This window comes from Antechinus flavipes, chromosome 4 (genome assembly GCF_016432865.1).
Source record: "Antechinus flavipes isolate AdamAnt ecotype Samford, QLD, Australia chromosome 4, AdamAnt_v2, whole genome shotgun sequence".
In the NCBI taxonomy this organism is placed as follows: Eukaryota; Metazoa; Chordata; class Mammalia; order Dasyuromorphia; family Dasyuridae; genus Antechinus; species Antechinus flavipes.
In genome coordinates, this window is record NC_067401.1 from 40358689 (window position 1) to 40502867 (window position 144179).

At 37.4% G+C, this 144179-nt stretch overlaps 2 protein-coding genes across 3 annotated transcripts; both read right to left on the reverse strand.

Moving 5' to 3' along the window:
* Positions 1-10987: 10987 nt before the first annotated feature.
* On the reverse strand, positions 10988-22015 carry PLEKHO1 (pleckstrin homology domain containing O1). 2 transcript variants are annotated; one of them, XM_051992775.1, is made up of 6 exons: positions 21749-22015; positions 20779-20925; positions 14927-15067; positions 13959-14063; positions 13521-13622; positions 10988-11814 (listed from the first exon to the last, which is right to left on the reverse strand). In XM_051992775.1, exons 1-6 carry the CDS (start codon positions 21776-21778, stop codon positions 11113-11115), a joined length of 1227 nt encoding a protein of 408 aa, XP_051848735.1. In that variant the 5' UTR covers positions 21779-22015; the 3' UTR covers positions 10988-11112. The 2 variants fall into 2 exon arrangements, with proteins under 2 accessions (XP_051848735.1, XP_051848736.1); XM_051992776.1 differs by lacking the exon at positions 14927-15067 and having other exon boundaries at positions 21749-22012.
* A 24640-nt stretch (positions 22016-46655) lies between these two features.
* VPS45 (vacuolar protein sorting 45 homolog) lies at positions 46656-120681 on the reverse strand. Its single transcript, XM_051992777.1, has 15 exons — positions 120476-120681; positions 118029-118163; positions 117635-117695; positions 113062-113141; positions 107987-108055; positions 107737-107874; positions 107103-107213; positions 104609-104743; positions 103910-104023; positions 103371-103538; positions 89856-90014; positions 83539-83646; positions 82117-82238; positions 73470-73601; positions 46656-47244 (listed from the first exon to the last, which is right to left on the reverse strand). The coding sequence occupies exons 1-15, from the start codon at positions 120566-120568 to the stop codon at positions 47157-47159; spliced, it is 1713 nt and encodes a 570-aa protein (XP_051848737.1). The 5' UTR covers positions 120569-120681; the 3' UTR covers positions 46656-47156.
* Positions 120682-144179: the final 23498 nt, after the last annotated feature.

A 144179-nucleotide genomic window follows, 5' to 3' on the forward strand; every position in this document is an offset into this window, starting at 1 on the left:
TCATTTAAAAATATTTTCTGCCTTTTTCTCAATCTATTCCAATCAAAAGCAATCTTTTTTAAAATTGTATTGATATCTTTTGTTTTTAAATTACCAAAATTTCTGCCCTTATTTATCCCCATCCAAGTCAAGCATCCATATAACAATGAATATATATATATAATTTGCTGAGGCAATTGGGGTTAAGTGACTTGACCAAGGTCACAGAGCTAGGAAGTATTAAGTACATGAGGTCGGATTTGAACTCAGGTCCTCCTGACTTCAGGGCTGGTGTTCTATCCACTCCACCATCTAGCTGCTCCAACAATGAATATATTTTCAAAGTTAAAAAAGAAAAATATAAGAAAAAATTCAGCAAAATCCACCAACACATCAAAATGCAATGTTCCACACCTATGCATCTTTCAACTCTGCAGAGGAGTGGGGAGAGAGCATCTTTTTTATATTTCTTCTTTGCATCCATGCTTGTTCTTTGGAATTTTACAGTCTTCATTTTTGATCATTTTGTGGTGGTTCTTTGCATTTACATTTCTGTAATTGTGCACATATTATTTTCTTGGCTTTGCTTGCTTCAATGTGCATTAGTCTTTCCTTGAATCTCTGGTTTCATTATATACATCATTTCTTACTGTGCAGTAACATTTCCTTATATTCATGTACCACACTTTGCTTAAGTATTCCCCAAGTGATGAGCACCCACTTAGTAACAATGTTTCCTTTAAAATAATTTTTCATTCATAGCTCTCTTCTTTATGGGTTTCTGTATCATTGTCCTGTTTATAATTTAAAACCTTTCACAACCTGGTCCCTAGTACCTTTCTAACCTTATTAAAGATTAATTTCCTTCTTGGATTCTTTAGTCTATCCAAATTGCTTTTCTTGCTGTTCCTTGTACACAATACTCCACGTCTTTGCACTTCACTTTGCACTTTACAATGCCTTTGCACCAGCTGACCTCCATCTTTGAAATGCACTCTGACTCAAAACATTCTAAAATGGCTAATTTTCAGACTCAGCTAAAGCAGCATCTTCTAGTAGAAACATTCCCTGATACTCCTTAGCCACTAGTGTCTCCCTCCCTTTATAATTATTTTTTATCTGCTTTGAATATATTTATTTTGAAAGAATCTAAGATTTTCAAGGGTATGAAGTTCTAGAGAAATGTGACAGAATTTTGGTTTTTATATCCCTGAGCCTTGTACATAATGGATGGTCAATAAGTGAATGCTGATTGTCACTTTCCATAAGTTGGCAACTGCTTCTTCCCTAGCCCATGGTCCAGTCTGTCTGGGTCTTGGTCTGGGGTGGACACTGCTCCTCTTAGCTTCTCATTTAGCCTGCATCTGTCCCTGCTATTACCACTGCCCTAACCCTTAGAAGGAGGAGGGGAGAGGAACTAGTAGCTCATCCTATTGCTACTGCCAGATAGAGTGGCGCCCATCAGAAATTAGCCATACTAGAGTGGGAAGCCACTGGGCCCTATGTTTTATTACTGTACTCCAACTTATTGGAGAAATATATTTTAGAACATTGTGTTTTCCAGAATGGGTACTGTTATTCTCAGGGTCCATGACACAATCTCAAGCAATGTGAGATCAATCAGAGGGGGCAGGGAAGAGGAATTATATAACACCTTTTCTACATTAATATTTGAACTTCCCCTCACCCAAAAAACTAATCATACTACAGATTGAGGAACGGCCATTAGATTTGGCCATTAAGAGATCATTAGAGAGAACAGGTTTAGTCACATGCTAAGGTCAGAAGGCAAATTTCAGAGGTTTAGTGAGAGGAAGGGAAGTAGAATTACTACTTGTAGATGATGTCTTAAAAAAGTTAAGCTTCAAAGAGGGAGATTTAGGATAATAGCTAGCAGGGGCAATGTGATCAAATGATAGCTTTTTAAGGTTGGGAAGACACAAGCATGTTTGTAGGCAGCAGGGAAGAGGCCAGTAGCAGAGAATAAGGATTAGAGAGAGTGGAGATAATAGAGGGGATACTCTTCTGGAGGACATGGGAAGGGATAACATCAAAGATGCTTGTAGAAGATTTGCCTAAACAAGGAGAAGAAGGGCCTCTTACTGAGATTAAGGGGAAGATAGTGAGAGAAGAGATTTGAGTAATGTGAGAAGAGGAAGGGGAAAAGTCTTGGCAAATGCACTCTTTTTTTCAGTAAAGACGCATCTAGATCCTTAAAAAAGAGAAATAGGGAGGGGATGCTGTGCAAAGTCTGAAGAGGGAAGAGAAGTTTTGGAATAGCTGGTTGTGTTGATTGGGAAAACAAAACTTTTAGGAAGATGTGAAAGGATTGCTTTCTCGAAGTGATGGTCCAGTTAAGATTATGTAACATAAATTTGTAGTGGAATTCATATTTTTTTAAAACTTATTCTGCAGTGCAGATGTGAAAGTGGCAAGTTGTAGTAATAATTCATAGCTGGGGTTTGGGCAAGGGGGCAAGTGATTAAAATCTAGTGTGAATAGTATAGAGTTAAATTGATTCACTGAAGCATCAAGATAGGGAATAAAGAAGAGTATAGTCATTACAGGGTGGGGGGATGATCTGGGAAAAAATGAGGAGTGATATGATGAAGACAGGATTAGGAATGGTAAAGCACAAGAAGAGATGGAATCATGGGATGTTATCAGATAAATGAATTTCAGAGTTTGTGAACATGGAAGGGGAACACATAGGTGACAGCAAGATTAACATTAAAGATATGACTATCTTTGAGTGCAGCTAAGATATTGTATAGGAAAAGGTCATGGAAACTAAGTAATATTTGGGGAACTCAGGGTATTTGAGGGATATCATTATTTACATTGAAATCTCAATTTGAGGGAAAGAGATGGGGTGGGGAGGAGTCAGACACTGAACTCATTGAGGAAGGAAAAGTGTGTCCTGGGGTCATTAAATAATCATCAGGATCTAGAATGGGTGATAAATTTGAATGGCATGAATCCCAGAGGAGGAGGAGGTGTTGAGTGTTAACAGTAAAAGGAGTATCTGGATTTGGCGGTGGGAAGCAAGGAATATTTCTACTCTCTTATCATGACCAGTTAAGGGGGAAGTGTAGCTAATACTGAAAAGAGTGACCAAGGAGGCTGTGTAATTAGGGAAGAGTCTTGTCCCAGCACCAGAAAAAAAGGAGTAAGAATGAACAAAATTTAAGACAAAAGCAAGTTTGTAATTTTTGAGCAAGCATTCCAGCAGGTATAATAGAAAGGATTGGTAGATCTAGATTGGGACATTGGGAGGTGTAAGTATGACTAGGAGTGAGAGACTAGCTAACTGGGGATTGGGAAATGAGGTTTGTACTTGTGTATCATCAAAAGTGGGTGGCAGTGTGCTAATCAATGAAGAATGGATCTAATTAGAGTATCAGTAGCTAAAGAGAGGTATATTGAGGGAGGCGGATGATTATTCAAGCTCCTTCCCTAAGGTCCATCCTTATAGCAGGTGGTAATGTTGTGTCCAAAAAGGTCCATTTCACAATAGGTGGGAGTTGGCAGTTCAAAGTGGATCGGGAAAGACCTCTGGGGACCAGGAGAAATTGCAGGAACAAGGAGACCCTAGGGGAATAATCTAAGTCTAGGCTGATGAAAACCTCCCTGATAAGTCTCTGAAGAGGGACGAGGAAATGGGTGTCCTAGTTTGGGATTGAAGTGGGGCTCTTGGGGAAACCCTGCAGTGAAAACAAAGGGCAGGACTTGGATGACCTAGATACAGGGTCAAAGGAGGACTTCTGAAGAAGACTGTAGAAAAGAGGTGAATGACTATTTCATCATAAACAAAGGATATCTTGGAAGAAGACTAAGGGTAAGTGGCCTGAACTCCACTTGAAGCAGAGCTCTCAGGGAAATCTCAGAAGCTAGGCAGGTAGCTAGATTTGGTTGAGACATATATTCTATATACATATGCATGCATCTTGTCCATTAGAACATAAGCTCCTTGAGGGCAGGTACTATTTTATTTTTATCTTTCAGGTTTAGCACCGTGCCTGGTGTTAAATAAATGACTACTGATTGATTGATTCTGCTTACTTCACTTTGGGATCAATTCATTCCCATGTTTCTCCCCATATTTTTCTGAGTTCCTTATACTCTTAGTGGTGCTCTTTTGGTACTGCTCTAATTTATCCTTGTCTCTCTAAAATGAATAAGTAGCAATCTAATATGCAGCAGGCGTGGATTGAGAACTGTATCAGTGAGGTTAGTCTAGTCTGGATTGGCTTTTATTTATGTCTTCATAGTTCACACATGGTAGCTCCTTTAGGTCCACATGGAGTTAATTCTCATACCTCTGAATGCTCTCTGTCCATATCTTCTTTCTCTACCTCCTGATTAACTATTCCAGTTCTAAATGGGTGTTTAGGGATATATTCCTGCTAATCATGCAGTTCTAGATATAACAGCTACTGTTTCTATCACTGCATTTGAGATAGAGTGAGGGAGAGAATAGCAGAAAAGAAATAATTAGGGAAATGGAAGGAATTAAGAATCTAATTGTTTGGGCCTCTTGCCCAAAAGTTTATTGACCTTTATAATGAGCACTTGAGATTTCTAATATCAGGTGAATTTTAAGTCTTTTGGTCCAAAGTGTTTAGAAAGAATAAGCATACAGAGCCAAATCCTCCATACTACTTATATATTGTTTCCCCATACATACCTACAAATTTCCTTTTGCCAGAAGGCTTTTATTGGGAGCCAATTAGACCAGGAACTCCTCAAGGAAACAAAGCATATTTCTCCCAATAGACAGAACTTTGTGAAAGAAATGATTCCTCCTTTCCCACTGTATCATTCTATAGTGCTGAGACCCAAGGATGTTTTCCATGATAACATCTTCCAAAAGGAGATACCTAGTCCTTCTTTCTCTCTATTCTGTGGTCAGGAAAGTTCATTGAGCTGTCAAAAATCATCATTTGCCAGATACACTTTTCCTATGTTTTTTTTTTCCCCTATTACTCAAATGTCAAAAATTGAATTTGGGATGGCATTGGGAAGACAGAAGGAGTCTATAATTCTCATCTATTAGTAGTTTTAAATCTATTTCCCAGTTACCAAGCAAAGTATTGAATTGACCCTCACTTCCCCTTTCCCAGCTCTTCCTGACAAAGTCCAAAGTGATATTGGGGGATTATTTCTAATCTGTTTTCTCTCTCCAGGCACTGAGGGGAACCTAAGAAAAGAGAAACAAAAAGATAGGCACACATAGGAAGACAGAGATCGAGATGATACTATTGTATTTTACCTTCTCTCTACCTTATATTTCATAATCCTTATGTAGAGAATATTTATCCATTTGTGACAGGGTTCCCCATTCCTTCGACTTCAGCTCATTTCCTCTTTAGTCAGATAATAATAGCTAACATTTGTGAAACATTTACTAGGTGCCAAGTGCTTTGCTATTGTCTCATGTGATCTGTACAACAACTCCTGTAATAGATGCTATTATTATTCTCATTTTGCAGATGAGGAAACTGAGGCAAACAGGTTTAAGTAACTTGCTCAGGGTCACATCTCTGGCCACATTTGATCTTCAGATCTTCTTGACTCCAAGTCCAGCACCCCATGGTGTCACTTAGCTTCTAGATTATAGTAAATTGGGATCTGAGCCCTTCAAACTCCCAAGTCTCCCCACTCTTAAGCTCTTCTCCATTCATTGGAGTAGCAGGGGAATTGTTTGTTTGTGCTGGTCCAGTTTTGTGCCCTCTTGCTTAGCAGGGCATTCAGACTCATTTGAATACTCCCTGAGGCACTTAACTAGCTCTGTGCTTCTGATTAAGTCATTTAACGTCTGTGAGCCTCAATTTCCTCATTTATAAAATGGGGATCGTAATAACAATAACCTCATCAGGTTGTTGTGAGGATCAAATGAGATACCACATGCAAAGTATCTTTTGAATTATCAGATGCTATAATTAGTGTATCTATTATTATTATTATTATTATTATTACTACTTTATTTTAGCCCCAGGATTCGAGGCAAGAATGAGATGGGAGCTTTGGAGAGGGTTTCTGAGAAGTCCCCGACTGGTGGGAATGACTTGATGGATGACATTCCTGTTCTTTCTCCCTCTCTCTCGAAGTAGGGATAAGGAGATGCCCAGAGACCACCCTCAACATACAGAACAAGTTCCTATTGCTGTTTGTTTTCCTCTCGGGTCACTTTTGTCTGAATAAGAAGCCTTAACCTGACCCCTTAGCCTAAGTGGCTCGAGGAGGAGCTTGGAAAATGGATATGGAGAAGGCAGCCACATCTGGACAGCAGCAGACACTCTCACCCAGTTCCCACCTATGTCCTCGCGTTGGAGAAACCATCTGTCTTCCCCATCCACTCACCCAGGTCCAGTGTCTTTCATCTCCCTCCCCCCCCCCCCATCTCAAAGATCCAACCTTCAAAGCAACACTGATGATTTCCACAGGGGAGGGGGCGGCGGGTGGCTCTGGCTTCGTCTCATTTCCCGAGCACAGCAGAGCTGGGAGCTGCTCTAATTGACCTCCAGGGTCTCAGCTGCGCTAAGTTGGGTGATGGGTGGATATAGTTAGGCCTGTAATTAGTGCAGGGGAATCTAGGTCAGAGCGATTGGAGTGTTGATCAAGGGGGTGTGGGTGGGGGTAGTGGTGGGCAACAAATAGGTTCCCCAAAGGGTTGGGGGGGCAGAAAGGGAGGTAGCTGAAATAAGGAAATCCATGTAGTGAGATACACAGACACATATGGATATGAGAATCTGGTCACAGAGACACACAATTGTGAGTGTGTGTGTGTGTGTGTTCCCGCATTCATTTGGGTTTCTTTCCAACTTCTCCATATATGGTGCTGCTCTAGAGCGGGCTGGGGATTGGCTGCTGTAGTTGGGAGACCGGGAGGTAGAAAGAGAGCAAAAAAAAAAAAAAAAAAAAAAACCAGAAAAGGACCCAAGCCAAGGAAGCCAGATAGAGACGTTCCCCCATGCCAGGCAGTGCAGCTGGGGAGTCTGTGGCTCGCAGAACTAGGCAGTTTTGGAGGTTCGGAGGAGGGGACTCCCCCACGTTGGGTTTCGGGAGTGAAGAAGGGGGAAGGGAGGAGGGGATCCTGCTGTTTTCTAGTTCCTTGAACTGTGATGGTGGGAAGGGGGAGTCTCAGCTTCTGTTTGAATTGGGAGCATGGAAGAAAGCCTTGAGGGCTGGGGGAAATAATGGGGACCGAGTGGAGGAAGCGGAAAGATGCGGAGATCTCGGATGTCTTAGAGAACGTACCAACGAGACAAAACAAACTGCACATGAGTTCTACTTCATGAGACAATGGCTCTGCGACTTTTTTTTTTTTTAATAAGACAGATAGAAACACCTCCTTCCCTCACTCCCTGACCCCCAGCTTTCTGCCCACTTTAGAGGCTAGGAGAGGGGAAATAGAGGCATATGCTGACAGTGAATGGATGGGGAAGCAGAGGAGTGATCCTTTTTTCTGCCGTTTCCCCTAAATATTGGCAGCTAGTTCCTTGTCTTAGACTGCTCACTTTCCCCTCTTTGGAGAATCCCGAAAGCCTCCATTTCCCACAATATTTTTGTGCAAAGATAAGACAATCAATTTATCATTGGAAAGATAGGAGTGGAGGTAGGGAAGTGGGGTAGTGGTTACATCTTTTCTGGGAAATGGCTGATAGATTTTGATACTCAAAATTTCAGAGCTGAAAGACACATTAGAGACGACCTTCCCTCCCGCCTTTTCCTTTTTTCATCGAGAACAATATTAAGAGACTTTTCCAGATGACTAAGGATAGGACTAGGGCTATGTCTCAGATCACCACTTAGCAAGGGAGCGTATCATCTGACAGACTGTGCAGCCTAGCTCAGCTACGCGCTCCTCCCTGCTCCCATCAGACCAGCACTGCGGGCAGGCTAGGTCCCTGTGTAATCCAAGGGGTCACAAAAGACAAAGAATGGGCGGGAAAGTTTGAGAGAAAGTGATGAAATACCCTAGGGACAGCTGGCTAACTGGAGGGAAGGCTGGGCCTGGAGGCAGGATTCCCAGGGTTCAAATCCGACCTCGCATACTCACTTGTGTTAACTTGAGCGAGTCACTTAACCCCGTTTGCCTCCTTTCCTCATCTGTAAAATTAGCTGGAGAAGGAAAACACAAACCAGAGCAGTATCTTTGCCAAGAAGACCCCCAAATGGGGTCGGGAAGAGTCAGACCTGAATGAAATGATCGAACAACAATAACATCCTAGGGATGGGAACGAGGGGGTCTCAATGCAGCGTAGGGGGACAGAGGCTAGAAAAATAAAGCATTTAGTCTCCATTTAGGAAATAAAACTCCAAAAACATGTTTCTAAAGAAAGACCTGCTGTTAGCATGCCAGAAACTTTGAACTTCTTTTCTAACAATGATGACAAACTTGCTACTGATCCATCCTCACAATCATAACTGTAAAACAGTCAGCAAAGATTAAAAAGGGCAGACACTCTGGCCTTGAAATAGTGAAACAATCTAGGTTAAGCCAGGATTGAGTTTGTGAACTTGACCTCATTAGTACCAGATGGTAACCAATTGAGCTAACTGGTCTATGGATAACAGGAGTATGCATTAAAAAGATAAATTATCTAGTTTTAATATTTTCTAGGGATTTGGAGACTTGTTCTTGGGTACTGATGAATGGTTGAATAAAATAAGCATTTATTAAGGGCTTACTGTGTGCAAAGCATTAGGGATACAAATTGGAAATTAAGATAGTCCGTGCTCCTATGGAGCTTAGTTCTAATGGGGGAGATAATCGAAGGTTTTAGCTGCAAATCAGATGAAAATGTCCCTGGTCTTTAAAGTATACCTTAGAGCTCAGTTCTTCCCTTAGTCTCACTACTTCTGCTTTTTGGCATTTTTCTCTTGGACTCCCCTTTTTTAGTGTCTCCCCCATCTTTCCAATCCCCTGGGAAACAAGACTAAGTGGCATGTTTTAGGAATACATGTCATTCTGATTCTTTGTCTCTCCTCTTGTTACGTGGGAGTGACTAGGAAGAAAAAAGGGAGAAAAGGGGGAAATGCTGGTAAAATAAAATGAAAATAAAATAAGATGGAAGATTTAGAAATAGAAGAAAGTGTAGGTTGAATTCAGACTGTGGGTGGCCACAAAATTTGCTGGGTCAGGGGATTTTGAAGGTCTTATATCTTTAGCACCCCACAATTGTATTTTCTTGTTCCAATATCCCAGATGATCTCCAGCCTGGGCTGTGGGGAAACCAGCCTGGTTATTTAAGCCCCAAAGCAGCAGCATCTATTCCCCATCAAAGAAAGCACCTTCAGAAAAGGTGCTTACTGAGGGTCCTGAGAAAGAATTTCTGACTACTAAGAAGTGGAGAGATGAAAGATTTGGTGGAAGTTGAAGAGTTATCTATCTTCCTAATTGGGTTGGCAAGGTGGGTGGGGAGGTGACATCAGGAGGAGAAATGGAATAATCCTGGGAGCTAGCCTTGGATTTGTGAGGTGACAAAAGGGTTGTGTTTCTCCAAGGACTACTTTCCTTTAACCCTCTTGACTCATCTCCAGAAAAACTGGAAAGTGAGAGGGAGAATGTTGAAATAGGAATGGATCTTTCTGTTTGGGTTGTCTTGTTGGTCACGTCCCCTTAGATTTTTCCATTTCCCCATACACAAGCCTTCCTGTTTCCTAGATTGAAGGGTTGAAAGACCACCCTGGGTAATAGAATCATAAGGGTGGGTCTTTCTTTTTTCTTTTTTTTTTCCCTTCCTTCTCTGTCTCTGTCTCTCCTCCTCTCTTTTTCCCCTCCCTCTCTTCCTTCTCTCTTTTTCTCCCTCCCAGAAAGGGCCAGTTTTAAGCTCTAGCTATCTCTATTTCTCTCTTTCTTGAAATCATTGACCTGTCTTTTCTCTCCCCTCCCCCTCATCATTGTTATAAATAACAAAGGATAAACAAACAACTTGAAGTGTAAATTGTACAGGATTTCTCATAAACAAAAATGCAAGGAAGCCTCGCACCTGTTGGTGGATCAGAGGTTTGAGTTAAGTGGTGTGGGTATGTGTGTTGTGTGTGTGTTGTGTGTATACACCTTCACTTTCTGAGGCAGGGACAAGTGCTCTTGGGGGCAGGCAGGGTAGGGGGAAGGACCCAGAAAACTCTGGCTTGCTAAAAGAGGAACACGAACATGTGTTTGGTTTTCCCCCTCTCACCTACCCAGCATGCTCCCAGTTTCATTCTTAGATCAGTTCTCCCTTGGGGTCAGCTGTCCCTCATTTCCCTGCTAGAGGAGTCCCACCCTCCCAAGAAACAAAGAGAACCATCTCCTCCTAGTTATACTATAAGCATCGTGTCTTTAAACTCATTCTGAGGTGGAGGGAGAAGTAAACACCCACATAAGAAATATAAGAGAGAGAGAGAGAGAGAGAGAGAGAGAGAGAGAGAAAGAGAGAGAGAGAGAGAGAGAAGAGAGAGAGAGAGAGAGAGAGAGAGAGAGAGAGAGAGAGAGAGAGAGAGAGAGAGAGAGAGAGAGAGAGAGAGATCTCAAATAGCAAGGAAAGGCTGATGTTAGAATGATCATATCTGATTGCTGATTGGATTCTACAACTCTCTTCCTTTCTCTACACGCCTAGCCCCTTTACTGATACCAGGGGCTGGAACAGGTGGAAGTGGAACCCACCTCCTTAGAGTCTGGACTTTCTGGCTAAAATTTCATCTTTAGAGGGCACATGGGTAGGGAGAAATGATTATTCCCTCCGCCCCCATTATACTAGGATTGGAAACAAACATACGGCTTCTGTATAGGGGTAGGGAATGGCAGAGAGTCCAGCTCTGGGGAGTCACCCTCCCCATATCTCTAGTGCTAGATGAGAACCTGGCCAGATGGCCTCCAACATTTCTTTTCTCCTCATTGGGTCCAGATCGCTACAATTCAGCTGGAAACCCTTCTCCCTCCGATCTGAGCCCACTCTATGGCTCCGGAGGGAAAGGGGGAGGCCACAGGGGAGAATTAGGCACCAGCGGGAGCCATGAGTTGTTTTTTGCTTTTCTTTTTGGATTGCGGTAAATTAAAAAAACAAAACGAAACTTAACAAGCCCTCTCCCAGCGTCCGCCCGTCCATCCCCTGAAGCGCGCCTCGGAGCCGCTTCCCCGCTCCCTCACATCAGGCTCTTGCGGTACTGGCTGTGCTGAGTGGTGTGTCTGAGCTGGGAGTCTGGGCTCTGAAGGTCCATCTGCCTGTACAGGTCCCTCAGCTCCCTCACCTCCTGCAGTACTTTCTTTGCCTGGCTCCAGTTGGAGGACGCTTCCCCGAGCAGTCGCTCAGTCTCCAGCAGGAGCTGTTCTGACTCAGAGTCAGGGGGAGAGCGCGGAGGGTCCTTGGCCTTTCGTTTCCCATCCCCCAGCCCCTGCACCTCCGCCAGCAGCTCCTGCGTCTTCTCCAGTTTCCTTGCTACTAGGTCCTGGATCCGAGACAGCTGTCCGGGGGGAGGCGGGGTGGGGGTGGAGTGCTCCTCGGGCTGGAGCGGGCCGTGGGCTGGGGCAGCATCCCGCTGCGACAAGATTTCTTCCAAGGAAGCGCACCGGCCTTTCTCCGAAGGCGTCTGCTTCTTGGGGGCCTGGGGAGTGTAGGGGGCCCCCTTCTCCGGCTTCTCCCAAGGCCGGGGAAAGCTGCGGCCCCGGTCCAAGGGAGGATGGATCCGGTCTGAGTCTGCACGTCTCCTGCCTTCTGCCAGCTGGGCCATAGATTTGTCCAGGTCCACCCTGAAGCTCTCTGCACAAGAAGTGGGGTCCTCCGGGGAAGGGTCTTCCTCCTGGATCAGGTCCAAGGTCAACATTCCATCCGAGGTAGAGGTCGAGGCCTGCACCGGGAATTAAAACCATCAAGGTCATGAATAGAGATACCCAGGCAAGGGCTACTCCCCCTCAGCCCCCCACTGCTGTCTCCTTTGATTCAATTCTAGACTACAAACATATATTAGAAGCCTCCTTTGTGCTGGGGAATTAAACACAGGGAGAAGCCAATTCTGCCTTCCAGGTTCTTTTCTACTTGTATGTGATCATTGACACTTGACTATTTGAATCCATGTAAGGATTTTTCATGTGGGAGGGAAGCATCTTCAAGTACCCACTGTAGGGTTCCACACTGAGGAGATCTTCGGGATCTCTTCATCCATATCCCCAGGGAGCTGGGGTGGAATGGGAAGACAGGAGTAACTGAAGCATGAGGTGGTATAGCGGACAGAGTGTTGGGCTCAAACCTGGACTAGCTAAGTCACATACTTTCCATCTGCCTCAGTTCCCTCATTTGTAAAACGGGAATGATGATAACACCTACCTCAAAGGATATTGTGAAGATAAATGGCATCATATTTTTTAAAAATGCTTAGCACTTTACTCTGGCCAACAATATGTGCTGCAAAATGTCTATTCCTTCCTCCTAGCTACATGACTTCAACTCCCTCTACTATCCTGACCTCATATTGGGACCTTAAAAAGACCCAAAGAAGGTAGTAATACTCAGAATTATTAACCCCTTTGAAACTTGGACAATTATATAGCAGGTTAGCAAACTTATAAAAATATGTTAATTGAGACTGATTTTTATATAGTACTTTCTATATGCATTGTCTCACAAGCTTACTAGCAACTCAGTGATAAGTCACTTGATTGACTTTCTTATACATTACCTCATGCCATCTCTTGTAGGTTTTTTAAAATTCTTGCAGTATTACTTAAATTTTCATATTTTACCTCCCTCCTTGACTCAAGTGTCTTCTGTCTCTAATCTTTCTTCCACAGAAACACCATAGTGATATTCCCAAAGTACCAGACTGACCATGTCATATTCTTGCTGCATTCAAAGCCCTTCCCATTCTAGCTCCAATCTATCTCTCCACACTTTCTATTAATTATTTCCTTACATACATTCTTTAATCTAGTTAACCTGTTCTTCTGGTGCTATTTCTGGATCTAACCACCGATTCTCCTCTATATCTGAAATGCACTTCCTCTTTACCACATTCTGCCCATTAGAATCCATCCCTGGTTTCCTTTAAAACTCAGCTCAAGTATTGCCTACTACATTTAATTCCCAGCCCTGCTGCCCTGAGCTGCTAGTGCCTATCCCCACAACTGTATTTTATTTTATTTATATTTACATGTGGCCATGCGTTCTTCCCCTAATAAAATGTTTCTTGAGTTTCAGAACTTTTATTTTTGTCTTTGTATTTCCAGCCGTTAGTAGGGGAATAATAAATGCTTAATGATTGATTGATCTTTCAATTAATGTTCCTTGAGCATATGATTTATGTATTGTAGATTAAGATTTTTTTGCATGTTCTACAACATGACACTTTCTAGGCAGTTGGTATATATTAAGTATTTCTTGAATAAAAATTTTGGGAATGATTCATAAAGCATTTAAGGGAAACTAGGAAGTCTATCAGATGTAAACACAGCCTTTAGAGGCTGATGGCAAGACAGACACCCATCTACAAAGATGTAACCTGGTGCCATTTTATAAGATAAAATCTTGGTTAGTAGGGAAACTCTGGTTCTTACGTACCACAGCCATTAGGTGTCCCCGGGTTGGGGGACGTCGAGAGTGCTGGATCTTCGCTCTGTCACGGGTGGGATGGGCAAGGAAGCTGTCCTCTTCAACAGTGACCTGGCAATGAGAAGAATTGTGTTCTCTAGAGCCTCCCTCCTTCTGTCCCAACTTCCCTGAAAACATCTGTGCTAGGGAACAGTTCCCATGACCTGTCTCACAATACATCCCCTGGATTTCAGGATCTCTAGTTTTGAAAGAACCTCTAATCACATCCTAAAGTGGGAACAGACCTGGGCAAGAGATCTGGGAAGGGGGTAGGAGGAGGTAAGCATGAGTTTGAGAGAGAGAGGGAGTTGGAGGGGAGCAGGTCATTGGGGCCAGTCAGTTAATTCGGCTTTCCTCTTGGTGCTAGCTAGACCTGCCCATCTCCACACTGATCCCCACCTCACCAACCTCATCCAGGATTCGGTTCTTGGCTCGAGTGATGGCAGAACTGAGGGCGTTAATCCAAGACTCCTTCTCCTCCGGACTCACTGCCAGGAAGATCAGGTTGGGTGCCTGGTTGGGGGTGGTGGGGAAGATTTTTGTTACAACAGGGGGGATCACAGTCAATGCCCCTGCCCCTGAGGGTAATTTGGAGACCTCGTGGTGAAAACACCAAGATGTCCGATTAGTTTTGGCTCCACCTTTTCCAGGAGGGAGATTCTATTTCTGTCATTCTCTTCCCCCTCCCCACAAACCCATACCACCTCTTTAGGGATGTTGCTATGTCCCCCGCTACAAAATTGCACAACTGGGCGCCCTGTCTCGGAAGTGATCATGGATTGGAAGGGGAAACGTATTTTGTACAGGAGAGAGTCTTGGGCTCGCTGTTCTGGGCCCTAAGCTCAAATGAAGTATGGATGTGAAGGAGAGAATATTGAGAGGGACACAGGTGATTATGCAGCTGGAGAAGAGAAGGCTGGTGGTTGGGGGGCAGCGAAGGACAGGCAAAAACCAAAAAAATCAAAAACCAAAAAAAAATGGCTCTTTACATGTATGAAGGAACATTTTCCAGGAAATGGGAGTTGCTGCTGTGTGTTCACTTAGACAAAAGGAAATAGGCTACAACTTGCCTCTTAGGGACAATGTAAGCATTCACTCCCAAGAAAAGTAAAGGGGCTTTCTTCTCTGGGCAAATTTAAGAAAATAGGATGGGTATCAGTGGGCAGAGGAAAAAAGCCTGAGGGACTGGGAGAGACTGAGGGATGAATGCTTTCCAAGAAAAGGTCAAAGCTGATGTCGGGGGAGCCTGGGGACTTGAGACTTGGGAGGTAAGAGAGCTCCCTGAGACAAACAGTGAGCATGTGTGTGGGAGAGATCTTCTCAACACCGCTGTGTACAATAAGCGTCCAGGGGGCCAAGGCGGTGGGGACACATACCATATTCCCAGGCTGTTTGGAGTGTGCCAGGGTAAACTTGCTGTGATTCTTCTTGCTCCGGCTCTTGGATTTCCGAAGCTCCTCGCATTTCTCATAGTCGCTCAGGTCAAATACTTCCTGGACATTTTTCTCATCTTTTATCTAGGGGGGCGGGGGCGGGGTGAATTGGTGTGGGGGAGATAAGAATTATTTGGCCCTTTCCCCCATTCACTCATTTGGTTCAAACCAGCCCAGGGAGAGGAAAAAACCAAAAACAACAATCTGGGGTGGTCGCCTGTCAGGAGGCCTTGAGAGGTACCACTGAGAAGGGAGGAGTTGAGAGGGCTCATGTATTAACTTCTAGCTGGAGGATTTGTTCACCAACTCGATATCCCCTATTCTTCTCCATCAGGACAGAGTTTATACTTTCTTGTTCCTACTCTTCCCGTCTTCTCTCTTGTCCTTAGAGGACATGGTTTCACTGGCTACATTTATCCCCTTAGTCTGGAGAAGGCAGAGATGATCTCCCCAGTCAATGGAGGCTGCTAAATCAAACTCTTTTAACCTTTCTCTCCAGTTCATCTTTGTAAACTTTCTCTTAGGATGCTTTCAGAGCCTTTCCCCAATGTGTTCTGGAGTCAGGAGACCTAAAACTGGCTCTTGGGTTCATTTGGGTCTGATTAGGTCAGAGCTCTTAATCAATTCTATAAATAAATTAGTCCAAGATCTTAGCAGGAAGGAGGTAAGAGAAGTTAGGCTAGGGAGGATCCACTTGTAGCTTTCCCACTACAACGACACTCACTATGGGTGCTCCTCACTCTGCCCCTTCTTAGCTCCCCATCTTTACTATATCTTCTTATAAAGAGACTAATTTGCCTCTTGTATTTCAGTAACCAGATGGTCATAGCAAGAGAGGCTCATTCCCTGTGCTGCAAAGTTTGTTCTGTATAGGTAAAAGTTACAAATGCTCTTTTCAATCTCAGGATCCCCCTTTAAGGCCCTGTGTCAATTCAACCTTAATTCGTTGAGTTTATAAAATCATCTAACAATAACAATAGTTAACACGAATAGAACACTTTACATCCTACAAAGTATGTTTTTCCTTGCAAAAATACTATGAGATGGATATTGTAAGCACTATTAGTCCCATGATACAGGCAAGAAAACTGAGTTCTTTAGAGGTTAGGTGATTTGTTAAATAAAGGTCATAGGCTAGGAAATGGTAAATTCCAGGTCTTCTGGAGCCAGTCTAGTGTTCCCTGCAATGAACTTCCAATGCTACCTCTGACCGAGAGGTATTTCCAGAGACAGAGTTCTTTTAAAGAAAATACTTTACAATCTCTTTGAACATCCATCCCATTTTGAGAATCAAAGGTTCCAAACTATTTAAAAAAAATTTGGTTCCTAACTATTAAGAAATTATTTCATGTATTTAATCTTAATCTTTCCTTTTGTAATCTCCTTCTAAGAATCTACCCTTACTCCTATGGCCTTCTCTGGTCACAACAAATCAAACTTTCTTTACCTTTTCCCCCAGGTTCATTTTTTTAAACTTTCCCTTACAGTCCTCTTCTATCCTTTCCCAGAATGTCTCCCATCGTCTTCTGAAGCTGGGAGACCTAGAACTGTGGAAGTAGACGTAATCAGTTTCCCAAATGAATTAGTCCCCAATCATTTAGGGACTTTAGAGTTAGAGGTTTATATTAGGTGTATGGTTGGGGGAGAAGGTAGCATCTGGTACTGTTTCTCCACTAGTTGGGAGGCCTGGTGTGAGGGGGGCCTTTGAGGATAAGCAGGCCATACTTTCTGGAAGAGACACAAAACCAATCTCCACGTGTGACTCCAAATGCTGGCCTTGTTATGGATAAACACACAACTACATGTAGCTACATGTCTCCCAAGTCCCCCCTGGGACACAGCCCCATGCACAACAGAGTCCCCCAGTCAATGATAACCAAATTCTCACACTCACAGAATACTGAAGCACACATGTTTTAGAATTACAAGCTTGGCACTCCAGAGGAGACTTTGTCCCTTCCAAATCAGACAAATGCAGGTTTTTCTACCAGTCCAAATGCCCTTATCCCCAACTCCTCTCCAATGTCTACCTATTCTTTGGAACCAAGAACTGCTGTATCGTATTGAGCGCCTAACAAAAAGTTCATCTTTCCAGCTGCTCAGCTCCAATTTGGCTTATACTTTGTCTACTTTGTCTTTTTTCATAAAACTCTCAGACCTTTTTTCCTCTTATCTTTTTACATTTTGGGGGGTGGGGTAGGAAGGAGGAAGGGGAGGAAAGGAACCAAGGACTCTGAAGCTACATTGGTGGAGGTGTGGCCAGATCCTGGCACGGAGCTCCTAAGTCAAGAACAATTCCCAGAAATATGGGCAGGGACATAAAATGATGTGTCACTTCTCTTTCTCCTCCTTTCCCATAATTAAGAATATTAGCAGAAATCAGAAGTTATGGAGAGGAAAGCAATAGGTGTGTGTAAGGGAAAGAGCACAAGAGTGAGTGATTTGTTCTTTTTTTTTTTTTCCCTGGAAAAGAGGAGTGGATTCCTCTATAATCATAACTGAGAAGCTGGAAGAGGCCTTAGGAAAAAGGGAAAATTGAGATGGATACTAGGTAAGATAGGAGAGAAACAGATAGAAAATACAAGGGAACATTTCAAGGGGTCAGGTCAGGGAGTCTGGACCTCAGTTTCCTTCATGCATTTTATTAAGGCTTTTTATTTCATCAAAAAAAAACATGTTTTGTTTTTTCTTTAGTTTTTTTTTTTTTAAATAAACATCTCAGCCTTTGTTTTGACCCCTTTGCTCCAATTATTCCAAAATCTTTTTGAGGGCGATTTCTATTCCCACAATGTCAGCACAACTTATCTTGAGTACCCTTAGATCTTTCTTGAAAGATCTTGAACGCACCTTCGTGCTATGAAGTGGAAAACTTCAAAATGACATACATAGGTTGCTTTTAGGAAGGGAATTTGTGGGAGCTCAGCTTTTAAATCCCTAAAGAAACTCCCTCTTGGCATTAGAGGGTCCGTTCCCTCTTGGGGTTGCCTGTCTGTTCTATGGTCCCCAGGGCTGAAAGGTAATTGGAAGGAGAAGGATAAATATGGGAAATTTACTAGGAGCCGGAGGTATAGAGACAAAGACATTCTTGCATCATTTTACCATCACCATGACTAGCATTTATATAGCACTATATATGTTAACATTGTTGATCTTGCATGAAACAACTTATAAATGAGCTAAAATAAAATAGATAGTGTGTCACAAAAGTCTTGGTGTGATTTTAAATTACTGAAGTTTAACACTAAGACGAAAGTCTACTTAAAGCTATTAAAGCTTAAAACTTCATTAGGATATACACTCTTTAACTTTCCCTTTAAAAACTTAAATTTATACTTTAGAGTCCTCAAGGCTCAGTCCTGTCAATGCTCAAGCACTTTGGGGGAAAAGGCTGTTTTGGTCTGAGATGGGGACTTGATCACCCTCTATCTGAGGTTCTGGGGGAGAGATTGTGAGGGAAGTATGGGAAAATCCATACCCTTCTTTATGAGCCCCTAAAACTTAGGCTGTTTTCTGCATAGAAAATGTCTCCCAAGAAAAGGGAGACATCAATTTATTTGTTTTCCAGATCACCCAATGCATTTATCTGCCCTAATCCTTTCTACTGAAGGACCAAAGCTACACTTTGAACCTCTCCTTTTAGATCCCCTCCACCATAACTAACCAGATGCTACTGATTCATAGAACACTCAACATCTCTGCCTGAGGTCATCACATCCCTCCCTCTGCCTCCACACTCCAACTTTTCTCTCCTCTAGGCAGGGGTCAGTCACCCTGACCCTTCCCATGACTAGCCCCTTGGTAAGACACAGACAAGAAAGGGATGCCCTGTTTCCCTCTGTTCCTTTCTATTCCCTCCTCCCCCTCACCATAGTTGTGTTTCCCCTTGTGATATGACGTGTGGGAAGTCCTCCCTGACTGTTCTCTGATGTTTCCTGCCATTATGAAGTTCAGGGAAAACAGATGATACACTTTGACACTTGTTCAGGAAAACCAGAAAACTTTGAAAAAAAAAATCCTCTGGAGGAATTATATATATGTGCATATGTGAAGTTGAAGGGATATTTTCCTGTCAAACAATTTCCTAAAAACAAATCGGCTTCATTTCTTTTTCTTTCTTCCTCTTCTCTGGGTCCAGATTTTCTCCAGTATTTAAAGACCCAGAATCCCACACTAATTATTTCCTCCCCCCCGAGGCAATTGGGGTTAAGTGACCTGTCCAGGATCACACAGTTAGTAAGTGTTAAATGTCTGAGGTCATATTTGACTTCAGGGTTAATGATCTATCCAGTGATACCACTGCCCCACCATAGCGATTTGGAAAAACAGGAGTTTCCCGCTTAAAGAGGAATTTTGAGGGTAGAAGGTTTCTAGGTCTTTCTTGCTCAGCTACAATCTTGATTTCTCCTGTGCCTTTAGTCTCCAGACAAATGTGTAGGATTTATTTATCCAAGCACAATCTTCAGAATAAGAAAAGCTGTGTCTGAAAGCACGGCCTGGGAAGTTAGAATCCAAGGAGGACTTCCCCCAGTCAGTGCTGGGTAGAGAGAAAAGGGAAGAAGAGGAGGCAAAGGAAGTCACACTATCTTGACTGGAAAGTCTAGGAAGAGTCTCTCACTGTGTGACTCAGAGGTAGCAATAAAGACAAAATGACTTCTGGCCAGGGGGTCTGTTTAGATTTCTCTATAAACTCTATAAACTAAGGTCTATCTATAAACCATCTTTTTCCTGGTTTGAGATACTAGGTCTTTTTCTTCCTTCCAAGGAAACACACAGAAAGCCGGGGGTGGGGAGAGAGGGAGGAAAAGGGTAATGTCCAGGATCTATGACCAGGACCTGGCCATCCTAACTCAAGAGGAGTTGAAGTTTCTAGTTTAACTACAGAACTGGAGCTGGCTGAGGAAAAGACAAAGACTATTGGTTGCATTTTCCCCCCACTATGGTTTCCTCCTTCAGGGAGGCAAAAAAAGGAGATATGTAACACTCTCTCTGGTCCCCAATTGAGTTGGAGTTTTTTGCTTGTTTGTTTTTTCCCCCCTCTGTCCTTTTTATTTTCCTGGGAGGTAAGGGAGGGAAAAGAGCATAATAGACATAGAATAAGAACTTAATAAATGTTTGTTAAGTTGAATAGTGACAAATAGAATCCCCCAGCACTCACAAAGCTACACATTCTATCCCGGGTCACATTAGCTGACTTTCACATATCCCAGTGATCTTGGGCCTTGTGTGTGTTATTATTCTATCTCCCTTATGATTCAGTGCAGTTGAGCTGTTGATATGATCAATGTATGGCCTCGCTAGAAACAGGAAAAGGGAGGGAGCTTGGCTGGGGGGTAGAGGGTGGGGGGGTGGACTGAGCAGAATGTTTTAGCAGCAGCAGAGGAAACAATTCTGTCTGCAGATGGAGGCTGCAGACAGGGTTGGGGGTGGGGTAGGAGGGGACACTGGGGGAAGGGCTCCCCATTTTATCAGAAGGGGTTTTTATTTTGAAATCTTGGGATAAAATCATCATTGTTTTCAGAAAAATAGATGCAGGGGGAAAACCACCAACTAGCTTCAAACTCAATGTCTGTCACCCAACTCAGGGCATTTCTCAGCAAAGGGCAACCTTGTCATCGGACAAGGTGTGGTGGGGGATAGAGAGTCTGCTCCCTCAACTTGCTCTGGAAATACAAATATGGTTTATGGGGGTGGGGTGGGGGTGGGGAGGTAGAAGTGAGGGGATGTAAAAGGCTGATGGAGAGAATGAGGGAAGGTGGAGAGGAGAGCTGAGGTGACTGAAGGCAAGGGGATCCTACCTCCTTCTCAGAGATGTAGAGTTGGTCCCCCTTCAACACCACGTAGCGGTTTTTCCAGATCTCCCTAAAAATCCCTTTCCCACAGAATTTCCGCACCCAGCCGACCTTTTCAGGCAGTGCGGACTGATGGTTTCCATCCTGGGGCCCCTGCCGCAGGGGGTGGGGGGTGGGGAAGATAAGAAGCACATTAGTGAGTGATAATTTCTTCTTTCTCCCGGTTTCTCCTAGCTGCCTCCCTCCCGGTCTTCTGGATCACCCTAGGGGGCTGGAGAGACTGGGGAAAGCCAGTGAGGTTCCCGCCGGTCCTCACTCCGGGCAGTCAGTCCCCTTCCCCATCCTGACCTCCCTCAGCCTGAGATAAACAGCTGAAACGGCCCAGGAGAGGTGATGCGGAGGCTGGGAGCTCAGGCCTCGGGGAGGGAGAGGGGGGGAAAAGTGGGGACCTGTGACTCTTTCTCCCCCTGTCCCTTATCCTCTTCCTCCCGCCCCCGCCCCCATTTTCTCCTTTCCGAAGCTCCGGGTTAAGGGCATTTTATGCTATTTTCATTGTCTTTTTTCTAGCTCTCCACCGCAGAACACGATGCAAACTGCTGCTGGTTTCCCAGCACAGAGGAGGTGGGGGGTAGGAGAGAAGCCGAGGCTAGTACTACCCATCTCGACCAGTTTCCCCCCAGCAGAAAGCAGCCCAAGGTCCTTGCCCCTAAGTAGGGTGACAGGCTCAGGGACCCGCGGAAGGCAACGGCATCCCAGAGATTGAATGAAATGTAAAACCTTCAGACCGGGATGGCAAAGGAGAAGGGGGGAAGGGGAGCGGGCGCGGTGTGGGGGGGGGGAGGGAGAGAAGGGGACAAGACTCTACGCTCCCGAGGTCCCTACTTCCCCGCAAAACAGGCCGGAACCCCGGAAGGAGATGTTGGGGGGTCCTGGGAGGATTAAGTCAACTGAATTAGAGGAAGCCAGAGACACTCACCCTCTTGGTGGAATTGTTCTTCTTCATCATCCCGGGTGGGCACGGGCGGAGGGGAGGGGGTGGGGGCCGGCCCGGGGTCCCGGTGGCCGAGGCCGGTTTGATGTGGCTGGTTCCAAGGGGGAGGGTGTTGGAGATGCCCCCGGCGCCGCCTCCTCCTCCTCCTCCTCCCTCTTCTCGACTCTCCCTGTCTCCCTTCTTTGTAGCTCCGGTTACACTAAGGGCCGGCCTCCCTCGCACTCACACTCTCACACACACGCATGCCTGCCCCCCCTCGGCTCCCTCTATCCCGCCCCCCGCACGCCTCCCATCCCCATCCCAGCGCACGCACAAACACACGCCCGCTCTGGGGCTGCTCTCTCCTCGGACCCGGCTCTCTCTGGGCGAGCCAGCGGGCTCTCGGCAGCTCCATCCACAGTTGCCCGCCCGGGCCCGCTGACGTCGCGAGTTCAGAATAAAGGGCGAATCGCCGAGCCCGACCTACCGTGCAGCTCCCCCCTCCCTCCTTTGTTTCTGACACACCAGGGGTAAAGAAGGGGAGAAGCGAGATCGAGACAGGGAGCCACAGGAGAGAAGTGGAGGGAGGCTAGAGAGATGGAGAGGAGGCCCCTGGCCAGACGCGCAGCGAGAGGTGGAGCCAGGGAGGCTGCGAGCGTAGCAACACACACGGAACGGGGCTCGGGACGCGAGCCCTGCAGACACGGGGGGAGGGTCTCGGGGGCAGGGGGCGCAGCGAGCCGTCCCAGCAGCCAGACCCGCTTAAAGAGACAGGGATTTCTCAGAACTGGCACTTGGGAGCTTCTCCCCCAAGAGCAGGGCTTGTCACCTCTCCATTTTGGACTTCCCTCCAAAGGAGGGCGCGTGGCTGGGTAGGAGAGCTCTGGGAGCACGGAAGGTGGCAGAGAAAGTGATCTAAGGAGTTGAGGTGTTCTGGAAAACTTTTCTGCTTTCTCTCTTCCAGGGGAAGACTGCGGGTGACAAAGGACAGCAGAAGGGGAAGGGAGGGACTGAGCAGAGGGAGGAAGTTCTGATTGGGAAAGAACCCCCCTAGCCAGTCCAATTCCAGGAGAGCCGGTGGTTCGTAACCCAGCGTCCCAGGGTCCTCAGCTAGGGGATAAGGAGAGAAGGCTGGGGCTCCCAGATGGCTTTGGACAAGGCTGAGGGAATGGTGCCTTCACTATTTTCGGGGATGTTAGTAGGATACCAGATTAGAAATGACAGCTCTTTGAAAATTAAAATTCTCTGGAAGTGAAAAGGATAATAATAATTGTTGGGAAAGAAGGATGGTCAAGAAAGATCATAGATGTGCAGTATTTGGGCTCATGCATTGTCAGGCTCAAGATTAGAGGAAGGCCACTCTTCATTCCCATTCCCAGGACACTGGATGGACCTCCTGTGAAAGATTTGTAAGAGGACATGGGCCAGAGTCACATGGGAGAAAGACAAGGATAGTTTGAGATGTGCGGTGAGGTAGCATAAATGAGATCCTCGAGTCACCAAATTATTATTAAAATCCCAGCTGGTAGGTAGGAGACTAATTTCCCCCTCCTCCTGGAATTTACTTAGGCGTGGGGATAAAGGTTAAGGGACATCCTATTTAGAGGCAAATAATAAACGTGAGGAGTGTTTCCCAATGTTCCCCACATACCTGTAAATTTTGTGACAGATCAAGAGGAAATCTACCGCTCTACTATCCATTCACCTTTCTCCACTGCACATCCCAGCCACATTAAATAAAAATGATGGCAGTTCCTTACATTTATAAAGCAATTTATGGTACCCAATAATCATTTTTATTGTATCTTCAGAATAGCTCATAGAGTAGGTGATTTGATAGATCAACTCAAATAAGACAGATCAAGAAATAGGTTGAGAGGTAGTGATTTTTTCTAGTCTCTGAATTTGTTTTACTGTTTGAACTAGGACTAGAACCCTGCCCCTTCTCTGTCTTTGTCTTATACAGGTCTATCCATGCTCCATTCCCTTCTTTGGTTACCCACAATCTCTGTCTTCAAGTCTATGTGTCCAAACAAAGATGATGAGGAAACAGGCTTTTCTGATCATCAAGCAACAAGCAAGTATCTATTAAGCATCTGCTATATGCCAGACAATCAGGGAAGGAAAATGAGCACTTATTGAGTACCTACTATGTGTCAGCTGTTTTACAAATATTATCTCATTTGATCCTCACAATAACCCTGAGATGTGGGTGATATCATTGTCCCCATTATACAGTGGAGCAGATAGGTTAAGTGAATTGGCCATGGTCACATAGTTAATAAATATCTGAGGCCAAATTTGAATTCAGGTCTTTCTCACTTCAGGCCCAATGCTCTATTCATTTTACTACCTAGCTGCTTCAGGGTCCAAAGACAAAAATAAAATGCCCTGCCCTCAAGATGTTTATATTCTGTGGAGGAAATAATACGCACACACACAGGAAAATATTAAATAATTTGGAGAGATACTAATGCAAATTTTTTCTCTTTCTCTTTATTGTGAACTTAAACTTTAACAAACATTTAAAATATGCTAAGAATAGAAAAGAAGATTACATATGGAATAGAACCTTAGAACCTTCAAGAGTTTCTTTCCTTCTTTCCTTCCTTCCTCTCTCTTTTTAAAAATTAAATGTTATTTTCTTTTCAAGTTGAACTCTCTTCCTCTTACCTCCTTTTCTCTTTCTCTCTGATTCTTTTACAAACATGTATAGTCAAGTAAAACAACTTCCCATGTTAGCTATGTCAAAGAAAAAAAGGGCTCTTTGAATCTATCATCTTTTTATCAGGAGGGAAGTAGTGTGTTCTATTATAAGTCTTCTGGAATCGTAGTTGGATGTTTTGTGTTAAGTTAAAGTCCCTAAGTCTTTCAAAATTGCTTTTCTTTCAATATTGTTGTCATTGCATAAATTGTTCTTCTAGTTCTGCTCACTGCACTCCACACTTCACTCGTGCAAACCTTCCCAGATTTTCTTATAGTATTAAATTTTTACTTATTTTTTGTATTTTTAATCAAGTTTTTATGAAACCATTCATCCTCTTCATCATTTCTTTTTTTTTTCCCACAAGGAAATTGATAAGTGACTTGCCTAGGGTCACACAGTAGTAAGCTTTAACTGTCTGAAGCCAGATTTTTTTTTCCTTTTTTAATTGTTTTTTTTTTTTTTTCTAGTTAGCCATGTATATTAACTTTTTAAATAGGCATTGCTCTATGAGTCACATTGGGAGAGAAAAATCAGAACAAAAGGGAAAAACACGGGAGAGAAAAACAAAAAAACAAAAAAGAAGTGAATATAGCCTGTGTTGATTTACGTTCAATCTTCATAGTTCTTTTTCTGGATGCAGATGGTGTTTTCTATCCAAACTTTATTGGGATTGCCTTGGATCACTGAACAACTATGTCTTTCATAGTTGATCATCAAATAAACTTGCTGTTACTGTGTACAATATGTTTCTGGTTCTGTTTGTTTCACTCACCATCAGTTCATGTAACTCTTTCCAGGTCTCTCTAAAATCACTTTGTTCATCATTTCTTTATAGAACATTAATATTCTATTATCTTCATATATCACAACTTGTTCAGCCATTCCCCAATTTATGAGTATCTATTCATTTTCCAATTCTTTGCTACCCCAAAAAGAGCTGTGAAACCAAATTTGAACTCAGATTCTCCTGTCTTCAGGGCTGCTACTTTATTCACTATTCTACCAGCTGCCCACTTCTTCATTGTTTCATACAGCACAATAATATTCCAGCACATTCATATATCTTAACTTGTTCAGCCAATCCCCAATTAATGGGCATTCCCTCAAAAAAAGGAATTTCTATTCTGTACTATTGCATATTAAATTCAACATGATAGTAACAGCACTGCTTGTTTGTGTTCCTGTATGAAATTCACATCTTTTTTGTGAATTTTTAATGTTTTGTTGATGCTCTTTTCTTTCTTCTTCTTCTTCTTCTTTTTTTTTTTTTTGTATCACTTGTTACTGCCTATCAACTCCTCACCAATTCTTCTGGTGCTCTCCTTTTAAATAAACAAATGTAGTCAAGTTAAACAAGTTGATATATTGGACATTTCTTAAAATATGTTTCATTTACACCTCTAGCTTATCACCTGTCTGCCAAGATGTGGGAAGCATGCATGTTTCATCACTAGTCTTCTTAAATCATAATTGATTATCAAATTTATTAGAATTCCTAAGTTTTTCAAAGTCTTTTTCTTTTACACTATTGTGTTCAGGGTAGAAACGGTATTTCTGGATCTGGTCACTTCACCTTGCATCAGTTTATACAAATCTTCCCAGGTTTCAAGAAATCCATGATGTTTCTCATTTCTTCCAGACTTATACTATTCCATTCCATTCATATATCATAATTTGTTCAGCCATTCTGTAGTTGATGGATATTCACTTTGTTGACAGTCCTTTGCTATAACAAAATGTCACTGGAAGTATCTTTATATCATAAAATTTATTAGTTTTGGGAGGAAAGAAAAGAGACAAAAAGCAAAGAGTAATTGGCATAAAGAGAGGTAGAGGTCTACTAAGGCAGAAAATTGTATATATTGTCAGAGATGATTATTATATTAGTGGGTTTTGCTTAATTGTTTTTCTTTGTTATTGTGAGTTTAACGGGATAAGAAAAAAATTATTAAATCACAGAAACAAATTTGAAAAAAAAAGTTTCGAAAAGAGAGAGAAAACAATGGCATGTGTTATTTCTTGAGGGTTTTGCTAGCAATAAAGTATAGTCAAGCCAAGTCAACAAGCATTTATTTGGGGCCTATTGTATATAAGCAAAGATATACAAAAAAAGGTTTAAAAAAAAATGGTCCCTGACTTCAAGGAACTCACAATCTAATGATGAGGGAAGGAGATAATATGCAAATGGCTATGTACAAACAAGACATATACAATACAAACTGGAGATGGAAAGCACTAACATTAGAGAGAAACCTGGAAAGGCTTCTTGAAGAAGGTGAGATGTTAGTCAAAACTTGAAGGAATCCAGGGAAGGAAGGGGGTGAAATGAGGAGAAAGAGAATTCTAAAGCATGAGGGAATTGAATCAAAAAAATGGAGTATCATCTGAAGTGTAAGTAAAGAGGCCAGATTCACTAGCACAGAGTACATAGAGAGGAGTAAAGTAGAAGCCTGTAAAGGTAAGAAGAGAGGAAGTTATGGAGGGCTTTAAAAGTCAAACAGAGGATTTTATATTTTATACCAGAGGCACTAGGGAACCACTGGAGTTTAATTGAATAGGGGAGTGACATTGCTAAACCTACATTTAGGAAGAACACTTTGACAGCTGGTGGGGGAGGGAATGGGGTTGGGAAAGATGAGGAAGGGAGATCAATAGGAAGGCTATTGTAATAGACCAGATGTGAAAGGATGAGAGCCTATACCAGGGCAGTGGGGTGCCAAAGGAGAGAAGGGGACAAATTTGCCATGTTGAAAAAGTAGACTCAACAGGACTCAGAAACAGTTTGTATATGCAGGGCAAGGAAGAATAAAGTGTCAAGAATGGTACCTAGTAAAATGTTCAGGTGACTGGAAGGATACTGATACCCTGGACAGTCAGAGAAATTAGAAAGAAAGGAGGGTTTAGAGTAATAACAATTTCCTTCTCTGGTTTAAAATTTCTTACCAACCAACTTGCCTGTGGCAATTCACAAATGCTTGTTCCCACCTTCTTCATGAGTTCAGTTTTGGACATGTGGAGTTTAAGATATCTATGGAATGCCTAGTTCAAGATATCCACTAGGCAGTTGGAGGTGTGAAAATGGATTACAGAAGACACGATAAAACTGCACAAATAAATCTGACAATCATCAGCACTGAGATGATAATTGAATCCATGGGATCTGGCAAGATTACTACGTGAAACAGTATAGAGGAAGAAGAGATGAAAGTTTAGGGTTGATCCAGAGCTCTAGTCCAAAGGGTTTCTGCTGAAAATAAGCATTTTTCTATCACATTTTTCTCTGTCCTGTTTTTTCAACATCATGCATTCATTCACTTGGTAAATGGCTACTATGTTCAAGGCACTGTATTCCCCAGACATTGCTTTGGTTAAGAGAAGATGGAGTTCTATGAAACATAAAATAGAGGGTAGCTAAAAAAATCCTAAAGTAGTGTTCAGATGCCAAAACAGATACATGTGGGCTGCAGAGTCTTCCCTGCCTGCTTGCTCTTTCCTATGTTACATAAATCTTGGGCTTTCCTTTTCGATGATGACTCTTATCCTATCTCCTCTGTTTATTAACTTCAACTCCCCTCATGGCAACCACTCTTCCTCATTCCATTTCTCCCTTTTTTTGTCACCTCACCCCTCTTTTCTCAATCTATTCCATTATTCTGTTCCTTTTTTCTTTAGACTTGCTCCTATTCTCCTACCAGGAAAACCCAGGTGGAATTTGATTTTGGAGATCATTTCTAGGGGCCAAGTCTTAAATGAGCAGTTTGTTAACAGGATTTCTGGATTCTATTATACATTTCCATGGCCCCTTTCTGTTTCTAGATGCAAGGTTATTATAATAATAAACAATAGGTGTTTAAATTTCTACAGTGTCCTACCATTTACAAGGTGTTTTCATATATATTGGTCCTATTTAATCCTTAAAACAATCCAATGAGGTTAGTAAGAAGTTATTATTTTTATCTCACAGAAAAGAAAAATAAGGTTTAGAATAGTTAAATGGCTTTTTCATAGTGATACTGCTAATAAATGTGGAAGCTAGAACTGGAACTTGGGCTTTCTGAATATACAAGCACACTAATATTCCTTCCTAACCCCTCAAAAAAAAAAATGCTACCATTTACTTAAGAAACAAGGAAGTGAACACTTCCCTGCTGGGAAAAAGAGAGACAAAGATTATTAGTCTGGGGTAGCCATGAAAAACAGGAGTTCTGAATCATTTTGTCAGCCTCACCATCATGGGTCAAAAGACATGAAACCTCATGAGACTCTCACACACACTTCCTCATATAGGAATTTACTAATTCTTCATATATTTTGGTGAAAAGGGAAGGAAGGTGGGAACAAACATTTGTGAATTGCTATAGGCAAGAAATTTTAAACTGGAGAAGAGAATTGTTATTATTACTCAAAAGCAATACTCCTGATTTATGTGGAGTACACAAGATTGCCTAGATAATATATAAATGGAATAGGATAGCAGAGGGTGGGCACTTAATGAAAAATGATGCTTTTTAGAAGAAAATAGATGAAATGTACAGGAAGGGAACTAGAACTGGTAATTCTCATACAAAAAATGCCTGTGCCCTTGTCTTTTAATTAGGAAATGCTAATTTTCATAATAACTCTGAGTCTCTTGAGAATTGGCCCTAGATTTGTATTTCTTTGAGCTCTTAAATCCTAACAGTGTCACATATACAAGTGTTCAATGATGATGATGTGAACACTTAGAGCTTACTAGAAAGAAGAGTAGTTAGAATTTCCCTTCTGCCATTTACTTCTTGAGATGTTGATTTAATTGGAGGAAATTTATTCCTCAAAGCTTCAATATCATAAGTGAATAGAGGAGAAAATGCTTGTTAAAAAATTTTATTATTTATCTATTTTAATATTCTTTTCTTTTTAAATTTTTAGTTTCTCTCCCTTCCACACTCTCTGAGAAGCAAGTAATAATATATCAATTATACATATGAAATCATGCAAAATCTATTTCTATGTTAGCTATACCTTCTTCAAAAAAAAAGCAGGAAAAATAAAGTGAGAAAACGATATTTCAATTTGCACTCAAAATTCATCACTTCTCTCTGGAGGTAGATAACATTTTTTCCATCATGAGTCCCTTGGAATTGTTGTGGATCATTGTATTGATTAGAATAGCCAAGTCTTTCACAATTGATCATTATTACAACATTGTAGTTATTGTGCACAATGATCTCCCAGTTATTTTCATTTCAATTTGCATAGTTCATATAGGTCTTGGCATGTTTTTCTGAAACCACTTCCCCTTTTCATTTTTTATAACACAAACATCACAACTTGTTCAGTCATTCCCCAATTGATGAGCACCACCTTGATTTTCAATTCTTTGTCACAACAAAAAGAGGTGCTACAATTATTTTTGTATGTTATGAGTCCTTTTCTTTTTTCTTTAAACTCTCTGGAATATAGACATATAATGTGTGTGTGTGTGTGTGTTTGTGCAGTGCTATTGCTGGTCAAAGTATATATGCAGTTTTATAGCCCTTTGGGCATAGTTCCAAATTATTCTCCAGAATGGCTGGACTAGTGTACCACTCCACCAACAATTCATTGGTGTACCTATTTCCCCTCATCACCTCCTGCATTGTCTAGATAGATGTGAGGTGATACCATAGAGTTGTTTCAGTTTGTCTTTTTTTAATCAATAGTGATTTAAGGTATTTTTTCATATGACTATAGATGGTTTTGATTTCTTCTTTGAAAAAATTCATGTTTATATTCTTTGACCATTTCTTAATTGGAGAAAGTTTTATTTGGTATAAATTTTAGGGTAGATTTAGTGTAAAATTGAAAAAAAATAGGCCTTTATCAGAAAATTTTGCTGTAAAAGTTTTTGATATTACTTCATTGTCTATAATATCTTTGAGCACAATGTAGTTTCCCTAATTATCTCTTCTAATTAGGTCTATTTTTGCTTTTTCTTTGTCTAAGATAATGATTGCTACTCCTGTCTTTTTTTTTACTTCAGCTGAATCATATTAGATTCTGCTTCAGCCCTTTAACTCTGTGTGTCTCTTGTAAACAAGTTTCTAATTCATTCTGCTGTCCATTTCCATTTTTACAAGCAAGCTCATTCCATTTACTTTCACAGTTATGATAACTGTTATGATCCATATGATTTTCTTTTGTTTCTTCTTTTTCTCTCTCTTTTTATTGTCCTTCCTCAAGTTTATTTTGCTTTTAACCACTGCCTCCCTTAATCTTCCCTCCCTTTTATCATCTTCCCCTTTCTATTTCCCTATTGAGTAAGCTAGATTTCTATACCCAACTGAGTGTATGTATGTGTATAGTGTGTGTATTTGCGTGTGTGTTTCATGTGTGTGTGTGCATATATATATATATATATTTTCCCCTGAAGGATTACACTCAGTTTTTCAGAGTGATTGATTCTTGATTGTAATACAATTTCTTTACCTTCTGAAATATCATATTCCTAGACCTCTGATTCTTTAATGTAGAAGCTGCTAAATCTTGTGTGATCCTGACTATAGTTCCATGATATTTGAATTGTTTCTTTCTGGGATGATTGAAGTATTTTTTTTTAACCTGGGAGCTCTGAAATTGGACTATAATATTCCTGGGACTTTTCATTTTGCCATCTCTTTCAGGAGATGATCAGTGGATGCTTTCAATTTCTATTTAGCCTCTGGTTCTAGACTATCAGGATAGTTTTTCTCGATAATTTGTTGAAATATGATGTCTAAGCTCTTCATTTGATTGTGGCTTTCAAGAGTCCAACAATTCTTAAATTATCTCTCCTCAATCCATTTTCCAGATCAGTTGTTTTTTTCAATTATATATTTCACATTTTCTTCTCCCCCCACTATTTTTGACTTTGTTTTATTGTTTCTTGATGTCTTATGGAGCTGCCATTTGCCCAATTCTAATCTTTAAGGAATTATTTTCTTTATGAGATTTTGTACCTGTTCCCGTTTAGTCAATTCTGCTATTTAAGGTTCTTCAGTGAAGTTTTGGGTCTCTTTTATCATTTAGCTATTTTTTAACCTGAGACAATTGGGGTTAAGTGACTTGCCCAGAATCACACAGTTAGGAAATGTTAAGTGTCTGAGACCAGATTTGAACTCATATCCTCCTGACTTCAGGCCACTGTACTCTATCCACTGTACCACCTAGCTGCCCTACCAATTCTGTTTTTTAAGATGTTTTTTTCCTTCAGTATTTTTCTCCCTCTTTTATTTAACCAGGAAGGGCCCCTGGTCCCTGGCAGCTGAAAGTGTTAGTGCTTTTTTTGCCTTGGAACTGAGACCAGAACCTTTCTCCTTTGTGAGTGACCATCAGTGTTCCTCTAAACCTTAGAACTATGAACTAGAATTGCATATGGGCAATAGAGCTATCAGCTGGCACCTGCTATATTCAGTAGCAGCAAAGTGTCCCCGTGATATTTTTCTCAGCATTTGTCTGAACTACTCACCATCTCTGGGCTGAGAGTTCCTAAAACTGCTACTGCTGTAGTTCTAGACAGGCCTCCACCCAAGTGTCAGAGGTGTTTCCTGCTGAACTCCTAAGTTTTCTTAGGCTGGAAAATGTCTCACCTGATCTTTTGCCAGCTCTGCCACTCCAAAATTTGATTTGAGGCATTATTTTAAAGTTGTTTGGAGGAGAAAATTGAGACTCAGCTGAATTTGTTCCCTCAAATCTGCCATCTTGGCTCCATCCCTCATTCTCAAAATGTTGTTTTAAAGATCAGATGAGATATGTGAATATAAAATACTTTGTAGACCCTAAAGTGTGACAGTGATGTCAGAACTTAAGATTAGAATTTAAGAGTCTTGTAGATGAAGGGGAGGAAAGGCAGGATTGACTTTTTAAAAGACTCTTAAAAACTGTCCCAACCTTTTGTGCATTTTCCAAAACTGATCCAAACATTCTGGAAAACAATTTGGAACTATGCTCTAAAGGGCTATCAAACAAGCAGTGTCTCTATTGGGCCTGTAACCCAAAGAGGTCATAAAAAATGGAAAAGGACTCACATGTGCAAAAATGTTTGTGGCAGCCTTTTTTAGTGGTAAGAAACTGGAAACTGAGTGGATGCCCATAGCCAAATAAGTTATGGTGTATGAATGTTATGGAATATTATTGTTCTATAAGAAAAGACCAGCAGGATGATTTCAGAAAGTTCTGGAGAGACTGACATGAACTGTTCCTAAGTGAGCAGAATCAGGAGAACATTATACACGGCAACAAGATTATACAATGATCAATTCTGATGGACATGGCTCTGTTCAACAATGAGGTGATTCAGGCCAATTCCAATAGACTTGTGATAGAGAGATCCATTTGCATCCAGGAGAGTACTAGAGGGACTGAATGTGGATTACAACATGGTATTTTTTCACCTTTTTTGTTGTTGTTTGCTTGCTTTTGGTTTGCTTTCTCTTTTTTTTCTTCTTTATTTGATTTTTCTTGTGCAGCATGATAATTGTAGAAATATGTATAGAAGAATTGCACATGTTTAACATATATTAGATTACTTGCTGTCTAGGGGAGGGGGAAAGGAAGGAGAAGAATTTGAAACACAAGGATTTGCAAGGGTGAATGTTGCATATATTTTGAAAATAAAAAGCTATTATTTAAAAACAGATAAAAAATAGTTAAAAACCACTTTTCTTGCTAGCTATATACTCTCCCAAATTTATTTCAAATTTACCATTTCTATTTTACTTCTTCATTTTGTCTGTAATCTCTTGTCAAATAAACTTACCTTTTGGCAAAGAAAAAGGTCATTGTGAATTCTTCACATGTAAATTGCTGTCAAACTCCATTATCTGGTGCTGAACCCTTTGGGTTTGGGGCCTTTGCTCATAGCTCTTCTCAATCCCATCATCTGATGCTTACACTAATCTCATCAAATTTGCTCTCAGAGTTGTGAAAGAATGTTGATCTCTTTGGTCTTAAAATTCTGGAAGATCAAACAGTTCTCAAAATCCTGTCTCACTTCAAAAATATACTGACCAGTAGTACTCAAATGTTTGCATGGGTTATATAGTCCATATGATGGTACTGAAAACATAGATGGCATTCATGTTATATTCTTAATTGCTTTCCAATATAAGGAAGTGAAAACTTATGCTTATGCTGAAGTAGGAAAAGCTGCTACAGAGATCAATAGAAAAAAGTGGTGGGGGGAGGTTATGGAACACATAGACCTTACTGATGGAGGATGGAGGATTATATGTTTGAAAGCTCTTCTGCTATTCTGTACTGATTTGTTTGATTAGGGAGGTAGACAGGAATTACATAAACAGTGCATAAACTATAATAGAAGTTACAGAAACTGGCCCTGAATATTCCCAGAGTCTCCAAGATGTGGACCTCCCACTAGGGGAAGGATGATTCAGCCCTGATCAGTCTCACAGAATAAGCTCAAACTGGGCCTTCTGTCTGCTGGATTCAGCAAAGAATTCAGAATTTGGATTTGGCCTGGAGTCAGAATTCAAGGTCACCTCCTTCTGGAATGGTACCAACAGAGCACATTTAAAGATCAAGGGACATTTTGCTACAGTTCAGGAAGACAGGAGCAGCAGCATGCTAAATGCCCTCAAGACAAGAATTCAGGATCAGGATGCTAGGAAATGGTGCCCACCATATTGTGGCTGGGAAATAGAGATAATATCGGGGTTGGGGCCATTCCAGCCCTTTAGGAAATCATCTCCAATTCCAATCACTCTTCCTGGGTCCTTCCTTTATAGCAACAACTATAGTATAGTGACCAATTGCCACTAATTGGTAGAGAGGCCCCGGAGCCCTGGGAATGGCACGAATCCACAGACCACCACCCCAGCTCCCAGCTCAGCCCTCACCGCCTTTATTTAGGAACGCACCTCCAATGGAGAAAGGGTCAGTCATCCTTGACTTCTGCCAACAAAGCCATGCCCAGGGTGGGCACGCCAACCTAGCTGAAGCAGCAAGGATCCCTGAGGGAGAGACAGGAGGCAGCATGGGCTGAGCAAGTCAAACCATCTTCTCTCAGATCCCTATGGGAAGATCCTAGCATCCTCAACCCACGAGCCCTAGGGATAATCCTATTAAACAATGATATTAAAAAGGAGAGAAGTGATTCAGGCAACTTTCCACTGGTCTTGTGATGAAGAGAGCCATCTGCACTCAAAGAGAGGACTGTAGGAACTGGGTGTGGATCACAACTTAGTATTTTTGCTTTTTTATTGTTGTTTGCTTGCATTTTGTTTTCTTTCTCATTTTTCCCCCCTTGATCTGATTTTTCTTGTGTAGCACAATAATTATGGAAATATATATAGAAGAATTGCACATGTTTAACATATATTAGATTACTTGTCATTTAGGGGAAAGGATGGGAAAAAGAAGAAAGAAAAATTTGGAACACAAGGCTTTGCAAAGGTGAATGTTGAAAATTATCTATGCATATGTTTTGAAAATAAAAAGCTTTAATAAAAAATAAATAAAAATAAAAAAAGAGAATTATGTTCCAGTTATTTTGTAAAGAATATAGGAAGATATTCCTCTGCTGACTATGTAGGGATTGGGCTCCTGTGGACTGAGTGAGGACCACAATAATAGGACTAACAAAAAAGTCACTACTATAATACATTCCATAATGTCGAAATTATAGTTCCATATCTCTTTCTATAATGTATATATAAGATTGTGTTCACTATTTAGTACTTTTAAAATTAAAAATGATATCCTGTTGAATGAATTGCCTACTAGAAATGTATCAAGGAAAAAGCTGTAACTATTTAAAACAAAACCTCTATTGTCTTTTTCATGAAAAGAACATGTTTCAAGGCTATTCCCTTTGGCAATCTTCAAGTTAGTTTTAGATAAAAGAACTTCTTAGCATATACTTTGTTGTTTTTCTGCTTACTCCTATAAATTATTGCAATTTCATTATTTTGCCTTATATTCCTAAATGCTGGGAAGATCTCTCTCTGTTTCAAAAATGAAGATAATGTTTATCTGTGTTCAAGTGAACTAATTTCCTGTAGGACACTAGATATACTAGTTGCTTGATATAACAGTTTCTGCATTTGAAGGAGAGATAGGAAAGATGAACTTTCCTGAGGAATGCCATCTGCATTTCATTTAGCTAATCACTGCCCATGAATCCTTGGGAACTAAGGAGTTGAAACATACCTGATATGCTTCAGAGATGGGACCTTTTGCATGTGATGGGAATCATTGAGGGCCCAATCCTGAAAGAATGTGCAATATTCTTTGTCAGCTGCCATTCCAACTTGGAGGAGCCAGTCCCAAGGGTGACTGAAATATTATGGGAGATTAGGCAATGATAAAAACTCTGAAGCTGGAAAGATTACTGAAGCTAGGTACACAAAAAAGTTTTAAGATAATCTCTCACTCTCTTCCCAAGAAGTTTTAGAATGAGAAGGAAGAGATGCCAGAGGCCTCCGGGCTTGGGCACAAGTCACATCATCTACCTATGTGGCTACCCCGTGACTAGGATTGAGTAATATATTTTTGTTTTTTGTGTTTGTTTTTCTGTTTGTGTTGGTTGCTGACTATTCTGAGGTATAATCGACAAGGTGAAGATTATGGAGGTTCTAAGATCCTTTGGAAAGGTGGGAGAATCATCAGAAGCCTGACAACTTGAGTCACTAAGTGTGGTGGTAGCTTTAAGAGTTAATTATGACATTTTTACAGTCAAAGGTTCTGATAAAGGCCTCATTTTCAAAATATAGAGAACTGACTCTAATTTATAAGAAATCAAGCCATTCTCCAATTGATAGATGGTCAAAGGATATGAACAGACAATTCTCAGACAAAGAAATTGAAACTATTTATAGACATATGAAAATATGCTCCAAATCATTATTACTCAGAGAAATGCAAATTAAGACAACTCAGAGATATCACTACACACCTGTCAACATGCGGTGTTGGAGGGGATGTGGGAAAACAAGGACACTGATACGTTGTTGGTGGAATTGTGAACACATCCAGCCCTTCTGGAGAGCAATTTGGAACTATGCTCAAAAAGTTATCAAACTGTGCCTACCCTTTGATCCTGTAGTGTTTCTACTGGGCTTATATCCCAAAGAGATACTAAAGAAGGGAAAGGGACCTGTATGTGCCAAAATGTTTGTGGCAGCCCTGTTTGTAGTGGCTAGAAGCTGGAAACTGAGTGAATGCTCCTCAATTGGAAAATGGCTGGGTAAATTGTGGTATATGAATATTATGGAAAATTATTGTTCTGTAAGAAATGACCAGCAGGATGATTTCAGAGAGGCCTGGAGAGACTTACATGAACTGATGCTGAGTGAAATGAGCAGGGCCAGAAGATCATTATATTCTTCAACAACAATACTATATGATGATCAATTCTGATGGACGTGGCCATCTTCAACAATGAGATGAACCAAATCAGTTCCAATTGTTCAGTAATTAATAGAACCAGTTCCACCCAGGGAAAGAACTCTGGGAGATGACTATGAACCACTACACAGAATTCCTAATCCCTCTATTTTTGTCCACCTGCATTTTTGATTTCCTTCACAGGCTAATTGTACACTATTTCAAAGTCCGACTCTTTTTATATAGCAAAATAACTGTTTGGACATGTATACATACATTGTATTTGACTTATACTTTAACATATTTAACATGTATTGGTCAGCCTGCCATCCGGGGAAGGGGTGGGGGGAAAGAAGGGGAAAAGTTGGAACAAAAGGTTTTGCAATTGTCAATGCTGAAAAATGACCCATGCATATAACTTGTAAATAAAAAGCTATGATAAAAAAAAAAAAGAGTTGATTAGGGTGATGAGACTGTGCAGCATCTGGGTGACCTGATAGACCCATATGAGATAAGAGAGTATCCACCAGTAATGCTATGGCCAGAAATGAACCTGATGGGGACTTGGGAAGGGAGGCTGCCAGGATTCAGGAAGTACCCCATGACCATACATGTTCCCTACATTTCCTATATGTCTCAGTTCCTTTGTGCTTCTAGCTTGAGCTCACTTTCCAAAGGGACCAAGATTATGCAAGAGGGGAAGTGCCCCAATTTGAGCCTGGTAGCAATGTATGTCCACTACTATATACTGAGTAGGCACTGGGATGGAGGGGTGTGCCTCCTAGCTTGAGGAAATGCTTTTGTACTTTATTTTTATTGTTGTTTGGCCATTTTTCAGTCTTGTCTGGCTCTTTGGGACTCGAGACACTGGAGTGGTTTGCCATTTTACAGATAAGGAAATTGAGACAAATAGGATTAAGTGGCTTACCCACAGTCACACAGCTAGTAAATTTCTTAAGCTAAATTTGAATTTGGGAAGATGCTACCCCATATTCATATCTGACATTTCCTCCTCCTTCCCTCCCTCCCTCCTCCCCTTCTTTCCCTTCCTTCCTTCCTTCCTTCCTTCCTTCCTCCTTCCTTCCTTCCTTCCTTCCTTCCTTCCTTCCTTCCTTCTTCCTTCCTTCCTTCCTTCCTTCCTTCCTTCCTTCCTTCCTTCCTTCCTTCCTTCCTTCCTTCCTTCCTTCCTTCCTTCCTTCCTTCCTTCCTTCCTTCCTTCCTTCCTTCTTTTTCTGCTGAGGCAATTGGGCTTAAGCGACTTGCCCTGGGTCACACAGCTAGGAAGTGTTAAGTATCTGAGATCAGATTTGAACTTAGGTCCTCCTGACTCCAGGGCTAGTGCTCTATCCACTGCACCACCTAGATGCCCCCATATCTGACTTTTCATGACTCCATTTATTTATTTTTTTTGAGCAAAGACACTGGAGAGATAGTTCCTTTCCCACCTCAGTTTACAGATAAGAAACTGAAGCAAACAGTGTTGAGACTTGCCCAGGATTGCCAGTGTCTGTGGCTGAATTTGAACTGTAGGCCTGGCATTCTATTTACCATGCCATCTATATGGATGGAGCCCCAGGTTTCTGGGCTGCCTGATACCTGATTGGTGCTGTACCCTTCCTGATATGTCTGGGAATTGCTGCCTCATCCCAACTAGTTACTCTAAGACTGCAGGTCTCTGTGCTGCTCAGAAGGTAAAAAGCGACCTTGGATGCTGTCCCCCAATCAGAAGTATTACCATACCTACTAGACCTGCTAGACCTACAGCCATTTCTTCCTTTCTCTGTCCTTCCCTCGCAGCTGACCCAAGACTGCAGGTCTCTTGTGCTATTCAGATGGCTGGTGGAGATCAAACTGGAGACATAGTCCCAGGAAACTTTCCCTATTACTTTCAGCTTTCCCAAGATCTTCACTGGCTACAAAGCATATCCTGCAACAAATCTCATTAAGACTAACTTCTCTGAAGGGACCTGTTTGATTCCACAAAATCATTCCCAAGAAGGCAATTGTGGCTAAAAATGGGATTATTAAAATGAGAATATAGATTCTCATTTTCAATGATATGCTACAAATCCTCAAAGTAACAACCCCTGACTCTTCTGAAAAAAGGAGTAAGGTAAATGACTACCTATATTTGGATTATGTTATTATTATTAGTGTGTTATGGTGGAAGGGAATAAGCATTTCTGTAGTGTCTACTAACTGTCTGGCACTGTGTTTTCTTTTTACAAGTAACTCATTTGATTTTCACAACAGTCCTGTGAGGTTGCTGCTATTACTATTCCCTTTTACAATTGGAAAACCAAAAACCAGAAGCTTGGGACAGTGCTCCTCCACCCTAGGAGTATAGCCCAGCTTTAATCTGAAGTTAAAAATCAAGAAATAGGCTGAGAAAATGAGAAAAACTACAATCCCCTCCCAAACCCACTCACCATAAAAAAAGAACCTGATTAGAGAAAATTACTACAGTAACAGGGAAGATCAAAACACAAAACTCAGGAGATAGCAATGTCAAAATAGCTACATGCAAATTCTCTCTCTCTCTTTTTTTGCTGAGGTAATTGGAGTTAAGTGACTTGCTCATGGTCATACAGCTACATGCAAGAAAAATATCTCAGGCCTAAAAAGAATTCTTAGAAGATTTCAAACAGATTTTAAAAACCAAATAAGAGAGATCAAGAAAAAAAAGGGAAAACAAATGAATGATTTAAGAGAATCATGGAAAAAAAAGTCAATAACTTTGTAAAGGAGGTACCAAAAATGTTGAAGAAAATAACACCTTAAAAAAACAGCACAGGCCAAATGGTAAAAAAAAAAAAAGGCACAAAAATACACTGAAGAAAACTCCTTAAAAAACAGAATTGGTTCTTATATTTCAAATATATAAATGACTTTGTCAAATCCATAACATGAGTCCCTAACTGATAAATGGTCAAGTGATATGAACAGGCAGTTTTCCAATAAAGAAATCAAAACAATTTATAGTCATGTGAAAAATGCTCTACATCATTATTCATTAGAAAAATGCAAATTAAAACACAACTTTGAGATATCATTTTATATCTAGCAGCCTGGTTAAGGTGATTGAAGAGGAAAGTGACAATGTTGAAGAGAACATAGAAAAATTGGGACACAAATTCACTATTAGTGGAATTGTGAATTCATTCAACCATTTTGGAGAGCAATCTGGAATTATGCCCAAAGAGTTATTGAACTGCCTCTGACCCAGAAAATCCACTACTAGGTCTATTTTCCAAAAATGATTAGGGAAAAAGAGAAGAACCTAGGTATATTCTAAAATGTTTATAGCAGCTCTTTTTATTTTGGCAAAGAACTGAAAACTACCCATGAACTGGGCAATGGCTGATGTGCTATACTATTGTGATGGAATACTACTGTGCTATAAGAAATGGTGAACTCAGTAACCTTAGAAAAACAGTGGAAAACTTGCACAAAATAATGAAGAGTGGAGAGAGGATTCTGGGAAGAAGGTGGAGTAAGTTAGTAAATTTCAAACTCTCCAGATTTCCCCCCCAAACAGGAACAAATTTGTGCCTCAGGTTGAACACAGACTGGTGAAAAATCAAGGAGATTTGGGGCAGAACAGGGGTCCCTGAGCTGGGGATTAACCCAAGTGAAGTGCAAACACCTCCAGGCTAGCTTCACAGAAATGCCAAGTGGGAAGCCCTTGGGCTATCTGGGTGTGTCTGTAGCCTCAGCAGGAACCACATAGACTTTCACCTGCTAGACAGTTTGTCAGGGTTTGAGCCTGGAGGGAACCTCAGGCTGATTAGGAACAAGCCCAGTTGTGCTGCTGGGATGGGCCCTGAGCGAGAAAGTGAAGAAGCAGTAAGGCAGGAATGCTGCTGGCTGTGGGCACTTGCAGGAGGGGGAGCTCTTGGTTTGGGGTTCCTGGTCAGAGGGGAAAACTGAAGGGAAATTTGAGGTGCCATTCCCCCACCTCATGATTAGAGATGCTTACAATAATACCTCTTATTTAAAAAAAAAAAAAATGAACCGGCAAAGAAGAAATAACTCCATCACTGAAACATTTTATGGGAACAGGGAAGACCAAGGTTCATCTTCAGAGAAGAACATGTTAGTAAAAAAAAAAAAAAAAAAAAAGAAAAAAGAAAGAAAAGAAAAAGCTTCTATCCCCAAAGAGTACCGTGAAATGGCTTTCCACCTAGAGACAATTTATAAGATTTAAAAAAAATTTAAAAATCAAAAGAGAGACATTGAGGAAAAACTGAATAAAATAAAATAAAAACCATTCAGGAAAAACAAGATTATGTAAAAAAGTTAATCAATTAGAAAAGGAGGTACAGAATCTCAAAGATGAAAATAATTCTTTGAAAATTAGAATTGGGCAAGGGGAAGCCAGTGAAGCTATGACAGACCAAGAAATAGTAAAACAGACTATAAAGAATGAGAAAAAAAATAGAACAAAATGAGAAACAAGAAAAAAAAAAACAGATCTGGAGATCAAGAAGAGAAATTATAAGAATAATTGGACTGCCTGAAACTTATGACCAAAAAGAGAATCGTGACTCAAAAATGCAGGAAATAATCCAAGAAAAATTTTCCTGGAGTGACAGAACATGAGTGGAAAGTAGAAATAGAAAAAAAACTACCAATCACTACCTCAAAGAGATCCTTTGTGGAAAAAACAAAATTTGAAACCCCCCAGATCAAAGAGAAAAATTTGCAAGAAACAAGAAAAAACAATTCCAACACACTAGAGTTACAATTAGAATTGTAGAGGACTTATCTGCAGATACAATAAAAGACCACAGGTCCAAAAATCATATCTACTGAAAATCAAAAGAACTAGGCCTATTGCCATAAAATATCACATCTGACCAAAATTATCTATAACTTTGAATGTGAAAAACGAACATTTAACGAACTTGCAGATTTTCAAGACTTTCTATGATCCAAACCTGAACTTAACAGAAAAATTAACATATAAGAGCCAATATCAAAGATCAATTTTAAGGAATTAAACACAGACAAACTGTTTAAGTGTAGACAAATTTCTTTTATATATATTCTATGTTTAAGATTCACATCAACAATAGGGTAGCTCAAAAGAAAGACTGGTAGAGTTAAGGTAAAAATAGTAATCATGTTACACAAATGAGATGCAGAGGAAGAATAGACATAGAGGCATTAGAAGGAGGGGAGGGCTGGTAGTTCTGAAAACCTACTCACATTGGGAATGAATTCAAGTAGGGGACACTACATATATACCATGAAAGGTATAGCACCCTCCAAAATCTGTGAAGAAGGGATGGGTGGGTGGGGAAAGAAAGGGTGAGGGAGGGAAGGAAACAAGAAAGGGATCCATAGATGGGGGGAGTAACAGCAATATTGTTTTAAGAATGACTTGGAGCAAATAAGTCATTTTGACTATTATAAACACCCAAATTAATTATAAAGGATATATTTTAAAAGATACTATCTATATCCAGAGGAAAAACTAACACATATTAGTATGTATAGAATAGTTTTACACACACCCACACTCACACATCCACACACCCTTATTTGGGGTATGGTAGCCATCTCTAAATGGGGAAGGGGGAAGAGGGAAGAAAAAAAGCAAAGAAAAAAAAATTTACATGATAAATTTATTATATATTTAAAAGAAATAGTTGTGTATAATAGATTTGCAGTTTTATGTGCAATAACCTTTTTTATTATACTATATTATGGAAATGCTTGTGTTATTCCATATATTAAAAGTAAAATAAATTGCAATTTAAATAAAGCAAAATTCGCTAAATGAAAAAAAAATGTATAAAACTCACTAAAGAAAAGTGAGTTTCTGTTACTGTTTAACAGTTACTGTTTAAAAAGTACTGGGCTTATATCCCAAAGAGATCTTAAGGGAAGGGACCTGTATGTGCAAGAATGCTTGTGGCAGCCCTCTTTGTAGTGGCTAGAAACTGAGTGGATGCCCATCAATTGGAGAATGGCTGAATAAATTGTGGTATATGAATGTTATGGAATATTATTGTTCTGTAAGAAATGACCAGCAGGAGGATTTCAGAAAGGCCTGGAGAGACATGAACTGATGCTGAGTGAAATGAGCAGGGCCAGGAGAGCATTATATACTTCAACAACAATACTATATGATGATCAATTCTGATGGACGTGGCCATCTTCAACAATGAGATGAACCAAATCAGTTCCAATAGAGCAGTAATGAACTGAACCAGCTACACGCAGCGAAAGAACTCTGGGAAATGAGTATGAACTATTATATAGAATTCCCAATCCCTCTATTTTTGTCTGCCTGCATTTTTTATTTCCTTCACAAGCTAATTGTACATTATTCCAAAGTCCAATTCTTTTTGTGCAGCAAAATAACTGTATGGACATGTATACATATATTGTATTTAACATATACTTTAACATTATTTAATATGTATTAGTCAACCTGCCACCTGGGGGAGAGGATGGGGGGAAGGAGGGGAAAATTGGAACAAAAGGTTTTGCAATTGTCAATGTTGAAAAATTACCCATGCATATATCTTGTAAATGAAAAGCTATAATAAAAAAATGTAAAAAAAAAAAAAAAGTAGAACTGGACAAATGAAAAGAAGGTACAAAAGCTCACTAAATAATTCCTTAAAAACTAGAATTGGGCAAATGTAAGCTAATGACTGTAAAACATCAAGAAACAAAAAACACAGAGAAAAAAAAAGAGAACAGAATGGGAAATATCTTTATTAAACAACTGATCTGGGAAATAAATCCAGGGGAGATAATTTAAGAATTATTTGACTACCTGAAAGCCATGATCAAGGAAAAAGACTAGCTATCACATTTCAAGAGTATTAAGAAAAAACTGCCCTGATATCCTAGAACCAGAGAATTAAAATAGAAATTGATCATCTTCTGAAAAAGATCCAAAAATGAAAAGTTCAGGAATCCAGAATTCCTAGGTAAAAAGGAAAACAAAGCAGCCCAGAAAGAAACAATTCAATTATCATGAAGCCACAGTCAGGATCAAATAAGATTTAGCTGCTACTAAATTAAAGGATCAGGGTCTTGGACCCAAGATTCCATATCTTGGAATATGATATTCCAGAAGGTAAAGGAACTATGATAACAACCCAAAATCACCTACTTATAAAAATTAAGTGTAATCCTTCAGGGGAAAGACTAATATTTAATGAAATAGAGAACTTTTAAGTAGAATGCTTGAAATGTCCAGAATGTCCAGAGCTGAATATAAAATCTAACTTTCAAACATAAGGCCCAAGAGAATACAAAAGTAAATATGAAAGAGAAATAAGCAATTAAGGTTAAGCTTTTCTATATGGAAAGTTATTTATTATTCTTAAAAGCTTTCTCATTATTAGGGCAGTTAGAAGGAGTAGACATAGATAGAAGGCAAAAAATAAATAAATAAAATCAATGGGTGAGAAAAAAAGAGATGCATTGGAAGAAAGGGAAAGGGAGAGACAATGAGGTAAATTATTTGATATAAAAGGCACAAAAGATCTTTTATAGTGAAAGGGAAGATGGGAGAGATGGAGAGGAACGAACCTTATTCTCATTGGAACTAGCTCAAAGAGGGATTAACATATACATTCAGTTGGGAATAGAAACCTTTCTTAGTACATAGGAAAGTAGGAGGGGAAGAGGATAAAATAAGGGTGGGGGGGATGATAGAAGATAGGGTAGACTGGGGGAGGTAAAAGTCAAAAATAAAATACTTTTGAGAATGGACATGGTGAAATGATTAAGGATGAAATACATAGTAATTAAACTGAAAAAAATTTTTTTACAATGTTTCTCTGGTAAAGACCTCATTTCTCAAATATAAAGAAAATGAAGTCAAATTTATAGAAACAAGAGCCATTTCTCAATTGATAAATAGTGAAAGAATAGGAACAGGCAGTTTTCAGATGAAGTAATCAAAGCTGTCTATAGTTATATGAAAAAAATCCCTAAATCATTATTAGAAAAATGTAAATTAAAACAAATTGGAGCTACCCTCCCACAACTATCAGACCGGCTAATAAGACAGGAAAGAAATGACAAATGTTGGATTTGGAAAATGGAAGTATTAATGATGAACTGTTGGTGAAGTTAAATACTAATACAACCATTCTGTAGAGCAATTTCAAACTATTCTCAAAGAACTATAAAACTGTGCATACTCTTTGATCAAGCAATAACCACTCACTAAGTCTGTATCCCAAAGAGGTTAACAAAAAAAAAAAAAAAAAAAAAAAGGAAAAGGACCTATATATGTACAAAAATATTTATAGCAACTCTTATAATGGTGGCAAAAAATTGGAAATTGAGGGGATGTCTATCAATAGGGGATGACTGAAAAAGTTGTGATGATATGATTGTGATGGAATTCTATTGTGCTCTAAGAAAGATGAACAGAATGCACTAAAAAAAACTTGGAAAGACATCAACTGATGCAAAATGAAATGAGAATCAAGAGAGTACTGTGTAAAGTAATAGCAGTATTATACAATGATAACCATAAATGACTTACCTGAAAATCTCAGCAAAAAAAGATCCAAGATAATTCTGAAAGACTTATGAAAAAATATCATCAACATCCAAAGAAAGAATTGATAGTGTCTGACTGCAAATCAAAACATACTTTTTTTTAATTATAGCTTTAAATATGTTAAAGTATAAAAACATACTTTTAAAAACTTTTTTTTTGGCTTTTGGGGGGCAGTAAGAAGGGGAATTCTGCTTCAATATGACTACAATGAAAATGTTTTGCATAACTGAACATTTATAACCTTTATCAAATTGTTTGCCTTCTCAATTCAGAGAAAGGAGAGGAAGCGGGAAAGAGAATTTGGAACTCAAAATTTTTAAAAAGGAAAGTAAAAAATTGTTTTTACATGTAATTGGAAAAAATATTTTTTCAAAATAATTAAAAAATCCAGCTCTTTTTTCTTCTCTCTTCCTTCCTTCACCTTTCCCCTAAACTCCATTTGAGAAGAAAAACAAACCTGTTACTAATATGTATAGTTCAGCTATGTCTAGGAAGAAGAGAGAAAAAAGGAACATATGACGAAGAGAAAGTTTGTTTTATCCTCTTGGCTTGAAATGAGAAAGCCTTATTAAGGATATTATGGGATCACAGAGTTTAAACAATGGTGATGGCTCGGCAGCATCATGGATGGCAGATAGAGGTGGCAAACAGGTGGCAAACAGTGGAGTGCTTGATAGAAAAGACACTGGACTTTTACCTCCTATGGGAATGGCACTGTGGGTTACTTATTGGTGTTATGAATCTTTCTAAACTGAGAAAAATCATTATGTGGGAAGGGAAGAAGGAAAAATGTAGTACTTAACCTGCAATTGAGAGAGATAGTAAATGTTCTTTGTCTAAGAGGCTGGAATGCTAGCCCCATCTCTGTTAATTACTGCCCTAAATATATACTGTGTTTAAAGGCTGATTGGAAATCTTGGTTTGCTTGCAAGAGGGAAACTGAACTTATCCTAGGAAGAAAAGTAGAAATGAGTCAGATTCTGATTTTCCCCAGAGAGATTCTGGATGAGAACACAAATATTAATTATTGAGAATTTCTAAGATTAAATCTGGGTCTACATATGTCCAGATGCTTTGATAAGCAAGGAATGAGATAAATGTTTTTGCTTTGGTTGTGAGGTTCCAGTCAAGACTACTGTTATTAATGACTTATTTTCCATTGATTTCCAGTGAGAAAGTAAAGATGATACTAGTCTCTATTATTTATCTTAGTAGAGTTTAAGTCTACTGAGGGAAAGGACCTTATACATGTTCCTTAGAAAATCAAATTCCCTTTGAATGTCCAAATATGTGAATTAAAATGGAGACAATAAAAACAAGCCTTCCACAAAACTGATTTTATTTTATTTATACATAGCTTTTTAGGGCCAAAAACAATCACAATATGGGGGAAGAACAGTTACTAGATAGCTCTCTGAAGAAGCACTGCTTTAGAGTTTTCAAAAATTAGTTGTTCAGGAATGAAGTTAATGAAAAATGAGTGGGGAGCTTAGGGAGGAAGCGAGAGAGAGGGAGTGAAGCCTTTCTAGCAAAGTTTTCACCACTCTCTGATAGACTATGCCAGTGCCCCTTTCCTTCAAATTAGACAATCTCCACCAACTCTGTTAAAAACTGAAATGACATACATAAAAAACAACAGGTTTACTGAACCACAAAAAACTGGACTGAATGTAGACCATAATTTACTCTTAACACATCTTTGAGAGTCGTGGAGTGCCAGTGGTGTAGGACCAGGCCTGGACAAGGTGCGTGATGGCTGCTGGACCCCCTCGCCCCAGGAAATGCTGCTCGTCACGTGGCAAGCGGCATCATTCGTCTCATTTTCATCGCCTGCTTGCTGGTCTCGATGTTACCTGGGAGGTCTCTGTGCTTCGTTTGTGCAACGCGGCAGCTAAAACTTCCTCTAGGAAACTGACAAACAAATACGAGATTATGAAAAGAAATCATACTTTCCAAATAAGTTCTCCTACCGGGTCATAAATAAGAACTAACAGCTGATTTGTTATTTTGTTTTAGCCTCGACCTTGGCACCTCTCCTATGACACTTCTGGGGCTCAATTCACCAGATATATATAATTCAAAACCCATATGATAATTCTGGATTTCCAATCTAAGTTTCCAAAAGATTATTTCCTTTATCCTTTACTGCAAATATAAATGGAACTCTAGGAGAGAAGGACGCCCATTGTGGGCCCCTCTGTAACTTAGGGGATGCTTAGATATTATTCTTACCTATGCTTTTCTTAATAGGAACAATTTCATAGCAGGTAAGTTAAAGGGTAAGAGGAATGGTTGATTATCTTTATTATTATTATTTATTAGGCTTTTCCATTTTTGCAGTGTCAGGAAATACCCAGAATGGTACTAGGCAGGCTAGAAAGCCAACCTTTGAAACTACTGTGAATAAGATAGCAGTGGGGGGTGGGGGAACAGGAGAAGATGCCATCCGATCATTATACTAGCCTACTTATAGCTCAGTGCACTAGATACTCCATCTCTGGTGCCCATGTTTTGCCCTGGCTGCCTCCTATTCCTGAAATGTTCTTTATCCCTTCTCACTTCTGTGTTTTACTTTCCCTGGCTTCCTTCAAGACTCAGCTCAAATCTCACCTTCCCCCTCCCCCATCTGCTAATGCCTTCCTCTCTGATATCACCCTCTGTACCTAGCTCGTAGCCAGCTACTTACATGTTGTCTCCCTCTTTGGAATTGGGAACTTCTCCAGAACAGGGCTCCCCACCACACTTCCTTTGTATTCCCATAGTCACAGAATTTAGCACACTGCCAGGCACCCAGTAAGCATTTATTAAATGCTCATTGCCCGACTGCCCCCATATGGATATTCAGCTACTTCTGCTACCAAATTGATTAGAAATGCAATAATACAATGAGTGGGAGTCAAAGAAAAGTAGATTTAGACCCGATGTCTTAAAACACTAACAATTATGGTTGTCTAAATGTAGAATAGGCTCCCTGGAAAGAAAATGGGCTCCTTTTTGCCTGGAGGTCTCTGAGTTAACACTGAATGACCAGAATCACAGAATCTAGGGGTTGCTTTGGAAGGAGCCTCAAAAATCATCTAATCTATTCTGTGCCCTGAATAAGAATCAATTCTACAACATACTTGGCAAGGGGCCATCTAGCCCTGGCTTGAAAAATGCCAGTAAATGGGAAGCCAATTACTCCCAAGGCAGCCTATTTTATCTTGGGACAACTCTAATTTTTAGAGTTGTTTTTTTTGGTCTTTTAATATTGAGCCTAAGTATCCCTGAAACTTGTACCCACTGCTTATACCAAGTCTCATTCATCTTCCACATGACCGACTTCTTTAAATGCAAGAAAACACTTAGCATGTTTCTTCCTTATCTGTCCCCTTTCCCCCCACTTCCAAATCTTTCCTCCATTAAACAGATCCAAGCCAACCCTCATATAGCAAGCATGACCTTGATATTTTTAACATCCTGGTTGTTCTTTTCTGCAAAATTTAAAGCTTAATTTTTTTTTTTAATGTGCTGCACAGAATTGAACACAACACTCTAAATGTATTCTAAGAAGGACAGAAAATACAGGAACTTCTCTAGTGCTCCAGACATGATGGTCTCAATCAAAATGACATTAACTTTTTAGGCTGAGTTATCACTCTACATGATGAGGTGGCGCAGTAGATGGAGTGTTGGGTCTGGAGTTAAGACCAACCTCCGTGAGTTCAAATCTGCCCTCAGACATTTCCTAGCTGTGTGACTCTGAACAAGTCATTTAGGCCATTTTACTTCAATTTACCCTTTTGTATGTTGAACTGGAGAAGGAAATGAAAAACCACTCCAGTGTCTCTACCAAGAAAACCCCAAATGGGGTCACCAGGAGTCAGTCATGATTGAACAACAACAAATCAGCCTCCTGACTCCTGTTGAGTTTGCAATCCCACTCAGCACCCTTCCCTCTCAACCTTTTTTCTGATATGCTATGGTTAATTAGACATGTCACCAACATGTCATTGTGAAACTGATTTTTTGAACCCAAGTTTAGGAAATATTTATTTCTCTTAAATTTTATAATATATTCTGCCCAAGTTTTAGTCAACAAGCTATTTTTAAAAGGGCCTACTATGTGCCAGTACCATAATGCTAGGGATATGAAGAAAGGACAAAGACAATTCTTGTTCTCTTAGAATTTAATGGGGAAGACAACACGCAGAATAACTATGTACACACAAGACAGGCACAGGATGCACTGGACACAATCCACAAGTGTAAGGAAATAGAATGAAGGGGGATCAGAATAGGCTTCTTGCAGGAGAGTCTTCAAGGTGAAGCTTTAAGGAAGCCAGGGAAGTAGAGAGATGGATATGAGAAAACAGATAGTTCCAGAAATGGGAGACAGCAAGAGAAAAGGCAGGATCAGCAGTGTCAAGGCTGCAGGGAAATGAAGGAGGATGAGGACTGAAAAAAGGCCACTAGATTGGGTGATGAGGAGATCATCGATAAAAGGCCAGATTGCCAATTTAAGAAGGGAATGAGAGAAAAGTCAGTGGAGGTGTAGATTATACACAGGTTCTTGAGATCTAGCTATAAGAGGGAGAAGAGTTGTAAAATAAAAGCTAATCTGTCAAGATCTTCTTGGACCTTGATGTAATCCAGTGTATTGACTATCTTTTTTTTTTTTTTTTTAAGCAGGGTGTTATCTACAAATATGAGAAGCCCACCATTCATTGCTTTATCCAAATCACTGATTAAAAAAAAATGTTAAAACTGCATAGGGTCAAAAAAGATTCTCTCTTGTCTCAATTCTTACCTAGCCCAGTCACTGAATGGTGCTGCCTCAGACCAATTGAGGTCTGCAAGGTGGGGAGAAGAACCTTAATTTAGAGAAGCCAAGGTCATCCCCTGCACCCAGGGTTGTACCAGGCATTTTGACTTTGTCTTGTCACTGAACTTTGATGACTTTGGAGGAGAGACCAAGGCTGGGGACTTTGAGCAACCCTAACTCCCTCAAATCCAGTTTACTTGAAAGTCAAGATATCATCCTTGTGATGTTGGCGGTCTTCACGAATTAAGGATAAACAACAAGTAGAGATCCTTGGAGCTCTCCACTAGAAGCACTCTTGTAAGCTGACCCTTAATTAATTAATTAAAGACTACTGGTTAGGTATAGCCATTTAATGAAGTGTGATGATCTGGCACAGCATCTCTTCATTTTGTCTATAAGAACAGCACAGAGAGACACTTAAATGCTTTGCTAAAACACAGATCAACTGTTTTTACAACATTCCTTTAATCTGCCAGTCTTGTCTATCAAGGTCAGTGTTTTAAGAAGCTACAATTCTGTCCATGGGAAGCATTCTCTCCAACAATGCACATCGTAATCAGACTAGAATTTATGGTTTTAGAGGTGAAGTGACTTGTTCTATGATGACACAATAGTAAAGGGTCAGTGAGTCAAGATATTCCTGACTCCAAGATCCAGCACTCTATCCACCAGACCACACTGCCCTTCCACTACTATTCTAGTAATCGTGTCCAAAAGGAAATGAACCAAGCCTGCTGTGACCTGTTCTTGACGAAGCCATGATGGTGGTTCCCTTTTCTAAATGTTTACTAACAGCCCCTTTAACAATATATTCCAGAATTTTGCTAGGAATTAAAGTTAAGTTCACTGGCCTATAGTATGCAGACTCTGCCTTTTACTCCTTTCTGAAAATTAGGACAACACCTGCCACTGAGTTCTGTGGCTGTTGGGAACACAATATGTTATTTTGCTTTACTTCTGGCAAATCTTTTCTTCTCTTCTTGTGAGAAGATGATGGTAATTCAAGGAAACTGAGAGGCAGTTGCTGTTCTCTGACTTCTCCCATCCTCCCCCACCCCCTCTCCACTGAGAGGCCATTGCATTGTCTGATCTCTCCTCTTCCCTCTGCCTTCAATTTATTTCATTCCTGGTCCACAAGCAACACCTGTGTCAGTAAAGGCTGCTTTGCAACCCCTTCAGATGTTCACAGCTGTGGAGGCTCTCAGAGAATTGACCTGCCCCTTACAATACCCTTAGGCATGGTCCCTAAAATGCGGCACCTTCTCAGTTCTCCACAGTTGTTCAATAATTATTAATAGTGAGTCAGTAATCACATGTGCTGGTTTTTCAACCTCCCTCCCCAAACATAGCTTCTTTGAGTCTAATGATGTGAAATAATCAATGATGTCTGGATATTCTGTTACCACCTTCCTATTTATCTTATGTATCAAGTCCCTAGTAGCAAGTTTTCTTTAGCTTTTCCAGTTGAAATATTATTCTCCTTGTTAGTAAAAACATTAAGTAATTTTGTCTTCTTTGTTGCTGATTTTCATTGTTCAATTTGCTGTGAGCAGTAGCAAGGTTTTATCTTTGATTTTCTTTTTTCCTCACTGTACAAAGATATATATTTTTTAAAGTCCCCTTTTTGTTTGTCCTTAGTATTCATTTTGAACTCTAGCTTTCCTGGGATTATTTGTACAGAACCATGTCACTATTTGTATTCGTCCTCAGTTATCTGTTTTTGCTTCTCTCTTCTTAAATATCTTTTTTTTTAAAAAATAACTTTTTATTGCCAGAACCCATGCCAGGGTAATTTTTTACAGCATTATCCCTTGTATTCACTTCTGTTCTGATTTTTCCCCTCCCTCCCTCCACCCCCTCCCCCAGATGGCAAGCAGTCCTTTACATGTTGAATAGGTTACAGTATATCCTAGATACAATATATGTGTGCAGAACCGAACAGTTTTCTTGTTGCACAGGGAGAATTGGATTCAGAAGGTATAAATAACCTGGGAAGAAAAACAAAAATGCAAGCAGTTTATATTCACTTCCCAGTGTTCTTTCTTTGGGTGTAGCTGCTTCTGTCCATCCTTGATCAATTGAAATTGAATTAGCTCTCTTTATCGAAAAGATCCACTTCCATCAGAATACATCCTCAAACAGTATAGTTGTTGAGGTATATAATGATCTCCTGGTTCTGCTCATTTCACTCAGCATCAGTTCATGGAAGTCTCGCCAGTCCTCTCTGTATTCATCCTGCTGGTCATTCCTTACAGAACAATAATATTCCACAACGTTCATATACCACAATTTACTCAACCATTCTCCAATTGATGGGCATCCATTCATTTTCCAGCTTCTAGCCACTACAAACAGGGCTGCCACAAACATTAAATATCTTAAAAAAAAAAAAAAACTGAAGAGTTGATGAATTGAATCCCAGAATATCTACAGAAACAAGTTTAGACAGCATTCTTTTTTCTCTCCTATTTGGAATTATTTCTTTTTGTATCTTCAGAATTTCAGTCTTGAGATCTTTTCATCCTACTTCCCCACAGAATAATCCTTACATACCCTTTCTCTGAATCCACTGGAAATTCTCTAAAGATATATAGAATACTGTAGTAAAATCATGCTTTTCTTCTCTCTCACATACTCTAAGATGAGCAGGTCACTTCCCTCTAGATTCCCACCAGTCTAAGTCAGCAATAATTTCTTTGTGTTTGATGAGAATCAGGTTCAGGACAATAGTAATTCTCATTGGCTCCTCTACTTTAGCTGCTCAACGTTTTCTGTTGAATTCAAAGTAAACAAAGTTCCTGAGGCTGCAGGAAAGTACTGAAGTAGCTTGAATAATTAGAAAAAAAGAAAGAAAAAAAGTGGTTTCTTGGCTTTATTTTTGGTGTTTTGCTTTTGTTTTTTACACACACATACACACAGACAGACAGACAAACAGACAGCTATATCTATTCTTAAGCAGCTTGCTAAGGAGAGGGAGCAAAAAAGGAGGAGACGGGAAATGGGCTCAGATGCACTTTAGAAATGGGGAGTGTAAAGAAGACCCAGGACGAGTCCTGCTGGGCTTGCTGACCTCCCTCACAGGTAATGTTGCACCAGCAACCTAGCCAGTTCCTGCGTGCTCTGAGGATTTATATACTGTGGCCATGAATGGATGAGAAGTTGGCCACCATGGCCTGGGCCTGACAGGATAGGGCCAGGAGGGGAGGGAGGGGTGGGGGTGGGGGAGTTGAGTGGGAGGGTGTTGATACCTTAAAGTACATAGCACCCTTCATAGGAGCTGTTGCTGGAGGTGGGACCCAGCTGCTCTACGTGAACCACTAGCAGGACTGCTTCTCTTCTGTTGTTCCTGCTTCTGGTGATGAGGTAAAGAAAGCTTAGCAGTGACTCCTGAGCTGCCTTTCAGGCACTGGGCTGTGGCAGATACCATCAGTGACTGAGCCACTTTTGTACAGAAGATCACAGAAACATACCCCACATCAATAGAAAACGTTGAGACTTTTTGGGGTTTGGTTTCTCCTCTTTGCTTAGGACAGAATTATAATGACCAAATGTATGTTTGTTAGTAGTAGAAAGAAAGCCAGCAACAAACTCAGGAAGCTCTAAGTTCATGCCTTCTCGCTGACATATGCAACAGGATCACTGAATCTGCAGAGAATGCGTGGGTCTGCAGGAGTAGAGGAAGCTTCCTCACTTGGGAGTGCCTTCTCATAAAATCCCAGGTCTGGTCTCTGCCCTTTCCTTCTGATTAATACACTTCTTGGAGATGTTTTAGACCAGAGGCCATCTTCAGACCTTTCCAGCTAGAAGGGAAGCAACAAACTGGGAAAACATTTTCACAGTTAAAGGTTCTGATAAAGGCCTCATTTCCAAAATATATAGAGAACTGACTCAAATTTATAAGAAATCAAGCCATTCTCCAATTGATAAATGGTCAAAGGATATGAATAGACAATTTTCAGAGGATGAAATTGAAACTATTACCACTCATATGAAAGAGTGTTCCAAATCATTATTGATCAGAGAAATGCAAATTAAGACAACTCTGAGATACCACTACACACCTGTCAGATTGGCTAAGATGACAGGAAAAAATAATGATGAATGTTGGAGGGGATGCGGGAAAACTGGGACACTATTGCATTGTTGGTGGAGTTGTGAACGAATCCAACCATTCTGGAGAGCAATCTGGAATTATGCCCAAAAAATTATCAAATTGTGCATACCCTTTGATCCAGCAGTGTTTCTATTGGGCTTATATCCCAAAGAAATACTAAAGAAGGGAAAGGGACCTGTATGTGCCAAAATGTTTGTAGCAGCCCTGTTTGTAGTGGCTAGAAACTGGAAAATGAATGGATGCCCATCAATTGGAGAATGGCTGGGTAAATTATGGTATATGAATGTTATGGAATATTATTGTTCTGTAAGAAATGACCAGCAGGATGAATACAGAGAGGACTGGCGAGACTTACATGAACTGATGCTAAGTGAAATGAGCAGAACCAGGAGATCATTATACACTTCGACAACGATATTGTATGAGGACATATTTTGATGGAAGGGGATTTCTTTGACAAAGAGATCTGAGTTTCAATTGATAAATGACGGACAAAAGCAGCTACACCCAAAGAAAGAACACTGGGAAACGAATGTGAACTATCTGCATTTTTGTTTTTCTTCCCGGGTTATTTATACCTTCTGAATCCAATTCTCCCTATGCAACAAGAGAACTGTTCGGTTCTGCAAACATATATTGTATCTAGGATATACTGCAACATATCCAACATATAAAGGACTGCTTGCCATCTAGGGGAGGGGGTGGAGGGAGGGAGGGAAAAAAAATTGGAACAGAAACGAGTGTCAATATAAAGTAATTATTAAATAAAAATTAAAAAAAAAAAAAGACCTTTCCAGCTTTAAAATTTTCTGATTCTGGGGCAAGCTGATGTAAACAGAACCAACTTCTATACAAAGGAATGAGAAACCACTGATCCTGTCAGGTGAAGTCTGTTTCATGGTCCATGCCTTGAATTTATCGATATTTTCAAAGGGCATAGGAGACTTCTTTGGTCAGTGAACCTGATTTCTATTCCCGGGGAAAATCTAGAATGGATCATTAAAGGAACAAGTGATGAAGAGCCAGAACAGGCAGCAATGGCTTCAACAAGAAACAGTCATGCTCACTAGTGGAATTGAACCACTCTGGAGAGCAATTAGGAACTATGCCCAAAGGGTTATCAAACTGTGCATACCCTTTGATCCAGAAGTGTTTCTACTGGGTTTGTATCCCAAAGGAATCATAAAGGAGGGAAAGGGATCCACACGTGCAAAAATGTTTGTAGTAGCTCTTTTTGTAGTGGCAAGAAACTGGAAACTGAGTGGATGTCCATCAGTTGGAGAATGGCTGAAAAACTTATGGTATATGAATGTTATGGAATATTAATGTTGTATAAGAAACGATCAGCAAGATATAAGGCCTAGAAAGATTTATATGAACTGATGCTGACTGAAGTAAGCAGAACCAGGAAAACACAGTATATAGTAACAGCAAAATTACGCAATGATCAACTATGACAGACTTAGCTCTTCTCAGCAATATGGTGATACAAAACAATTCCTATAGATTTGGAATAGAAAATGCCATCTGCAGCCAGAGAGAAAGCTATGGAGATTGAATGTGGATTGAAGCATAATGTTTTCACTTCTTTTGTTTGTTTTTTCTTTCTTGGAGTTTTTTGTTAGGATTTTTCTTTCACAACATGGCTAATAAGGAAGTATGTTTAAACTGATTTACAAGTATAACTTATACAGATTGTTTGCTGCTTTAGGGATGGGAGGAAGTAAGAGAAGGAAGGAGAAATTTTTTTAGAAAATTTTACAAAAATGAATGTTGAAAACTGTCTTTACATGTAATTGGAAAATAATTTTGTCAAGCCAAAAAACCCCCCCTCATTTCCTTTTCTGATAGGCAGGTAGGTGGTGTTGCAGTGGATAGAGAGCTGGGTCTGGAGGCAGGAAGATCTGAGTTCAAATCCAGTTTTATACATTTAATAGATGTGTGACCCTGGGCAAGTTAGTTAAACTCTTGTTTGTCTCAGTTTCCCAAACTGTAAAATGGGAACAACAGTATCTACTTTGTTGGACTGTTGTGAGTATCAAATGAGATAATATTTTTAAAAAGTGCTTAGCATAATGCTTGGCATATACTGGGCACATGTGTGTGTGTGTGTGTGTGTCTGTGTGTGTGTATGTGTATGCTTATATATATATAGTTATTGTCTTCCCTAGACCAGATTACAAAACTAGAAGATATAAGAAATGCTTTGGATATGGTTTTCCTAGATTTTAGCAAAGTTTCTGATAAACATTTTCATACTATTCTTTTTTAAAAAAAATTATTTTCCCCAATTACATGTTAAAACAATTTAAAACCAATTTTTTTTTAAATTTGTTTTTTTTTTTTTTTTAAAGTTTTGTGTACCAAATTCTGCTCCTTCCTCCTCCCTGAGGTGTTAAGTAATATAGGTTATACATGTGCAATCACTTCGTACTATTCTTGTGGAAAAGATGGAGAGCTATGGATTAGGAAAGAAAACAATCAAATAGATTCTGAGCTAGCTGAATGGGCAACTGTTAATGGTTTAAAGCTATGGAGACAGGGGGCCTCCAGTAGAGTGATCCAGGATCTGTGTTTAGTCCTGAGCAGGAGTTAACAGTTCCACTGTTTTCTGCAATAATTTGGAGTACATGTTCAGCTCTTAGCTGTACAGTGTCAAGCCTTGGACAGCTTGGACAGTAAAGGGTCTTGAATTCATAACAAATGAGGACTGGTCAAAAGAACTGCCAGGAGAAGAATCAAGGGACATAATGATTGTTGTATGATGGAGGTATCAGACTTGTTTTGTTTGTCTTCAGAAGACAGAACTAGGGACAATGAGTTTTAGTTGCAAAGACATCCTTTCAGGCTTGATGTCAGAAAATTCCAACTACCCAATCTTTACAATGGTCCAAGAGCAGAACGGTCTGCCTTCAGTAGGTTTCTCGCTTTTGGGAGAGTTTTAAGTTGAGGCTGGGTGGTTGTATATGGTTACGGTGGTGTGGACTAGATGGTCACTAAGGTTCTTTCCAACTCTAAAATTATGTGACTCTGAAAACTGCCTTTAGAAATCCTTCTATACAAAGGAGCAAAAAAAAAAAAGAAAAGAAAAGGAGCTCCTGATCTCCAGCACAAGATACTGTATTATTTCTTTCCAACTAGATTTTGTTTTCTGAATCCACCTTTACTTTATTTCTTTTAAAATTCTATTTGGAGAATTGTATTATAGATGAGTCATTACAGAGAATGCTTAAAAAAATTATGAGCAATGAATATATTGCTGTTTAGACTCCAAATTTAGACCTTGTTTAAAAACACAAATATGAAGGTTTACTTTTTTGAGTTCTTAAAACTAAATTAATCTCACTTAAAAAGAAAAAACCTCACCTCCCAAATAAATTCCTTTTCACTTGGTAATATGAATACACAATCATTTAGTGGATTGGAGGTGGGTATAGGAAGAAATGAAAGCCCTATTTGCAAATTTTAAAAAACAGCTTCAAAGAATGTGGGGTTATGTTCTCAAAAACATATCTGATCTGCTTACTGAGTTCTTGGTAAAGAAAAGAGCCATAATGCAACACAGGTAAGATTAATTTTTTCTAAAAATAAATTTAAATTCAAGGCATATATCTTTCTCTCTTTTTAGTAAATACTATACTTCTAAACAGATACTGTGCCAAAGACATGAACTGGAAGACTCACTGGATCAAAACAGAAAGGTGGATGCAGTGAAAAGGACCTTTTGGTTTAGGGGGTGGATGAATCAAAAGAAAAGAATCTTGGGAATTAATGATTAGGAAGAACATAGTATCTCCATTAATGGAGCAACAAGCTCCTAATTATAGCTAAATACTATCACCAAATGAGCCCGGGGGCTGGTGCTTTTCAGCACAGAAAATCCTGAAGTTTGGAATGTGATCTCAATGATATGAGGACTCAGACAGAATGCTACCAAGACCCTCAACAACAATGGATGAAGGCACAGGGACAGGCCTATGAGTCTCTAGCCAAGCCTGGAATATCACAGACAAGTCCTGTGCAATGATGCTCTAGGCATGCAATCATGTTTGCAAATGACTGCTGAATGCCTACTATGGGTTAGGCTTGGTGGAGGGGACAAAGATAAGGAACACCTAGAGTTAGCAGGTTCTGGGACTGGAGTTCATTCTTCCCCGTTTCCTGACAAGAGTTTCTACTAATGGCTCCAGGAAGGAATAACAGTTGATTGGGCCCCTTCAGCAAATGCTTCTTTGACCCCTAACCCTGCAGTTTTTCAGTCTCTGGTCCTTCTATCTTCTCCAATATTTTTTCATGACCTCTTATCACATGCTCCTGGATCCCTCGCTCTCCTCTCCCATCATAGATAATTTCCTGCTAAGTCCTGGCTCTGGATTACTCCTTCTATTTGCCTCCTTCAATCTCACCTGTAAACTTCCCATCCAAATCAACCGTTCTTCTATTTTTTTTTAATTTAATTTTATTTAATAATAACTTTGTATTGACAGAATCCATGCCAGGATAATTTTTACACAGCATTATCCCTTGCAATCACTTATGTTTCGTTTTTTCCTCTCCCTCCCTCCCCCCCCCCCCAAGATGGCAAGCAGTCCTATATATGTTAAATATGTTGCAGTATATCCTAGATACAATACCTATTTGCAGAACCGAACAGTTCTCCCGCTTCACAGGGAGAATTGGATTCAGAAGGTAAAAATAACTCGGGAAGAAAATCAAAAATCAAATAGTTCACATTCATTTCCCAGTATTCCTTCTTTGGGTGTAGCTGTTTCTGTCCATCATTTATCCAATGAAACTCAGTTAAGTCTCTTTGTCAGAGAAATCCACTTCCATCAGAATACATCCTCATACAATATCGTTGTCGAAGTGTATAATGATCTCCTGGTTCTGCTCATCTCACTTAGCATCAGTCCATGTAGGTCTCTCCAAGCCTCTTTGTGTTCATCCTGCTGGTCATTCCTTACAGAGCAATAATATTCCATAACATTCATATACCACAATTTACCCAGCCATTCTCCAATTGATGGGCATCCATTCATTTTCCAGTTTCTAGCCACTACAAACAGGGCTGCTACAAACATTTTGGCACATACAGGTCCCTTTCCCTTTTTTAGTATCTCTTTGGGGTATAAGCCCAATAGAAACACTGCTGGATCAAAGGGTATGCACAGTTTGATAACTTTTTGGGCATAATTCCAGATTGCTCTCCAGAATGGCTGGATTCGTTCACAATTCCACCAACAATGCATCAGTGTCCCCGTTTTCCCGCATCCCCTCCAACATTCATCATTATTTTTTCCTGTCATCTTAGCCAATCTGACAGGTGTGTAGTGATATCTCAGATCAACCGTTCTTCTAAATGTCCCTGTTCCACGCCAGCTTGCTGTCAAACCCATTCCCTCATACCCCCTCCCTCCACAGAGCCAATCAGTCTTATTTCCACTTCATAGCATCTCTGTCTATATCCCCTTCTTTTCACTCACACCACCACCATGGCAGTCACACCCTCATCACTCCTTGTCCAACCTTTTCCTGCTCCATTTATCCACCACTTAGATGAGCCCATTTCTCCCTTCTCCATAAACTCCAGGGGCTTCCTATCACCTCCAGGATCAAAAAATCAAGTCCTCTGGCATTTGAGTAAACTCTCTTTGGTCTGGTCCCTTCCTCCCTTACCAGTTCTCATGGTAATCCACTATCCAGCTTTATTGGTCCTACTGACTGCTCCTTCACGCTGTCTGTGCACCAGCTGTTCCTCATCCCTGGGACCCTTTTCATATCCACCTCTCTCAAGATTTAGCTTAAATTCCATTTTCTGCAGGAGGCAGTTCTGGATTATCTTCCATCTATTTTTTTTTGGGGGGGGGGAGGGGACAATCAAGATTAAGTGACTTATTCAGGATCACATAGCTAGTAGGTGTCTGCTGCCAGAACTGAAGCCAGATCCTCCTGACTCTAGGGCCAGTCCTCTATCTATTGCACCTAAATCCACCTAGCTGCCCCATCAGCATTTATTTATGTACTTATCTTCTCTATTAGAATGCATGGTCTTTGAGGGCAGGGACTGTTTTTTGCTTTTTTGTATCCTTAACACTTAGAACAACATCTGGGGCATAGCTCTTAATGTTTGCTGACTGATTTAATTTTTAATGCCATGATTTTCAATAAAGAAAATTTCTTGAATTTATGAGAACAAAAAATTAATTCCCTAATCCACACTGAAATATTCTATTAATCACAATATCAACTCACGATTGAATTTTGGAAAGGAATATCAATAACTCCTTGCTGTTTCATGTCTTTCCCCAACCATGTTCCTGAGGGCACAGCCCAAGTATTACATTTCTCTGAATGCACCCAGGGTAAGTCATCAATAAATTACCACTGAACAAATCAAGTAGTTTTGTGATCATGTAGCTTAAGGATGGTTGGGTTGGCCTAATTCTTCTTTTGAGGAGACTGTTTTGAAGCTAACTAATCACTCTTTTCAAGCAGTCAACCACAATAAATACCAATAGGCCACACTGCATTAATCTATCTTTCTCCCCAGGCCCAAATTGAGCAAACAATCATGATCAGTATTTGATATGCATCTGGCACACATTTTCTCTTGCATCTTATTGCCCTGATAGAAATAGAAAACATTCTCAAAGACAGAGATAAAGTTGGCTTGTTCCATCATTTCGTCTTTTCATTTTGAGTCCCAATGCTGGTCATATACAACACAAATAACTTTATCATAAGAATTATTTACTTCTATTCTAAAAATTAATTTTTCTTACATATGCTAGGGTTTTTCCAAGGCTCTCAGATAAACAGTGGTCTCCAATAATGTCTAAGCATGTCAAATAATCATGGTTTTGAATTTTTTTTTCCCTAGATCTCTTTTGAGAAATGACAACTTGGGACCATAACTGAAAAGGGATTAAGATTTTAAATTATAAAACATGCCCCCCCCCAAAAGGCACAAAATCTTAAATAAAATATTAGCAAAAAGATTACAGAAAATCATCCCCAGGATCCCACCATGACCAAGTAGGATTTTTACCAGGAATGCAGAGCTGGTTCAATATTAGGAAAACTATTAGCATAATTGACTATATCAATAACCAAATTAACAAAAACCATATGATCATCTCAACAGATGCAGAAAAAGCAGGTGATAAAACCCAACACCTATTCTTATTAAAAACACTAGAGAGTATAGGAATAAATGGACTTTTTCTTAAAATAATTACTAGCATCTATTTAAAACCATTCAGTAAGCATCATATGTAATGGGGATAAACTGGACCCACCATTCCCAATAAGATCAGGAGTGAAACAAGGTTGCCCATTATCACCATTACTATTCAACATTGTATTAGAAATGCTAGTTTTGACAATAAGAGATGAAAAACAGATTAAAGGAATTAAGAGAAGGTAATGAGGAAACCAAATTATCACTCTTTGCAGATGATATGATGGTATACTTAGAGAACCCCAGAGATTCTACTAAAAAGCTATTAGAAATAATCCACACCTTTAGCAAAGTTACAGGATACAAAATAAATCCACATAGATCATCAGCATTTTTATACATCACCAACAAAATCCAACAACAAGAGATACAAAGAAAAATTCCATTTAAAATAATTATCAATAGTATAAAATATTTGGGAATCTATTTGTCAAGGGAAAGTTAGGAACTATATGAGCAAAACTACAAAACACTTTGCACACAAATAAAGTCAGTTCTAAACAATTGGAAAAATATTAAGTGCTCTTGGATAGGCTGAGCAAATAAAATAGAGATGACAATACTACCTAAACTAATCTATTTATTTAATGCTATACCAATCAGACTCCCAAAAAACTATTTTATTGACCTAGAAAATAATAACAACAAAATTTATCTGGAAGAACAAAAGGTCAAGAATTTCAAGGGAATTAATGAAAAAAAATCAAATAAAGATGGCCTAGCTGTACCTGATCTAAAACTATATTATAAAGCAGAGATCATCAAAACCATTTGGTATTGGCTAAGAAATAGACTAGTTGATCAGTGGAATAGATTAGGTTCACAGGACCAAATAGTCAATGACTATAGCAATTTAGTGTTTGACAAAACCCAGCTTTTGGGATACAAAGTCAGTATTTGACAAAAACTGCTGGGAAAATTGGAAACTAATATAGCAGAAATTAGGCACTGACCCACACTTAACACCATATAACAAAATAAGGTCAAAAAAGGTTCATGATCTAGACATAAAGAATGAGATTGTAAATAAATTAGAAGAACATAGGATAGTTTACCTCTCAGACCTGTGGAGGAGGAAAGAATTTGTGACCAAAGAACTAGTGATCATTATTGATCACAAAATAGAAAATTTTGATTATATTAAGTTAAAAAGTTTTTGTACAAACAAAACTAATGAAGATAAGATTGGAAGGGAAGCAAAAACTGAGAAAACATTTTTACAGTGAAAGATTCTGATAAAAGCCTCATATCCAAAATATATAGAGAATTGACTCAAATTTATAAGAAATCAAGCCATTCTCCAATTGATAAATAGTCAAAGGATATGAACAATTTTCAGATGAAGAAATTGAAACTATTTCTAGTCATATGAAAAGTTGTTCCAAATCATTATTGACCAGAGAAATGCAAATTAAGACAACTCTGAGAAATCACTACACACCTCTCAGACTGGCGGACACTGATGCATTGTTGGTGGAGTTGTGAACTGATCCAACCATTCTGGAGAGCAATTTGGAACTATGCTCAAAAAGTTATCAAACTGTACATACCCTTTGATCCAGCAGTGTTACTACTAGGCTTATATCCCAAAGAGATCTTAAATAAGGGAAATATGTGCAAGAATGTTTGTGGCAGCCCTCTTTGTAGTGGGCAGAAACTGAAAAATGAATAGATGCCCATCAATTGGAGAATGGCTGAATAAATTGTGGTATATGAATGTTATGGAATATTGTTGTTCTATAAGAAATGACCAGCAGGATGATTTCAGAGAGACTTGGAGAGACTTACATGAACTGATGCTAAATGAAATAAGCAGAACTAGGAGGTCACCGTACATGATAACAAGATTATATGATGATCAATTCTAATGGACGTGGGTCTCTTCAACAATGAGATGATTCAAACCAAGTTCCAATTGATCAGTAATGAAGAGAATCAGGTACACCCAGAGAGAGAATTATGGGAAATGAGTGTGAACCACAACATAACATTTCCACTCTTTCTATTATTGTTTGCTTACATTTTTGTTTTCCTTCTCAGATTTTTTCTTTCTTTTTTTTCTTGTATAGCAAGATAAGTGTATAAATATGTACACATATATTGGAATTAACATATATTTTAACATATTTAACATGTATTAGACTATCTGCCATCTAGGGGACGGGGTGAAGGGAAGGAGGGGAAAAACTGGAACAGAAGTTTTTGCAAAGATCAAGGTTGAAGAATTACTCATGCATATGTTTTGTAAATAAAAAGCTATAATAATAAAAAAAAGAAAAAAGATACAATTTGTAAAAGGGATGTGTTCAAAAAAAAAAGGGAGAAAAAGTCTACCTGCCAAGGCCTCACAGGGGTTTAAAACCATCCAGTCATTGAAAATGTACCACCTTAAAAGACCTATTGACAAAAGGCAAACGAATACAAGCAGTTCCCTTTCAAAAAGTCCTTACTGTTGGCAAACTTTGGATCCGGTAACTGATTAAGATAGGACCACTTATGGCTTTCAGTTTTTGAAGGATACCACTACATACCACATTCCTGGGAATGGAAGGAATTAGCAAATCTGCCTTTGTCCATTTACAAGCATTCTCATTTGTCATATCAACATGGAAATTTATGAAAGAAAGTTCCATTCCATTAAAGCGATGTTTTTAGTGAGTCAGGTAATTTTCTTGGTGAAATCAACAATGCTATCACTCATAAAGCATTCTAAGCCAGTTAATCACAGCCTCCCACTTAAGGAAGATGGTCAGTTATATGGAATTTCAAAAGAGACTCACTTTTCTATTCTTTGCCTCCCATAAGTGAGGAGAGAAGGGAGTGTGATTAAAAGCCTAGCCTACTCAGTAGGGACTTAAGTCATCATCTCTTCTAAATTCTAGCCTTCAGGAAGTATCTACACATAACCCACTCAAATGGGAAGGGGGAATGTTAGGAAAGAAAGAGAAACATTTAACTTATTCTTAGATTCTCTATCCCAGGGAATTTTGGCTTCTCTTTTGATAGCTAATTCTAAATAATTTCTGGGAATTTTGTTTTTGTCTCTAATCTAAATTTCTATTATAGTCCAAGACTAACAATAGATATGGTTTTCTCTCTCTCTCTCTCTCTCTCTCTCTTATATATATATATATCTATATCTTTTTTTTTTTTTGCTGAGGCAATTGGGGTTAAGTGACTTGCCCAGGGTCACACAGCTAGTAAGTGTTAAGTTAAGGCCAGATTTGAACGCAGGTTCTCCTGACTTCAGGGCTGATGCTCTATCCACTGTTACCTAGCTGCCCCTGCTTTGTCTATATTGGAATTTGTTATTTTTGGTCAGTTTAGCTATGACAAATGTGAAGATTGAAGACTCTAGGGTTGCCTGTCTAGATCAGCTCCTTAGCCTGATGCTTTTATGAATCTCAGTTTTATTAATCTATCAAAAAACTATTATCAATACTCCATGTTTCCTGAACCCCAGAGGAGCTGAAATTCAAATTATTGATGAACAAAGGTATATCCTTAGAATAATACTATATTCTAAAAGCTTTGATTAAAATTTTTTCTATTGAGTTTTATTACCATTTAAAAGTTTGCTTTATCAACAACTACTGACATTCTAAATTGATTTAACATCTTACATGCATCCTCTTTTCTATGTCTATGGAATAAGATAACATGCTCAGACTACTGTGGGATGAATATACCAGATCTATGACTTTCTGTACTCAAATACTAACAGTGAATTCTACAGCTGTTTCTGAAATATATCTTAGGTTAAGATATGAAATATTCTTCTGGGATCCTAAGTCCCAATGAGATTAGTTTTCTCTTTGGTACCTTCTTGGAACAAGGTAGCATAATTCTGCCTTTTCTAAGACGACTGCTCTTCCTCTCACCCTTACACTAATATAATTAAGGACTTGAATTACAAAAGAAAAAAAAAAAGAATAGCCTTGCTGTTTGTCTCTTTCCTACACTAAGAAACAAATGCAAAAATGTAACTATGGCACGTACATAGAGTTCTACATGTAACATTCACTGGCATATCATGTGAAGAGAGGAGAAAAAGATAACCTTGAGGGTTATGTACAAAGCTAGCGATGGATGGTATCCCTTGGGGAGAGACCGGCCCATGATATCAATTACAGGGAGGTCTGAAAGGAGGTTATCATCTAGGAATAAAAACAGCTCTCTCACAAGCAAGAACCACAAAGACAGGAATAGTGTGTTGGGACCACTGCAACTCTGGGGTAGAGATCATTCCTTAGAACAAACGAAAACCCATCACATCAAGAGAATCCATTCAGAGGACTATATGAAAACTGTTAAAACGCTGAAGATGTAGTTAGTTTAATTTTGTGGAACTGAAAGGGGGTATTTTGTGTGTGTGTATCTGAAAGACAGAGAGGAAAAGGGGGAAGAGAGAAAAACACACACACACACACACACACACACACAGAGAAAGACAGAAAGAGAGAGAGAAACAGAGACAGAGAGAGAGGAAGAGAAGGTCCTAGTGACAATCAGATGCCCAACCCTCCCCCCATTTAATGGGGGTAAGAGGGAAGAGGGGACAGACTGACTACTACTGCTATATCTCAAAGAGTAATACAAATGGATGGATGCATTACTACTTAAATAACTCCAGTGGTTTGATCAAACTAGAGCCAGGTGACACACCACTTCAAATCAGAATTTTAGGTTAAATTTGTTTTGTTTCAGGATGTCCATAATAATGTGTTTGCAATTCCAAGACAGGGAGATTTTTTAATTACTAAGAGGAATTAACTCAGTCATCACAGCTCAAGCCTATTTACCTGCTACATCGGGAAAGCAACTCTTAGTGACTTATTCTCAACAGCGAAAGTCTGGGCTCTGATAGCCTGTCTAGAAATACCAACATGTGGGGAGTGCCCTCTAGATTTCTCTCCCTTTGAAATGCAAATTCTGTCACAGTATCCTAATTTTTCTGTAAATAATTCAGAGATTGAGCCAACTCATGGTCACAAGAGAAGCTCCAAGTTTCTAGTATTACTTGTTAGGTAGAGATCTACAAAGTACCTGTTGACAATACGAATTTGCTCCTTGGTTCAAATTTACATACACTAAGTACATGTCAGCTAGTTTTTTCCCCCTTAAAATGCCCTAAACTAAACCCTTTGGCAAAAGGTTCTGCCTGACATCTGCCATTGTTAAGTGCTACTAGCAATCAGATGCCTCCTTGGGTGGCTAATCTAAAAGTGCCACTTTTAATCAAGTTAATCATTTTAATTAGAAAAATGTTTTTTCACTTTTAATTTTCACCCTCAATGATACCTGGACAAAGTAAATCTTCAGGCACAACTGAATGTTTTTTTATTGGCCCTGGCCTTTAAAAACTCCCTCTGCTCTAGTTTAACATTATTTTTTAGAAGGCAGAAAGTGGTATATATCTGACAAAAAAGTGGTTGGCTAATGACATTTCAAATTAAAAGGCCTCCTTCTCTTAAAAATGGCTAGATATCAGGTAACCTGGAGAGAGATATGAAATAGGAGTATTTTTCTTGTTTGTTGTTTGAATCGTTTGTATTTTCTTTGCTGAAATCAGACATTTGAGGTAGGAGTTTGCTCTTTATTTTCCATGTCTGTTTGATGAAATAGATTTTGGTGAGGCTGATTGTGTTTATAGCATTATTTTTTTTTTTTTAAAGTCTTTCAATTATTGTTCTTAGCAGCGTAAATTCAGGGATACGGCCGATGAGCTCCAAGGACAACAGAAGTAGGCATAAGTCACCAACACTTTCATACATTTATGGCTGACCCCTTTCAAGTGAAAGGAAATCTGACAACTGGAAAATCTTAGTTCCAAGGCACCTCTTGCCTGTGAAAAGGGCAGGGCTCTGAGCTGCCCTACTGTTCGCTCACCCACAGCTTAGGCAGCCATGGGCAGCACTGTAGTTCCCCACACATATTCTGTGCCTCTTTCTCGTGCCAGCCACATACGGGTCAGGATGGAGCAGTTCCACGCTGTGATGTTTTTGCTTTTTGGCCTCTCTGTCCACCCTGCCAACTGAAGGTGTCAACTGATACTGGCAGGGACTAGGCCTCTTTAATATTGATTTGAGTTGTGAGGTGATAAGGCAGACCATCCTTAAACCCCAACCAAGACACAGGTTGTATTGCTATAGGCAGGATCGTTTGCCACAGAAATATTAAATACATTCCAAATGAGTATCTCTAGGACAAAAAACTCTACTGGTTTCATACTGCGGGTCAGTCAGGGATTTAAGTTTTTACAATATACTTAAATCTATGAGAGGTAGGAACAGAGATTCCCTTAACTGAGCTTCTCTTCCTCCCTTCCACCTCACCCAGGATTTTCTGTGTAGACTGATCTAGGCCAGGGGTCCTCAAACTTTTTAAATAGGGGGCTAGTTCACTGTCCCTCAGACTGTTGGAGGGCCGGACTATAGTAAAAACAAAAACTTAGTTTTGCGGGCCTTTAAATAAAGAAACTTCATAGCCCTGGGTGAGGGGGATAAAGTCCTCAACTGCTGCATCTGGCCCACGGGCCGTAGTTTGAGGACCCCTGATCTAGGCTATGAATGGGAAGATACTACATAGGATATAGTTTACTCACCTGGGTAACAGGTAATCAAGTCTCAAAGCAGGATTCTAGAAAATCCCATTTGACACACCAAAGTAAGGTACAACACGAATTTGACATCTGATAGTTTTTTATAGCTGAGTATATATTATGTAGGTAAATAAAGAGAAAGGACAGAACAGAACTTCGAGAGATCAGGCAAGTCCTGAGATGCTCAAGACTTGCTGAGCTCTACAAAGGACCCTGGGAGAGCAGACTCTGCAATGAGACAACTGAGAAAATGGGCATGTTTTCAATCTATTATTACAGAATTGGGTTCTCAGAAAGAGCTCTTCTTCAGCAGGTTCTTAGCCTTCAAAAAAATATGACAGTTATACTTTTATAGAAAGCTCTGAGCAGTTGTTCTTATTTCTCCGCATTTTATTACGTAAAAAGGGGAAAGAAAAAACATGACTGACTGTTAAAACTCTTACTGATTATACAGAGAAGAAAATATTTACCACCTCTTTGTTCAGGATTATTTAAAAAAAATAATAGTTTTATCTAAGTTTTATCATATCAATTAAGTGGCACAGTGGATGAGCACTTAACATGGAGTCAGGAAGAAAGGAAGCAGAGAAGCCTCATGCGATCCTCACAACAACCTTGGGAGGTAGGTGTTACTTTTACTCCCATTTTACAGATAAAAAACTATGGCAAACAGAAGTTGTTACCTGTCCAGGGCTACATGAACTAATAAGTGTCTGAGGCTGGATCTGAACTTGGATCTTCCTGTGCTCTAGCCACTGGGTCACCTGGCTAACTATGAATCTAAGTGTGTACACCTGGAAAAGTCACTCCATCTCTCTTAGCTTCAGTTTCCGCCTCAGTAAAATGAAGATAATAATATTATTTCCCTCCTAGCTGCTGTGAAAATCAAATAAGCTAATATATGCAAAGTGCTCGAAAACTCTGAAGCACCATACTCGTGCAGGCTATTATTATCATGTCCCTTAGGATCTTAAAAGGAAGTGAACCATTTTACCCTATATGGTCTTTAATTCTAGACAAATACAGGTACATGTCATGCCTCATCAGCTGATTCTACAGAAACAAATAACATATAACCAGGCACCTCACACAGAGACAGACACACACACACAGAAACATATTTTTTTACTTCTCTGGGACAAAATCTTGACTTGCTTAAGAGATAAACACTTGAAAGACTGTTTTAAAAAACCAAATATTCCCCAAACCAAGATACTTAAGAACTTAATCTATAACCTCAAAGGCAAATTAAGCTTTGGATTCAAATAACATACACTCTATTTTAAAATATACGCCTGCAGAAAGATGAAAAAAAAGGAGATGAGAGGAAGATGGAATCCTGTCTGATAGCTAGGAGGCTAGCCTCTGCTGGAAGAAGTTATCTTAACACACAGGTCTTTCTGATTTCTCCCCAACACCAGAAATGGGCAAGCTTGTGTGGCTGAGTTTATTGAGTTATAGCAGCACAGGTTACTGCTCTTTGTACTGCAGAAACTGGGTGGTTGGTTACTTGAACTGCTACCTATAACAAGAAGCAGTCATACAGATGCCATTTTGGGAGACAAGACAGAACATCTCAACCTCACTCTTGCCACCAATCTTCTATTTGAGGTAAAGAGGATCTCCAGGTTAGTCTCAAATTCTATCCAATTAAGGGCTGTACCCACTGGCTCTGGGACATCTGCCTACTGTGCGTTCAGTTGGGCCCTACAGTTTCTAACTTACCTCAAAAGGATACAGGAAGATTATTTTCACAGTGAGATAAAACACACCAAGCCCACCTGTTTTTTATCTTGTCAGAATCCACAGTGACACGTGATAGAAAGGGAGCCACAAGCCAAACCAGAAGCAGAGGAACAGGATTCTTCCCTACCCTAATCTGCTGTAGACACAATGTTTATGGGACAGAGCTGCCCTTGGGCCTGGGATTTGGGGCTCTGCTCAATCCTGGCTGAAGCTTCTGACCAGGTGAGCGCAACCTCTGGCTCGAACCTGCCCTGGCACAGCTGTATTTTCCCTACAAGGAGCAGTTCTGGTACGGGTATCCCCAGCCAACAAGTGCCCATTTCCTTCCTCCTCGTGCTGCATCTGCCATTGCTAGCCTTTGGGTCTCTAAATTCTCTCCATTGTTTTTTGTTCTCTGCTTTCTGAGGGGACATTTTTTCTTTCAAAATTTCCACTTAACTAAAGAGGACTTATAGATCTCTGCTAACCTGTTGAAGTTGAGGTTTTTAGTGTTTTTGCAGAAAAACAAACACACACCCAACTCTTATATCAGACTGACATAGATGTTCCACAGATGGAGACATCAGAAAATAAAAGTAAGAAAACCAATAGCCTAGCAAAAGAAATGGCTATATTATGTTTTCTTTTTGCCAAGATTTAGCATTTTCTGGTTCAAACCAGTCTCATTAAGTTGAGACATATAAAGTATTATTTTCAATGTTAACTTTCCTTGTAACTGCACCTCAATATGTTTAAGGAGCTGTTAGCTTTAGCTGGGACTTGGAGGTTTACTGAATAGACTCCTGATAACAAAGGTGGCATTCATTGTGAAGCTCAAGCCTCAGGGCTAATAATTTCACACCACTGCCTAGAACTGTCTTCATGTGACAACCGAATACTTAATCTCTGAAACGCACATTTTACTACCTACTAAGAGTTCTATAAAAAAAGAACCAGGAACAGAGGCTCAGGAAGGAGAACTCTGCAGGTGATGAGCATCAGAACAGAACAATGAATCATATGGTCAGGTGAATTTTTCCAAGTTGATATACACTTTGGCAATTAAAAAAAAAGTCCCATCAGAGATGAATGGTTCAAACTGGAATATCATTCAAAAAAGTGGCAGACTTGGTAGAGATAGACCAAAATGAGCTCAATAACAGAATATCTGGTCAAAAGTGTTGTAGAGGGTTGACTTCCTTAAAATTGTCTGCTCTGGAATTCAGGTACTGACTTCAGGGAAAATCTGAATGCTCAGTCTAAACTCTGATTTTAAGTGACAAGCAAACTTACCCTTAGGAGCAGGTCAGAAAGCAGCAGAATCTCAACAGGAAAAACGTCTTTCAAAGGAACTACTTGGGGATCAATCTTTCAGAACTCTGACAGAGAGGTTATCTAACTAGAGATAAGTAGGTTACTGAGATAAGCCTAAACATTGAGAATAAAGATCCTTACATATCTCTCCATGGTCAACAGACAAAACCCCTTGATTCCTAAAGTGAGTTTACATTATTCAGCAAGTAGGATGATATCATTCAAACAATAATTTCAAAGAAAAAGCATTTTTTCTCTGCAAAGGGAAGCAGATGAATGGCAGAGTTTGGATGGCTTACACATATTAAAAAGAGGTCCAATTTGAGACAAAAATTCAAGTTACAACCACAGGAAAGATTTCTGTTTGCTTGCTTTCTGAAAACTGGTAGGAATGTGTTTTCCTCTTTTCATCTGGTTTTGAGAATACAGCAAAAAGACTTCCATCATTTTCCTGGGCAAATGTATTAGCTATCCTCCAGTTAGAAATCATTCCTTTCTTTTAAACCAACTACGACAAAACAGTCCACTCTTTGATTATTTGCTTTGTAGCATGCTTTAAATACTGGGCTACCTTGGTTCCATTGCCCAAAATGTACTCTGATTATACAAGTCAATACCAATATAAATGTAAACCAAATCTAAGTGCAAAAGTATCACTGCAACCAAAAACTCCCATAAGTCATCCCCAAATCATGTATAAATCATTTGTATTGCCTTTTATTTTGCCTTATCTATGATCTAGTAATAAAGATAACTAAAAATCTATCTGGGGACCAATCAAATCTCCTGCCATCTTAAGATATAGGAATAACCTTCTCAATAAGACTGGATGATTATTTTCAAACTCCAAGTCACAACTGTTTTATCTTAAAAGAGGTAGAATCCACAGTGACCATTTTACTCTTAGTAGTTAGTATTCCAAAGAAACTCTAAGACTGAGCAGCTGCTGAATAACTTTCATGGTTTGGCCAGCAAGCCTCCCATCCTGGATCTCTTTGGTTGCACCACATTTCTACTATAGCAAATGGGAGTAAGTCACCTGTTTCATTCCTTCTTACTTTCCTCTTGTTCTGTTGAGTTAGTTTATTATATAGCAGACGGAATGATTTCATTACAAGATGAGGGAGTTTTGTATATTCAAAAGGAGGAGGGAGTAAAGAATGGATAGAATCCTTGAATTTTTGCTTGATTAACAGCTGACAGGGGAAGGCATAATTATAAGACAAGACTGGGGAAGACTGAAGACATAAAAGACTATGACTTCTCGATTAAATTAGAGCTTCTTAAACTTTCTCCACTCACGATCTCTTTTTGTTAGAGAAATTTTTATGTGACCCTGAGTATGTAGAAATATAAAATAGGTATACAAATCAAATGTTTATTGAAAATAAACCACAATTTCATGATCCCCCACATCAATTATCAGACTCCACATGGTGTTACAATCCATAGTTTAAGAAGCTGTGGATTAGATGAGCCATTTACTATTATTCACAGTATATCCTAAATGGATTTCCCTTAGTATGCTCTCAATCAACATTCTTTTAACTTTCAGCTGCTACAGGAATGCAAAATTATTTTATCATTAGCCAATGCTAAACATAATTAAGAATGTAAATTTTTTTCAAGAAAACAAATAATGCATTATGAAGCCAAATTTCTAAAACTTTTGAGCTGTGCATGATACTGTTCCTGTTTCTTAGTATGGGTGATCAAGTGATGATTATGTTGTTATTTTCTGAAAAATCTCTGAGTATGTTATTTTGGGGAAATAGAAGCAGATGGAAGGAAAGGGTGAATAAAGAAACATCTGAAGTTTATCATCAAAATGGGGAAGCCCAGAGATGTCCAGCATCAGCATATTGTAGTAGAAAGAGCACTGATCTAAGAAGACTGGAGAGCTAGATTTAATTCTACTACAGACATACTTATTAATTCTATATAGTCACATAGTTAAGAATCTGAACATCTCCCATTACAACACTTATACCTATCTCATAGGACCATTGTGAGAAAAGTGTTTTTTAAAACTTAATACAGAAATAGGACCTACTAGTACTATTTGGAATTTTCGAAGATGTAGTGTTTATGATTAAATTTCTTTCTCCTCTGAGATATAAAAACAACAGACTTCTTGCACTAAGGTACTGCCTGAGCCACTACTCTGTAGACCCACTTTAACAAAGGGACAGAAGATAGATTCTGCATGTGACTAACTCCAAACCAATGAATGAATGAATACTCTCCTAACAATGGCCTCCACTTGAGTAAATCTTTCTCGTCCACAGGAGACCTGAGCCATACTATCTGGGAATGGCTGGTGTGTTGCATCTTTTACCTTTTGGTATTGTGTATTGTGGTCCCTCCCAAGACAATCCTAACTCCAAGAGTGGTGCGATTCAAATTATAAACTGTCAGCGCCTCTTCATAAGTGGTCCCTCCAATTATAAATACGATAATGTCTTGAGGTCTGTAGTAAAGAAAGGAGAGTTAGTACTTTGGAATAATAAAGATAATCTGATACCATATGTACACAGTTTGAATATTTTGGTTGGGAAAAAGTAAAAGGGTAGAGATGGGGGTAGGGCATGACCAAAAATAGTACAGAATGAAAGGTTTCAAGGAAGTTTTATTTATCTAAATTGGCAGGAAACAGAATCTTGGAGATGCCAAATAATCATTTATTCCGTATTTATGAGCGGATGTCCTATAATCCCCATACAGTGAGTTTCAAAATAGCATACTAATGGTTGCAGGGGCAAAATGAAGAAATAATCTTTTATATTCAAGAAGCTCCAGAGTGCTTTATCATATTATGGAATCAGCTTCCAATGTAAAAATAATTTATGCTTCTGCTAAACTTGTCCTTTCACGTAAAAGCACTTGAGCAATATTTGGTAGAATATGGAGCCAGCGGCCTCTATCCAAAACTTAGGAAACACTAGTTGTGAGGCACTTGGTCTTCCCTATTAGATACAAGCATTTATTTTGTACATGTAGCAACCTCAACTTTCTCCAAAAACCTTTACACTCAAAACCTTTGTAAAATCAAGAATATCTAATGCATAGGGCATGGTTTTTCAACTTGTCAGTAACTCATCTATTGAGGTGTTTTATTGATTTTTCAATTTTTATCAAAGTGACTCCATATAAAATCATCCTGCATCTCCTATCATCTCTTAATGCAAAAAGGAAAAAAAATGGTATGAATGACAAAATCACTAAGGTCTTCTTTATTTTGCCTCTCATAGGATTACTTAAGCTACTGCATGGAATCACTGAAATCAAGAGTGTTTGTGTCAAATCACAGATTGCACATTAATTAAGATTATACCCATGAATCAAGTGGAAACATTTACCGCTGCATTTATGCTGTAGAGCACCATTTTTAATCAAAGCATGTGACTCTCAAAAAGCCAAAGCTATGTCCCTTCTGTTATTGCCTCAAAAACACTTCAAAAAAGTCAGTGGGGCATTCTGCATGAAGCATTCCCCTTCTGTTATGAAACTCTAAGGGAATAAAAGCAATTGATGATAGTTATGAACGCCAATTTAAGTGGCTACTGCATTGTAGGGGAACCCATGAAAGAAATCCTCTCAGATAGAGCTTATTATTGTTCAGCTTATAAAGGGTTAGGAAGTCCTTTCTGAAATTTTGCTTTGAAACCTCAACTTAAACTCACACTGTTACAATCTTAAATTCATTTCATAAGATCAAAACAAGATCTACTTCATGCAACATAGGCAAACTGGGACAAAAGTTCTAAGCATTTATATCCTATTTAAGCAATGTAACTTATTTTCATACAATACAAATATTTACGTTTTCATACATCACAAAAATGTTACATATTCGGCAATTATTTTAAAGTAGTCAAATCTTTTTCTTGTTAGTAGTAACTATTCCTTTAGTCTTTATATTTTTCCCCCTGGCATGTTCAATGCATGATCAAGTATCCACAATCTGTGCCTTCTAAAGTCCAGGCCTTTGATCTGGGGGAAAGGACCATCTGGGGGGATGGGTCTACAACAGCTTTGGGACTTCTGACTAAATCCCTGGAATTGCACATAGCTTGCCTTTGAGACTAAACAATGAAAAAAGAAGGCTGGACTTTGCAAGAAAACAGCTGCAAGGCTGAAATAGCAAGCTGTCTTCACCTCCACAGGCACAGAGAACAGGGGGTATGTCTCAGCACATTTTAGTTTACCAAAGAAGGGCGTACCTTGATGTTCTTCCAAGAAGAAAAGATGGCTCTGCATTTTTAACACCTCCAGCCCACATATTTCACCATTTAAATTCTGCCTGAATTTCACCTTTGGAGATCCAGCATCTTAAGGTGAGTAGCAGGAATTTGGTTTTGCACAGAGGCCTAATCACATGAAATGGCTGTGGTGGGCACAGCTAATAACTCTTCATTGAGCAGGACAGTGCTGACCCTATCATTACATAGTTTTCCTCTGGCTGCTAAAAGAGTACCCTTATCAAAATTGGAGAACTGACTCTCAGTCTCGACGCCACTGGATTCTCGGTAGGTTACTTCCTTCTAAAAACTAATTTTTGTTCTGTGGTTAGGTTGTAATATTAATAGCTGATGCTGCTTGTTCTGAGACTTCTTAAAGTAACAGGTACTCTTCTGCTGTCACAATCCAAGTCAGATAGGCAAATGCAAGTGAGAAGTAATTTTTAACATATATAAGTGGAGTTTTCCAAAGCAGTAGCAACATGTTTAGTTCTACCTTTTGATTTGCATAATCTATTGCCTAGTTACCAAACTGAAGGCAAAAAAATCTTTATTAAAGACAAAAATTTGGTAATATATTTGCCCAAAATAGAACCACTAAATTAAAGATTGAGATTAAATCATTAGCTAAGGAGGACCTCATCAAGAGCCCAACCATTCTGCACACATACATATTCACACAAATAAGCAACTCCCCCAAACTGTCTTTTCTTGAATTACCCATATAGCATATAACACTTTATGAACATATGTGCTTATGTAATTGGCCACCAAAGGGATAAAATTATTCTTTAATTCCTACTGCACAAGATCAGGCCTTTGTCCATAAGAAAACTTGAGATGTTTGTACAGAGAATTTGGGAAAGTCAGAATGCAATGACCCATTTTGGAACAGAGCCAATAATCCCAGGCTAAACTCTTCTGCTCATGAGTACTCCTCTCCACATTCCCCTTCCCCCCACAAAAAGAATCTTCCACATTACAAATGGCCTTGTTCTCAAAACTGACTTGAAAGATGGCATTATGAGCAGAACAGTTTCTCTTAGCTGGGATGAGATATTACTGTAATACCAACTTGGTACTTTGAGCTCCAGGGAAGAGAAGCTCTTTAGAAATACAGAGAAAAGCATTATTATTTTCTATGCATCATTAACACTTCCTGCAGAATCTGGACTTCTTCCTTTCAGTCCTCCCTTCTTTCATAATGAGCAAAGACTCTTCTCACTCAGAGTAGTTCCACTGTAAAGCAGTATGGCTTCAAGACTATGGTTTTTTCCTAAGTACTGAACTTACAATTTCTTAGGGGCTGAATTATTCTGTGGATTATGCAATATATTCTTGTTTCTTCTTCTCCCACTGATTGGGCCATTACTCATTAGCATTTCCCCTAGAAAAAGGGAAGAGGCTGTCTTCAATTCCTCTAGGAATGTTACTGGGAGGGAGCTGAATAATCAATAATTGGATTTAATTAGAAATGCCTTCATTGAGTCATAAAACCTAGACCAAGGCAAATGTAAAAAATCTTAAAATTGTTTATTCTGTCCATGAAATTTATTCTGCTTAGCAAGATCACTGGCTTGGGGTAACAATCAGAATTGTTCATCAAAAAGGATATGTTTTGGTTCTGAGGGTCATATACATGGAGTATGACAACATGAATGGACCTGAGGACAGTTAATCAATAGTAAAGTTTAGAATGCAAATATATAGGGGCAATTTAATTTATAGATACCATTTTTTTAAAAAAAAATTGCCTATCAAGATATTTAAAATCAGTGGCAGTTTTTAGGACACAGAACATGCTACATTATTAGAAAATGAAGTTCCTTAGTAAAAATTTTCCAAATGCTACACTATGATGAGTACATTACCCAGGTTATTACAAGGAGAAAGGAAGGTTGATTCCAGTCCCTGAACAGCTTAGTGACCACTCCTCATCAGAAGATAAATAGCTTTGCTTCATGCTTTTGATCTACTTGGTTCAAAAAAATGGGCAGAGCCTCCAGGAAACTTGATGTTGGTTCTCCATAGCTTAATTCTAACTACTACCTGCTCCTGGGGTATACTTTTCTCTTACTGCAAAGAAAGTTTTTATGGAAGTAATGCCTAAGCACAAGAAGAAATGAACAGAAGTAGATTCTTACTGCAACCAGAGCATAAAATACTGTAGCAAAGTAATTTTAGGATGTCAGAGCATTTTTGTTGAGTTGCGTTTACTTGAAAATGAAGAGAATGCTTGGGATGGTAAACTGTGGGTGTTAGTTACATAAATGTAAGCAAAAGAACAGATACAAGGGCAGTGACAGGGAGCGGCTAGGCTCCCTGTGTGCCTAACAAACATGATGCTGTCAGATTTTGCTACAGAGATATTAACCAATGTTTTCCTGAGCCTCCCACATCTTACCCAAGTGAAATGGAGGAAGAATATAAAGTAACAACAATGATAATAATAACATTCCCTTCCTTCCACCCTACTCATCCCACAGCCTTGATAATTCCCTTTTTTCTTCCTTTCCCCTAATGATTTTAAAAATGAAAGAAGATACTATCTGTGCTGATGACACCAATGGTAAAATGTAGAGTAAATCTTCTGGTGTGATGGTCAAAGCCAAGGAGGGTATACAAGTTCACTCCTTTATGGACATCTCCCCGTTCTCAGTAATTCACCATGGCAACTGTAAGCATTAATTAATGTAGAAAGCAAACATCTGAAAACAGCAGTCAGAACACACAAAAGGACTGAATTGCCAATAGAAGCTTAGAGACACCCTGAGAACCCAGGTGGTTTTGCATCCAACTGTTTAAAAAACAACAACAAACTTTCACCTCCAATTCTTCTAGAAATCAATACTATCAAATATGGAAAACATAAGCAGACAACCAAGTGTTAATGAAAAGTACCATTTTTATGAGCTTTGTGGAAATATCACTTTTAAAGAAAGTCATGGATTGCAAGCCTAAGCACTTAACTGAAGTCGACAAAAGCTGCTATAGCAAAAAAGACTGAGTCTTTCATGAGACCCCAAATAAATGGTTCCACTAAGACATTATTAGAACCACTGAAAAAAGGGAGAAAGTGGTCTTTTTGAACTGCCTCTCTCCCTCCCCAATGTACACTCATGCAATTCCCTTTTTTCACTAGCCTCTCAAAGCTCTTGTTTCTTTCAAGGACGAATAGGCAGTTTTGGAGCAAGAACACAAAACAAAAAGGATTTAATGGAAATCTACCGTGTAGGACGAGTAAAATTATTTAAGCAGCAGCTACCTCAAGCCCTAATTTGTGGATATGGCTATACTGTGATTTAATTCAATAGCTGAAGGCTTAAAAACTTTACACCAAAGAAAAAGTGCTGTAAAAAGAGCCAAGGCCAATAGGAAGAGGTCAGCACTCAGCAAACTTGTTGAGTTTCCTTACTTTCTAAAAAGCTTCTATCCTAAATTTGCCCCCACTGAAGCATTAAAGGTGAGTTCTGATCTAGGGGTGGGTGAAAATTTTTCTTCCTTTCATCCACCTGAGATTCTGTAAAGTTAAGGGTCGATAGGATAATTAAGGGGGAAAGCAACACAAAACAAAATCAGGCATCAGAGCTCCAGATGGTCCCAATTATAGAAATATGGAAATGGGAAAGACTTAACCTTCTTCTTCCAAAGGCTCATTAAACTGTTGTAGTAGAAGCTTAAAGTGTCTCCTAAAATATGGGAGATGAGGCAATGGAGCGAGGATTCAGCAATGAGGGCTTTCTCTCTATCTGACTGGGTTTGGTTCTTTCTAGGCAATGCTAGTTAAGTGATATATAGTGTCTGTGTGGCAGTAAAAAATAAACAGCAGTTAGAAAATTCTCAATATGTAACTAATTTTTTGTTACTGATTTTACTCTTGCTATATTTTCTTTTGCAGCATATGATATCAAAACTAAGAAAATTCTATCAATGATGAGGTACAAAAAACACATACAGGAAGAGCTAGAATATTTTTTTCTCTTTCTTCATGGAAGTTCACATTTTAATACTTTCATAGGAATTCCAAATTGATTTCATCCCAGCCACTCTATGAGGTAGACAGTATAACCATTATTATTACTAGATTATAGGTGGTGATGATATTATGAAATTGGTACAGGACCCGGCATACAGTGTCAGATGCTGACCTTGACTGACCTTGTTAAGTGATCTGCCCCCAGTCAGAGCTGGCTAGAGAACCCAGTTTTCCTGATTTCAGGTTCAGTGGACTCACTACTAAACACATCAGTCAGTCACCTGATTCCCTCCCCTCCTCTGCACTCTCATTAAGTATGGGCCACATTAAGCACTGGGGCTCTATAGAAAGTTGCTAACTGCGATGGGCCTGAGATGTTCCCAAAATTGTCTCTGGAGACATAAGACCAGAGTGTGGACCTCAGCTTCTACTACGTACTCCCTGTGAAGCCTTGAGCAGGGCACAATCTGAACCTCAATTCCTTCAACTCCAAGATTCTCTTTCCAAACGACAGAAGAGAGAATACAGTGGACTGAAGACAGAACTGGACCCAACTTCTGCCAGGCACTTCCTGGCTTTGTAACTGTAGGGCAAGCTGCTTCAGCTCTCTGAGGTCATGACCTAGGTGGTATTTACCATTCTGGGCTTTTTCGAGGAGCTAATGAGGTAAGCTCATCAAGTGCTTGATAAACCTGAAAGTGCTCCATCTCATTAAAAATGATTATTACTATTAGAGATTGAGCCTTTGGCAAAGAGCCACAAATCCTGCTTCTGGCGTACAAATTGTGTGGCAAACAACCTGGCTGAGTCTTAATTTCTTCACATATGAAACAGAGAGATTAATACTTGTTCTCCACATTCATACTATTATCAATTAGATAATACATATGAAAACAGTTTGTAAATGGTAAGCCTATAAAAACCCAAGTTATTACAGTAATTCTAAAAATCAGCAAAGCACAAACCTCTCATCCCGACCCCCCAAGGTAAGCTTAAAGGAGTTCTTGCTGTGCATTTTCATTCCAAATGACTTTGTGTGTGTTCTGTAGTTTTAAGAGTCCTTCTTTGGCTTTTAATATCACAAAAGCCTGCAAATTAGAGCCAAGCAAAATTTTTTATTTGACTATGATGTATTCATTTTATCAAACTATTAAGAACTCAACTGGCCAAAAAACCCAACAGTACCCCTGAAAGAACACAAGTTGCAGATTTCTAGTCACTGGTTCCATAGGGGTGTGTGGATGTAATTTTTAAGCTTGTATTTTACAAGGAATGAAAAACAATATCAGATTATGAAGGCCCTCTGCAGACATCCTGCTGTAAAGCGGTTAGTGGATATATATTCAGGTGAGTGGTAGAACACAGCAGCAAGAATTGCTGAAATGGTACCACTTCAAACTTGTTAGAAATTAATCCCAAGAAATTAGAGAAGTTGGTTAATATAAAAAAATCACATACAAAATTTCTTATGTGACCCACATTTTCCTATTTTGATGTAAATAGTCTTACTGATGTCCCATAATTTTTCTTATATGAAAGTCACAGTTCATTGTAAAATAAAGTTTTTACTCCTATTCGATTAATTGTAATGCCCCATAGTACATCTAGGAATAATGAATGGAATGAAAGATGAGTTTTCTAGTATGTTTCTCAGACTATCCAGAAAATGGGTAACTAGGTTTGGAAGGACTTCATTCTTCCCACTCAGCTGACATTTCTGAACTTTGACTCTCAGGTCTCTAACACATTTCATGCGAATGACTGTATGTTCTGAATTTAACTGCAAACATTCTGCTAGCAGGCCCTGGACTTAGAAAAGGTCATTTCCATCTTTCATGAAAATTGCAAGATTTTTGAAAGAGGGAAGAAAAAGCTCTATGGAAAAAAGGAAAGAATTCTTCCAAAGAAGATTCATCTATACTTATCACAATACTTTTAGGAAGTTAATGATGTTTGTAAAGTCTTGTTTTTTCAAGAGTTTTGAATTACAACTATTAGCTAAAATAGTTACTCAGGTTCCATGTAAATTTCCCAACACAGATTACATTATATACAATAATCTGGATTTTTAATATGCTGCACATATGATCTTAATTTAGAATACTGGCACATATTTGGCATATATTTAGGTATTACATATGTACATGCTTTATAATTCAGGCTGATTTAAGTTGTATTGGACGAATTTTTGTTTTTGGCAAAAGCACTTGATCATCGTTAGATAAGAAGGATCATTTCAACCAACTGCTTCCTTTGGCCAGTCCCCATGACAAAAGCTATCCATGGACTGTGTAATTTAGCAACTGTGACTTCATTAAGTAGGGCTCTCAGTTTGCATGCTGGCCACATTTGGCAAAGTCCAGTCACAATCAAAAATAGCAACAACCTGCTTTGGATCATAATCAAGTAATGAATTTATTTTTGGCATTTATGCTACAAGCCCCAGATGCCATGGGCTTGAGCTTGAAGAGTACAAGAAGATTTGTCAGAATCTAATGAGCACATATGACACTGTCTGGTGGGCTTGCAGGAATATCTGAAGATGATTTCAAAAAACAGGTGTGTTTGAGGACCAGGCAAATGTTTCATTACAACTAAATCCCAATCTTGAAGCCAGCTCCTAAGGCCAAAAGAACTTTAATTTCTTTTGGCCATATTAATACTTTGGAAGAGAAGAGTCTCTTTAATTTGACCTATGTATTTTTTTGACTCATCTTTCCTGGTCTATGCCATTAAGGTGGGGTTTTTTTTTTTTTGGTTGTTCTTACCTGTCTCTCAGTGTGCTGGGGCCTAAGTAAGGGTACTGATTTTCCTTAAGCTTTCCTTTGATGAGATGGTCCAGTGTTTCATAGAGGAAAGGCTGATGCTGTGTATAAACATTTTCCACTCCCTAAGACAGAGGGAAATGGTTCTTATGTCACTCATGAGATATTTTGCAATATAAACACATTAATGACACTCAGATCAGAAAAAGATGGAGAGTTCTTGAAAGAGTTTTAAAAGTGAATTCAGGCAGTGGTTCCAAACATGCCAGCTCCATGCTTGGCATGCCAAGGGCCTCTGTCCACTGGAATACTTTTTCCAGTGCCATCCTCTCTTTATTCTCACCTATTTCCTAACCAGACTTTATTCCTCTCTGTCAAGATTTCTATCCTTACTTCCAATCCCCATAATAAATCTCTTTTATCAATCTAAAAAAAAAAGTGAATTCAAGGTTCATTTCAATATTTACCTCATCATCAAGTATTGCTACCCTATAGAAAATACTATAAAATTTAGGGCTATGAATTGAAAAGGATTTTATAAAGTTTTCTAAAGTTATCATTCACTCTTCAGGGAGTTCTTTGGTGATGTTATTTGACAATGAAAATGTTATGTGGAACAGAAGGGAACAGGAAAGACATGAGAGAAACTTCACTATATCTAATAATTGTATTGTTTCTATTCAACCTTAAGTATCTGCTAGAGGAAGGGATCAAGGATTTACATAGAACCTATTAGGTGTTAAGCACTATAAGAGACTTTACATCTTATTTGATTTTCACAACAACCCTATGAGGGATGTGCTAGTAATATCTTCATTTTACAGGTTAAGTGACTTGCCCAGGGTCACACAGGTACTGTTTGAGGCCAAATTTGAATTCAAGTCTTCTGGACTCCTGACGCAGCACCTTATCTACTGTACCACCACCTGCCTCAATCTATTAGAAACATGTTTTCATTATTTCCTATTCAACTATTAAATCCTATACAACACTATTCCAATATGGAAAACTCCTAAATAAGAACATTGACTAGCATTTAAGTAGCACCCAAAGGTTTATAAAATACTTTACATAGGTTACATTATTTTCTTCTCACAACAACCTTGTAGGGTAGATGATGACATCATGCTTCTAATTTTACAATTGACTCAAATGACCTGCTTAGGAACACACAGCTACTGAGTGTCTGAGATCACATAGAAACTCAGGATTTGGACTCAAAATCCAGCTTTCTGTCCCCTATGCCTCTTAACTGCCCAGATGGAATATCTTCTAGAACATCTACTCTAATCATTTAACTGACATAGCATTCAATCACAGCAATTTTAAGATACTTTGAAATTTGTATTTACTCATTTACTCACTTGCAACCTCTTGACCTTCAGTTACTTCTCATCTAGGGAAACATGACAGAGATTTTAATACCTTCAATCCTTTGAGGAACTGCTTGGTAATAGCCACTGCATCTTTGGGGCTAAAGAGGTCACTTCCCCTTGCTCGTTTGCCACCATACTCAACAACAGCAGGCACCAGCTATAGAAAAAGAGAAGGAAGCCTAGTTACAAAAGAGAAGAAACCCTAGTATCTCTGGGTAACTCACAAGCAACTAGCTCTAGTCACATTTCTCCATAAGGGGTAAAAATCACATGTGTAAAGTCATATTGTTGCCCTCAATGTTATTTTTTGTGACATTGTTTTGGATAAGTTTTTATTATTATACTTTTTAAAAATAACTTTTTATTGACAATACATATGCATGGGTAATTTTATTATACTTTGTTTTAATCACAATTTCTCCTGATATCCCTTTTTCTCTCCTTCCCAGAGAACAAATAACAAATAATGTTTTGTAAAGAAAAAAAAAGAAAAAAAACAAATCAGCATACTAAAAATAAAAGAAACATATAACACTTGTACATGCTTATACATATACTTGTATAATGCTGGGCGATATCTTCTTTAGAGGAATACTTCTGCTTTATAATTTTTTAAAATTGATTAATTTTTTTAGTGGTTTTGCTTTCCATTTCCCTTATAATAGCCATTGTATATACTGTTTTCTTAGCTTTGCTCACTTTACTCTATATCTGTTCATGTAGATCTTTTGATAGTTCTCTGCATTCATCACATTTGTCCTTTCTTTTAGAACAGTAATATCCCATTATATTCATGTGCCACAATTTGTTTAGCCATTCTACAGCCAATGGACATCTACTTTATTCCCAATTCTTTGCTTATCACAAAAAGTACTGAAACATTTTGGAAAATAAGGGGTCTTTCTTCTTAATTGTTTCCTTGGGTATAAGACCAGTAATAGAATCTCTGGGTCAAAGGGAAGGACATTTTAGTCACGTTATTTGCACAATTCTAAATTGCTTTCCAAAATGGTTACATATTGATTCACAGCTCAACCTACAATGAACCTTATGAGTCTCTTTTTCACAATTTCTCCATACTGACTTCCTATCTTTTGTCATTTTTGCCAATTTGCATGGTGTCCGGTGAAACCTCAGGGTTGTTTTGATGCGCATTTTTCTTATTATTAGGGATTTGGTATATTCTATATAGTTGTTAATAGTTTGCAATTGTTTTGAGAACAGTTTCAGTTTGTTATAATTTATACCCTTTGACCACTTATATACTAGAGAAATGACTTTTGGTTTAATCCATTAATTCTTTACATATCTTTGATACTGAACCCTCTCTCCTTTTGAATTTTAATTCTTATCCTAAGTGCATTCATTTTGTTTATGCACTTGTTTTTTTACATTTAATAAAATCAAGAGTTATTTATTTTATTTTCTGTGATTGTCTCCATTCATTGTTGCCAGGAATACATCTTCCAAATATGTTTTACATTACTTCACATGCAAAATACATGTCAAATTGCTTGCCTTCTCAAGCAAGGAGAAGAGATGCGAAGGAAGGAGAGAATCTGAAATCAATAAAAAAAGTGTTAAAATTTTTTTACCTGTAATTGAGAAATATTTATTGAAATAAAAACTTTTTTTAAAAAAAAGAGTCTATAGATCATTATTGATCACAAAATAGAAAATTTTGATTATATCAAATCGAAAAGCTTTTGTACAATAAACTAATGCAGACAACATTAGAAGGGAAATAATAAACTGGGAAAACATTTTTACAGTCAAAAGTTCTGATAAAGGCCTCATTTCCAAAATATAGAGAGAACTGACTCTAATTTATAAGAAATCAAGCCATTCTCCAATTGATAAATGGTCAAAGGATATGAACAGACAATTTTCAGATGAAGAAATTGAAACTATTTCTAGCCATGTGAAAAGATGCTCAAATCATTATTAATCAGAGAAACGCAAATTAAAACAACTCTGAGATACCACTACACACCTGTCAGATTGGCTAGGATCACAGGAAAAGATAATGCAGAGTGTTGGAGGGGATGTGGGAAAACTGGGACACTGATACGTTGTTGGTAGAAGTATGAATACATCCAGCCATTCTGGAGAGTGATTTGGAACTATGCTCAAAAAGTTATCAAACTGTACATACCCTTTGATCCAGAAGTGTTACTACTGGGCTTATGCCCCAAAGAGATCTTAAAGAAGGGAAAAGAACCTGTATGTGCAAGAATGTTTGTGGCAGCCCTCTTTGTAGTAGACAGAACTGGAAACTGAGTGGATGCCCATCAAATGGAGAATGGCTGCATAAATTATGGCATATGAATATTATACAATAGTATTGTTCTGTAAGAAATGACCAATAGGATGATTTCAGAAAGGCCTGGAGAGAACATGAACTGAGGCTGAGTGATATGAGCAGGACCAGGAGATCATAATATACTTCAACAACAATACTGTATGATGATCAAGTCTGATGGACGTGGCCTCCTCAAATGAGATAAACCAAATCAGTTCCAATGGAGCAATAATGAACTGAACCAGCTACGCCCAGCGAAAGAACTCTGGGAAATTAGTATGGACCACTACATAGCCTTCCCAATCCTTCTATTTTTGTCCGCCTGCATTTTTTATTTTCTTCACAGGTTAATTGTACACTATTTCAAAGTTCAATTCTTTTTGTGCAGCAAAATAACTGTATGGATATATAAACATATATTGTATTTAACTTATACTTCAACATATTTAACATGTATTGGTCAACCTGCCATCTGGGAAAGGGGTGGGGAGAAGGAGGGGAAAAGTTGGAACAAAAGGTCTTGCAGTTGTCAATGCTGAAAAATTACCCCTGCATTTATATATTAAAAAAAGTCTATCTTCTTTTTTTTTTTTTAAATAGCTTTTTATTTACAAGATATATGCATGGATAATTTTTCAGTTCTAATTTATCTGGCAATTTATTCAATGCTTTATTTTTTCTTTTGTTTATCATTCTGTTAGACTCGTATAAAACTAAGAGGGGCATATTGAAATCTCCTATCATTATTGAATTACTATCTTTATCATCTAGTATGATAGTTAATAGTACATTTAAGTTAATTTTTCCTTTATAAATCTGGATCCTAAGGCATTTGGAGCATATAAGTTTAATACCGAGTTTACATATTAAGTTTAATATAAGTTGATATTTATTTGTCATTTATTGTTTCTTTCAGTATAATGTGGTTTCTCTGTTGATGCCTTTTAAGATTATGAATGTTTGTTTTTGTATTGTCTGATAGCATGACTGCAAGTCCTGCTTTTTTGGGGTTTACCTGATACATTTACAAAATTTTTCAGCCAGCCCCTTGGTTTTTTTTTTTTTTTCCTGTCTCTGCTATTTAAATGTTTCCTGTAAGCAGCATGTTATAGGATTCTTTTTTATGCAGATAATGTCACCTTTTTTTTTCATTTTAATGGGTTAATCTATTCACATGTAAAGTTGTATTAGATTTATATGTTTTTTCATATATCTCTTAAAATTTCTTTTTTCTAAATGAGGTTTCCCCCTCTCTTCCTTTGTAAATGCAGTACTTTATCTCTTCAATTATTTTAGCTTAATCTGTTTTAGGGCATTTCTATTCCCACTAGCTCTTTTCCCTTTGTCTTCAATTTCCCTCTTCCCTTGTCACCCTTTTCCTTAGTTTTTGGAGTTTTGCTTATTTATTTTTTTCCTTCTTTCTTTTAACTAGTTATTTAATTCTTCCTCTTTTTTTTCTTTTGGCTAATTAGTCAAGTAAAATCTATTAGTCAAGTCTTCATCCCATTCATCTTGTTTTATTCATTAATTTTAAAAAATTTCACTTTCTGTACCTTTTTCTATAAAAGATTTCTTCCTCTTATTCTTATCGTTATTTTTCTTCTCTTTCTGTCAAGTCTAGATTTTAATTCTTTAATTCATGGACACATACCTATTTTACTTTTTTTAGTCTCTGTATTTCTCATGACATTAAAGCTTCTACAGTACTTCTTCTGAACAGTTTCTATGTTATTGTCTTATAGAGTCTTTTTCCTGGACCCTTTTTTTCTGCTATCCCTCACTCTTAGAAATAACAATTCCTGCAAGTGATAGAGGATATTGTACTATCGTACGAATTTCCCTAGTCTCTGACTGTCAAGTTTATTATTAACATTTGCCTTTTCCAGGGTCTTCTTTCTGGATCCATGTCCTCCCACATTTTTAGGTGTCGGTACCCACAGGATGTTCCCCATTTCCGTGTCCTTTCTAAGAACTGCAGATTATATCCACTGTAAGGTCCTCATCACTATTTATAGGATATCTCTCTTCCTTGATAGGAGCATTAATCAGCAGTATTTCCTTTGACCAGTGAAATAAGTTTTCCCCTTTAGCTGATCCCTTCTCAATCCTTCCCTTTGCCTCACCACCCATTTCTCCATGGATTCTCTTCTTTTTGAGAAATGACAGGCGTTATTTTCCCTTCATTGTTAACCTTGGCTTGATTAGGATTCTTCACATATTCTCCTCTATGTTCTTCCTTCTTTTCTCCCTCCCTTCCCTTTTACTTATCATGTTATTCTGTAATTTAATTAAAAAAACCAACCACTCACCAATGATTTACCAGTGTTATAAGTGCATGATTTTTCAGGCCTGTTTCTCTACTATTAATTCTAGTTCTCTTCTGCTTTCACTGTTGACTCCTTATGTACTTTTGGAAAGAAATCTTTTAATGGTCCCCACTCTCCCACTTTCCCCAGCCAAATCTTCCCATTGGTTGCTATATTTGTTTACCTTTCTTGTGTATTTCATGGTTGGGATGTTTCAAAAGCAAATAATTCTTTTAGGTCTGGATTTCAATAAATGAGTAAACATTTCTTTTTTATTGAACATTAATCTTTTAAAATTAATATTTAGAGTTCAGATTTTCAAGGGCTATATCTTGAACACTTTTGCTTTTCAAAACAAATTATTCCATTCCTTCCTATGCTTTGTAGTGAGTACAGAAAAGTCCTGTGATATTTGAATTTTTTTTCATGTTTGAAAGCATTTTCCTGGTCATATGCAGAATTTGTTGTTTGTTAATGGAAGTGTTAAATTTAGCTACTGTGCATCTTATAGGGTTCTTTTTTTCTTTTAATTTTTGGAGGAAATCTGTAAATGCTTTCAATTGGTATTTTGTTTTTTATGTTCATACAAGGAGGATTATTTTCTTGTATTATTTCTTGCATGGTGGTATTCAGATTTTTTCATCTGTTTTCTTGTGGAATCTACAGAGTTCTATGCTTCAGCAGATATCAAATCATTTTTCTTTGTCTTGTAATATTCTAATTTATAGATGTTTGGATATTTGTTTTAGCTGATCTGAAGGACATATTATCTTATGTTATTAATAGCTTCCCTGTTGGTTTATCTCTTTATGCTCAAGATCTTAATTGAATTTTCTTCCTCCTGAGATCCTTATAATTCCAATCTTTCCCCCTTATTTTTCCCTATTGCTCACTTCTGAGAATCCTTTTCCTTTAATTGTAGTTTCCCTGTAGGCTGGACCTCGATGCTATGTCAGTCTTGTCCATACTGAGCAATTAAATTTTCACATTCCTTGGGTCTCTGTTCCAAGCAACTTCTGAAGTGACAGAACTGACCCTCAGTTGGATGTTGGACTCTTCTTCTCAGATTTACATAAAGTCACACATATGTCCTGACCAATTCTCTCTATTCCTCAAACCTCAGCTGAGGTCTGTTGTGGCAGAGCATGACCACATGGCATTTCTAGCTGGAGTGAAATTTTGGTTTTCAAGTGGCACTGAGAAGAGGGGGGTAAAGGGTAGAATAGAATTCTGTTGTAAGCCCAAGCGTCTACTTGCACAGCCTTACAGCTGGAGCATGGTGGGTGATGGAAGAGGAGATATTAAGTCTGTTAAGAGTTAGCACTCCTTTGCTGTCAGTTCACTGAATTGTTATCTTTTTAGAGTTCTCAGTGTCCTAGACCATGAAGACAGATAAAATGCTTTATCTCTTGCACATAATTCTTATTTTGGAGAAGTTTGAAAAGTTATGAGGATCAGAGAAAATGTCTAGGCCTGATTTGTTGACTATGTGATACAGAAATCTACTCCATATAGGATTTTCCCTATGATCTGGCCAAATCCTAAATCCTCCAACCAGGAAATAAGATCAATGTTACATTCTATACTTTGTCTACTGGATGGATTTCTGATCACTTAACATTAAATTACCATGTTTTTATTTACATAAAGGTATTTTCTAAGTTGACATTTCCTAACTAAATTATTTTTCCAAAAGGCAAGTTACTTGACAACACTTTTCCTTCTACTCCCGATTAAATAGTCTTTTATAAAGATTACCTTGCGATACTTCTCTGAAACACCTTTATTTCTGAGGTCCATCATCAATCCAGGGAGGCTATTACTGCTGTGACGTTCATAATGCAGGGCATAAAGCATCACTAAGCGTACAGCATCAAATTCAGTTACTTTGGGATTCTGCAGTAGCCTTTTTATGTTCTGTAAGGAGACAAGAAGTTATATTATTTCTCTTCACTTGGGAAGGAAGATGTAGTATAGTGTCTCAATTCCATTTCATTGATCCACAGTGATATAATTGAATTTGTGATGATTTAAAATCCCACCAGAGCATTGTACATTTCATGCATTTAACTAGCTGCTCAAAATACAGACAACCGCAAAACATTTGAGCAAGCTCAGACTTAAACTAAGGAAATAAGCCCTTTCTGATAGATATTTATCAATCAAAAAGCTTCTTATGTGCCAGGTACTGTGTGGAGTGCTGGGACAAGATAACAAAAATAAAAGGATCAGTGCCCTCAAGGATCTTATATACTCTTGGGGAGGGTGAGAGGTACATGTGTCTACAAAATGAGTACAAGGTAATCCATCTGTCAGGGAGGCACAAACAGCTAAAGGGAATCACAAAAGACTTCATGTGGGAGAGAGCATTAGAAATGAGTTTTGGAAAAGAGATCCTCTAGGAGGCAGACACGAAGAAGGAGTGCATTCCACACCTTAGGGATAGTCTGTTCAAATATAAAAAGTTAGGAGGTGGAATGTTAGGTATATCAGGTGCATCAAGAAGTCCAGTCTGGTGGAACCCTTAAAAGGAAAGCTATTTAACCAATCCACAGATATTTCTTTTTTTCTTCATCTAATACCAACTTTTCCAGTAAAACCAAGAACAAATAACTAGTGATACCATCAATGCTGATACAGAACAGTTGAACTGCCTAGTACTCAGCACAATACCTGGCACGTAGTTTATTGTTTATTGACTGATTGACCTGTTGAGGGGACAAAATCTGTCATACAAAAATTGGCTGAGCTGGGAGAAGATTCAAGGAAAACTTGGTAGCTGTCACCATGTATCTCAAAAGTTGGCAAGCAGATTAAGCTTGGTCTGTTTAGCCCCAGAAAGCATAGCCAGGAGTAAGGGATAGAAGTTAACAAGAGACAATTCAAGCATGATATCGGAAAAAATGTCCTACTTTTAAGTGTGGTACCAAAGTAGAAGGGGTTTCCTTGAAAAGTGGCGGATTCTCTGTCAAAGGAGGTTTTTGAACAGATGACCAATGGTTAGGACTTCCAATCTGGTATGGGTTAGATTAGATAGCTTCTAGGGTACCTTCCAATGTCAAAACTGTGTGATTCTGTGAAAATCAACCTTTTACTCAGCGCAACTCCAAGTAATTACTACTAAAATAAAGATTAAAAAGAGATTTCAGAGCCAAGTAGATAATATTCAAATCTCTTAGCTTCATGACCCTTGGAAGGTAGACACTGAGGGTAGAGAGAATTAGACGCTTTTCACAAATTACAGGCATTTTTGTTGTTGTTGTTGTTCTGCAATAGAGAGAGAAGAAAGATTCCTGACGTGAACTATGGGTGCTATCTGCTGAGGAAATATACTATTTGGTATACTCGATCCTCTATAGGAAATCCTCTGTTATGATGGTACTTTTATAACACTGAAATCCCATGAAAGCTCTGCTGAATGAGATGAAAATTCTGTTTAAAGAAAAAAAACAGACTGTTCTAGAGCAACATGCTCTTAGGGAAGCCATAGTGGCTCCTCATGATCCCCAGTTCCTTAAGTATGTACAACTATGTTTACAATTTCTAAATTTTGGGAGGAATTGAGAGAATCATCAGATCACAGTTCCAGGTCTATAATTTCTTTCCCCTTTTGAAGATCAGGACAAGTCATGTCCCTCTCCAGTTTTATAGCATCTTTTTAAATTATTAAATAAGGTTCAGATATCAAGTTTTTTTTAGGTTCCTGGGATATAGTTCATCCAGTGATGCAGTGGAAGTGGTGGTTCTGGATTTGGTGTCAGAGCATCTGAGTTTAAAGCCCAGTTAAATAAACTTTAAATAAATTTGAATGTAACTGTAATGTCTTTTGTGAAGTTCTGTGGACACTCCAAATCCTTTATGTACAAGTGGCTAGAAGCAAAATATCTGTGCCTTTCTTTTTCCTGGTACAGAATCTAAATGGTAGAGATACTCAATACATAAAAATATAACTATAGTTCTTAGGGTCTGTATTAGAGGAATGCATTATAACAACAACAACAAAAAAAGCTACAACATTCCAACAGACTTGAGATGGAAAATGTCAATCACACCCAGAGAAACTGAATGTGGATTGAAGCATATAGTATTTTCACCTTTTTGTGTTTCACCTTTCTTTTTTTTTTCCCTTTTAGTCTGATTTTTCTTATACAACATGACAAATATGAAAATATATTGAAAGAATTGCACATATTTAACCTATATCAGATTGCCTGCTATCATGGGGAGGGGGGAAAGAGAAGAAGGGGAAAAGAAAAATTTGGAACACAAAGTTTTACAAAACTGAATGTTAAAAACTACATATATTTGGAAAAATAAAATGCTACTGAGAAAAAAAATTGCAACAATAATTTCAAAGTTCAACATCTGGGGAGGAGGGGGAGTTTCTAGGCAAAAGACTATCCAAATTTACATACAGTATGATTCTATGTAACACCATTCAAAGAAGATGCTAACATAGCTAGATTTTAGCCTTGACATCCCATTTCACTTATAAGCATGGTCTACTGTGCAAGGATCCTTTCCTTTTTTCCTATAGGAGAGTCCCTACATATGAAGAGACTCTCCTCAGTTGGATTACTGAAGCTATGTTTTGAGTTTGCTTTCCACTGCGAACATCTGTAAGAATCAAAAAATTGAGGAATTTATCCTTAGAAGATCTCATCCCTGAATTTACAAATCTCTTCTTCATTTTTTCTTCTTTGAACCTGCTATTTGGCCACTGCATAATGTTCCAAGCCTATTCAAGTATATAACTAAGTCTTATTTCAGTGTTTCAGGATTTTAGTATGCAAACTATATATAGCTGAAGAACGTTAGAAACACATAATTAGCTTGCTACTGGTTTAAGACATTAAGCCATCTCAGCTTCTGGTTCTATCTTTATCATTCTTCCAATGAACAGGTCTCTCCCCTATCTGTGGAGGTCACTATCTTTTCTTATTATCAGGGTTACACTGGTAAAGAATATACAACTTAGTTTCAGGACATATCTGGTTTTGAATCCTAAATCTGACATTTAATAATTGAATAAATAAGTCATTTAACCACCTCCCTGAGTCTGTTTCCAATCGGTGAATTATCATTTACTCCACAGAGTTATCTTGAGGATAAAACAAAATTATGTATGAAAAGCATTAATAAAAAATTTAAAACACTAAATGTGTGTCAGCTCTCTCTTATTTACCTAACTCCTGTCCCTTGGTAGAATGCACTCAAAAGGAGCAAGATGTTATTCAGTCTGCACCCGAGTCTATCCCTCTGACTTAAGCTGAAAGTGCTCTCTTGGGAGCTGTTTGATTTGCTGACTGGGTCGGTGCATCCTAGGTCCTGCTGGCAGGAAAATGCTGACTAGCCTTTCTTTTGGTTCTAGAAACTCAGCCCCTTAGATAAGCAACCCGTCCCATCAATACATCCCTTTTGTTCCCTTTATTTCTTCTCAACATTCATTGAGAATCTACTGTATACAGGACACTGGTAGGTGCTGGGAATAAAAATTTACATATCTGGGGTTTACCTGAAACAATTTAAAATCTAGGAAACTCTGTGCTCTTCCAGTGTTTTATTCAGTATTTATTAAGCACCTATGCTGAGCTAGGCACTAGGAGAGATATGAAGATATGCCAACTTGGTTGGTCCTTACAAATTTGCTGTGAAAATCAGATGAGCTAACATGTAAAATTCTTTGCAAACCATTGTGATATATATGAGATATATCACTTGGTCCTATTTTCCAGATTATCAGGGAGAATGAAACATTCCTATAAAAGAAATAGCAGATAGACATCAATGTACAAACAAAAAAGAAAAAGGTCTAAAGGAAATCAAAAGGATACCTTGTTCTGTGACTGGTAACTAGAAGTAGGAAAAATGAGGAAAAAGGGAAAAAAGGCTGAATATTGGGAGGTAAGTAATATATATATGGCTTTTCTTGAAGAGGCAGGAGTTTCATCCTCTACAGTAGTTACATTTCCTTCAAAGAATGGCCATGAATCCACAAATGCTGACAGGTGAGAAATCATTTCATAAGGATCAAAGAAAAGAAATTTGAGAAGTCAACTGGTTGATTCCAAATCTAGTCATTTAAGTGAAAACAAATGCTATACCATCATAAAGAAACTAGAAAGCACTGCTAACTAATTCTTACAGTTTTAGGCAAGAAAGTGAAAATCTTTGGGGGCATAGGTGCTATTTTCTTCACTGCTGCCCAATGAAGGCAATTGATTTAGAAGAGAAAAGCAAATTTAGAAAATGAACAGTTGCTTAAGATGATGATATCTGAGAAAGTGATTTAGATTTCTGAGCTGTGGCTTAAAATGTCAGAACGATAGATTCTTGACCAAGGATACAAGTATATCTAACATGGGCTGATAATAGTACATTTGCCTGGAGTCTAACAAACCTAATTAAAGGGGAAAAAGCCTGTAATGAAGCCCACGGCCTTAGATGTCTATAAACAAATACAAAAAGAATGAATAACAAGGATTTAAACTAGAGGTCCTAATTCAAGGAAGCACATTTATCATCAAAAGGGTCTATGATTAGCTAGGATGGGAAGTATATCTAGTATATGGTTCTGAACAGGCATACTTTATACAAAAGAAACTGTATGGATAAATTGGGGGAGGGGAAGAATAGCACTGAATATTGAGATATACTCATGTGAAGAAATATAGTTTGGAAATGGCTTTTCTTACTCACACTAGCGTTGTCATGTAAATAAAAAAAACTTAAAAAAAACTCTTTACAGATGAGGAAACTGAAGCTTGGGGAAATTAACTGATTTGGTTAAGCCAAGTTTTTGTTGTTGGGTTTATTTTTTTTAATTAGTATTTAAATTTTATTATATCCGTTTTTCTTTTTAAATTTACTTTTTTAAAAAATTAGGAAAATTTGATTTTCTTTCCCTTCTATCTCCCTACTGGGGGAAAAAAGATATAGCCAAGCAAAACAAATTCTTGCACTGGATATATTCCAAAATATCTATGTCCCATTCTGCACCTTGAGTCCATGACCTCCATAACAGTAACAAGCTTCATCATTTTGTCTTCTGGAATCATTGTGTTGATTAGATTTTAAAGTCTTTAAAATTATTTGTTTTTATAATGTTGTTTATATTCTCCTCCCACCCTGTTCCAGACCTTCTGGACTTCAAAAATCACTACTGCTTATTTCATCCTGGAACCTCTCATGACCTGGAGATTTTCTCATTGTAGAACATCCAACAACCCCCAGTTCAATTTATCATAGAATAACCTGCACAAGATTTCTTCCCATTCTCACACTGGTGAAATCCTCTTGGAATCTCAGTTTGATGAAGAGGTACAAGCTGGCCTGCCTTGTCTCTCCTCCTGGCCTTCTTTGTGACTTTCTGAACTTCAAAATCAGGCCTCTATTGCCGTTTTCCCCTGAAATTTCAAATGAGTGGGGTCTTCTTGTCCTAGAACATCCTACCTACCACACCCTCAATCTTGGATTTGTTTGTGCAAAAACTTCTTAATTTTATGTACTCAAAATTGTCTACTTTATCCTTCTGTGATCCTTTCTATTCCTTGTTTGGTCATGAGCTTAAGTCAAGGTTAAACAAGTTAAGCCATGGTCACATGGTTAGAAAGAGGCAGAACTAACCTTGGTATAAACACAGGTCTTCTGAAACCTAATGCGTGTTCCATTTCAAAAAGCCATTTGATTGAAATCTATTAAAAGCCATAGAGAATTCCACATTATAACAGAATACATTATTATAAAGTTATAGTGTGCAAACTAATAATGATATGGACAGAGAATGTGGTGCCTTCCTGTTATACAGCATCTGTGTATCATGTGGCAATATTTATATGTCAGAAATGTAACTGGATTATACTATGAATTTTTGGTGCTCAGCTTTATGGGAAGGCTTAAAATAAAAGTTGAGAGTATACAAGAGAAAAAAAAACATCTGATATATAGTAGCAATGACAAAACAAAAAAAATAGGAAAAAAAACACTTTTGAGTACTCAAGAAAATAAGATCTAAAACCTTCTACTGAGTCCTGACATATGTATAAGCCTAATCAAAAAAAGGGAGAAGCCAAAGTACTATCTCTAGAGACCAAGGCCTCAAGAAGAACTGATATGACATGGAAGGGAAAACAATTCTCTTCGCTGATATTGGGTGATTCATCATTTTGGGCTGACTGCTTTCTCTCTCTACCCAAACCATGAAGAGGTAAGAACAAGAAAAAAAGTGATGATGACCATCACTTGTGCTTTTAAAACTATACCCCTCATTATCTGATTTAGGAATGAAGTCTGTTATTAAAAATCATGTCTTTTCTTCTAGTTGGCTCTGATAAATCTTCCATCCCCTTGTTATTACATTAGGGTGGGTTGCAGTAGGTGATGACAATGATGACACAAAGATTAGGGCAGCAAGACAAAGCCATTAGGTATTTCCAACATGTTTATATAATAAAATTTGTCAGAGTCTCATAATTAAAAAGGACAGTGACCAGAAAATATCCACATCCCATTTAAATGAAATCACCGGAAAGCAGGGAAGACATAATGTCTCTGATTAGATTTAGCAAATATATTTGCATTAATGTTTCTTCTTGAAAAACTATCAGAATTTACCTTTTGACCCAGAGTTCTCATTGCTATCCCAAAGAGGGTCAAAGACAGATAACAAAATATTCATAGCAACACTGTTAGAAAGAATTGGAAACAAAGTAGAGAACACATCAATGATAGAATGTCCAAGCAAATTAGAGTATATGAATAAAAAAGAATATTATTGAGCTATAAGAAATAATGAATATAGATCAAGAGAAACATGGAAAAGACACATGAATTAATGGAAAGCAAAGTAAGCAGAAACAGGAAAACAATATACTAAATGCCTACAATGTAAATGGAAAAAGAACTCCAAACTCAAAACTAAATGCCATATGATTATGTTCAACATTAGTTCCCAAAGAAGAGAGCAGAAAATGTCCCTTGCTTTTTCCTTCTCCCAATGGGCATGGAGAACTTCACATGCTATCAAACTTAGCTGGGGTGTTGGCCAGTTTTGCTGAACTGCTCTTTTCCTTTTCCTTCCCCACTCCTCACTAATCTTTGTTAAAATCTTTGTTACAGGAAAGCTCCCATGGGAGGTGAAAGGCAAGATTTTACACACCTATATACCCATAGACACACACCCTTCATTTCTTTATATGCATATATAAATTATATATATATATACATACATATACATAAATTTTATATTTTAAAGAATGTTTTAAATACATATTATATATATATATAGAAATGAAAGTGACATAAAAATAAAAAAATTATAATTCTTATAAATATTAGAAACAAAGAATATTATTATTAGAAAGGCCCTTAAAGTTAATTTAATCAATGATCTCCACTAAGTCAATGACAGGTGATCCCTGATCTTCTACTTGAATGCCTCCAGTGGCAAGAAATTTTCCATCTCATGGAAAAAGCCATCCCATTTTTCAATAATTTTAACAGGAAGTTCTTATTAATGCAATTTAGGGTTATATTAGGCTTTTGTTTTTTGGCAGTTTCATCACATTCAGACATAATCATCATGGTCAACCAAAAATTCTATTTATTCATAAAAAACTGTTAATACAGGCTCCCATTTCACTTTTATCTCTACTAAATCTCATCATGTAAGTTTTGGCTTGTCTTTTTACACCATCAAAGCATATCTGAACCCTGATTATAGCATCCACAGCAGAGATGTCATAGATATAGCGTGATTAAAGTGTTAACTGAAAAATATTTAGCAAAAAAATTAAAAAATAAACAAAACAAAACAAAACAAAATTTTAAATCAATATGAAGCCTGCTGGGATCTTTATATATAAAATAGTGGCCCCTTTTGAGTTTGTCATCACAATCCCTCCCAACTAGATAATCATGTCTTCTATATCTTTACCTAAAAATCATGGGAAAAATATTTAGCACAAAAGACTTATATAGGAAGCTATATTATTATAGGAAACATTCACAATCATTGTAGCCTGGCATTCAATCTGATTTTACCATTTTAGAGTGGTCACTAAAAGGCACCTGAAAGGTTAAGAGACTGACCAGGGTAGGCCACATTGCAAGTGTGCCCAGGTCTCCCCACTCTATCACAATGTCTTTCTTCCTATCTTTGGTATAGGAAATCCCAATATAACAAATCATTTGATCAATTATAAATCAACCTAATTGTGTTATTCAGTTAACATTTTTCTTAACTCTTTCACAAGGATTTTGTCTAAGAATTTTTCAAAGGCTTGGATGAAAAGCAGAAATGCTAAGTCTCTAGTACAGGTCTGCTGAACAAGATCAAAATTCTTGTTTAAAAAAAAAAAAGACTGATCTGAAATGACATGTTCTTGGTGAAGGCAGTTTGGCTCCTCGTGATCTTTAGTTCCTTAATTATGCACAATCCATGTTTACAAATTATTCTAAATTCTGGGAGGAATTGAGAGAATGGTCAGACCATAGTTCCAGATCTACAATTTCTTTTCCTTTTTGAAGATCAGGAAAAGTCATGTCCCTTTCCATCTTTCTAGCACTTTTTTTATAATTAATAAGGCTCAGATGTCATTTCTTCAAGTTCATAGTTCATTCAGTCCAAAACACTTGATGCAGTGGAAATCTGAATTTAGAGTTGGAGCACTCCACCATCTGCATGAATGGCTCATAAGTGAGATGGGGAGCTACAGGCAGTGATCTCCAAGGTCCCTCCAAAGGCAGACATATAAGTTCTGAACTTGTTGACAGCAGGGAGGGAAACTCTGGCCCTTTCCTCATTGTTCTGTCTCAGTTTTATCATTCTCCTTTCCAGAAGAGATTTCTGGCTGTTCAGTGAAAAGGGCCCCTACCTATAATAACATAGTAATCCTCTCTCCAACATCTTCAGTAAGTGGCCATCCAAGCTCACCGGCTTCTAATAAACACGATTCCTCACTCTTTCACTTTGGGATGACTAATTATTGGAAACTTTCCTTTATATCAAGCCTCATTTTGCCTCCCTATTGCTTCTTACTGCTCACCTACTGTACTCTAGAGCAGAAAAGGGCAAGCAGCACCTAGCCCTGCAAAGGCAGGAAGCTCCCGCTTTTGTTCCCCCAAGCACTTTCTTCTCCTGGCTAACGTCCCCAACTCCTTAGGCAGGACCCTCTCCAGCTTAGCAGTGTCCTTCCTGAGATGTAGGAATCAAGTAGTACAGAGCCCTCGATCTGGAGGCCTGGGGCACAAATCCCGGTACTGCTACTCACACCTTGTTGCCTCTGGACCAGATGTGACTTCTAAGTTCACTATGACTCTAATCCAAGCATGTGGTTTAGCCTGGGCAAAAGTTTTTGCCAAACTTCAACCCCATGCTCTCTTAATGCAGCCTAATGTTACCTAAAATTTTCTGGCTGCTGTATCACATTAATACAGCCATCTATTAAAACCCTTTCACAAATGAAATATGTCTATCTTTTATCTGTGAAGCTGATTTTCTGAACTTAAGTATAGGACTTAAGTCATATTTGTCATTGTAAAATTTAATCTTTACATTTTCAGCATTACTTTTCACTTTATGAAGACCTTTCTGAATCTTAATTCTGTTATTTGATGCGTGAGCTATCCTTCCCATCTTTATTGTCTGCATTTTGATCAATTAGCACAATAATAAGAATATCTAGCATTTATAGCATTTTAAGATTTGGAAAACACTTTAAAAACATTCTCTCATTTGTTTTTCACAACATTGGAAGGAAGGTACAATGATTCTTCCCATTTGAGGAAAATGAGGCTGAGTGACATGCCCAAGGTCACAAAGCTATGAAGTATCTGAGGCTGGATTTGAAATGAGGTCTTTTTGACTTTGGTGGGGCAGCTAGCTGACTCCGTGGATAGAGCACAAACACTAGCTGGGTGAACCTGGACAAGTCACTTAACCCTGTCTGCTTCAGTTTCCTCATTTGTAAAACAAACTGGTGCAAGAAACAGCAAGCCACTTCTCTGCCAGGAAGATCCCAAATGGGATCATGAAGAGCTGGACACAACTGAAATGACTGAACGGCAACAAACATACACAGCTCTGATTACCTAGCTGTCCAGGTCAATGGACACTAGCCTGAAGGTGCTCGCTGACTATCTCCCCCATTTGAGGGGGGGACTCACTTCTCAATCATTTTTGTTTTGTTTATTCCATCAGGTCTAGTTGAAGAATCATCCTCCTCAACAGATAAAAATAAAAGTAAATGAAACAGCTCCACCTCCTCTTAGCATCCATTACTATCATCCCCTCCACATGAAGCAAATTTAAACATTTAAAAAAAATCTGTGTTCCTAAATACAACTGAATCCCCTTTTGTTATCCCTTTTATTCACAGTTTTGGCTCATTTTGACCACACTGAACACTGTTCCTCATACAGTTCTTCATTTTCTGTTCATATCTTCCTGAAATGCTTCATCATAGTGTGGAGAGGACTCTACATCCTCAAAGGCTCCATCAGTTCTAGTAGGTTCCTTTACTCTGAAAAAGCTTCGAGCGGGGTAGTCTAGTGAGAAAAGCTGGATGAATGTTGTCTGGAGACTAGTTTGGGGCAAGGAAGAATCTCAGAGATTCAGAGAAGTTCAAGATTCTCCCTAAGAAGAAGCTCTGTTATAAAAACATGGGTACAAAACCCAAATAAATGACACATTTTCTGAAAATGTTTTACTTTTATGGTATAACAAATAACTTTTCCTAATTATATGGGATCAATGACCAGAAATGGTAGCAGCCTAACAGATTCAGATTAATATTTATTTCTGTGTGTATGAAGAGGACACTGTGCCATACGACAATACTAGTCAACAATCCCAATTCATTACTTCATGACGTATCATGAACCTTAGGTCAAGTCAAGGAATGCAATGACCCATTTAGAGGTCATAACACTGGCATTAACTCACTGTCAAACAAAAGTTCCCTTTTGGGACTATTTAAATCAAACTACCAAAGGCACTCTTTATCTTGGTGACTTCAAATCAGTTGCTCACTGCAAAAACCTAGTGCCTTGGGGAAGAAAACTTTTTAAAACGAAATGATTAAATATGAACTGGAATATTTGTGGATTTGGTATTTTTAATGAATCTAATTCTTTACATGAAAACAGAAAGTAAAAATTTTAGGCAAGTAAATACAATCACCTGTATAATGAAGCCTGTTAATGACTGTTTCCTTTTTTTTTTTTTTTTTTTAACTAAAACAGACAAAAAGACAAGAAAACTCAAGAATAACCATACCTACTTTCAGAATCTTAAATTCAATAACAGCTATAAAACATATTCTCTAAAATAAATAAAAAAGTCTTTCTTGGGAAAATTTCTGCCTAAGCCCATGAGACCATGACAACTGCTGCATCTTTTTTAAAAAGTAAGTTAGTCAAAGATTTAAAACTCCTCAATCGATTTTTGTGTAGATTTGGAAAACTAGAGGCTAGGTATAAACTTGCTAGGAAGTCTACACAGAAAATCAAGTTTATTTTGTCCTTTCTTCAGTATGGTGGAGCTTCCAAAAGTTGTTATAGGATATACTCAATAAAGATTATTGTCAACATGGAGCATTTTATACAAAGATCTTTTTCTTTAAGCTGTATCATTATATAAAAGTGGATGACAATCTGTGGGTCATTCTAACTGACATATTTTGAAATACCTTCTTTTAAACCTTATCTTATCTCAAATAAACTCGAATTTACAGTATATATAAAGAAAAAGAGATAAATTTCTAGGGTCAAACTCCCTTTAAATAAGAAAGATACAATTTTACTCAAATCAGTCTAAGTGGTTATGGTGCCATCATTCTTTCAGTCTTCCTAGGTTAAAGATCTTTGAGTTATCTTTAATTATTCATTAATCTTCATTGCCTCTAACTCATGTGTCACCAAAGTCTGCCTTTTTTTTCTTTGAAATATCTTTTGAATTTGCTCCTTACCTGATCCCTCCTCCCCTCCTCATTCCTATCCTTTGTCCATACTATTATTGCAATGGTCTTTCAGCCTTTTTTTTTTCTGACCACCATCCCTCTTCACTTCAAGTTCATTCTGGTATTCTTTCCTAACTAATATTCCCAAACAACCAACACTTATTAACTGCCTACTCTATGCCAGACACTGTTAAGAGCCAGAGACACAAAAATAGGCAAAAAAACAGTTCCTTTACTCAAGGACATACTCAATCTAACTTAAAATTCTGCAAACAAATTTGTAAAAACTACATATATAAATCAAAAATAATTAATAAAGGGAAGGCACTAAATTTAAGATGAATTCAGAAAGACTTCCTGGGGAAGCTGGGACTAACTGTCAGTTAGAAAACTTAATAGGTAGAGCTGAGGATCCAGGTATTGGGAATAACCAGAGAGAATGCCCAAAGTCTAGACATGGAGCATCTTGTTTGTGCTTAGCAAAGAAGTCACTAGATCAGAGTACATGGCAGGGAGTTTAAGGTATAAGTAGATTGGAAAGGTAGGAGGGGCTAGAATCATGAATGGATTGAATGCCAAATAGAGCCACTGGACTTTATTGAGTAGGGAGGGAAAGGTGGACATGAGCTTTAGGAAAATCACTTTGGTGACTGAATGGACTAGATGGACTAGAGCAGATAAAGCCTTGACGAAGGCAGACCCACCAAGAGGCTATTTGCTTTCATCATTTTATTCTTCTCCCCAAGAACATGTAATGTTTTTTTTTTCTGACTTTTATATAAACTCCAACTTCTACTTCCTTTCAAGGTCCCTCATGATCTGGTTTCTTTTCATATAGCACTTTCTCCTACTATTTCTCATGCATCTTTTGTATTTATTTGGCCTAGACTACTCACTGTTACAATATTCATTCCTGTCTTTGTTCATCATATAAATATTCCTAGGAAAAATCCTTCTTTCTTCTTCTCTAAATTCTAGCTATCCAAAGATGGTCTTCTGTAGGTGAAGATAGCAGTTACCTTATAGGTGAAACTCAGCTCAAGTCCCACTTTGTGGAAATGAGCTACAATTTTGGCGGATTTTTCCCTTCTTTTAACTTTTATTGTCAAAATACAGCTCCTCACACAACCATACAACACACCGTTACTGTTTTCTAACTGTGTCATATGTTTTCATCTTGTTTCCTCAAGTGAACTGTATTCCTTGAGTGCTGGAACTATATCTTACACTTTTTTGGTATCTTTCACAGCATCTACCATGAATTAAGTACATGTTAAATCTTCACCAAACACAGGCTGATTTGGTTGATGGATACCTGGAGAGCAGCAGAATGATCATTTTGGCAGGCTAGTTCTTGTTCAACCTCTGAAACCTCCAGTAGATTCCTCTCGCTGACCAAGCGAGACAATTCCCCAACCACAGTCACATGCTTTGACACAGTCCCAGACATCTTCTTGAACTGTGGATAATTCTCCACAAAGGCCTGTCAGAAAAAAAAAATGGTGGGAGATTCTGAGTCATCATTTCTCAGCAGAGGATGAGTGAAAACAAAAGACCATCTCTACCCACCCCTGCTGACCAGAATAAGATTTCTACAGTTCATTCTGCAATGCTTTAAAACAGAAGAGCTGCTAGGTTTTGAAATATTGAGAGTTTTAGAACAATGAGAATACAACTGATAGGTATAATGGGTACCAAAGTAATTAGGGCTTATGACTCCAGAAAAGACAAACTAAATAGGTGACATAAAAGCTAGGCACAAAAATGATTCTGGATTCTTCCAGCTTACACGAGAATACTTATACATTGTCACCATCTCCATAGCAACTCATTAGTCACACATGTTTCATTTACCTTCATATCTGCTATTGATTCTAGTTTTTGTTGTTCTTTTGGTTTCCTTTTTTGGAAGTCTTCCATGAGATTCTTGATGTTACTGCCAATCTCAGCAAAATTCAGGTACATGTTCTGTGTAAAAGCAAGAAAGAGACAAGGCTTGGTAATATATGATTTGATTATTTTATAGCTTAAAAATCAGATATGACCAAGAATCTCCTATACAGCTGGAAATGAAGGGAAAAACAGAATGCTACCAATAATTACCCAACTTGGAATTGGACCAAGATAGTTGAGACTACTACCATTCTCCCAAAGGGCAACTGGGTCACGAAGGGCAATATCAATATGGTTTAATTATATTGAATTCACATTGCTTAATATAAAATTTGATTTTTCACAGCAAGTATTATTTCTCTGCAATTTTATTCAGTATTAAGTATGCAGCTGCTTATCGCAGAAATGATAATTAAGAGGTTGGAATGAAAGTTCTAGGTTTCCTCTGGAGATGTAGCTCACAATACACACACAGATATATAGGTGTGTTATATTTATACACATGTATAAATATGCACACATGTAATATTTGCACACTTAAATATAGCTGGATTTCAGGTTATAGCTACTTATTTTTCCATGTCAAATCCCACCTACTTCTACTGGTCCCCACTTTTAACAATCCAACAATACCCTGTTTGTAATTTAAAAACCACCTACGTTGGCATAGAATTCATCATTGTCAGCAGATAAGACCACCTCTCTCAGATCTTTACTGATCCCTGGTACTCTAGAAAGGTCAATCCGATTGTTGTTGATGCCCAGCAGTTCATGGACCATGGCCTGATATGTCCACTAAATAAAAGGCACACAAGAAGAAAATAGGTAATTATGATAAACTAAATAAATCTTTAAAATACAGCCAACTCAAAAAGATCTTAAAATAATAATTCACCTACAACCTTAAGTATATATAATGTTTTTTCTTAACTAGTACTAACAAGTTGCATTATAATGAACATCGACAATCCTTTGAATTGGTAAACTACTAAATATTCAGACGCCTTGAAAGTTTATATTTTACATTTCTGGAAGAAAGTCAACAAAGATTAGCCTCCTGAAAGAAAATAAATGCTGTATCTATCCTGAGCTCCAAATCATTGCCTGTAAATTATGCGTCTATTTTTGGTTTCACAGACAGAACTATACTGGTCCTGCAGTTACACACAGTACCATTTCCTGTGAGCTTTTGTGGTTTTCTGTCGCACGAGGAGAGCACTCTTGCAGATTTGTGCAGTGCTATATTTATCCTGGGAACACTAATATTATCAGAAGGAAGCTCGTGAGTGGATCAAAACACTGGCATCCTCAGAAGCTTGCCTTCGCATCTATTTTCTTTTACATTTCTGCAAAATTTGAATTAGAAAAAAACTCAAATGCTGACAGAATGTGAATTTATCTGGTAAAATTGGTCAGAATTCCTGCCTTTCTTCTGCATTATTGTTATTTGTAGAGAGCAAATTGCTGTCTGTGAAAAATACATAAATTCCTTGGGAATAGTATCCATCAGCTCTCCTAGTTATGGATATATAAGAGAGCACCCAAACTTAAAAGTCTTTCCTTGAATTTTTATATTACAGAAAGTTCCAATTAGAATGAATAAAGAATTGTGTAAAGTGCTGAATTGTTCAAATTTGTACTATACATATCCACTGAACTTGGTCAAAGACAACCTTTTATATAATTATAACTCTGAATAGTGCAAATTCTAATTCCTGCAACTACTTCATGGGATTTATTATTCCCACTAATTAGAGCATAGGTATATATTTCAAATATAACAAATAGAAAAGGCCTGTAGATTAAATTTTAAATTATGACTCACTAGAAAGTGATATTCAGGTATATTTCATTTTTAGCAAAACTAATATATGAAAATTTAGACTTAACAAAAAATAAATTAGGAGATGATTAATCATATGCACTCAGGGAACTTGTTTTTGAAAGGAATTTTATGGCTAGCTATTCTTTAATAAAGCTAAGAACATTTCTGTAAAGTGTTTGAATCACTTATAATCATCTGATTTGCACCCAATAATTCGATCACATAATCCAATGTCAATTTGTACTATATATAAGTTTCACTGTACACATCAATGAATTTATGATTTCACAGGCTAAAGTTTTTTCTCAGATACAGATCACAATTCAACTAGGTGACTTCATCATAAGATACTTATCCATTTCTTTCTGAAAACACACTAGAAACTTTCTGACATTTCTTTTAATATTTTATAGATGCTAATGTAACATTGAGGCTGTCCATCTATAATCTGCATTCTTGTTAGAAGATCAACTCATTTCCTTTTCCACACAGAAACATTCTTGAAGATGGCTCTGACACTATTTCTTACAGGAAGTCATAATTGGTAACATTCTGTAGGATACTTACACCCACTATGTATCTTTCTGTTGCTTATTGGGTACCTGGAATTATGATTCTTTGAAGAAAATGATATTCCATTATGTGCAATTGTATAGTGTCATAAAGATAATAAATATTGGTGGTTTTTTTTTTTTTTTTAATGAATAATGAGCAATAAGGAATCACTGAAAGCCCTATTTAAGTTCTGTAATTACAATCCAGCCTGATCTTTTCTTTTGATCAATTTTGGAACCAGTTCACAATTCCTCCAAAGAACCTATTTAATTCATGTATACTACTGGACTAAGTCAATGGGTTGCCTGTCCAATTGCACATCATAATCTGGCTGTGTTGACTTTATTTTTCCTCTATAGACAACCAAGCTGATCTCTTTGGAGGGATCTCAAATTTCATTTGGAGTATTCTGCAACTGGATGCAATTAGCACAGTATGTTGAGTTTAAGAGGAACTTCTGCAGGAACTCTCCTTCAAAAGATCTTCCTTCTTTCATTCCAACTTTACATAAGATACACTGGGACCCAAGAAACAAATTTTACTTTACAACTACAAATTCTCCCTTAATATTATTGTAGAATAGGAACAATTTGAGAGATTATATTTTTGATGACAAACTAAAAGGGGTGTCAACGACACACAAGAAAAGGATGGCTGAGAATAAGGTGACAAAAATGGATCCTGATATCTACTCTCTACTTTAAGTTTCTGTTGCCATAAAAGTAAAGAACTCTGATTTTTTCCTTTCTCATTTGCCTACAAAGATCATGGCACCTGGTTCAGCAGAGGAGTTATGGCATCATCACAGCGATCTAAAATCAGCAGCAATGGAGGGACTTCAGTTCTTCGGAATTCAAAAAGTTCATATTCTTTAGTAATCACTTGCTGTGGATAACAAAAGAAAGTTTGGTCACCAAATGGCTACAGATGGAAACAATGCAAAAATAAGAAAAAGAGAACAATTAGGTAACTAAATGAAGTTTGCCCCAGCATGAGTCTTCCACAAAATTATTTACAAGCTCCTTATAAAGTGAATTTGATAGCATTCTATTCACATGAAATTGGAGTAAAAAAATCCTTATTTTACAGTAAATATAAATATGAAGAAGTATATAACTTGTATACTGTCAGCAGAATTAGAGACAGAACCCAGGAATTCTAATTCTTAGTGTCTTAGTTTCAATCCCTTAACTTGGAATACATTATGGTCTAGACCCCTTGCTAGTGAATCTAGGTCATATTTTTAATGAATGTTTTGAAGTAGAACTACTTAAATCTTCATTCTAAAAATCTGTTTTATTTTAGTTATGAAAAGCGATTTGAAAAAATGCTCTCAAAATCATATTCTGTGGACAGATGAAAAGTCTAGAAAAAGAATGATTTGGCACAGTACTGGGCAATGTCTCACCTTCACACATTCAGCAAGTCTTTTTGCTGAATCTGATGAAAGTTGGTAACGTATCATGGGACATTTCTTTAGGGATAACAGAAGAGCTGTCAGTCCTTGGGTTGTCCTAGATAGCTGGGCTGGATCCCAATTTCGACCCTGCAGGTTAAGATGATATACCCAAAAAAGTCATTTTCATTCCTTATATGGCCAATTTTTAGCTGTAATAATTCTGTCCCAGGTTAACTGAAGTATTTACCCTTTTTCATACCTGGCAACAACCCAAAATATTGAGGGAAAACAAATGTGGATTCACAGCAATGTAATCACCATAAAACTCCTGCAAACAAAGAATATCAACATCAGTCTTCACACTGACATGTTCATATCTTGTAGTAACACACATGATATAAAAACAAAATGTTTGCTCAGAGGTACAAGCATAGATTATATCAATTCAGTAATATAGTAAGAATTTACTATGACCAAGACATTACACTCTGTGCTGGCAATACAAAAGTAAAGGAGTTTACATTCTACTCAAAAAATGAACTGACCTTCCTTAGGGGACTATCTGCAAATAAGAAGCAGTGAGGGACATGGCATAACACTGTAGATGGAGCAAGCCATGGCTTCAAGAAGACCTGGTTTTAAGTCCTGACACTGATAGATTATGACTACCCAACCATGGACAAGCTGCTTAACCTGACAGTGACTCCAAGATTCTATAATTCATCAAATACTTCTTAAATGTTTACCATGTGCCAGGCACTCTGCTGGAAGTTGTGATCACAAAGACAAAAATTCAATTCTATAGGAAACTATAATATATACAAAATATATGTGAAATATTATTTTCCAGGCTTGGTGAGCTGACAAGTATTACTAAGTGACTGCTATTTGCCAGGTACAGGGTCAAGTCCTGGGAATACAAAAATAAGTAAAAACAGTCCCTGCCTTTGAGGAGCTCACAATCACATGGGGAGACAATTATGGCAAAAATAAGATACAGAGAAGATGTAAAGAAAGGGGAAAGTAACAGCAGTCGTAGGGACTAGGAAAGGAGACACTGATATTAGAGCTGAGTTTTGAAGGAAATCAGGGAAATTAAGAGGCAGAAGAGAAGAAAGTGAGCATCGTAGATATGGTGGACAGTCAGAGTGACTGGATTGGGGAACTGGCTAAGCCAAGGAATGTACAAGAAGTTTGGAAGGGCAATGATGACCTACTTGTGAGGAACTTTGAGTGCTAAACAGAGGAGTTAAAAATGTATCTGGGAGGAAGTAGGAAGCCCATGGAGTTTTTTGAGAGAAAGAGAGAGAGCGAGAGAGTGTATGTGTGTATAAATGGTCAAATTTCCATTTTAGCAAGACCATTGTGGCAGCCTGGTGGAGAACAAACTAGAGTGGGCATATTCATGGGGCAGAAGATCAATTAGAAGACTCCAGAAATGGTCTAGGTAAGAGGGGATGGCTCTGAATTTAGGGTGGTGGCAATATGAATGGAAACAAGGGGATATAACCAAAAAATAAGAATGATGGTAGAAATGACAAGATTTGGCCATAGACTAGATAAATATAGGGTGAGGTGATGTGATGAAGTGAGGTGATGAAGCTTTGAATCTGGGTTCCTAGGAGGATAGAGATATCCTCAACAATAATAAGGAAGTTCAAAAGAAAGGGGGGGAAAGATAATGATTTCTGGGGCAGCCTATATAAGGATATCCAATTTGAGATGTTCATAATGCAATGAGTGAAGAGGGACTTAGGTCAAGAGACACTGCCCATTAGGGGCATGACTGGATGAAGATCCAGCAAAGCAGAGTGAGAAGCAGCAATCAACCAGATGGGAAGCAGTGTCATGAAAAGCTAGAGGGAAAAGCAGATCCAGCAGGAAAGGATGATTAGCAGAACTTCAAGGCTATAGGGAGGTCAAAAAGAATGAGAATTTTAAAAAGGCCTAGATTTGGTGATTAAGAAAACAGTGGACCAAAACAGAGAAAGAAAATTATGGACCAATTTCCCTAATGAGTATCAATGTAAAACCCTTAAATAAAAATTAGTAAAGAGATTACAGCAAGTTATCTCCAGAATAATACACTATGACCAAATGGGATTTACAGCAGAAATGCAGAACTGGTTCAATATCAGGAAAACTATCAGCATAATTGATATTAATAACAAAACTAAGAGAAATCATATAATTATCTCAATAAGATTCAGAAAAAGCATTTGACAAAATATAGCATCCATTCCTAATAAAAATACTAGAGAGCACAGGAATAAAAGGAGTTTTCCTTAAAATGCTAAGTAGTATCTATCTAAAACCATCAGCAAGCATTATATGTAATGGGGATGTTAAAAGCATTCCCAATAAGATCAGAATTGAAACAAGGATGCCTATTATAACTAATATTATTCAGTATTATACTAGAAATGTTAACTTTAGCAATGAGAAGAAAAAGAAATTGAAAGAATTAGGTAGACAATGAGGAAACAAAACTATCATTCTATAACTATGTATACATATATTGGATTTAACATATATTGTAAAATATTTAACATGTATTGGACTACCTGCCATCTAGGGGAAAGAGTAGGAGGAAGGAGAGAAAAATTTGGAACAGAAGGTTATACAAAGGTCAATACTAAAAATTACCCATGCATATGTTTTGTAAATAAAAACCTTTAATTTAAAAAAAACAACAAAAGGAATCATTTTAAAAAAACCTCATTCTGCAGATGATATGATGATATATTTAGAGAATCCTAAAGAATTAACTAAAAAACTAACAAATCAGGAGAACAAGGGATAGTTTACCTGTCAGGTCTTTGGAGAAGGGAGGAATTTATGACCAAACAAGAAATAGAGAATATTATGAAATACAAAATGGATAATTTTGATTACATGAAATTAAAAATTTTTTGCACAAACAAGACTAATGCAGCCAAAATTAGAAGGGAAGCAGAAAGGTGGGAAATGTTTTTTAAAGTCAATGTTTCTGATAAGGTTTCATTTCTAAAATATATAGAGAACCGAGCCAAATTTATAAGAATATAGATTGTGGGGCAGCTAGGTAGTACAGTGGATAGAGCACCAGCCCTGAAATCCAGAGGACTTGAGTTCAAATCTGGCCTCAGACACTTAATACTTTCTAGCTGTGTGACCCTGAGCAAGTCACTTAACCCCAATTGCCTCAGGGGGAGGGGAAAAAAAAGGAAATATAGGTCATTCCCCAATTGATAAAAGGTCAATGGATACGAATGACAATTTTCAGATGAAGAAAATTAAAGCCATTTATAGTCATATGGGAAAAAAATGCTCTAAATCATTATTGATTACAACTCTGAGATACCACTTCACACCTCTTGGATTGACTAAGATTAACCGGAAAGGATAATGATAAATGTGGAAGGAATGTGAGAAAACTGGAACACTAATACATTGTTGGTGGATTTATAAACTGATTCAGCCATTCTGGAGAGCAATTTATAACTAAGCTCAAAGGGCTAAAAACTGCATACCCTTTGATCCAGCAGTGTCACTACTGTATCCCAAAGAAATCATAAAAGAGGGGAAAATTCCCACATGTACCAAGATGTTGGTAGCAGCATTTTTGTGGTGGCAAGGAACTGAAAATTGAATAGATGCCCATCAGTTGAGGAATGACTGAATAAATTATGATATATGAATATAAAGACATGTTACTGAATATTAGTGAAAAATGCAATTTTTGTATGAAGAAATTAAAGTTATCTATAATCATATGAAATATATAAGAAATGATGAACAGGCTGGTTTCAGAAAAGCCTGGAAAGACTTACATGAACTGATACTAAGTAAAGTGAGCAGAACCAGGAAAACATTGTACATAGTTGGTCATCATATAACATTGCTATTACAATGATAAATAGCTCCTCTCAGTAACACACTGATCCAAGACAACTCCAATAGATGAAATAGAAAAAGCCATCTGCATCCAGAGAAAGAACTATGAAGAATGAATGTGGATTGAAGCATACAATTTTCACCTTTATTTTGGTTTGCTTTTTTTCATCAAGGTTTTTTCCTTTTTTTTTCTTTCACAACATGAGTAGTATGGAATCATGTTTAAAATGATTGTATAATCTACATACTAGATTATACCTGTATAACTTATATTGATTGCTTGTTGTCATGGGGAGGGGGGAGGGAAGGGATGGAGAAAATTGCAAGTCAAAATCTTACAAAAGTGAATGTTGAAAACTATCTTTACATGTAATTGAAAAAATAAAATACAACTGAAATTTGGGGTCAGGGGGAGAGAGAGAGAAAGAGAGAAAAAGAAAGAGAGAGAGAGAGAGAGAGAGAAAATGAATATGAATGAACACTGCTAACTTTGGAGAAAACATTTCAGTTGAATGATAAAATCAGAAGACAAACCACAGAGGCTTTGGATGACAGTGGGAGGGGAAAGAAATAGAAAGAGAAGAGATACAGGATAACAACTGGTGGGAATGGGCCAGTCAAATGAATATTTTTTTTTTTTAAGAATGGAAGACACATGATACTAGGGAAACAGAAGAAAAGAAGAGTTTGAAGGCTACAGAGTCAAACTACAGAGTGAGAGTGGGGATAATAAGAGAGCAATCTGTAGAAAAGGGGATAGGATCAAGCATGTATAAATACTGGCAGGAATTGGCAAAAAGCTGCGGGTCTTGGAAAAAAGCTTCATGTATCTGCTAAGTTGTTGATAGTCTCAGCAGAGGACAGAGTTTCCATACCAGAAGTTCTTCATACTGATAAAATTATAAGGAGAGAGTATCGTTGTAGCAGTAGCAGCATTACATTAAGGCTACACAGAGTATAAATTGAGCAGCAATGTGGCTATGTATAAATGATTTTTCCACTGAACATCCTATTTTCAATAAATGAAAATATAAGTAATTAAATAGTCTTTCCAATCTAGCAGATAAAAAAAGAACAATGTAATCCATGCATCCTCTTGGGAGGAGGGGAGTGATTATTGTACTTAAAAGAGGTCAATCTTCATAGTCATTTATTAAATCATTATTCCTAAAACCAAAACAGTTAATTTTTTGTCTTTAAGGTACTATATTCTTTTAAACATGCAAATACCACTGACTTATTCAAGGATGCAATACTATTTGGGAAGAAATAGATGTCATGATCCTGTTCTATAGCAATGCATTGTATAGCATGTGCCATCAATGTTTAGAATCCTCAAGGCTTTGATCCAGTTACAAAAGATCTAATTTTCTACCATTTCATTATCTTGTAATGTATATGGGAGAAAAAGTTCTTTAAGAAAACATGAAAGACATGTCAGGGAACCAAGATGTTTACCTGAACCTCAGCCACAACTTCCTGTTCATCAGCCTCAGCCAATGACTTCACATCACTCTTGCTGATCACGTTACTGAAATCTGAAACAGACATATGAGCTTCAGGAGACTCAGAGGAGATCCACTTGGCAGCAGTTAGGCATAAATGAAACTGGCTCTTGGTGATTAATGAATGAATGAGGCTGCATATGCATATTTGCCAGAGTCAAAAGTCCTAAAACTAGAATTAGGAGATGATAATCTTAGTAACGAGGCTACTAGTGATAGGAAAATTTATTATGATTAAAATCATAATATATATTCATATCAATTTGTTCTTTTTAAAATATTTCAAAATGATAAGATAATGATAGACTTTGGGCCAATAAAATGTTGGGTGAGACTGCCTCACATTAAATTTAACAAAGGTGATCTTTTAATGGCTATTAACCAACAATGTGCTAAGTATTGAAAAAATAAGCAGGCCTGCTTCTTGCTCATATATTCAGCCCAAATCAGACAAACCCACAGAATTGAAACAAGAAGGTAAGACCAACTCTAAACACAGCAAAATAAATATTAGATTTACAGCCCATATCTGTCTCAACTCAAGCGTGAAAGAACTCTCCCTAAAGGAAAAAGGGGAAGTTCCTCTCAAGATCCATTCAATTCTTGGCCTCAAAGCAGAGGCTTACAGCCAAGAGACAAAGCAAATGAACGGTTCTATTACACATAGCTTATGTGTTAAGAGGTCCAGAGAATAGCTGCACACTGTGTGTGCACCATCAGGGAGGGAAATGTCTACTAAATCCTGAACTGAACAGCCTGAGAATCTATGGGAGGACAGCATATGGTTGGTAAGTTTGCGGCTGTTCTTCTGGATGATTTACTTTAAGCAAACAAGATTTTATTTTTAATAATAATGTGCAGGTATATAGCTGTTAAACTGTAGGCTGGGGGCCAAATAACTGAGGTCTCTAAAGCTCCTAATATTGTTCTAACATCCCAAATTATTAAGCTTGAAAACAGGTGGAACAGAGCTTTCTGAAGGGTCCCATTTTATTCTTCTCCTTTTGAACTGGGTCCCCTACAATCCTTTCCTCCAATTGTACAGATCAACCATGACATCTAGAGGCAAGAAGATGTAATTCAGTTCAACCTTATCAAGTGCCTACCAGATGTATCTAGTACTGTGCTGGGGATAGGGGTACAAAGACAACCACTTGCTTTCAAGGAGCTAATTCTACTTGAGGAGATACAACAGGTACATAGATAAGTAAATGTAAAATAATTAGAGAAGAAACCTAGCACTAATGGGGCTGAGGTGCAGAGAGTCTGTGTGTGGGCACCATCTGAATTATAAAAGATAAAGGATTCTAAGGACAAAAGGTAAGAAAAGCCAAATAGACAAAGAGATGGGAGGTGGGCTGTTGGGTCTGAAGAAAAAGAAAATAGGGGTGGTACAGAGAGCCAATGGAGAGAGTTACGTAATTATAACAACATATATACACATATGGAAAAGTAGGTAAGACTGTGAAGGGGTCTTTACAAAAAGATTTACTGATGGCTTTTGAAAAACAATACCATAAAGTGGATCTCTTCAATAAAGAGAGCCTTAATTGATCAAAGATGGACAGAAGCAGCTACACCCGGAGAAAGAACACTGGGAAATGAATATAAACTGCTTGCATTTTTGTTTTTCTTCCCGGGTTATTTATACCTTCTGAATTCAATTCTCCCTGTACAACAAGAAAACTGTCCGGTTCTGCACAAATATATTGTATCCAGGATATACTGTAACCTATTCAACATGTAAAGGACTGCTTGCCATCTGGGGGAAGGGGTGGAAGGAGGAAGGGGAAAAATCGGAACAGAAATGAATGCAAGGGATAATGCTGTAAAAAATTACCCTGGCATGCGTTCTATCAATAAAAAGATATTAAAATTAAAAAAAAAAAAGAAAAACAATACCATAGCCATTTCCTGATAAGTGCAGTCCAAGGCTAACATGGAAACCCCTCTTGTACCAAAGCAAAACCAACCAGGGCCACTGTGTCCAATTACACATACAGAGCTCACATCTTTCAAAGAAGAAAAGGGAGGGATGGTCTATCATCTGTCCCACTGGACTGTTTGGTCATGGCAGTTATACCTCTCTGTCTGATACTGGCTTTGCTTACACCACTTCCTAACTGTTCTCCTGTTTCTGCTTTCTTTGTTCTGCATCAGTCTTCTAGTTTACTTATAAATTTCAGGTTGTTACCTGAGAGATAACAGGGAGACACTGAAGATTTCTGAGTGGTCAGTCTTCCAATTTGGAAATGTTAACTTGCCAGTTCTGAGGCAGACACATTGCAGAAGTGGAGATTATGGAGATAACAATTCAGGTTATTTTAGTGGTCTTGATACTGACCAGGGCCTGAACTAGAAGGGAAACTTGAATTAAAGAAAATTGTAAGTCCCATGATTTTTGGACATGCTGAGTTTGAGATATTAATGGTTTTTGGAACTGAAGCTTTAAAAAAGGGGGCTGGATATACAGATTTATCTTGAGAGAGATAGTAATTAAATCCTTTGGTGCTGACAAGGGAAAGAGGAAAGTGAAGAGGGTATAGAACATCCCTTTAGAGAATGCACATGGTTAGAGAGGTGGATTGTGATTGAACAAAGGAGACAGAGGACTAGTAAGACAGAGAAAGAGACCCAGGAGAGAAAAGTGTCTTGGAAACCAAGAGAAGAAAAAGTATTCGGGAGAAGGTTTAACATTTTATCAAGTCCTTCCCGGGATATTTATACCTTCTGAATCCAATTCTCCCTATGCAACAAGAGAACTGTTCGGTTCTGCAAACATATATTGTATCTAGGATATACTGCAACATATCCAACATATAAAGGACTGTTTGCCATCTAGGGGAGGGGGTGGAGGGAGGGAGGGGAAAAAAATTGGAACAGAAACGAGTGCAAAGGATAATGTTGTAAAAAAAAAAAAAAATTACCCTGGCATGGATTCTGTCAATATAAAGTAATTATTAAATAAAAATTAAAAAAAAAAAACATTTTATCAAGTCACAGAGAAATCAAGTAGGATTGGGACTAAAAAAAAAAAAAGTGATCAGATTTAGCAGTTGTGAGACCATTAGAAATACTGAAGAAAGCCATTTCAGTCGAGTAGAAAATTAAAATGCAAATGTTGGGGAAGGAAGGAGAGGTAAGCAAGTAGAAGTAATAAATGTAGAACATTTTTTGCTTGTTTATCATGGAAGGAAGAAAAATTAAAAGAGCAAAACTTTGGCTTTGGCAATGTCAAGTGGAAGTTTATATGAAGGGAAATACAGGTAAGAATTCTGTGGATAAGAGGCCAGGATTTCAGAGGAGCTGAGGAAGGATGGACTCAAGAGCAGAGGTGGAAGGGTTAAGCCTTTGCAAGAAGGACTACTTCTTCCTCAGAAACTCTGAGCTGAGAATCAGAAACAAGAGCTCATGGACTCTCAAATTTCCCAAGTAAATAAAAACTATATCATAGTTATTTATTTTGCAATAATCATAACTCCTAAAAATCTTTTATTTTGTTTTGTTTTTGAAGACCCAAAGTTACAATGCTAATGTCTGAAGCAGGATTTGAATTTAAATTATCCTTATTCTAGAACTGGTATTCTAACCCCTACCTCAGATATACCTTAATAGCAAAAAATATCCCCACTACAGATAGTCCTGTGAAGACAGCAGAATCCATATAAATCCTAGATAACAATTCTAACTTATATTCAAATCTAAGAATTGCTCAGTGTTAGGCTCTTATGATATGTGTGATGATAAATTTATAATTCCTGGTACACAGGGAACAGAAATTAGTTTTAGCCTAGCAGACAAAGTCATTCAATATGGGCTTTTTTCCCTATGATATTTCTCAATACCAAACAACAGCAAATCCCACCCCTACCCCCCACCACCAAAAAAAACCTTCATCCATCTATCTATCTATCTATCTATATTTTATGGGCCAAAGAGACACTTGAGACAAGAGGTGTAAGAACCAGAAAAGGCCTCGAATGGAGCATATGGGATGAGTTCTGAAGGAAACTAACAAAACTATTTATCCAAACAACTCCAACTCTATAGACCTAGAAGCTTAGCACAGTGCCTGTCATACGATCAACTAGTAACAAAAGTTTGTTGAATGAAGCAAAAGGGCAAAACAGGATATGAAAAAACTTGCCCTATATTTTGCTGCACTTTTTTTCTACTCTCTCACAATAATAGAAGGACTTCTATGTCTTAGCTTATAAAAGCAAAATAGGGATATCTTTCTGATCATCAGCATAAAATGTGACCACTCACATGAAATTGAAAATTGTCTTAAAAAGCAAAGAAAAACTTATTTCTGATATTACATTTTCTTAAATTTCAAAAACTTATGATAATTACATTCAGCTCTCTCTTAGGAACTTTCAATACTTGAATATAATGCAATAAAAAAGAAAACCAAGAATATAATAATATGTTTCTATGATCCCTTAATCTATAGTAAGACAAGGTATGTTTAACAAGAAAATTAGCTTGCACAGAACTAAATGTAATAAAAAGAAAATACTTACAAATAAAATACACACTATATTTCGGTCTTCGGAGCTCCTGAATTAGGTAATCCACATTTTCCTTTTCAAAAAAACAATGTTAAAGACTTCAGTAAATAAATAATGATAACCCATTAATTAGCTCATTCAATTATTCATTAAGACTTTACTGTGTGTCTAGGGTAATATGAAATGCAATGAGAAATAGGAAAAGGGATTTTGTAACATGGGGAAAAAAAGATGTGGAGGTTTTTTAAGACTAAAATTTTAGATGTTAGAAGCCAGAATGATGATAGAACACCTCAAATAGTAACAACCCAAATTTACCTTGATTCCTACTTATGTTCTTTGTACTATTCAGACCTGAATACAAAAAAGTGCATGAATCTGGGCATACCCTGAGTGTATAAAGTACCTTTGTAGGTCGAAGAAAACAAATGGCTTTTAGGTGTTTCATGGTCTCTCGATTCAGAGAATCAATCCGTTCAAAAAGATACACTTCCTTCTGAAGAATCTCTGACTGTGTGTACACCATACTTACTATACCAGTCTAGACATAAAAAAGAATAAACCAAGATTATACTACTACAGAATGACAAACGTCAATTTTACTACAGAATCATTTCTTTCTTTATTACCACTTAATTGGGAATTTTACGTACATCAAATTTATCAATCAACAAGCATTTATTAAGTCTTAAATTTGTGCCAGACAACCACTATGGTGTTGAAGATATAAAGAAAAAAATGAAAAGTCTCTACCCTCAAGAAGGTTACATTTTATTGGAGCAGACAAAATATACATATATATCAAACATAGATAAGATGACAGTGTCAACATTTTTGGAGTATGGGCAGGTTTTTACAAGAAGTATGTAAGAAGATGTAATAGGCCAGAATGCTAGAGAAATGTACTTGAAACAAGGATTCTTACAACAAGATGTTAAATCAGTAGAATTGATAAGACAGTGGTTATCTAATTTAGCATGTGGGTTCTCTAATTCAGTATGATTGATTTAATCTTACAACAAATAATGGCTCCCTAGTAATATAATGATTGGTTTATACTCAGTATACTGTAATGATGTAATTGTAATAGAGTATATAAACTGAGGACAAAGTCAACCACAGACATTCCATCTTGGACCAGCACAATATTAGAGCAGAAAAACACGGTCTCTGTTTATATTTATTTACACTTGAATTTCAAATAACACTTTCTGCCATGGTAACAAAAACTGAAATTATATATTACTTCAAAGCTTTCCCCCCAAATAAGCACTTAACATACATTATTACTCATTTACAAGAAAATCCTGTGAGGTAATTATTACTTTCTCCATTTTACAGGTTAGGACACTGAGATTCAGGGAAGTTAAGTGGCTTGCTCATTGTTAAAAAGAGGGTTAGTTGGGACTTGAAACAAGGCTTCTCCAGACTCCAATCCAACCTGATTTCAATGTACTACATATCTCAAGTAAAAAAGACAGGTTTAATTTGCATTTTAAAAGCACAGGAAGAAGGAACAATAATCTGTAAACTTGGGTGAATCTCCAAAGTTACAATCAGAAAAGTCTGAATGAAAACTAAAGGAGCGTTCCTTCCTATCTTATCATTTACCTATGCCATCTGCCTCATCCATTTTCAGTACCTAGCACCTGACTTTTAGAATCCATGTTTGGAACTCCTTTCCTGGAGCTGAGTTATTTTGATAGGTGATGTGGGAATAAACTATCTTCACTATAACTTGGAAGACCCTTTACATTTTCCTCCACCCCTTTCCAATGTCTGACTCAGGATATTACTCAATTCAAATCCTGAAAGTTCATGCCAAGTGCATTTCCTATGGATTCTAACTCCTTTCCTAACTTTCTTGTCTGGCCACCACAGTCTTGTAGACAGGTACCTTGTCTTTCCCAACAGTTAAAATAAAGGCTCTTCAAGGGCAAGGACTCAGCTCTTAGCACAGTGCCTAGCACGCAGTGGGCAGTCAATGTTTTTTAATTCCTTCATCAGCACTCATGTTTCATACCTGTTCACATCTAAGCATGTCTATCAGGACTGTGCAACTGGTTAGTTAAGTCATAGATTTCCTTGTCACATTAAACTGCTTCCTAGAAAGGAACTAGATTCATTTAATTGGAAATCCATTGGGTGGGCAACCCAATTTACAGAATTAAAATCCTAGCCTTTCTGAATCCCCCTCAATGCTAGTGTCTTCCCTCTAAGATTACTTTCAATTTATATGAACCAACATACAGGTTAATGGGAGGCAATCTGATATAGACACATATAATAATATATGCATGTGTTCATAATACACATGTATAGATAACATATACAATGTCTAGATAATAAACATAATAAAATTTAATACACACATACATATACATGTACATAAAGTTAACTGGAGATAATCGGATATATATGCTATCTGATAATATATGCATAAGTATATAATACACACATATACAACATACATGTATATATACACGACACATATGTTAATAGATAATATGTAGAAATATTTACATAGACATATCTATCATATGCAACATGGTAAATTGGAGGTAATCTGAAATATATGTATATGTACGTGTTTGTGTCTACATATAATTCCATACACATCAGTCGTACACCAGCGTTTTCACGTCGTTCCCCATTAGACTGTAAGCTCCTTGAGGGCCGGGGCTTTCTTTTACTTTTTTTCTTCATATCCTCAGCACTTAGCCCAGTGCTTGGCACACAAAAGGCGGTTATAAATGCTTACTGACAATACACACTAAACAAAATACCAAATTCTCACCATCAGGAAGAGCCAGGAGGAAAAGGGGGCGGGCCAGGAACCAAAACCAAACTCACCGTCTCCTTATCCATAAGAAGTACTTTCATGCTGGGTCCACTGTCTTCTATCATTTTGGAAATGTACTGCTTCACGGCAAAAACTACGTTCATGTTGGCAAGAGAGATTTTCGCACAGCAGTCCTCTCCCCACCCCCCTACAAAAGCAAAGAGCCGGTCTGTTTATTTGGCAGGGTCGCCTTCCTCCACGGCTAGGGTTTTCGCTTCCGGGAGTGTGACCAACCTCGAAGGCTTCTGGGAATTGTAGTCTTATGCCGGCCGCTGATCCGCCATCCTGATTTATCCTGCTTAACCCATTGAATTATGTGCTCTCGAGAAACCTATACTTTTTCCTGATCCATTTTAAGGCCTTTCTCTCCCCCTGCCTCCCCTCCCATTCATTCTTTTGTCTATACTTTGTGGCTTTTCTCCAAGCTAAAGATAGGGAAGGATGCTGGCGGCTTACTACGTTTAAGAGGGTCTAGCCGCAGCAAGCTAAGTGGCTAAAGCAGTAGGAAAACTCTTTCCGAATTCAAATTCGGCCTCAGACTGTGTGATATTGGGCAAATCACTTAACCCAGTTTGCCTCAGTTCCTCATCTGTAAAATGAGCTGAAAAAGAAATGCGACAGCACTCCAGTATCTCTGCCAAGAAATTCCCACATATGGTCACAACGATGCTAGTGCCTTCCCTCTAATTAATATCCCTCTAATTGATAATCCCATGATTGATAATAGACACCGTGGGCCCCTAAAACTGTTTAGGGGAGAGGGTTGGACTTTTGATGCTTTCTACTCCTCGGGCACAATCACTATGTTTTGAGGCCTAATTTCCTATTTGATAGACCTGTTTAAAGAGATTAGGTGCCTTCTGAAAAAAACTGAGTGAAAGCTCGTTCTCACGGCGGATGCAGATAACAGAGCTAGGGAAGTGATGAACTTCAAACAGGTAGGAGCCCAAGGGGCGAACTGCCTAATGGCTCAGGTTCCGGCACAGTCTTTAAGAAAAGCAGTAGACTCGAGGGCGTGGCTGGGATGTGAGCTACAGAGTGAGGGCGGAGCTTAAATCGAGCTTTAGTGCTTAAAGGCGGGGCTAGGAAGCTAGTTTACGAGGGGCGGAGCAAAGATCGAGCTCTACGATAGGGGGCGGGGCCGAGACCCTAGCAACCAGACTGCGAGCGAGGCTGGGACTAGGACTACTGAACTGGTAGCGGGCAACTGGAGGCGGAGTTGCGGGGCGGGGACGTCCAACCAGATGATTCGGGAGGCGGGACTAGAGAGAGACATCCTCTACAAGGGGCGGGGTTGAGTCAGTTCCTAGCTTTCAGACAGGGGCTCAGGGGTGGCGCCTGCGCGCAGGATTCGGGGGCCGGGACCCCAACTATTTGAGACCCTCTCGGGCTTCCGTGAAGGAGGGTCGCGCGAGCCAGTGAGGGGTCTCGGCCTTGAGCGGAGCCGAGCCACGCGCTGCCTTCGCCCAGGTGCAGAGGCCGGTTAGGATTTGAATTCCGTACCCTACGCCCCCAACGGCAGTCGGGCTGAGGGGAGACTGGAGGAACCTACGTCCCGTATGCGCTGGAAGGAAAGGGAGTTAATCGGGTCCGAAATGGGTGGGGGTACTCTGCATACCGGGAGGGCCAGAAGGGATTTTTTTTTTTTTTTTTTTTTTTTTTTAGCTCCTAGAACGGAAGGGGAATCTCACATATTTTGAATTATTTATTAACAGGGAAACTTTGCAATGGAAACAAATCTTCTAGTGCCCAGAGGCTAAATGTATGCATTTCTGTGTTTGTACCTCCAGGTCTCCTCTTCACCATGCCATTTCTTGAAAAAGAGGGTAAATGTTTGTCCTTGCTGCATTTGATTAAGATGAAGTGTGAAATCAAACACAGGCAAAAAACAAACAAAAAAAGTATTTCCCCCAGATGTGTATTATAGTCTTTCACGTGCAAATTAAGTGGTTTTATATATAGTATTTTGTGACCGTGAACACTTGTATGAAATATATCAAGTGAAGAATTGAACATTAACAGGATGGCAGAAGTAGCAGTTAATGTTAATTTAAGCAAATTCCATTCCTTATATTATAAGGTTTTATTGTATTTAAGACTCTTCAAATTGTAAATTCTTTCACTGAAACTTTTATTACCATCCATTAAACCATTAGAACATCCTTTAGGGAAATCGGAAACCCCTTAAGAATATCACAGAACTGGTACAACTCAAAGCCTGCAGAATTATTAGCAGATTTTTTTCCTCTTTGATTTTTCTCTGTGTCCATCAAAAACAAAACCAAATTTTGCTTTTTGAAATGTCTTAGAAGATTAAGAAAAATCTATAGCGAGATGTTTAAAAGAATATTAGATTAAAACAAAATAATTGGGAAAGGTCTGCTCAGAGTAGATTAAAATGTGTTTAATATCAAATATTCATGTATTATAGAAAACAGTGAACCTATGTTGATGAAAAATGAAACACGCCTGCAAATCTTGTAAGTGAAGACTGACCACCTCCAGTGCTAGATTTTTTTCTTCCATGAAATTTATCCTATACTATAATATATAAAATTATTCTGATTTTTTTAATTTGTAGAAAGAACAAGGAACAGAGAAAGAGACTTGTTCATGAAATTTGTACTTTTTTAGATAGCAGCCAGTCTGTAAGTAATTAAGTGTCCTTATAGTTATAATTCAGTTAATTATAAAGTTTTGTGGGGGTGGGGAAAGTGCCTTAAAATTTTCCATGAAATGACCATTGACCTCAGTGACAATTTTTATATGATAGACCTTAAATGTTCTAGTGAAAGTTATAATTATTACCAGTTCAGAGAATGCTGTCATGGTCTCCAACTTTGTCAGCCCATTCTTCACCTAAAGGAAATTTGTAATTCATTTTAAAACCTTTTATTAGCAATTTAAAAAAATTACCAATACTTTCTCTAATAGGACTGATATTAATGTTAAAGTTGGAGCAAAGGGAGAAGGAAAGAAATAAGCATTTATATCATATCCACTATATATTGGGCACTGTGCTAAGCACTTTTTACAACTATTAACTCATTTTAGAGAAACCCTGAGAGGTAGATGCTACTATTATTCCCATTTTACAGTTGAAGAGAGGCAAACAGAGGTTGACTTGTGATTCATTCAAAATAAACTCAGGGTTAATTGTTTTGTAAATAAAATATACTTCATCTTGCCTTTAGACTTGATTGTTCCTTTTCAAAATAAATTAACAAAGTCAACTAGATTTTGGAATAATTTAGACAATACTTTTAGACAGTTGAAAAATTGTTAGCTACATTTATGTATCATTACATCGTAACAAAAATTGACAATGTAGTTATCTGAAAGTTTTTTTTTTTTCACTAGGTCCAAGAAATTGATGCTTTAAGGACAGAAAACAGGAAGTTAAAAAATGCGGTACTTATATTTGTATTTTTCCTTTAGACTTGTAAATATCATGCATATAAATTAATTAGAACATGGTTACTTGAACATTTTTTCATTTTTTCCAAAGTACATACCATTACCCATTTTGTATTTATTCAAAATCATCTTTCTTTCCACTAGAACTCAAGGCTTCGATATAAGACAAAGGGTATGTAATCTGAAATGAGTTATATATTTCTCATTGGAATTACATAATATAGCGATTTCTTGGTTACTCGAGTGTTAACTATTTATTTATGTATTCTCCCAGTTCCTTTCTCTCTGCTTCTGCTTAAATCTTTTCTTAAAAAACCAATCTGTACAGAAATAGAGCAAAGTGAAACTTAAGCTAATCAATTTTCTCTTTGTGAGCAACTCTAGAAAAATAATTGGTGTAGATATATAAATTAATGGATAAATCTTTCAGAACAATGAATTTTTGTGCCACGTTTTGGTCCCAATTAATAGGAAGTATCAAGAGGTGGCTACTTTTAGTATACTTTAATTTCAAAATAGCTCTCTCTTTTTAAAAAAATTAATAGCTTTTTATTTACAAGTTATATGCATGGATAATTTTACAGCATTGACAATTGCTAAACCTTTTGTTAAAATTTTTCACCTCCTTCTCCCCACCCCCTCCCCTAGATGGCAGGATGACCAATACATGTTAAATATGTTAAAATATAAATTAAATACAAAATAAGTATACATGTCCAAACCGTTACAAAATATCTCTTAGTTACTATAATCACTTATCTTAACATTAATTTATATTTGTAATCTTTTGTAAATTAATGAAGTATTATTTTCCTTGTCTTAATGTTTGAATATGTAGTTTTAAAAAGATTAGATATATCTTAGAATAATTGTATCCTAAACTGATTTCTGAAAGCTAATTCACTATAATAAGAGGAAGATTTTGACCACATCTCTTATTTATGATATCTACAAAAAGTTCAGTGGAAGAATTTACTGTTTGAGAGAAGCTTGGAAAGATAAGACTTGACATTAGGAATCATACCATTCAATAGAATAAATCAAATCAATAAACACTTATTCATTAAGGATCTACTAAGTCCTAGATTATACAAAGACCCTTAAAATGAAACAATCCCTACTATCAAGGATAGTTCTGTCAGAATAAATGTGTATAGATTAAATAAGTATAAGATTATATTCAAATTTTGGAAGAGGACTAGCTTTTGAAATCAAGGAAGGCTTTGTGTACAAGGTGGTACTTAAACTATGTCTTGAAGGGAAAAAACTGTGAGGCAGAGATAAAGGGGAATTGTATTCTCGGCCTTGCCTGGCCTACCAGTCTTAGCTGGTCAGAGATTGGAGGAAGTTGGGGTAGAATACTGTCAAGCGATCTTGAAAACAGTTAAGTACGAGATAAGTGGCAATTTGTCAGTTGAGTGGGTGAAGAGGAGAAGGTTTGGAATAGTTTTTATTGAAACTGAGACGTATTGGGAAAATGAGGAAAAATCGTCTTGTTGCAAAGTTGACCTGACCCTCATAATTTTGTGATTTTCTCCAGCTCTATTTAGCAAATGAGAAGGAGCTGGCAGGCCATTGGTGGAGCAATTCAGAAGAGAGAATTGGCAAGAAATGAGCACGATAAGATGATAGATTCCAGGATAGTGAACAATGGACAGTTGAATTGAGTAATACTATTGTTGTTTGTCCTTTGTCCTGGAAGAGGACTATGAATACAGGGAGGTGATGCTGTGAGTTTCAAGTGAATTGGATTTAAATGAGAGAGGGCTGTGCAAGGTTACCTGCCTCCCTTTTCCCCTCTGGAGCCATCTAGGGCCAGTGGCCAGATATAGATCAGGACAAATGGAGATGGCCCAAATGTAGTTTGAGGCCTTGGTCTTTGAATGCAAGATCTTTAAACAACTCGGTTTGATTGAGGCACATTCCGGATTGGTTAATTACAGTATTGAGAAGGGAAGGAAGGAAAGAAATAAGGAGTAATGATCTAAGAAACTACAGAGGAATAGAGAGATCAAAGGTCAAAATGAGGACCAAAGAGTTGTTTAGGAAGTGAGGCATGAGGGAAAGGTAGAATGATAAAGAAAAGTGACTAAAAGGATAAAAGAGTGCTTTTATGAAATGCTTTTGTTTGCTTAATATATAGATATTTCCTTTATAGACCTTAAACTATAATTTTACTTCTCCCTTTGCCTCTCTCCTTTGTCCCCACTGTGACAGCTCACTCATCAGCATGTTGACGGGCCATTGCCCTTGTACTTGACCTCATTTGCTTCCCTTCCCAATCTCAGCCCTTGAGTGAAACAGATCAACATTACACCTCTTTGCACATTATTTTTTGCATGTTGTCTCCTCATTAGACTATGAGCTCTATGAGAACAGGGGCTGTCTTTTTTTTTTTTTTTTTTTTGGTATTTCCAGCATACTACTTGGCATGTAGTAGTTGATTAGCAAATGCTTCTTGTCTTGATCTTTAGATCTACTGCATCTAACATAATATAGCATGTAGTAAGGACTTAAATGCTTTTGATTTCTTTATTTTATTTTTTTATAGAACTGTACAACACAGATCAATTAGATAGTTCACAGAAGAGCAGATGAAAGGAAATTTAGAAAAAACATGTTGCTAATTTATTTTGTTTAGTTGGCTTTGAAATGCAGATGAGTCAGATGATTTGGTGCAATCTTTGATATGACATATTTTGAACAAATTTGAGTCAAGGGTGGACTGTGGATTACCTTGCAGGGCAGTCTAATGAACTGGTATGTGGATGAGGTGATAATGAGTGAGATAAGGGTAGGGTTTAAGTGATTTTATTGAGATACTAGTGCATTTTTTTTTTCTTTTTCTGCAAGGCAATTGGGGTTAAGTGATTTGCCCATGATTACACAGCTAGTAAGTCTTAAGTATCTTATAGCCAGAATTGAACTCGGGTCCTCCTGACTTCAGGGCTAGTGTTCTACCATCTAGCTGCCCCCTAAGTGATTTTATTGGCCAAAATTCATTAACAGTTTTAGGTGGAGTGATTCTGTTCCCACCATTAGTATTTAGGGGTGGGGCTAGAAAAGCATCATCCATTGTTCTACACCAAGACAATAAAAGTTTCTTTAGAGGATGAGGAATCAAATTTAAAGTTTCATTGAAGGACATCACTTTGGACATTCCCCATCCCCATTTTAAATAGAAATGTATGGCTCTGGCCTGCGTGCCCTAATTTTTTTCCTGTCCCACTGCTTGCATCATGAAATAGCATTTTCAGGTAATCGAGAATGAAGCAGAGAAAGACTTTATTTTTGGTGGTAACACATAGCATATGAGATAGATGGTCTTGTTTTATTTTTTACTTTGTCACATGGACTACAAAGAAAAAAAAAACTAACCATTAGTGTAGATAGTTTTTGATAGTCCACTTTCTTTCCTTTTTCTTTTCTCACTGATTGGCTTTTTTTTCAACAAGCATTTGATGAACTCCTGTGTGACTATTTATATTATATACACTAAGTATAACATGCTCTGGCTATTCTTTCATTGAATTCTATTAAGCAAATTAGTGAATAGTAATCTTTTCTACCTAGATTGGGCATTAAAGAAAGAAGAATATGAAAAGTAAGTTTTACCTTACATTCACATGTTTACTTTTGTGGGATTTTTTTTTTTTTTTTTTTTTTTTGAGATGGGGTTTTCTCTTGGGCTGGATACACAGTAGCTCTTACTAATCTGCCTGGGGAAAACTTTGACAATTTCCAAACTGCATTGGTTCACCTCTAATTTGGTAGTCTGATAGCTCCATTCTCCCTGTGGCTAACTATTTTGGTTCCAGATTTGATATGGACATGGACATCTGATGGGCTTTAGACCTAGTGCAACTCAAAACTTCCAAACTCATACTATCTATCACCTTTCCTCCAGCAAGGATTATTGACATGCCCAACCTGGTGTAAATATTCTTTAAAATGACTGAGCAGTTTTTTATAAATATCAACCTTAAAATATTAAACTTGAGAACAGTTATAGAAGAGTTGCTTTTGATTCTGGGGTCCAACCCCTAACTGTAACTATAGGCAAGTCTTTGAACCATTTCATCATCTCTAAAGTGAGAGAGTTGGACAAGATTTCTTCACAGCTCTCTTCCTACTCTAAAGGTGGTTCTATGATTTGTGTAAATAGGCCAAATTGGTGTAAAAGAAATAGCTAACATGAATAAGAAAGATGAAATATTTTTAAAAATAACATAACTAAGAAAATTCATAGAACAGTAACATTAAGATGTAATGGCTATCACATTATATTTTCCTTCCTGTCCATAGTGAAATTGAGAGGCTGTCAAGTGAGATATCAAATTATTTAAATGTCACCAATTTTTGGGTAAGTATGATCACTTACCATTTTATCTTTTTATGCCTTAGCCAAATGTGCTAGTGAAAGTGAGAATTAAAGATATCCAGAGAGTGAGGAAGTTGTTTGTCTTATCTTCCTTATCTACCCTTTGGCATAATTTCTCCAAAACCTATTTTTGCCTAATCTTTTTTCCTTTTCTTTCATCTGCTCTTACCTCCCAAATCCCTTTTTCCTGTTTCCCTCCCTCACCAACTAGGTAGAGATCTAAGTGCCTGCTAATAAACCCTCTGTAGAAGTAGGTCAGATGTCTTTTTCTAATCTTGGGTCGAGTGAATCCCAAGTGATTTCCCACCCCCATTTTTAAAAAGTGTGAAGTAATACTTCCATTTTTTACAGCCGCACAGTGAAGATATAATTACATGCATATAAAGCATTATGATAAAAAGTACTATCTCTGATCAGTGTTGACATTTAGCACTATTACATGCTGAAATGTATTGTAATGTATTGTCTTTCCCTTTTAGTATCAAGACACAGAGCTTCTTAATGATGAGCGTGAGTTTCTTTTAATGATTGAAAAGATGGGCTTATGTATCTCTCTAAATTTAAATGATTCTTGGATGTTTTTTCATTAAAATTTATTATTTCATTTATTGTGAATTAGAACAATAAGCTTTTTTGGCTACCAGGCCTATCTTCACCTATATTCTAGTAAAGAACTGTGAAGTTTTAAAGATTCCTTCATAGTTTTAGCACTATCTTCTCCCAGATAATTTTACTGTTTTTAAGTCACCTTTTATTGTACTGTCATTAATTTGGACAGAATTTGGAAGAAAAGTTAGTTTTTAAAAGACATCTGTTCTTTCTCACAGTTGTTTTTCTTTTCAAGTAAAGGAACATAGAGACATGATTTAATAGGAATAAGCAAAAGTATATACAAATATGTATAGAAAATATCTTGATATAACTGAATGCTTTTTAAAATATCTCACTCTTATTTGGCTCTCTTATCATTTATTTGTTTTTTTTTTTTGTTGTTGTTGTTGTTGTTGTTAGTATAAAAGCAAAATTCAAATTAGTCCCTTTGAGAATGAGTACAGATTTCTAATTTCTGAAGTTTAATTTAATGCCATATAAAACACTGCTTATTAAGTATGATTTCTTGTTAAAAAGACAAATACTTTGTTTTAGGCAGAGCTTGCATCTTTAGTTCCTTGCTAGAATGTAATATGCTATTCTAAAATAGAATTGATAAAAGATAAAATGCCAGTATTCATAAAAACTTTGGTTAAAATGAGTTAACAAGTTTTTGTTTTTTTTTTTTTTGGTTTGTTTTTTAATGTACTGGTCAGCTAGATGATTCAGTAGACAGAGCACCAGCCCTGAAATCAGGAGGACCTGAATTCAAATCTAGTTTAACACAGCCTAACTATGTTGATTATGGGAATATCATGCCCCTTCCTCCTTACCCCCCCCCCAAAAAAAAAATATATATATATATATAGAGAGAGAGAGAGAGACATATTTTGTCTTCACCTAAATTTCCCTCCAAAGAGTCAGATATATATATGTACACACATATGTACATATGTATATACACAGACATACATATATATGATTAAAAAAAACAGAACAAGAATCAGCAAAAATGAACTTGGTTGAAAAAATTTTAAAAACGTATGCGGTGTTCCACACCCTTTCACTTCCCACCTCTGCAAAGGAGTAGAAGGAGGTGTATTCTCATATCTCTTTATTTGGGACTATGCTTATTCTTTATAATTTGGCAACATTTATTTTCTATTTAACATGCATTTATTAACTCTTAACATCCAACATGAATTATGCTAAGTGCCAAGAATACAGAAGAAAATTCCTGCCATTGAAGATGTTAATAACTACATACAAACAAGATGTATAACAGAGTAGATGAAAAAGTAATCTCAGAAGGGGAAGGAACTAGCAGTTGCAGAAAGTAGGGACTGTCTACTGAAGAAGATAGTATTTGAGCTGAGACTGGAGGAAGCCAGAAAATTGAGGACCAAAAGTGAGGAGAGAATTCCAGGTATTAGGAATTGACAATCTAAAAATATGGTAATATTGCATTTGAAGCCATAAATAACATGTAGGGTTTGTGTAAGTAAGCCTTTCTGGATGCTTTCTGTATTAATTGAATAAATTATAATAACTAAATGATTTTCATCATTTTAGATAATAATATACCAAGGGAACAGGCAAACAATGTAAGGTAAGTCCTAGAAAATTCCTAATTTTTTAAAAAAAAGTTTAAAGTCATCAATGCTAAAAGGTATTTGTGATAGAACTTTTTTTCTGGTAGAATGAATTAAATGATAGAAATGTTTTGGTCAGGACTGTTAGCAGGATTTTTTTTCAGCTTACTAATATTTTATAATTGTAATAAAATATAATATCTAAATACTGATTAATGATGTTACTAATAATTTGCATTTATATATTTTCAAATTTGAAGGGTACCTTACATATTATGACATGCTATTTTCTTATATTGTCATTTGAAACAAACTAAATTCACTTAATGTAGGCTGTTATTTTATAGAAGATTATATTCCTTTAATAGTTTGGAAGCATATCTTCTTAAATTTTGAAATAATATATTTTAATGTAAGTTATATGAAAGCATCACCATTAGGAGCTAGTAGTGCCAGCCTTTCAAATTTTGAGGATATCAGCTCCAAAAGGGCAAAAATGGCTTGGTTTTGCCTTTGCATGCCCAGTGTTTGGCATAGGGCCTTCTATTCAATTTACTAAATATTTCCTAATCTCCTCCTAGATGGTAGGCATTGGGTAGCCTTTGGAGATTAAAAATTGAGAAAGAAGCCCTGTTTTTGAGGAGTTTGTTGTATTTGGAGAGAAAATGTGTATCTTCATTGATAAGTAAATGTAAAATATGTAGAATGACTGGCTTAAGATCTAGCAACCAGAGGAGTTCAGCTGTCTTTATAGGGTCTTTGGCTTTTTGGAAGCTTCATTTCAAAATAATTTCCTTTGTAATCTTGTGTTTATTTTTTGCATTTAAATGGTATTCTGAAAAGGCATCCACCAGATTCCCAAAGGGCTCTATGATACCCAAAGAGTGAAGAATCCCTACTTTAGGAGAGGCCTTCAGACTCACTTACACTTAAGTCTTGCTGGAAATTAGGATTTTGAGAGTTAAAGATACGGAAGAAGTATATTTCAGGGATAGGGAACAGCCAGGGCAAAGGCATATAGATAGAGGTGTATCATTGGTTACGAAGAATAGCCAATAGTTTAGACTGGAAAATAGCTGATGTGAAGGAGAGCAGTGTGCAGTGGAGTCATATTGTTCACACAGAGTTGTATCATGAAAACATAGCATCCAAGAGAAGATCTAACAATGGCAGATGGTATGGAGAAGTTAAGAAGGATAAGAATGAAAGGAAGGAAGGAAATAAGTATTAAGATCTCATTTTGTGTGTCCACACAGTGTGCCAATGGATATGGCAATTAAGAAATTGCTAACCCATTGAAAGAAGAATTTTAGTTGAGTAGTGGTGTATTTGAGAAAATAAAGGGTAATGAGTGTAGATAGCTTATTCCAAGTTTGGCTGGGAAAAGGAGGAGACATATGGTAAAGAGGTAATAGATTCAGGTGTCTGGGAATTTAAAAGATGTGTACCTGTTTATGGGCAGTGGGGAAAGATCCAGCAAATCAGGCAAAATGAAAAATAAGAGGGGAGGTAATGGTGATTGTGGAGGCAAAACGCTGCAAATAGAGAAAGACTGTATCATGAATACAGTAGAAGAGTTGGTCTTGTCCAGAAGAGTGCCACTCTTTGGTAAAGATAGGAGCAAAGAAGGAGGTGCATGAAAAATAGATTTTGAGTTTTGAAATATAGAATTGGGAAGCAGAAAGGAGGTCATGATGATGATTGTCTTTTTTCCATAAAATATAAGTCCATGTGAGAGGAAGGGAACGATGTGAAAGATTCTTTATAAATATCTGTTAAATTGAAATAAATTGAAATACTACTATATAGTATTAAAAAGTGACATTTAGTGACCTATTTAGTTTTATTAATGATATTGAATTATTTGTTTCTATATATTTTTGTTTCCCAACTAGATTATAAATTCTAGTGAAAGCTGTGACCATGTTTCTTACTATGTCAGCAGCCCCTAAGACAGAAGATGGCATGCATAGACACTCAAATGTTTGATTATAATAATGATATTCATTCTTCTGTTGAATTATTGGGTTAAAATTCACAATTGTATATGATCAAAGCAAAATGCAGTATTAATTAAATTCCACAAATTATTTAAGACAATAATTTCATTATTGTGTGGTAATTTGGAATTACCAAGTAATAAATCTGTTAAGAGCATGATATCTTTTTCCTAGAATTAGATAACTACTTAGGTGGGCCTTATCTTGGTTTGTATTGAGGAAAGGGTTTACAGTCAGTGAGTGGCCAAAACAACAAAAGAATAAATCTTAATAACTTTGCCTTAGACTATTTCCTTGGTCACAAATGAAATTAGCATTGGTTGTTTTTGACTAGAAACCATCTGTGATTTTTAAAAAATATATGGATTGTACTTAATAGTTTGTTTATCTGACCGAAATGATTTTCATTTGGCTTTGAACTTTTTTCAGCACTCAGACAGAGGGCGCCCTTGGACCAGTAAAAAGGTACCAAACTATATTCCTGTTACACATGCTACTGACCCAATAATTATTAGTTATATAACTGAAGGAAATTTTTTTGAATATATTAAAATCATAAATGTTTTTGCTTTTGGATAAAGACCTTGAAAGCATATTTATTGTGTGAGTGGAGAGGCAAAATATTTTATGTTGTTCCTCAATTATGATTTTATGCTTGCCTAATGAACTATTTAATGAATATACTATTTTCTTTTAAAGTGATTCTGTAACAATGACTAATGGTATGTTTAAATTCTAATTGAGAGACATCCAGAGAAATTTTTGGGTTAGCATAATACTTAGTCACATTATAATCTTAATGTTGGAAATCTGAATACTGACTATGTCAACAGATAGTAATTTTGCCTCTAAGGTATAATAAAGTGCATATTTTGATGAAATTTGAAAACTTTTAGGATTTTTTGTTGCCACTAATATTTCAGGGTACAAATCCAGATTAATTTAGTTTAATGATAATTTATTTAACTATTATAATCTTAAATTATATATAAGGTTAAAATATTTAAAGGAAAAGAAATGATTTTCTTGTATGTTTTATAAAAATTATCTCAATTTTTTAGTAATTTGGTATACATGTTTTGCTGGTTTCCCAGAAGCAAGTTTGTGTGAATCTAGAACACATTTCTAAAGAGTTGTACTGAATGAGGACAGGAGTCCACTGAATGGACTTGAAGCTGTCATCTGAGGGTCAGTTGAAGGAATTATTGAGATATTTAGCTGAGGAAAGGGAAAATTTGATAAGGTTCTGATAAGTTCCCTATAACTAAAGGAATTCAAGCAAAAGATAAGACTTCTAGCATACCTTCCACCTCTGATTCTATCATATTTACTATTATACATTTACTTATGAGAGGCAAAAAAGAATATCTCTTAGTTCCATGAATTCATTTCATTGAATGGAAATTAAAGGAGGGAAGAAGTGGGATGCAAGAGTAATAGGAGAGTAACAGGATATTCTCCAGAGTATGTTCTCAGTTCCCTTCTATCTATGTATGAATGTGTATGCAAACAGGATATTGGTGACTTCTGGGAATAATATTTTTTCTCTTTATATCCTGATTATGACTTGTTAGATAGAATAGTCTAGGAGAAGAAAGATACTTAAAGAATCCAATTCAGTGTATTTACTATTAGCATCCTAATTCCTATGTTGGAGGTTGGGCTATTATAGAAAATCTATAGATGAAAGAACATTTCCATTCATATAGGAACAGAGTATCTTTCCTTTTTTTCTTCCAATTATGTAGGGACCCTAAACTCTTAGGAATAAAATGATGGTTCTAGGACTTGAAATAAAATAAAAGGAAATAGTATTCTAGTTCTTTGGAAGAAATAGGAATGGAGCAGGATATAACTTAATTGTTCTAAATTTCCTTCTCCCATTTCCTTGAGGGCAGCATGAGAAATACTTCAAATCTTGAATGGACTGTCACCCTCGTGACTTCAATTTTCTAGATGATCCTTAGAGGAAGGACTATCATATATATATATATATATATATATATACATGTATATGTATATGTATATGTATGTATATTTTATATAGCTATATATGTATGTGTATATATATACACACACTAATAGAGAGTTAGAACTATCTTATCCAGCAGCGAGATTTTCTTCTAGAGACAGAATATTGGAGGGCTTTTGGAACAACAGTGGTGTACTTAGCAAATAATTATTTTCTGATGCATAGAAAATAATAATTATTTGGATTTATATATTTCTGCCTAATAACAAATCACATTTCTCCCTTTTTTTTCTCCTAGCGTCACTGTGAGGTAGGTGCAATCATTTATCATTCTTGTTTATCAGTGTAAAAGCTAAAAAAAAAAAATTAGTGTTTGTGGGATTTATGTCTAGGTCACAGAATTTTAGACTAGAATCTCTGAGTAATTTCTGATTTCTAGTTCCTATCTCTGTACTGAATTGCTATTTGAATTTTTAAGTTCTAAAAAAATACATTATTCTATTAATCAAGTTTTCCATGAATAATAATAGAGGCATCATGATGTAATGAACAGAGAGCTGACTTTAGAGCAGGAAAATGAAGGTTAAGTCTGCTTTTGACTATATTGGCTTTGTGACCTTGGCCAATCCACTTAAAATTATCTGTTCTAGGTAATCCTGTAAGTCTTAAGTTGCAGAGAAGGTATCATCTTTTAACTGGTATTTTCCTCAACTCGGAGTTTCCTATACCAGTGAAATCACAGATTTGGGTTTTAACTCCAGTTTTCCTAGAAATAACAGTTTTTGCTTTAATCAAATGATTGGGTAATCTGATATTGCTTCTTCAGAAGCAAATATACTATAACTATGTTTTAAGGCTAGTCCTAGCTAAATTGAACTGTAATGGGACTTTGTAATATATTAATCTCCTGATTTAATTCTGGGAGCATTCCATAAGATTAATTAAAGTATATACTCTTGATGACAGTGTAATAAAATCTGTTACTTTTAAGACAGGTGCCACTTTTTTACTTTCTTAATTTTTTAAGTGTAAGTAAACCCACGAATAGTAAGAGGGAAGAGCATTTCCAAATACCCGTTTTTGGCATGTCTTGATTAAGGGGTAGAAAGGAATAGGCATTAAGTGCCTCCTATATGCCAGGGACCACGCTCAGCTCTTTACAATCATTGTCTCATTTGATTCTCCTAACAATCACAGGAGATAGTGGCTATCATCATCTTTACTTTTTCAATTCAAGAAACTGAGACAGATTAAGTGACATACATGCCCAGGGTCCTCCGTAAGTGCTTGAGGCCTTATTTGAACCAGGCCTAGAGTTGTATTCACAGAGTGATATTGACTTGCCAGAAATAGTTTTTGGGGATAGTGAATTTGGAGTGGAGATAGGGTAAGAAGGGAATGAGATTAATGGCAGTAATGGTGGAGGTAATGGTAATCATCTTTTGGCCAGGTTGTGAATTTTCAAAGCTCTCCCTCCTCCCCCATATTTACTTTCTGTTTTAAGTATGATCCTTACATAAACTTTTTAGTTGTCAATCAAGGCAATTTCTCAAAATTGATCTTTAAAACTTGCAGGTCGGAAGAGTTGCTTTTAAGATTTCTGCAGTAATACATACCCCTGTTAGATATCAAATGTTCCAAACTAGTTTCTAGGACAAAGAGAATTTAGGGAAAGGCCACAACATTCTGAATAAAACATTACTTCTATAAAACTAAACAATACTGAATGAGCCAAAATCCCTCTTACTTGTCATTTTCATGGTCATTTTGGTTACAACTTCTAAGTAAATATGCTTCAAATATCTATTCCTCTCAGCCTATATCTCTTTGTCTCTTTTTGTCCCCTAATTCTGAGTGAGCTCCAAAACTCAATGTCCATCTATTTGTTCTTCTATATATTCCTAAAATTAACTATTGTTGCTGTTTGATTCAAATAAGTAATTACTAAGCACCCAAATGCAAGGCACTGTTGTAGGTCCTGAGGATACAAAAAAGGAAAAAGTCTCTGCCCCTCAAGAAGCTCATAATCTGCTACAACATGTATACAAAGGTAATTGATTTAAAAGAGAACAATAACAACTGGGGGTGGGGGGTGGGAAAGGCCTTTTGTGTAAGGCAGTTCTTCCATTGACTGTCTGAATGATGATAAAGGCTCCAAGCAGTAAAGGTACAGATGGGAGAAGCAATGGACTCTATTTAGGAGAATAAGGAGATAGGAAAAAAGATTTTGCAGGTTTTGGAGTTGAAAAAAAAAAATACCAGAGAATGAATTAAGAGAAAATTTGAGAGAACCCAACCCTCAAGGTTAGGAGAAAAAAGCAAAAGAAGCACGAAGATGCACCTGAAAAGGAAAAGTAGGACTCAAGAGAACAACAAAAGAATGGAAGGAGAGGAACCCAAGGAAGAGAAAAGACAGGAGAGGAAACTGAAAGGAAGGAAGAGGAAAAAACAACAACAACAACAAAAAAAAATTCAAGAAAGTTAAGGCAAGGGAAAGGAAGCTTCATGTGGCTCTCATGTTAATTCTCCAAGCAATTTGACTGATACTACAAGCAAGATCAGAACTCAGGAACTTCAGTAGGAAGTCGTGCATTTCTATCCTTTCCCTGACATTTGTGGAACTTGGGCAAGTTCTGTAAGTCCTTTGAATCTGTGTCCTCGTCTGTAAAATGAGATAATAGTTCCTATTGTAGAAGACTGCCATGGGCATCAAATAAGGCAATTTGAGGCTTACGTGGTTCTATCAGGACTGCCAGGTGAGGAGTCATGAATTAAGGGTCAGAGGAAAAAGAGACAAATAGTACTAGGTGACTTTATACTGCCAGTATTCAGGCAGTTGTTACCTGATACTGGATCTACCAATTGGAGCATGTTTTAAGACAAGACAGAAGCTCTCAAAACTTTGCAATCTAGAATAGAAGACTATTATCCATTCTGATGATTCTAATACTGAAGTCCTGAATGATGATTCATTATTAGTCAAAGTCTTTGGAAGAGAAAGGGAAATTTGGGAAGTCAACAACTGATTAAGAAAATAGTGTCTGGGATTTGGATTTAGGATTCACATCTTAAATGAATGACAAGCTCTTAGATATGGCATGCACTTAACAAAGACTGGCTTTAAAAGTATTTGCCTGGAATCTTATGAATCTAATCAAAAGGGTCTTCAACCGGAAAGGAGCAAGAGAGAGCTGTGCCTGTATGTTGTCACCAAGCTAGATGGATACCACCAAAAACAACAGCTGGAAATAACCAGAAATTCAGAGGATACAAAAACCTAAGACCGAAGAAAAAAAAACTGATGGCCCCATGACTGTGTACCTCCTCTTTTATTTGTTTTATTGCCCAATTTTGTCATTTCCTAATACATCACCCCCCTCCTCTAGAATTCTCCTTTTAACAAAAAGTTAACTAAAACCTACTGACATAGCAACTCTATCTGATAACTTATGCAATATTCTGGAACTATATAGTCATCTCTCTTTCGAAAAAAGGAAAGTAATCATCTGCCCTCTAGGACAAAGATTTGTCCTGACAATTGAGCTGAGTTTTGGTTGTCTTTTAGTGATTTTTTTCTTTACATTATTATAGTCAGTATATATAAATATATATATATATATATATGTATATGTATATAGTTCTCCTGGTCTTCTTGATTTGTCCTATATCAATTCATATACATTCTCCTCTGTTTCTTTGTATCATTTTTGCCATCATTTTGTTATTCAGACCATCCTTTACATAGTACCACAACAATCCAACTAAAGTATTGATATGTTTGGGGCATTTCCATGCTCAAAAATTTTTGTGACTTTTATTATTTCTAGAACAAAATACAAACTCCTTAGCTTGGTATCTAAGATTCTCTGAAATCTGACTCCCTTTCCAGCTTTATTTCTCATTACTTAACCTTGATGTACTCTGTTTAATCAAACTAGCTTATTAGTTATTCCTTGAATTCAACATGTTACCGCCTACTTCCATACTTTTTCTTAGGCTATGCCTACCTCCTAATTTCTGACTTTTAGAATCTTTCTCTTCAAAGCCCAGTGTAAGGACACCTCATTAGAAAAGCATTTCCTGATTCCCTTATCCCACAGATGATATTTTTTCCTCTGCAAATTTGCTTGTGTAATTCTTTTATTATACATAGTTTTGTTTTGGGTTTATTTTTTGTATGTAGTATGTCTCCCACACTTAACCTTTACCAGTAGAATATAGATTCCTTGACATCAAAAGTCTATTTTATCTTTGAATCCCCAGATCCTAACTTGGTCCCTTATACATAGTAACTATTTAGTATTGTCAAATGAATTATATCTACTGAAAAATATGTATGTGCATATCTTTGAGAATAGCATGGTTTCTAAGAAATTGTCATTGAAAACTGACTTGTAATAATTGAACATGGCAGAAAGTTTTAAAATATACTTTATTAAATTATTTCCCAATTACATGAAAAAAAATTTAAAATTCATTTTTTTTTTAATTTGAGCTCCAAAATTTCTCCCTCCCAACCTTTGAAAATGGCAAAACTGTGATGACCACGTATTTAAAATCAGCCAGAGTCAGGAATTCAGCTTAAGGGGAAAATCTTCAATCTTTATTCTCAGTAGAGGTGAAGAAGGATTGTGATAGCAATATGAGCAGTGAAGAAGGATTGCGATAGCAATATGGGCAGCTGTGACAGGAAGCCAGTTAGCAGAGGGGGTCGGAAGTGAAGGGCGGTGGTGATAGCAATGCAAGCAGCTGTGACAAGACGCCAGCTAGCAGTCTCTCCTTCCGCTTCACTTTCCACCCCCCCTGCCTCCACCCACCAAAAACATCATTTCCTATACAACATATAAGGACTTGCACAAAGAGTGGGTGGGGCCGTTTTTTCTCCAAGCACATATATTAATAAGAGTATGGTCCAATTACTATTTAGCCTCAGTGCATCAACTCAAGCCTCATCCCATTACACAAAACAATATATTGATTATACACATGAAATCATGAAAAACATTTTCATATTAGCCATGTTGCAGAAAAAAAAGTGAATTTTTTTTTTAGTGAATTATTTTCTTCAGTTAGCTTTTTTATTTTGCATTTGCCCAATGTGCTTTTAAAGGAGTTGTTTTGTTCGATAGGTTTTTCTAATATTTCACTTATTCTGTTGTCTTCAGTATATATGTATTTTTCCATTTCATCATTTATTTTCTAAGGAGTTTTCTTCAATATATGTGCTTCCTTTTCCAAGGTGTTAACTTTTCCCTCAAAAGTTTCATAATTCTCCTGCAATGCTCTCATTTCTCTTTTTACATCCTTTTTGAACTCTTCCAAGAGAGCTTTTTAAACTGAAAACCAGTTCATATCCCACTTTGAGGTTTCACCTGCAGATATTTTGCCATTTGCAAAATCTGTGTTCTGGTCTTTGACTCCATAGTAGCTCTCTATGGTAAGAATGACTGTCCAGAGATTCCTCTGCAGGGCAACAGGGGCTTCTCACTGACTGAACTGGGGCTGATGTTGCAGACTTCCCCACTGTGCTGAGTGGCTTGATCAAATCCTGCCTGTTAAGCTGGGATTCATGGGCTCATAATTTGTCTTCTGTGGTTGCTTTGGAGGTCTCACAGCTGGTCTGCTGATCTGGTCTGCTGAACCAGGACAGAGTAGCCAATCTGTATTTGGCTAAGAGCCTCTCGCTAGATGTCCCCATGCCAGCTTCCCCTTCCAGGATCTCCTGGTGCCACACCTACACTGGGCTGTGTTTCCCCTGCCCAGTTGAGAAAGACCTTTCCTGAAGTCCTTCAAAGATAATTAGAAAATTATTATAGTCTGAATGTTTATAGATTCTGTCCCTCCAAAATCTGTTCAGAGGCTTGCTATAGTGGTGATAGTAAAGGAAGAGAGTGGAGAGCTCAGGCAATGTCCTGTCTTTTCTCTGCCATCTTGGCTCTATCCCTATGAGTGTGTTTTAAACACTAACTAAATAACTAACTAACTAACTAAAGAAAATAAGTTCTAAAGTACTACTGGCAAAAAGAAGACATTTGTATTTCAGGGAGAAATGAAGATTCCTAATTAGATTGTATTACCAGTAGGCAAATCTGAAATTTAAAACTAATTCAAGGTACATTCACAATAGTTTTTTATTTTAACCCTTTCTGGAGTTAATTGAATTTCAGTTGTCTATTCAACTATATTTTAAGATTTATAACAACCTTTATCTTAAAACAAAAACTTATTTATTCAGGAAATACTATAGTATATTTGTTCAAAGAGAAAAAAAAAACTTTTAATTTTTATATGGAATATTTTAAGCCTAAAATTTACTAGCCAAAAAAGATGTTTTCATTGTACTTCATTATTTGGGAGAGATTTTCTGTTTTTATTTTTAAAAGTGCTTCATCACATTAGCCTGAACAGGACTAACTATAATTATCATTTCTTCTGCTTCACTAGAAATGCGTTAGTAATAATGTTAACAGTGTTAGTTTTAGCTAAATAAGGCTTATCTCTTTTCCTTTTATAAATTCATGTTTATGCCCTCTGTGCAGTAAACACAAATGTTCACTTATGTACTTAAGAATACAAAATGCTCTCAGATGACAGTGAATTTTAAAAATTAGCATTTTAGTGGTAGATTTGTATTCAACTAATCTTAATGTAATATGTGGAAGTAATCTACAAAATGTGTAATTATTTTGCTTTTACTATTTTCCTCTACATCTAGGAATGTTACAACACAAACTGGAGAAGATGATACAAGGTATAATAAAGCAAATAAGGCAAATTAAGATTTAATTAAAAGTTTGTTTACAAAAGACTTTTTTTCTTTGAAAAAGTCATTAGCTTCAGTACGCGCTTTTGTTTTTCATCTTTAAGAATGCAAAAGTCAAACAAAAAAGAACCTTAACCCCAGCCAACTATTCTTATATAATTCTGATTTTAGCCTTTTCAAATAATTAATATAAAGAGACTATGAAGCCAGTTTTGAATAATAATGATCCTGACAATTTTGTATTTTAGTAATGAGCTATTTATGTATACATACATTAATTGTTAGATGTGAAAAAATTTTAAATCTTAAGATTTAATAATTTTATTGCTGACTCATTTGGCAGCACTGGACAACTCAGTCTTTCATTGTATTTTATTTGCTTTTTTGGGTATTGAACTACATTAACACATTATTATATAATTATTCTCTTTTTTAAACAGTTTCTTTTCTTTTTTCATCTAATCCAGACACACAAGTGAAGAACCCTTATTACAGGTAAACAATATATTTTGCTTTGTCTCATATTTTAAAGTTATTTCTCACCTTTTATAAAGATTGTGAATAGAAACAATCTTGGTGAATAAGAACAGATTGTTCCCTTTTCTTTTTCGAGATAGCTCTTAAGATCATGATCTAGAATTGAGGGATCTCAGAGACTGTTTAATCTGACTCCTACATTTTGCAAATAAGTTGGTTAAATGTCTTACCCATTATCACATTAGCTTCAGAGGTAGATTTGAACCCAACTCCTTTTTCTCTGCAATTACTGTAGCATTCTGTCTTGAATTTGAGATGAGATGAATGAGTTTTAGTCTAATATTGCAAACCTGGTATGGTAATGATTTTACATGGATATGTACACATCCCTATAAGTTTTGGGAATGGGCAGAAGTTATCAGACTTCTTTGTATATAAATTCAAAATGTGACCTGATAAAGCACTTGACTGATAAAGCGCTTTGTTGTATTCATTTGCTTAATTGGGTCCAATTCACTCTGACCCCATGGACCATAACATACCAGGGTCTTCTATCCTGCACAATTTCTCAGAGTTTTTAAGTCCACATCCATTGTATTTGATCTCCTTACTGTCCAGGGGATTCTCAAAATGGCCAAATGGACTCTCAGATGTTTAGTGACCCCCCCCCCCCCCCCAGCACTATAATTTGCAAGTATCAATTCTATGGCACTCGGCTTTCTTTAGTCCCAACTCTCACAACCATACATTGCTACTGAAAAAACCATAGCTTTGACTATTTGGATCTTTGTTGGCAAGGCAATACTTTTGCATTGCTTTTTAGTATGCTGTCCACATTTGTCATAGCTTTCCTTCCAAGAAGCAAGTATCTTTTAATTTCATGGCTAAAGTCATCTCTGTCTACAGTGATCCTTGAGCCCAAGAATATGAAATCTGACACTGCTTCCATTTCTCCTCCCTCTGTTTGCCAAGAAGTGACATCACTTGACAAGATTTTAGGTTTTTTGGTGTTAAGCTTCAAGCCAACTTTATATACTCAGCTCTTTCACTCTCATCAAGAGGATTCTTAATTCTTCTTTACTTTCTGCCATTATATAAGGCTTTAATTGTATAAATTAATATAGAACAGATTATGCCTTAAGAACTTTTCTCCTATATATGTTGAATCCTAAATCATACTTAGATTCTTGAACTGTAAAACAGGCTGCCACAACAAGTTGAATTTTATAATTCCAATTGAGTCAATTTACCTAGACTAATGGAGCTGCTAGGTGATACAGTGGATAGAGCACTTGACCTGGAGTCAAGAAAACCCAAGTTCAAATCTCATTTCAGATACTTACTGAGGTGACCCTGTGCAATTTACCCTATTTTCCTTAGTTTCTTTGTCTGTAAAATGAAATGGAGAAGGAAATGACTGAACACTCCAGCTCTCTTTGCCAAGAAAAATGGGTTCACAAAGAGTTGGACATGACTGAAAAAATTACTGACCAACTCAACCTAGAATCTTAAAATTGGAAGGAACCTTATATAGACTATGTAGTTTCCTGTACAAAATCCTAACATTCATTTTCTTAAACACTTCTGATTGTGGGAAACTCATTCTCCTGCAAAGTACTCTATTCTGTTTTGAATAGTTCTACTTGTTCTATTGATGTGACTGTCTTCCATTAATTCTCACCAGTAATTCTAGTTCCCTTATAGAACTAATAATAAAAATAAATCTAACCTGCCTCCAAGGGAGTTTTTCAAGTATTTGAAGGTTGTGATTTTGTCCCACCCAAGTCTTCTCTTTTTAAGTTTAAATATTCTCAATTTTTTCAGTTCTTTTTACGATAGTTTCCATACCTGTCCTGGTCAACTACCTCTGTATTCTCTTTGGTTTTGTTAATATTCCTCTAAAAAGCTTTCTTCTAGAAGTTGGCACAGTATTTCAAAAATCATTTGACCAATACAGAAGAGGGAATTAGCTCCCCATTCTATATAGCTCATTAAATACTTCATTAACCATCCCTCCCAACTTTATCTTTTGCAGATTTGAAAAGCATGCCTTTTATCTCTTCATTCAACTCATTAATTCAAGGGTTGACAGAACAAGTTTAAAGACAAAAGCCCTATAGCACCTCACTAATTTGACACCAATTCTTTAATGAGCACTCTTTGGGTATGGTGGCTCCCTCAGTTACAGATTTATTTGATCATCTATCACTGGAATAATTCGGACAATGCTTTCCTAACTGAATTCATTCTTCAATGAATCAGCCAGGTGGCACAGAGAATAGAGAAATGGGCAGGGAGTCAGGAAGAACTGAGTTCAAAAGCAGCCTCTGATACTTACTGGCTGTGTGACCTTAACAAATCACTTAACCTCTGCCTGCCTCGGTTCCTTCTGTTTTGTAAAAATTGTAAAATGGGGAATAGAACAGTACCTACTTCCTAGAATTATTGTGAGGATCAAATATCATAGTGTCTATAAAAACAATTAGCATAGTTCTTGGTTTATAGTAGGGACTTATAAAAAT

Excerpts from the sequence above, each read along its gene's own strand:
- PLEKHO1 (XM_051992775.1), bottom strand. The coding sequence starts at position 21,778 with ATGATGAAGAAGAACAATTCCACCAAGAGG. Across the intron at positions 20,926-21,748 it reads AGAACAATTCCACCAAGAGG|GGGCCCCAGGATGGAAACCA; the intron begins GTGAGTGTCTCT and ends CCCCTGCGGCAG. Across the intron at positions 14,064-14,926 it reads CCAAACAGCCTGGGAATATG|GCACCCAACCTGATCTTCCT; the intron begins GTATGTGTCCCC and ends ACCCCCAACCAG.
- VPS45 (XM_051992777.1), bottom strand. The coding sequence starts at position 120,568 with ATGAACGTAGTTTTTGCCGTGAAGCAGTACATTTCCAAAATGATAGAA. Across the intron at positions 104,744-107,102 it reads TAACTCCTCTGCTGAACCAG|TGGACATATCAGGCCATGGT; the intron begins GTGCCATGATCT and ends CCTTTTATTTAG. Across the intron at positions 82,239-83,538 it reads AGTTCCTCAAAGGATTGAAG|GGAGTGGAAAATGTTTATAC; the intron begins GTATTAAAATCT and ends CCTCTGTCTTAG.